The sequence below is a fragment of the Patiria miniata genome, unplaced genomic scaffold (genome assembly GCF_015706575.1).
Source record: "Patiria miniata isolate m_02_andy unplaced genomic scaffold, ASM1570657v1 HiC_scaffold_10, whole genome shotgun sequence".
NCBI lineage: Eukaryota > Metazoa > Echinodermata > Asteroidea > Valvatida > Asterinidae > Patiria > Patiria miniata.
In genome coordinates this window covers 12,356,927-12,501,105 of record NW_024037048.1, presented here as the reverse complement: position 1 = coordinate 12,501,105, position 144,179 = coordinate 12,356,927, and the positions used below count along the sequence as shown (strand labels likewise).

At 42.2% G+C, this 144,179-nt stretch overlaps 4 protein-coding genes and 1 long non-coding RNA gene across 6 annotated transcripts; 3 read left to right on the top strand and 2 right to left on the bottom strand.

Annotated features, from left to right (window-relative positions):
- Positions 1–18,635: 18,635 nt before the first annotated feature.
- On the bottom strand, positions 18,636–20,377 carry LOC119738422. The gene is made up of 3 exons (XR_005272450.1): positions 19,722–20,377; positions 19,467–19,591; positions 18,636–19,051 (listed from the first exon to the last, which is right to left on the bottom strand). It is a non-coding gene; the product is annotated as an uncharacterized LOC119738422 (long non-coding RNA).
- Positions 20,378–24,676: 4,299 nt separating this feature from the next.
- Positions 24,677–26,140, top strand: LOC119734238. Its single transcript, XM_038207616.1, has one exon. It carries the CDS (start codon positions 24,677–24,679, stop codon positions 26,138–26,140), a length of 1,464 nt encoding a protein of 487 aa, XP_038063544.1.
- A 12,024-nt stretch (positions 26,141–38,164) lies between these two features.
- On the top strand, positions 38,165–98,070 carry LOC119738416 (probable ATP-dependent RNA helicase DDX49). Its single transcript, XM_038213311.1, has 11 exons — positions 38,165–38,297; positions 46,054–46,139; positions 58,349–58,470; positions 65,419–65,597; positions 65,882–66,022; positions 69,819–69,894; positions 77,652–77,826; positions 89,326–89,400; positions 96,635–96,726; positions 97,089–97,160; positions 97,259–98,070. The coding sequence occupies exons 3-11, from the start codon at positions 58,351–58,353 to the stop codon at positions 97,361–97,363; spliced, it is 1,035 nt and encodes a 344-aa protein (XP_038069239.1). The 5' UTR covers positions 38,165–38,297; positions 46,054–46,139; positions 58,349–58,350; the 3' UTR covers positions 97,364–98,070.
- On the top strand, positions 49,281–50,579 carry LOC119734230. Its single transcript, XM_038207604.1, has one exon. It carries the CDS (start codon positions 49,281–49,283, stop codon positions 50,577–50,579), a length of 1,299 nt encoding a protein of 432 aa, XP_038063532.1.
- A 2,656-nt stretch (positions 98,071–100,726) lies between the features above and the next one.
- LOC119738400 (TM2 domain-containing protein 3-like) lies at positions 100,727–143,294 on the bottom strand. 2 transcript variants are annotated; one of them, XM_038213290.1, is made up of 5 exons: positions 143,052–143,294; positions 135,493–135,785; positions 121,036–121,195; positions 119,081–119,156; positions 100,727–102,825 (listed from the first exon to the last, which is right to left on the bottom strand). In XM_038213290.1, exons 1-5 carry the CDS (start codon positions 143,182–143,184, stop codon positions 102,660–102,662), a joined length of 828 nt encoding a protein of 275 aa, XP_038069218.1. In that variant the 5' UTR covers positions 143,185–143,294; the 3' UTR covers positions 100,727–102,659. The 2 variants fall into 2 exon arrangements, with proteins under 2 accessions (XP_038069218.1, XP_038069226.1); XM_038213298.1 differs by lacking the exon at positions 143,052–143,294 and adding an exon at positions 136,793–137,162.
- Between the last annotated feature and the right edge of the window lie 885 nt (positions 143,295–144,179).

Genomic DNA, 144,179 nt, shown 5'->3' with positions numbered 1-144,179 from the left:
TGTTGAACTTCCCCTTCACGAAAATGTTTGAACCCAACGCTGTAGCGCCGGCTCTTTGGAACAATACACGCTAACGCTGAACGCACACACCAGCATGCATTTTGGACGCAAATACCGCGTCATGGAACAAGCGCAAAGTGAAACGGTATAACGCATGGGTATAACGCATGGTTGCACCGTGCATTATACCGAATAATAATATGTCACGTGATCTACAATTCACCAATCAGATGACGGGGATTTATTCAGGTGTTGTATAATACGAATTAAGTTTGATGTTCTCACACGTGACCAGGGGCCTATGCATATAGCGCCGCTAGGCGGCGCTATCTTTGCATACGTTTGCTTTACAACAGCACCACTCCTGTGCCATACTAAGTTGCCGAGTAATTCGTAATAACGAATTAATAATCCGTAATAACGAATTAAATAATCCGGAATAACGAATTAGTAATCCGTAATAACGAATTAAATAATCCGTAATAACGAATTAATAATCCGTTATAACGAATTAGTAATCCGTAATAACGAATTAATAATCCGTAATAACGAATTAAATAATCCGTTATAACGAATTAGTAATCCGTAATAACGAATTAAATAATCCGTAATAACGAATTAATAATCCGTAATAACGAATTAATAATCCGTTATAACGAATTAGTAATCCGTAATAACGAATTAATAATCCGTAATAACGAATTAAATAATCCGCAACATATATACTTGCAGTGGCGCTAATGGGCTTTCGTAATTATGAGGTCTTTTCGAGAAAATATGTTGCCAGCCTCGTCTTCAATTTATGCATGCGGCAACCCATACAAAATGGCGCTCACGAGTCACGTTTTATGGTAGCGCCAGTTCACGGGGCATCGCTTGAACATGAATTATGCAATATGTGTGCACCAGCAGTAGCACATGGTTCGCTCGTACCCCCGCCCTGCAAACAGGACGCTGGGATACTCTGATGAGCTTCACAGAATCTTGTGAAGGAAGTGGCCTATGACCTACGTATAAAGCATCTGGCTGCAGCTGTTCAAGACCGCAGTTAGACAATGTGCGCAAATGCTATCCAAAAACTTCTCATGGAATTGCGCACATTCCCATACCGGATGTGATTTCTGTTTCATTGCGGACCATGTGGACGAAATTTTGAGCGTCGCATAATGCAATCCGACCGTTCGTAATTCGAAACGGAGCCTGAGCGAGTGACGGGAATTGTAAATTTACAACACAGATAAGTTTTACAGAATTTCCTACATTATTACACTTTTTCAACGACAAAAAAAGCCCTCTCTTAACTGGAGTAAAAGAGTAATGAATCAGTCTTAACGGCCGTTTCAAACCTTGCAGAGTCATGACCTTGATGACGCGCAGGTCACTGGTCACGCAAAATCCAACCAATCAGAGCGTGAATTCATCAGTGTATCCCAGCGTCCTGTTTGCAGGGCGGGGGGTACGAGCGAATAGCACATCGCCAGTACGGAGGAAGGTACATTTATCATAATATTGCTTACGTACGTGACCATTTCGCCACAGAGGTCATGTGGCATGACTGGGAAAACTTGAATTATGCAGTACGTATGCACATGGATGTCCCGGATGATGGTAGATGCCTGCCTTGTTGTGAGCAAGTGCATCACTGCGCTAGCGCCGCGGACTGAGCTCAGGCTTAAGTTATGGGCTCCTGAAAACTGTGCAGAAGTATTGAGTTGAGTGTAAAACAGTTCTCGTTTCATTTACAGCAGAACAGTATGAGTAAAAAAAGGTGAACCCAAACCTCCAAAAATATAATTCATATTTAAATTTTTTTGTAGCACCAAAATAAGTAAAATGAAAACCAATTCCAAAAACTACTTTTAGATTAAAAAAAATTACTGAAATTGCTCAATCCTTTCAAACAATATCACTATTAAAACGCAATGACCCTAAAACCTTTTTTGTCCAAAAAAGAAGAAGAGCAATTTATTGTGCATGAATTCTGACTGTGAGGAACAACGAAGAAAATGACACAGAATACTTGTTTCAACAACTGTCAACAACTAGTAGCTCTAGTACACAATATCTTTATTAACAACCCTGGTCATTAGGCAGTCGCAAACAATATGATTTATAAAATCCACTTCTTCTTTTTTAAAAGACGGGCCTTCAAAAGAACTTTGTTGGATATTTTTAACAACTGAGGTTATTGCTCAGTGGTGATTATTATTATTATCATGATTTATTCGGCATTAAAAACACATATAAACAACAAACATTCACAAAATATTAAAACAAAAACAAAGAAAACAAAAGTCAGGGGCATATGCCCGGAATTAAAAAAGTTACCTAAAAACTGTGACCCGAAGGCCTTCAATTCCAATACCTCTGGCTACACAAAGAAATACATAAATCTGTAAAAATCTATAAAAATGTATCAACAATAAACACATATGTTAACGTTGTTTGAGCTTTTCCTTTTTAGAGTGTCTCATACCATGGAGGAAGGAATAGACAGGAGTTTGAACGGCCCGCCAAGCCCAACAGGATATTTACTGTCCAATTCATAAATCTGTAAAAATCTATAAAAATGTATCAACAATAAACACATATATTAACGTTGTTTGAACTTTTCCTTTTTAGACATGCTCATACTATTTGCATACATGTAAACGTGTATCCTGAGGCAATTTTGTCACTGTTTTAATAAACAGATCTAATAATTTAACCATAAATTTATTGATACAGGTACAGATTTACTTGCTGAATTTAATGATTTATTTTCCCCTTTCCTTTCAACTTTGCCTGGTAGCTGTAATCATGTTTGACTCGCCAAGCGGGCTGCGTAAGTTTTATTCCTAGGAGGGTTAGGGGCAATGTCATGAATAATTCATGTTTATCCATGAGAACGGACAATGACATCAACAGCATTGTTGTTAGTTACTCAACTAGTTTCAATACATTAAAGCATTTTAAAGAACGATTGTCGTCGAGCTACCACACAGTAGCCTAGTGGATATCGAGATGAGCTATGGATACAAAGATCCCTGGTTCGAATCCACGTCGTCGCTGCTCATTTTCATCAGCTATTTTTCTTCTCCAAATTTATCACTGAGATAATTTTAAATTAAGGGGAAAATAGAACGAGAACCTAAGTCTTGCAATGATTCAAAGGAAAAACTGAATTATTCATGACATTGCCCCTAACCCTCCTAGGTAAAAAAATTACGCAAGCGGGCTAGTTCGCGCGTCGGCGCGGCCGTCATACGACCTTCACATGAACATGGTGACGTAGGCATAAATTATGATAAGTTACCTTCCTAGGTTGCTTCCTAGACGCTCGAGCCTCGGGGCCGGGTACGGGCAACCTCGTCCCCAGGGTGTCGAGCAGTACGCGCCCACCGCTACCTGCTCTCTCAAACGCGGTTGGAAATAAAGTAAGCACTGGGGACGAGGTTGGGGTACGGGTGCACGTGACGTTTATTCCTTCCTCCTCCATGGCATGCATGGTGATACTGGCGCTACCCTAGCCCTCAGCTCTCTGGTTAGACATGGCAGAATTAGATTTTTTGAAGCAGGCAAACGCCACTGAGAAGAGATGTTCGTTCTCAAGTCTTGGGTTACACGATTGGCTGTCTGAGCAGTGTAGATCTTTGGGTATAACTCGACCAACTTCAATTCAGCAGAATTGTATTCCTCCAATATTACGAGGTAAACTAAGTACTAACTTGTCAATGTATTGCTTAACAATGAACATGATGAATGTATGGTGATCTGATCGATGTTGTGCCCATTCTTGAAAATCACGCATTCTCGAGAATGGGCATGCACATTCTCGAGAATGGGCGCGCATTCTTAAGAATGAGCGCCCATTCTTAAGAACGAGCACGCGTTCTTAAGAATGAGCGCTCATTCTTAAGATTGGGTGGGAATTACTCCTAGAACTATGAGGCTCCACGTAGTGGAGCCTCATAGGTTCAGAAGCCCGCAAAATTGTTGTCAGCACAAAACACTAATTAAGTACAAAAACGTCCATCCCAAGCAGGCCGTTTTCCACAGAACCGCTGCACAGTTTGCCCCTAAACTCCATACAATACCTCATGACATACTCACGTTATGTGCACCCAACAAACATCGGTGGATTCTGTCTGTTTTTCGGCAAAAATGATGAAAAATATGCCCTTTCCGCACTGAGCCAACCTAACACTTGAAACGAGCACGCGTGCAGAATGATCGCAGTTATTTTCGGTTCGATCGCTCGGAGCGCGCCGCGGGGGGTATGGTGTAGGAGCGGAACGATAGTATGCACATGCGTACAAGTGCAAGTACGTACCCCCCGCGGCGCGCTCCGAGCGATCGAACCGAAAATAACTGCGATCATTCTGCACGCGTGCTCGTTTCAAGTGTTAGGTTGGCTCAGTGCGGAAAGGGCATATTTTTCATCATTTTTGCCGAAAAACAGACAGAATCCACCGATGTTTGTTGGGTGCACATAACGTGAGTATGTCATGAGGTATTGTATGGAGTTTAGGGGCAAACTGTGCAGCGGTTCTGTGGAAAACGGCCTGCTTGGGATGGACGTTTTTGTACTTAATTAGTGTTTTGTGCTGACAACAATTTTGCGGGCTTCTGAACCTATGAGGCTCCACTACGTGGAGCCTCATAGTTCTAGGAGTAGGTGGGAATATCACGTGCACAATTTATGAATTTTGCCCAATCTTAACAAACATTGCACGACATAATTATGTTAAATGAATTGTATAGCGGTTAAAAGGGAAACAATTCATATAAAGAGGAAAGAAAATGTGCTATGCTTCTGTACTCGTATAACTACGATAATTTGAATCAAATTAAACCTGTTATTATTGCTTTTTTCTGCCCACTATGGGAAGTTTTGTAATAACGGAGGACTGGGAACTAGTCTGGGAAGTGCTTTGTTTAGGCTAGACAAGTTACAAGTCCCTGCATGTATCATATGCGTGCCACGAAAAAAAAACGATGTCCAGAAGCTGCCAAAATTGCTCTTTTGACTAGATAGAATCCAGCTCTGCGACGTTATGGTGGGATGTGAACAATAAATTGGTGGCAATTTAAATGGGAAATAGCATTAGCACTATGGGATGTCGCAGTATTCGTTCTCATTCTTCACATTCTTCATTTTTACGTTACCCCCCGCTTTTATTATTCCAAAAATCAGAATTCTTTGCACTAGTATTATTATGTCTCTTATATTTTCCCGGTCCCCCCCCCCCATATTAATACGCCTTTACTTATCATATCCACTCTACTTTTCAGCGCCTTGCGTTGCAACAGTATAATTATTGAGAATCAGTGAACGAGGATTCAGCTAGACTTGCCAAGCGCAGCCGGTGCTCGGCATCGACAAGACCGTTATCTTGTCGCGCATTCTCGAGAATGTGCGCTCAATCTGGAAGAGTTATTTTTTGCCAAGATTGAGCAAGGATCCAGTTGCACATTCTCAAGAATGTGCATGCCCATTCTCGAGAATGCGTGATTTTCAAGAATGGGCACAACATCCTCATAGTTCTAGAGTAGATCTAGCCCAGGTTGGACGTCTTCATTGCATTACGACTAAAGTCCAGGATGAGAATTCACTACATAAGAACATGGAGCTATAAGACCACCCAAAATTTGGACCAGATTTTTGTTACGTTTTACCTTGCTTGTTACAGAAGCTTATTTCACGCCTACATTTTCTATGTGTCCTTACCTATTGGGCCGCTGGGTTAAGCAGCGTTAAACTTGTACAGGAAAAAATTCCGTACTCGGACGTCACTTTTTTCAATTAATTTTCTAGCGCCAAAAGTTACATCTTTTTACTCCTAGAACTATGAGGCTCCACGTAGTGGAGCCTCATAGGTTCAGAACCCCGCAAAATTGTTGTCGGCACAAAACACTAATTAAGTACAAAAACGTCCATCCCAACCAAGCTTTTTCCCACAGAACCGCTGCACAGTTTGCCCCTAAACTCCGTACAATACCTCATGACATACTCACGTTATGTGCACCCAACAAACATCGGTGGATTCTGTCTGTTTTTCGGCAAAAATGATGAAAAATATGCCCTTTCCGCACTGAGCCAACCTGACACTTGAAACGTGCACGCGCGCAGAATGATCGCAGTCATTTTCGGGTTCGATCGCTCGGAGCGCGCCGCGGGGGGTACGTACTTGCACTTGTACGCATGCGCATACTATCGTTCCGCTCCTACACCATACCCCCCGCGGCGCGCTCGAGCAATCGAACCGAAAATGACTGCGATCATTCTGCGCGCGTGCTCGTTTCAAGTGTTAGGTTGGCTCAGTGCGGAAAGGGCATATTTTTCATCATTTTTGCCGAAAACAGACAGAATCCACCGATGTTTGTTGGGTGCACATAACGTGAGTATGTCATGAGGTATTGTACGGAGTTTAGGGGCAAACTGTGCAGCGGTTCTGTGGGAAAAAGCTTGGTTGGGATGGACGTTTTTGTACTTAATTAGTGTTTTGTGCTGACAACAATTTTGCGGGGTTCTGAACCTATGAGGCTCCACTACGTGGAGCCTCATAGTTCTAGGAGTAACATCTTTTATGGTTATTCCTCCACTTTCCCTCATCTACTCTCACCCTCTCCTTTCCTTAATTTCTATTTATTAATCAGTCAGTTACTTCATCGGGATTCGAACCTCTGACGCTTGCTTGATACACGAGACTCTTAACCGCTAGGCCGCGCACGATCGCTGTTGCAATAATCAATCTTTGGACGTATTTGAAGTATCCATTGAAATAAACTAAATATTCATGAGAAAATAAATATTCATCATAATGTATTGCACTATCATTGGCCGGCTCATGCGACGTCATGGTTATCGATGTGATGCAAATAACGTACCGCTGTCCCAGACACTACAATCAGTTTTGACCGGCTGCTTCAAGTTAGTTCTGCACGATGTATGCATCCAAAATGTGCTCTAAAAACACATTTTTCATAATTTTTTTTCACCTTTACACAGCTTCCTGGATTTCTCTTGGTTCAAATGAGAAGGTGAGGTGACAATTAATATGTTTGGCAGCAGATAAATTGATGTCCGAGTATGGAACTTTTCCCCTTGTACGTGCTTGTAGTCTCTTTTCATCAGTTTATTCCCAGAGTCGTACGTCATGATGTACTCCTAGAACTATGAGGCTCCACGTAGTGGAGCTCCACTACGTGGAGCCTCATGGTTCTAGGAGTAGTACGTCATGTACAATGTACGTGCGTACAAAAGCGCGCACGCACGCTAGCGCCCTCATTTGTTTAGATTTGGTTGGAACCGTGACGTCACTCCAGCCAACGGAAAAATTCGGCTACCCGATCACCACTTTTTTCAATTAATTTTCTAGCACCAAAAGTTACATCTTTTATGGTTATTCCCTCCACCTTCCCTCCTTTACTCTCACCCTCTCCTTTCCTTAATTTCCATTTATCAATCAGTCACTTACTTCATCGAGATTCGAACCTCGGACGCTTGCTTGATACACGAGACTCTTAACCGCTAGGCCGCGCACGATCGCTGTTGCAATGATCAATCTTTGGACGTATTTGAAGTATCCATTGAAATAAACTAAATATTCATGAGAAAATAAATATTCATCATAATGTATTGCACTATCATTGGCCGGCTCATGCGACGTCATGGTTATCGATGTGATGCAAATAACGTACCGCTGTCCCAGACACTTCAATCAGTTTTGACCGGCTGCTTCAACATGTTCAACTCAGATCTGCACTACATGTGCATGCAAAATGTGCTCTAAAAACACATTTTTACTAAATTTTTTTCGCATGTCTACTGTTTCCTGGCTTCCTCTTGGTTGAAATCACAAGGTGAGGTGAAAATTTGGATGTTTGGTGGCAGGTAAGTGGTGATCGGTTAGCCGAATTTTCCCCAGCCAACTGATGTCACGAAAATGCTCAACCAATGACCAAAGCCGAAACGTGTTTCTGGTAACTGGCGCGAAAACACGCTCGGTCATTGGATTAGCGACCGCGCCTTCAAGTAAGTGCGCGTGCGTATGAGGGTGGTTACTAAGCAAATCGCTCGTGCGCACTGCATATTCATGCTGCATAGTCTGGCCCCCGGACCAGACATGATATGAGCGTCGAGAATAATTGTCCGGTCTAGGGAACCAGACTACACGCTGCACAGATGTACATCATGTACAACTAGAATAGACTCGGCTGTGAGAAACTGATGAAAAGAGTCTACAAACACGTACAAGTTTAACGTTGCTTTAGAGTTTATTTTCCAGATTAAGGTCGGTCAGCATTGCATATGGAATTCCTGAACCCAGCGGCCCAATAGATAAGGACACATAAAATACTACAACGTAAAAATTGGCTTCTCCAACAAGGTAAAAATATTGAAAATATTGGTCATAAATTTTTTCGCCCAGTTTTGAGCACTTCATACCCTGGACTCCCTCCGTTACATAGGGAGGAAAGGGAGTCCACCTGGGCTATATGGTGATTGTGTACCGTAATTTCCTGCGGATAAGGCGCGCGGCGGATAAGGCGCGCGGCGGATAAGGCGCGCGGCGGATAAGGCGCGCGGCGGATAAGGCGCAGGCCCCTAAAATCACCCCCCAAAAATTCAAACGCCAACAGATAAGGCGCACCGCCGCATAAGACGCATGTTTGACCGCACACAGAAGAACACCAGGCGTCACCCGGTGTCGGTACATCGCCTTAGAACGATCACACTATTCGGAGGATGAATTAAACCGTAACCACATTGGCTGGTCACATGTAGAGCCAATGAAGCAAAGACCAATGTAAATTGATACCGACCTTCATCCATTCAGCCAACGCGCGCTGTGGATGCTTGCTTGCGGTTTCCGATCCTGGCCTTCCTTGGCCTTTTGTTAATGAAGTGCGGCCCAATCAGCGGCCAGAAACGATGGTCCACGCGCTGTCTGAAGATATTGCAACACGCACGCTGGATCAGATTTAGTCTGGTTCCCAGACCTGACAATTATTCCCGACGCTCACGTCTTAAATTGTAGGTCAGGCAGCCTCCGTGGCTAAAAATAAACATGACGACATTAATGGCCCTTTTTCAAAGCGTGGCTTCGTTTCCGATTTCGCTTTATCACTTGTAGCTTTTAATGTTCTGATCAAATCTTTAAATAAATCACTTGCTTCGTAATATCATACAGTTATGATAATACAGTTTGATGTTTTTGTAAGATAACATTGAGTAATGTTGATCTGGAATCTTCAAAATTAGGAAACCAAATAGCACTGTTAGCAGGCGGAGCCGAATGAAGACCGAGTTTTGGAAAATCTCGGTAACGGTCGTCAAATTCAAAATTGTACATGACGCAGCAAAAAGTTCGCCCGTACGATCCGAGTATATTTGATGCACAAAATCGTCGTTGAATTTCAAGTTTTCTAAAATGAAAACAATGAATATTAATTATCAACTCATTCAAAATAAAATTAATTAGCAATTAGCAGTTAATTAAACCTATATTATATACTCGGAAATACTCAGGCGCTATCCGATTGTTGACGAAACAACTTCGGCAAACTTCGGAAATTTTCGGAAAAAGGAGGAATTCCTCCCGTTTTAGTCACGTGACGTAAATTGTAATACATTGTATTACCGGAGGCTACCGGACCTAAGATTCATCAGGAATAGTCGGAATCTTTTGGTCTGGGAACCAGACTAGATCAGATTCGTAGACTTGCCCAGTCCCTCCGAGCCAGATGTTGCGCCCTCTACCGGTGACTAATACAAAAACTAGCGTCGCCTATATGTATATACCATACGAATATAATCCGTCACACCGGGGGAGACGTAACACAAATGTTTTATTATATTTTTCTAAAAATTGTTGTAATGTTTTTTTTGTATTTAAAGTTCTTTTCCTTTATTTCAAACCTATAATTTGTTAATCACGTTCATAAGATATTTGTTTAATACATCGCTTCTCTTAGTGTTAGTTTTGTTTTCAAGATCATTAAACTTATTTGATATCTTACTAATAAAATAAACGAACAGACACATGAACCATCTCTTTTCTCGTTTGGTCGTCCTGATAAGGACGGTTTGTTTTGTTGGACTCTTCAAAGTTTATTTGAAGCTATATGTCAGGTTGCTGGTGGAAAGAATACGCCGAATTTCATCTTGATCTTCAGGCTTGCAGAAAAAAACAACCGCACACCTTTGAGCAACACCAAAACGCGTCCTAGACTCCATGACGGCTCACAAAGACGAAGGTGTTCGGGATATCCTGAAGACGCAGCATGACACCATCCTGGCAGTCATTCCCGGCGGAATGACGAAGAAGCTGCAGCCACTGGACATCAGCGTCAACAAGGTGTTCAAGAGCCACATCCGGGAAGAGTGGGAGGAGTGGATGTCCGAAGGAATCCACTCCTACACTGAGACGGGGAGAATGCGACGGGCAACCTTCGCTGATGTCTGCGGTTGGGTCTTGCGGGCATGGGCTGCTGTTAAATCTTCCACTATCATCAACGGCTTCAGGAAGGCGAACATCATCCCAGGTGAAGACATCGCGGAGGAAGAGACAGCCGATCGTCGGGCAACAGACCTCGACGACGAGTTGATGGCTATGTTTCATAGCGACAGCGAGGATGACGACTTTGACGGCTTTCCAGACGTCTAGACAAACAAGAAAAATCAACCGGCTCTTTTCAGAGCCACCACATCATCAAAAAAGAGATTGATATCGTGCTGTCTGAATAAAGTAACAAATAAAAAGTTCAAAGGGTCAAAAAAGGTTTCCCAAATCATCAGAAAAGTCCCAACAAATCCAGAAACATAAGTCTTATCATAATATTATCCTAAATATAAAAATTTCTTAAAACAAAACTCTTATTACCATATTTAAAATAAAAATCCTGACCTACTATTATAATAAGATAATACAAATTCCCATAATACTTTTTAAAACAAACGTCTAAAAAGAGGCAATTAATAAATGAACGATTTGAACGTTTATGAAACAAATGAAAGTGCAACAAATAAACATTAGTACTTCATATTATCCTAAGTCTAAAGCAGACTTCGAAGATATCCTGTACAATAAACACCCTCAACGTTCACACAATAGAACTTGAGTGAATGCGATTTCCAAACGTTTAAGTAATTCTGATTGCAGCATTTTCGGAATGAAAAAACGGCCACAAAGAAAAACGTTTGTATGACGGCATTGTTGGAACGAAAGCACGATCACTAAGGGGGATCAAAGCATTGCGGCATTGTTGGAATGAAAGCACGATCATGGGGGATCAACACATCGCGGCATTGTTGGAATTAAAATACGGTCACAATGTCTGGAGAATTATTGATTGCGGCATTGAAAGAATTCTTCACACAAAGACCGTCACTTTGAACTCAAGCGACACCAGATAAGGCGCACCTGTAGATAAGGCGCAGCGATGTATTTGTGGTCTAGAAAGTCAGATAAGACGCGTCTTATCCGCAGGAAATTACGGTACCTATATTGATCATGGTGGTGTTCCTAGCCCAGGTTGGACGAAGTCTTCATTGCATTTACGACTGACGTCCAGGATGAGAATTCTCTACGTAATACCACCCAAAATTTTGACTAGATTTTTGTTACGTTTAACCTTATATAGTCGGACTCCCTATTATCGTGGCATCCCTATTAATTATCGCGGCATCCCTATTAATTATCGCGGCATGGGAAATTTCTCTTTTTGCATTGTCAAAACTCCTTCAAGTGGCGATTTTTATCCAGTTCACCAGTCATCAAGGATTTTCTACCGAGTTGTATAAAAGGGACGATTAAAAAATGTTGTGTCTTTCGGGACTTTTAACGATTTTAATAAATATTCATAAATACCTAAGACAGTTTACGCATTCCTTTTGGCTGAGAGCCCGTCACGTGGCCGGTCTTAAACGGATGATAAAGACATGGCTAGCTGGTCTTAAACACTTTTCCAGTGTCACAATAAAATGTGGACTCCTAAAACTCCAGTGTCTCTTATCGTTTCATTGGTTGAACGTTCACAATCCTCACGTAGGCATGCGCAACACTACCAGGGAGTCAGAATTTCAAGTTCTAAATTCAAAACGCAACGCGCCAGGTGCGTTCTGCGCGACATCGCGGAGAACATGATACGCGCGCGTCAATCTCCATAAAAGGGTTGTTTACATCTTACTCGCCAGCTGAACACTCCATTATTTTGCAAGAGGGATGTTTCAAAAAGCAGTGAATTTGTTAACAAAATCGGGATGTTTTGAACGAATTATATGATTTTTTTTTTACCGAAAAAGTATTTATGAATGGGAATAAATATATGACCACTTAGAGTCTGGCTGCTGATAATTACCCTTGCCTCTGGCTCGGGTAATTATCAGCACCCAGACTCTAAGTGGTCTTAAACAGAGTGATAAAAACATCCGGAGCACACATTTATTCCCTTATTAACATTTTTCAAAACTTGCAAAATTTTCCCTCACCGTGTCTGCTAAAAGGTACCGTTTATATTTTAACATAAAATATTTAATTGTGCTCTGTCCATGAAAGTTCCATTGTCTGGTTCCCATTCTTCAGCTGCAAATGTAAAATGAAGTCGAACGACGATATTTGCAGCGCGAAATCATAACAAATTTTACGGGATCAAAATAAGCACCGCGCGTTAGCGAAAATAAAACGGCACACCGTGTAAAGTGAATGGTGCCCTCAATCACCGATCAGTAGTAGTAGGGAAGGTGGGGGTCAGTGTTTCCCCTGCCCATTCTTTTGTGAGGCGGCCCGCCTCGGGACTTTTGGAGGCCGCCTCGGCCTTTTTTGGCCAATGTTGCTGCCTCACGAGTACGAAAAAGGAATAAAAAAATATTATAATCAAATCCTGTGCATTTTATGTGTGTGTCTTTGTATTTCACCTTCGAATTCTCCGGACTAATGTTAGTGTTCTTTGAGATCGTCATTCGTACCGTAAACGAAGCCGATGTACGTCCAATTCTCTAGCTAGTATGGAGCCTTTTCAACGTCCGTGTGTATATTACTGGTCGAGTCTGGGTGCATGTCGACTCGAGATTTTCGACTGAGTGACGAAGTGACAATGATCCCATTTATGGATACATTGCGCAATCCTAAAATGAACGCACAGATCCTCTGTGCTTAACAAGGCAGATAGTCCCAGAATGCTGCGCACGTTCCGGCTGATTCGCAGTGAGCTCCTCATGTGCAATTGGGCAAGTGGTGCGACGATCGTTGGTTGCACAGCATGCGTGCGTACATTATGTATGACCTGGTACCCTGCTCAGCCTGCCAAGCGATTGGTGAGTGCAATTTTTTCGTTTTCCGAAGGCTACAAAACGGTGCAATGTAACGGTTTTCCAATAAAAAATCCTCAAAATACATGCATAAGAAGTCCATGAAATGGGGTTTATTCGGAAGCTTGGACTTTCAGGAGAACACGAAAGTTGTTTTTTTTTGTCAAAAAATAATGCCGGCCCGTTCTGGCAGCCGATGTTATCAGCATGCCGCAATGTGTGATTACGCGTACACGTGCATGTTCCGTGTTGCCGCGTTGTGTGTACCGTGAATGGAGCTGTATTTTACCCGTGTGTTACGGCGGGCTGTGTGGTCGCATTGCGGTGTGGGCCCAGAGTCAGATATGTCGTACAATCGTGCGGCGCGGTGTTAGTGTTACGGGGGGGAAAAATCATAACTTTTCCGTAACGAGTGATAAAAAGCTGATTCAAAATTCAAAATATTAAGGGAATAAATGTGTGCTTGATAGCTTTTAATCACTCTGTTTAAGACTGCTTAGAGTCTGGGTGCTGATAATTACCCGAGCCGGAGGCGAGGGTATTATCAGCACCCAGACTCTAAGCAGTCTTAAACAGAGTGATTAATATCGACCAAGCACATATTTATTCCCATTCATAAATACCTTTTCGGTAAAAAAAAATAAAGTAATTCGTTCAAAAAATCCCGATTTTGAACAACAAGTTCACTCCAGTTTTTTGAAACATCCCTCTAGCAAAATAATGGAGTGTTCAGCTGGCGAGTAAGATGTAAACAACCCTTTTATGGAGATTGACGCGCGCGTATCATGTTCTGCGCGATGTCGCGCAGAACGCACCTGGGGCGTTGCATTTTGTGAGTCCGAACTATAAAATTCGGACTCACTGGTAGTGTTGCGCATGCCTACGTGAGGATTGTGAACGTTCAACCAATGAAACGGTAAGAGGCACTGGATTTTTAGGAGTCCACATTTTATTGTGACACTGGAAAAGTGTTTAAGACCAGCTAGCCATGTCTTTATCATCCGTTTAAGACCAGCCACGTGACGGGCTCTCGACCAATAGGAATGGATAAACTGTCAGGTATTTATGAATGTTTATTTTATAAGGATTCTTATGATAGATTCGAAAAATTAAATTAGAGGTGTTAAAATAATAATATTTTGACACTACAAATTTCAGAATGTTTTCAATTTCATTGAATTTTTTTTATTTTCACTATTATATCTCTAGAATGCAAGCTCATATGAAACTAATTGAAACGTTATTGATTTTGTCGTGTGATTCTCTTTCCAATTATACCAAATTTTCCAGGGTTGTAAAAAAAAATCCAAAAAGTGCTTGACTCCCTGGTGGTCAGGGTGGTGGTAGGCCTACATTTTCACAAATAAATAGGGGCCTATGTAGGATTTTTTGAAAAAAAATTCAATAATTTATATCAATATTTCATTCACATATACTGCCCCAAAAAGTAAGAAGAAAGTGACCTTAAATACCTCACATTGCAACACAGAGCGTCTAGAATGCAAAATTTTTCGGGGCCCTTAAGCGGGCCCTGAACCCACGCCGCAAGGGCTTCGCGCTTCGCGCTCGCGGGGTCTGTTTTTGACCAAATTTATTTTACCACCTCACACCTTCCACCAACCCAGGGGAAACACTGGTGGGGGTACGGGAGCAAAATGGAAAAAAAGTTTGTGGCAAGCCTGGACACGTCGCTCTCGTTCTAAAAATAGTTGGGGGAAAATATAGGGGAATCCCCCACGTCAAATTTTTTAGAAATCTGACGTCAGGTTCGGGAGCAAAATGGAAAAATGTGTGCCAAGTCAGGGCCTGTCGCTCTGGTGTTAAAAAATAAATCTGTCGTTGCTAAAATGATGTGTGTCACCAACATGTGTCCTTGAAATTTGGCGTAAACAACGTGACCTTGAAACGTGTTGAGGCACGACACAAAAAATTGGTGTAAACAACATGACCTTGAAACTTGGTGTACACAATGTGACCTTGAAACTCGGGATAAACAATATAACCTTGAAACTCGGGATAAAAAAAAGGGGAATTTCCACTACAATTAAGCTCTTGTCGATTACAAAATAATTGATCTGTCCTCCGGAAAAAAATTAGAAAAAAATATATTATATTTTCTATATTAAATGGAGAGTAATATGTTCAGACCGACCGTCAAAGAATATTCTAAATGGAACAAAGCCACTCTGCGTGATTACGTCCAGCGATATAATATACCGCACAATGAAAATGTTTCTCTTACTCGTAAAGTCTACATCGAAGGGATAAAAAAGTATGAAAGTCAATTTAAAAACTTGACGAAAAAGACACTACATGAGCTCAAACAGATTGTAGACGAACAAAATCTAGAATACGTACCGACGGGTTATAAAGGACGATTTTTGAAAAAAGATCTAATCTCGGCGATTAAAACATACAGACAACCCGAAGACTTTGCAGAGTCAGCTTTTAGAGAAACGATAAGGTTTAAAAATTACTACAGAAACTGGGAATTAAACCCTAGACTTTATAACCACGATTTAATCAAGTTTTTTGATTCGCACAAGGAACAAATAGTCAATAAAATCAAGTCTGAATTGAGAGAGCTCAGATGTTTAAAAGTAGAGATTGTACTAAAATAAGGTATCGAAAAATCAAACCGAACGATATCATCAAAACGATCGAAGCTATTCATTATAGCAAGCCGAAAGCCGTTTTAAATCAAAGTCAAATAAAAAAGGTTTTAAAAGAAGAGATCGATGAGCTATTTAAAAAGGATGAAAGGTATACGAATCAAGGAATCGGGTTGGGTAGTCGATACAATCAACATCAACAGATATAAACGTTATACATCAACAAAAACGTTATACATCAACATCAACAGATATAATCCTGCGAGAGGTAGTTCTTACATAAACCTACCCGAACATCTTAAAATTAAACAGGCGATAATCAACGTACAAAACCAAGATAACGAGTGTTTGAGATGGTGTTTGAGAGCTGCCTTGGGGTTATACACGGACAAAGTAAAAAGTCAAATAAGAAATAATCCTAAATATAAAATCAACGAAAGCAGACCGTTGATTTACATCAAAGACGACGGACTCAAATTTAAAGGCGTTGACTTTCCGACACCGGTTGATCAGATACCCAAGATAGAAAGACAAAATAATTTATCGATAAACGTATACGGTTATGAGGGTGAGATATATACATTATACGTGTCTCAAAACTACGGGTCACGATAGATTGATCTGCTTTTGATTTCTAAAGGTGACAAGCATCACTATTGTTGGATAAAATATTTTACGAGGTTGATGTACAGCGTTACGAAACATAAATGTGTAAAATATTTTTGTCGAAGATATCTATGTCATTTTACCAGTCAAACAAAATTAGACAGACATATCGCCGATTGTAAGGGTATAGATGCACATCCATCAAAGATTGTATTTCCTATGGGTAAACCAAAATACATAGATGGACACTGCAAAGAGTCTTGAAATTGATTGATACTCGTTTCCATGTCGTCTACTGCATTGATGATATCTTCAACGATGACGTTAAATTGTCTCTGAGCGTCTAATCCGGTGCCTGGTGATAATACGCTCGTTTTTGTTTGAGCCTGCGCACCTAGTAAAGCGTACACGTAAGATCTGATCGATTCGTTGATCTTTATGATTCCCGCTGGGGTAAACAAACTCGTGTCGGGTATAAAATCTAACCAAGCCTTTTGTACCGATTCATTTTGTTCGATGTAAATAACCGTCTAAGGAACGTAACTGCTTCCACTCTTTTTAGGACTATCTAGACCGTGGTAGCCGCCGTAAATAACGTTGGGGTTGTCGGGTAATGCTTATTCCATTACAGAAAATACCTCACCTCTGTTTACCTACATTTGCATATCAGCGCGCATGCGCACAAACATTCGCTGAAAAGAATAGCGCCCAAGCCACACCCTCATTGTCCACTGCATGCCCCACGCCCACAAAGGACCCTTAGACCGTGGGCCAGAAATCCTATCTCGCCTAGAAAATGAAGTCCGTTAAAAATTTTTGGTGGCAAGAAAAAAATGCTTGTTCTTTGTCAATTCGAGGGTGCTGAATTCAATTCTTCCTGTTGCCGAGCTGTTAAGTGGCACGTTTAGTCACAATCCCCGTCCAAAGTTTGATCCCCCCCAAAAAATCTATTAGGGGCCCCTAGCGACCGATGGCGGTATCCATCCCCTTAAAGTTCTCAGAAACGGCTACTCCGATTCAAATGCAGATCGTCACCCACTTAGAATAATTAATGATTATTAACTTTATAGACTTGTAGGTTCATATACAAGGTGGTTTCTTAATTACATGTACTTTAATTAATATGCAAAAACAATGTTCATATGCTCATATATGTTTTATTGCAATTGGCACAGAAGGCATACATGTAACTGACTTTTCCATATAAGGCATGACTGACCTTTTCTGTAATTGTATACGACTGCATTATATAACTAACCTAAAACAGTTGTTATATTGATGCCAAGGAAAAATATCATATTAATGGTTTTATTGTTGTGATCATTAAATATGAAATTATGCACAAAATAACGCTTTGGCCATATTCAGTGTTTTTTATGCCAATAAATAGTTTGTTCAAGGTATCACTGAAATTTTGCATGTGAGGCTGAAAGTATTGAATTACATGTACATTTATGTCATTAATCCAAAATGAGCTGTCTCCAAATTTAACATAATTACATAATTATGGTAATTAATTGTGCAATTTTGCAACAAATTGGATTATAACAGCACTAAGTTTTAATCTTAAATGTTTATGGAAGGAAAAACTATTTGGAGAAGACTGACTTATTTCATTTACCTAAAATAAAGTCCTTGATGCAAGCAATAAATGGTAATTAATTCTCAAACTATCAACAAGTAACGCTAAGTTGACCACAGTCAACACTTTGTACCACCCAATTTTTTTTTGTTTCAAGATATCACCGAGTTTTCCATAACATATGAAGTTCAAAGACTTATTTGCAGATTACCAAATTATGTCATTTACCTAAAATAGAGTATTTGGTTCCAACAATGACCTAATTGGAAAGGTTTTATTTTGTGGTAATTAATTAATAAATAAGCAACAAATAAATCTTTGGCCATACTTAATATGTTCTTCTTAAAAAAAATTCTTCAAGGTATCCCTGAATTTGCCATTAACACAAAAATTAACTGTCTAGACCTGGAACTTCCATAATTCCAAATACATATATGTCATAATTATTGTAATAAAGTATGCAATTATGCAATAATGGATTGTCAAGGCATTACATATATTGAGTTTTTCACTTAAGTGTGGAGCTGTTGCGCTCGTTGCGCTCGTCTCAAGCATCAACTTGGGTCAACAGAAGGTGGAGCTGGAAGAACTATTTGTAGATGAGGAATTGTCATAAGCCTAAAAATATACTGTTGGAAACTGGAAATTTGCTGTAAAAAACAAACCAAAGAAATATTCTTCCTGAAAGACATGATGGCAAATCACGTTTCTGCTGTCTACACCATGCCAAAAAAAAAGCTATGCATATTTACAAGTACATGTAGAATGAGCAAACACATAAATATGGCTGATGATGAATACTGGTATGTAAACTTTTCCGTACTACGATAAGTCCCTGTGTCTATTCATCGTCTTCAATGTCACTTTCTTCGTCATCGCTGGACAGGCATTCGATGTCTTCAGTAGTGGTGTTCTCACAATCACTGCAACGACACAAGTCTGTACACGGCAAGTCGCCTGCCACACAAGAACAAATTCGTGACTTGCAATGTCCCTTCTTGCATTTACAAGAAATGTTTCGGAGGATAGTTGCATGCATATTAAGTTATCTAGTTTACATGAATATAATGTGATGGCATGCCCATTTATTTATTATTTTTTTAAGTATCCTAGTATTTTCTACAATTAAAGGCACTATATCCTACAATTAAGGGCACTATTACTGTGATCTGACTTTAGTCACACTCTTAATAATATTCCATAAAATAGGAAAATATTATCACCTTGCACATTGACTAGCTGCCATGCTCTAAATCAACAGAAAATAATCCAAACGTCTAGCCACTTTTTATGATAAAGAAGGTTCTGCATTGATTTTTTTTTTTTTGGGGGGGGGAGTAACACAACATTGGTGATAGCTTAAATGTCTTACCTTGATGTAATTCTTGTGGCATGATCTGTGATACCGGACTTCGATTGCCACCATGTCTTGACCTTAAATATCAAGAAGGATGGATTCATCATTGAGTAGTTAAGCAGCCTTGAGAAGTTGTCCACCTGAAAAATATAGTGAAAACAAAATCTGGTTCAAAGTGGTTTCAACAATTATGTGGAAATGTCTTTCCATTTATATGACATTATGGTGGTGTCACACTTTATATACATGTACATGTAATTATGACTGTACCTTTTTCATATTCACACTTTGTGAGTGGCTCTTTTTTCCGCGGTCCATATGGCGGCTGGATCCATTTGCTCTTCTTGCATATGATGCACTCCACTGGTAGAGCATGCCTGGTCCTTTGCTCTTTCTCTCCTGTGCGTCTTCTCTTGCGGGGGATTACCACATCTCCTGTGCCATCACCTCCTTCACTAGTTGAGCTCTTTTCCATCCTCAGTTTTGCTCGCTTTATTTTTGATACATTGCAGAATCTGTTGAAATGAGAACGAGACAGATGAAATATTTGGCAATGAAATGGCTGATTGGATTTAAATAATAGAGATCCGAAAGTTTCAGTTAAAAGTATGTTTGTAATCAAATCATACTTCTTGTAGAAGTAGAATTAATTATTTTCCCTTCGTAATCGATATCCCTCATGTCCGTGGCTCTTCAAAGAAAAATACAGAATGTCCGAAAACCAACCTGTCTATAGTCTGGCTCTTACAGCCATGGATCCCAACATTGAGTATTACAAGAACCAGACAATGCTATAAAGACTAACAACAGAGGTTGACAATTACGTTACAGCTGCTGTAACGATAGCCGGTGTGAAACAAATAAGTGAAAGATTCCCAGATCTGGCCATCACTAATTTTTCCCTTCAGTGACCTAACAGCCATCAGAAAGTAAAATCAGTCTTAAAACTTAGCAGGGAAAATATTGAAGTATTTACTGAGAACACAATTCCAAATTTTAAGACCAGTTTCATATGTTCTGACTGTAAAGGGTGACAAGTGATGGCCAAATATGGTTATCTTACCCCCAAAATACTCAATCATTGTCAGATTGTCATGTTTGTCCAATCCTATTTTATTTTCAATGTAGGCCCTACTAATAGCAAACACAACCTATTTATTTGCTTTAAAAAATGACTTCAGTTACGTATTAAAATAGTATAAATAGCCCCCCCCCCCCAACTACGATGATAACAATTAACATTCGACATGTTTGGAATTGGAAACTTACATCTGGCAGTGGTACTAGCAATGCCGGTACGGTCATGACGGTGGTAGCCGTACTCGGCCTTTGGTCGTTCGTTTTTCGCTATATCTTTGCTTTTTTGGGCAACTTCCCTCTCCTTTCCATCCAATTCTTGCCATTGCTGACAACAAGTTACAAACGTCTTCCAGCACGTCTCTGAAAATGGTGAAATTTAACCGCTTTCTTCGCCAACGTTGCAAACGCACGTCCTGCCGACGGGCGCCGCCATGTTCCTCCTGACATCCTCATCCCCGGGAAAATTAACGCAATTTTCTAAATCGGTTATGAAGCGCTGATTCGAGGTTGCAACATACCGCCCTCAATCGGCGTTCAAAAAAACATCGCCGACGCGACGGGAAAGTGGCAATTTTCTACCTTGATTTTCACATTAGTTTGCAGGGTTTTCTGCCGGCAACATCAAAAATATTAATCAGTGTCACAAAAGGAGTCCATTAGGAAAGAAAAAAAGTTGCCACCAAAAACTCCGAACGATTCTGCACGCTACGATTTCTGGCCCACGGTCTACCTGTAACGTAATAGCTCGTCCTAGTTTTTCAGCGACGCGTAGTGTAAAGACGTACATTTTTTGGCTGTTCTCGCTGTGATTACAAAATGGCGGACTCCGCCAAAACCAAGAAGAAAACTATCTCAAGCCGTTCTACCGGAAAGTCACCCTCTACTAGTCAATCCAAGCGTGATAATTCCTCTGCTACGACCGGGTCCAATCTCCCGGGTTCGACAGTTGGAATTTCTCCGGGGACCAATACTTCTCCGACGAGAGTTACGGCCACTCCCCGACAAATCCCGCATTCTTACGGCAGCCTACAGGAGCACATGGCTTCGGAACAACAGGTCGACTCGCATGTGCAGGCGGGACGGCGGGGCTTGGCGTTCGAAACCCAGCGGTCCCTCGGTAATCCGACCAGCCCCGCCAGGTCACAGAGGCTTGGGGCACCACCACCACCATCATCTTCATTCAGCCATACTACGGGTTCGTATTCACAACCTAGTTTTACAAGCGAATCTCGGCGAGATTTTCCTCATCATTCGGAGCCTCACACGTGGCAATTCGACCACAATACTCGCACTCCGTATCCACTCAGTGCACCATCCTACGACCCGCGGGTTTATCCCCAGACTTTTCCGATGGGATTTTCACACTATTACCCACCTTATCAGGGTAATTCTTCACATTCTCCGCGAGATCATGGCGTACCTTTCACAGAACAAAGACTCCGTTCTCCGCAACGCTTCGGTGAACACACCAGCCGGGCGGGGAGAGAACGCCGCGATTCATGGCGCCGTTCCCGGTCTCGTGCGCGGTCCCGCTCGGACTCCGACGATCGACATCGGCGCCGACATCGTTCTTCTCGTCATGATCGTGATTACTCACGGTCGGATTCTGGTCATCGAAGCCGACACTCACGTTCTAGATCTCCTTCAAGGTCTTCTTTTTCCTCGGGCCGGACAGTGGATGAAGATAGTCTCTCCAATGCCCAACAGGCTAATCTTACGATGACGGAAGTGGGTAAGATCCTTCAGTTTCCACCCCCTTCCCCAGACGAATCTACTTTTCCTTCATTTCGCAGAGATTCTGGTACACGTAAATTTAGGCCTTCGCAGCCCACTTTTCCTATTGATAGATTGTGTGCTGACACTATGAATGAGTCCCTTAGTCAGGTGCATAGCAAACAAACTCTCTCTCGTGGCCAGAGCAGGTTTGCAGGCATGTTCAACACCAATAAAGCGGACACTGATAGATTTTTCTCTACCCCTTCCTTGTCTTCTGAGGCCAAAGACTTGCTGAGACGTGAGAATCCGCTATCTCAAAAGTTTTTTGATGCTAAGACGAATACACTTAACAAAAGATTTGCCTACTTGGATAGCCATATGCGTCAAGGGGCCAAAGTGGCCTCTTTCTCCATCCTGTTATCGGATACCCTTGCTCGATGTTATGGAGATCCTTCCTTGTGTGAGCCATACAAGATATCCGAAATGTTCCATTTTTTGGATGATTGCCTAGGTTTTTGCCTCAAGGAATTTAGTTTAGGTTTCGCTTCGACTTCGTTGCTGCGACGTTCCCTTGTTGTAGACAAGTTGTCTCTCCCTTCACTTGGTGCAAAGGATCACATGCTAGGCCTTCCCCTGGCTGGGCGTGATCTTTTTGACAACAAGTTCGATGAGACTATGTTACATGAAGCCAAACGCCTTAAAGCTGAAGACAAGTTCGATTTTCGTCGGCGTTCAACCAAACGCCCCTCTACATTTGCCCCCAGTCAGCCCAGCAAGAAGAATCAACGCCCGTTTTCTACCGACAAGGGCTCCAACCAGTCCAAATTTCAGGGGCATCAGGCTTCTTCGTCTTCTTCCAGCTACACCAGGAGACAGCCCCCCAGATATTCGCGTCCCTTCAAGTCCCGGGGGTCGCGAGGTAACAAGGGCCTATGACAACAACACAGTTTTCATCCCTCCAGCTTCGGGTCCAGTAGGTGGTCGTCTTGGGGAGTTCAGTCAGAGATGGTCTCACATAACCTCAGATACTTGGGTTCTTCAAACGATCTCGACAGGGTACCGTCTGGAATTCACCAGCAACCCTCCTCTACAACCTCCAAGATGACCAACTCCTGTTCCCTCAGAGTCTGCACGCCGGGCGGCGTTGGAGAAGGAAATAATCTCTCTGATAGACAAGAACGCCATCATTCTGCTTCCAACGGGGTCCACTCTTGGCGTCACCTCAACCTTTTTCCTGGCACCGAAGAAGTCGGGCGATTGGCGACCCATCATCAACCTACGACCTCTCAACAGTTACATCAAACCCAAACACTTCCGCATGGAGACTCTTTCCACGGTCCTCCAGTCCCTGAAAAGGAATTGGTGGGCTACTTCCATCGATCTGAAGGATGCCTACCTTCATGTACCTATCCACGCAGATCATCAGAAGTTTCTCCAGTTTCTATACCAGGGTTCCGGGTACCAATTTCGTTGCCTACCATTCGGCCTCTCCACAGCCCCTCGGGTCTTTACGAGAATAGCCAAAGCAGTAGCAGCTTTCTTGCGTCAAAAGCAGATCCACATATTCCTGTATCTGGACGATTGGCTCATAGTAGGTCCGACCTTCCAGGACACAGTAGATGCCCTCCGACAGACTGTTCAACTTACCCTCAATCTCGGCTTCATCATCAATGTCGAGAAGTCGTCTCTGATTCCAACTCAACAACCGACCTATCTTGGAGCAGTTCTAGACATGACAACAGGCAGAGCGATGCCATCGGGGGAAAGATGTCAGACACTCTGGGATTGCATCGGAATTTTCAGGTCATCTCCAATCCTCCCAGCCAAAGCTTGGCTCCGCCTTCTGGGCCTCATGGCAAGTCTTGTCGACTTGGTTCCCTGGTGCAGGATGCACATGCGTCCCTTACAGCTTCATCTCCTGTACCACTTTCGCCCTCGCAAAGATCCTCTATCGAAGATGGTTCCAGTTACTCCGTTAATTATCGACAAGCTCCGGTGGTGGCTAGCTCCGAACAATCTCCTATGTGGAGTCGTGTTCCCTCGCCCCTCTCCAGCAGCAATCCTCACAACAGATGCTTCAACTCTGGGTTGGGGAGCTCACATGGACTATCTTTCACGGGCCGGCACATGGTCGATGGAAGAGAGTCTACTTCACATCAATCAACTAGAACTCCTGGCAGTGGACAAGGCTTTACGTTCCCTAGAGTCCGAAGTCCTCAACAAATTAGTTCTAGTCAAGTCAGACAACTCCACAGTAGTGTCTTACATCAACCGTCAGGGGGAACTCACTCCCCGTCTCTCTGCCTAGCCACTTGGGAGCTACTCAGCTGGTGCATTCCTCGTCAAATATCTCTTCAAGCCACCCATCTGGCCGGGAAGAAGAATATCCTCGCCGACGCCCTTTCCAGGGGTCGCGTCTCTCCGACAGAATGGTCTCTCCGCCCTCCTGTAGTCAAACACATCTTCAACGTACTCGGAACTCCACATGTGGACCTATTCGCATCTCACCTGAACAACCAGCTTCTAACCTTTTGCACCCGTCACACTCATCCTCTGGCGTGGAAGGTAGATGCCCTCAGCTTCGACTGGTCAGGAATGCATGCTCATGCCTTCCCCCCGATCTCTCTCATTCAACGGGTCCTGACAAAGATAGAGACGGAGCTATCCAGAGTAGTCCTCATAGCTCCATTTTGGCCAAGACAGCCATGGTTTCCTCGCCTTCTGGATCTCCTGGTTCACTCGCCCCTCATACTTCCCAACCGGCCAGACCTCCTGTCACAACCCGGGTCTCACATTCTGCATCCGGATCCATCCACTCTCCATCTTTGTGCCTGGATGCTCTCAAAGTCTCCTTCCGATCAGCGGGACTTTCGGAGGAAGCTACGTCCTTGGCAACCAAGAGCAGATGGAGATCCACCAGAAGAACTTATGATAGTAGACTTCTCCACTTCACCAAATGGTGTGAGGAGAGAGCTGTCAATCCCCGTTCTGCATCTGTAACCTCGATTGGGGATTTCTTTCTTCACCTTTTTAATTCAGGCCTTCAAATTTCAACTATTAAGGGCTACAGATCAGCTATTGGTGTCCTTCATCAGGGTTTCCATGATGGCACAACAACTTCATCCAATACATCAATTTCTCACATGATACGTGGTATGTTTAATGATCGGCCTCCTACCAGGAAGCTGATACCTTCATGGGATCTGGGCACCGTCCTGTTATCTCTCTCCAAACCTCCGTTTGAACCAGCAGGTAGTTCGTCCCTTCACCATCTTACAGTTAAAACCATATTTTTACTGGCTGCAGCTACAGCTCGCCGCAGAAGCGAACTCCATGCTCTGTCAGTGGAACCGGGCCATATTCGATGGGAACCTGGCGGTGTACGACTAATTCCAAGGGTAGGTTTTCTCACCAAGAATCAATCTATGGGTTTCTCACCACCCGACATATTTGTACCAAGTTTGACATCGTTCTCTTCAGTAGCAGAGGATAAATGGTGGTGCCCCGTGCGAGCGCTCAAGTACTACATTGCTCGCACCAAGCCCCTCAGAGGAGACATCAAGCAACTGTTTATTACGACCATCCAGCCTCATCACAAAGCCTCTGTGACCACGATCGCTCGATGGATTTCGGTGGCCATACAATGCCATTCCGACCATCGAGGATCGAAATCAGGAGCCCACGAGACACGCAGCATGTCGACTTCATGGGCCCATCTGCTTGGAGTTCCTCTTTCAGAGATTATGAAAGCGGCCTGCTGGAAAAATCCTTCGACTTTCACATCATGCTACCTGAAGGATGTCCTGCAAGCGGAGGGACACATGGGCAAGAAAGTCCTCCAAGAAACTGCACGATCAGCAGCCCGCTCAGCCCGCACAGCTCCTTTGAAATAGATAGGCAGCTCCCGGGTATGTCTAGACAACCTTTGCTTGTTATTTAGAATTGCATGTAGGCCTAGTTTAGACTTTCAAGTACCACTGCATGTCCCTTTCCCCCCCCCCCCCTTGGAACTTTCGGTGCTACTCTGCAAATGTAGGTAAACAGAGGTGAGGTATTTTCTGTAATGGAATTCGTAAAATCCAAAGGGATTTTCCATTCTAGTAAGAAAATACTCACCTCTGTTTACCATCCCTCCCTTAAAAAAAAAAAAAAAAAAAAAAAAAAAATAGGACAAGCTATTACGTTACAGGGTCCTTTGTGGGCGTGGGGCATGCAGTGGACAATGAGGGTGTGGCTTGGGCGCTATTCTTTTCAGCGAATGTTTGTGCGCATGCGCGCTGATATGCAAATGTAGGTAAACAGAGGTGAGTATTTTCTTACTAGAATGGAAAATCCCTTTGGATTTTAGGAAATCGTATTCGCCAACTGCCACAAACTTGCCCTTATTAAAGATGTACGAGGTACCTAAACCTTTAGATTTTGTGTCTCTCGTCTGTTTAAAAGACTTGTTTTGATCTATGCCAAACAACAAACAGGTATCGGTAAATGCTCTGTGATTATAACTGTTGTCTAGAGCGTTAAATGCGTCATCTCCCGGTAAAGGAGCGGCAAAGTCGTATAGGATCTTTCTAACCGTAAAATATAAATGAAAGTTAAAGATGGCCCAAACGTAACGGTTGCTCGCGTTTAAAAGATCGAATCCAACACCGCAGCCCGTAGTAGCGCAGTAGATCGCAAAATTTAACTGATTTTGATAAAACGACATGGGCTGTGATTTCCAACGATCTACATCCTCATCCGTCTCAACGTGAGGCAATTTATAGTCCGAGGTTAAGTCGGGAAACAAGCTTAAAAACCCGTTGGTATTATTAACTATGACCTCCAGTTCACTGGGATTAGTGCTGTTTAAAAACTTTGCTTGGGATGCAGCTTGATGCTTTAGCTCGGTTGCCTTGGCTACATTTTGATTTACTTGTTTCTTTATCTGATAAGCTATACCTTGTATCTGCTTTTTTAACGACTTAAACTCACTCATTATTTTAGTTTCAGACTTTAAAATAAATGCATTCGTTTCACTTGTTTCAAAATGAGCAGACGTTTAAATTAGAAGACTTCTTAGATAATTTAAACAGTCAAAAATCTGTACGCGTAAAAAGGGTGATGTTTAACCCCGGATATTTTAATATTTCCAGCGCCACGGAGATTGATTGGTATACGCAATCAATCAATATGGTCATTTACCGCCGTTACCAGCTGGAGTCACCGGTTCAGTCACCATCCCACCGGGGTGGTACGACGTCGATTGGTTCGATTTCATTTTAAATTCTATACCCGGGGTAAGTTTTCGAATATTTAGAGAATCTAAAAAGGTGACGGTGGTGGTAACCGACGTAAATTTCAAATTGCGCTTCAACAGAGAAGTCTCTCGATTACTTAATTTACCCAAAGGAAGACTGATACCCAAAGTGGTGTATACGGGGTCTTACAACGTTAATCCGTTTAAATTTTTGTTTATTCGCTGCCCGCAATTAAGTACGAATGAAAATTTCCTCGATGGTCGTCCGTCTGATATCTGATATGCTTGGGCAAGATTATGAATATGCATTATTTAGTTCATGACCTCGTGTTTGTATGGCCAGCCGTGCCGCGCGACCGACAAACGTCATAAACTGCAATGCATATTCATAATCTTGCCCAAGCACGCCTGTATCATGCATACATTACAACGTGGTCGCCATTTTGAAATCGCATGGAGGACATTTTCGGAACGATATTTGTGGAAGATGATGACTGAAAGTCGTCTTTTGGCCAGATGGATGAAAATATTGGGACCAAAGAATGCTTTTTCGAAAAGGTATGAGTTCCTCTACGACTAGGAACCTTAACTTTGGAAATTTTTGTCCTGGATGAGAAGATAATCTCGTTCAAAATTGGTAGCAAAATCGCTACGTCAGAGTTCAGAGTTTAGGGGAGCATTGAGCGTCTGGCCGTACTACAGAGCTTGCGATAGTACTGTACAGCCAGATGCAGTCGGGCTAATTTCATGCCTACATACTCTATGTGTCCTTATCTATTGATCTGGGGGTTCAGGAATTCCATATGTGATGCTGACCGACGTTAATCAGGAAAATAAACTCTAAAGCAACGTTAAACTGGTACGTTTTTGTAGTCTCTTTTCATCAGTTTATCACAGAGGCGTACGTCATGTACGTGTGCGTATGAAAGCGCACACGCACTAGCAAGCACTCTTTTGTTTAGTTTTGGTTGGAGCAGTGACGTCACTTCAGCCAACCGAAGTCACGAAAACGCTCAACCAATGACCAAAGCCGAAACATGTTTCTGGTAACTGTCACGAAAACACGCTCGGTCATTGGATAGGCGACCGCGCCTACAAGTTAGTATGCGTATGAGGGCTAATACTAAGCAAATCGCGCGTGCGCACTGCGCGTTCACGTTGCACGGCCGTACGCCAAGTACGATTAGACTCGGTCATCATTCTCCAACAAGGTAAAAATATTGAAGATTTTGGTCATAAGTTTTTTTGCCCGGTTTTGAGCACTTCATACCCTGGACTCCCTCAGTAACGTAGGGAGGAAAGGGAGCCCACCTGGGCTAGTGGTGTTCCCTAACGTGGCGTACTTCGACGTTTACCTGACTTTTCTCGTGAAGTGTTGCCAAACCTTTTTGGTGACAAACCTCAAATTCATGCAGTGAAATACTGGTACTTTGACCTTAATTATGCTCGCTATTTAACCTCTGTGAACAATTTCGGTTTCATGAAATTTAATCCGAAAAACAAAAACGGTGGTGTCCGGAAATTGGGCACAAATTGGCAGAGTGTTTCCTAACGTGGCGCACTTGAATAAATCTCGGAAAATTCCAAATTGACATTTAAAAATTCATGTAAAATTGATAGATTCTGATAAACTATTATTATCTCTACTTACATACCCAACCAGAAGTTTTCCAGAATTTTTTTTTCTTATTTTTTGGGGCATTTTCAAAGGGTTCACTTTGCACTTCAAAATAAAATCGGAAAATCATGCCAAAATAAATTTTTCTTCTTGCTTTGTAACGGGTAGATAAACTGGCGATTTATGAACGGGAGTGTTAAGAACTTGATGAAATTTCACTTTCTGTGAAATTTTCAGTTAAAACTTTTGCTCTAGCTAGGCGCTACAGGCGAAAAATGAAAGTGCGCCACGTTGGGGGCCGCGCCACGTTAGGGTACATCAACAAGATACCAGTACAGTAGCCCCACTTGTGTGGCCTTCGTATTGCTGCATAGCCTTGACCAAGGCTTGTTGCTTGTCGGACACTTCGCCCCATTTCCACTTCTTCCCATGTCACTTCGCCCCTAACTACTTCACCCCATCCCCACTTCGCCCCATTCCCACTTCGCCCCATCCCCACTTTGCCCCATTCCCCCTTCGCCCCATCCCCACTTCGCCCCATCCCCACTTCGCCCCATCCCCACTTCGCTCACGTCTAAATTGTAGGTCAGGCAGCCTCCATGGTTAAAAATAAACATGACGACATTGATGGCCCTTTTTTAAAGCTGGACTTTGTTTCCGATTTTGCTTGATCACTTTTTTTTAGCTTTTATTTAGGCACTTCAGTGGGGTGTCGAATTACAGGAGTCCAAAACCTCAACACATGCACACACAGAACCATGCACACAGGCTCAAATGTCCTGATGAACTTCGAAAATTCATAACAAAAAAAGTGCTAAACTGATCGTTTTCAAATTTGGAGACATTCATTCTGAGTATTTCCTGTGTACTTCCACTGAAAATTATTGTCAAATTCTATGTAGATCTGGTTTTATGGCGACAGAAGTAACGCAGTGCGTGTACTTCACGATCACCTTCTTGTGCCGATCTTGAAGGTCATGACCCGGCACCGCTTTTCGCAGCACTTCGTATGCACTCGGTTTCGGGGTGAATTTCGGAGGGAAACCGGGCGTTCTGATTGGCTGAAGAGTCTCATCGTGGGCTCTTCATAATAGATCCGAAGACCTGCTTTCACGTGGTGTGTGTTCCAGGTCGATCGGTTCACAGAGAGTGGAGATACGAACTTTTGAAAAATTCAGCATTGTTTTTCGAGATGAAAATTCATGTAATTTACCAGGGAACAAGGTGTGTGTAAAACATTGACATTCAAGCTTTATATTGATATAGGTGACAATGAATTTACGATTTGCGAAAATCAACGGAAAGGGAAATGAAAATGATGGCTCTTTTGGGGAGTTGCGTGTACGCACGTACTTTGTGTGTACGGTGTGCGTGCACTGACTGACCGCAGAATGCCTGCCTGGATGCCCTACGCGTACGCTGGCCGGTCGGCACTCGGCCACGTGGCATGCATGCAATGTGCTGTGCCCCCGTGCCGTGGGAGTCACGGGACAAATGTTGCATGGATCGTTTCGTCCATTTCTGCGTGCAATTGTGGAGCATTATTTCAGTGAAAACTTTCACCGGGGATAGTGAAAAGGGCCCTAGCTTATATTTGAGTGAAAATGAATAAAAAGATGTGAGTGACTGTCGTATTTTTTTCACCGTTTAGGACCGTTAATTCCGGTCATAAACTTCGCCCCCAAAATGGACTCGCAACCATTTCGCCCCATATTCATTGCCGTTAAAGTCTAACAGCCACATCGCCCCAATGTCAGTTCGCCCCAAATTTTTCTCGGCGTGTTTATTATCTGAAAATCATAAAACAGAAGGCTATATTCCGCTATCATCTTCAACATGTACATGTAATTCTTTTATCCTACTTGAGTACAGGGTAGAGTTTGTTTTTACAAAACTGCAACTTCCATAAAAAATGATAATGTTTTTATTCCTCCACCGGCGCTATAATTTACCAGCTGGTGTGTACTTAAGATTAATTAACTATAATTCGTTTATATAATTATATGAAAATTACATGCTTGGTTGTGTTACATTTCACAAAACAAAAAGACACTAAGACAGTATATCTCCCAAAGGAAGTTTCCAGTGTTCGTACACAGTCTGGCAGGCCTGCTTTCGCATCAGATTTTACATTTTCTAATTAGAGCCAATTATAGTACTTAATTAATAAGGTTGTGACTTTTTGGACACGAGAACAAGTCAGGCACTTTCTCTGAAACATGGGAATATTTAATAATAAGGTCTACCTCGTATATCTTGTAAAAAGCACACAAGTTTGCTAAGTTTAATTAATTAATATGCAAATAAGATGCAGGACTAATTAATTATTTTGATTTAGCGTGCCCAGAAGACAGCTTAGTATATGTACATATGTAGATTATATTCTGAAAGTTTCCTGTGCATGCAATAAATATATTTACAGTTATAAGGCAATAAGTGCTTCTTCATGTGAAATCAACGGTGCCGACCTTAAAACAAAGAAAATAAAGAGAATGACCTTTGACATTGGATTGCGAAGAGGGGATGGGGCGAAGTGGTTAGGGGCGAAGCGTCCGACACCCAGCTAGTTGTATTGCCGTTAGCCTCAATGACCCTTGCATGTGCTTTGTCTGCACGTACACACGTACGCCCCACCAACACATCCGTAAACAGCCTTACATGCAGTCGAGGCGGATGACAGCCTTGACGCAACGGTAATATGCTCAATATGATAATTAGTACGCGCTATGGTAAATAGTCTTCTCTCATTGGAAAATGGCTAAAAAAAAAAAATGAATATTTATTATACTGCATATTACATCCAAACTTAATAAACCTGATGGCCTGTGGTATTACAATGTAAAATAAACTCTGAAATAATAGTAGAATAATATTCATAAAAATTAGTTATTCATAGTTTGGGTCGGCGAAAATGAAATAAAAAGGATACAAAATTTGACATTTAAAAAACGGCAAACAAACTGCGCGCCGGAAAAAAACAAAACGATGTCACTGTATACGGAGGCCACGTTGGGGCCGTCCACTGCAGGCACCGGCCCGGCTAGCGCCATGTGGTAAAACATGCTTGCTTTCTCGGTCAGCGGCAAAAAAAAAGCGCTCACACTATTGAATCTCTACCACTGACTTGTTTGGGGTATTTCTACTAGGCTGCACGGTCAAAAGGGACATGGGAAAACATGATCTCTTCTTCAGCTAACTTGTTCCTGAGAACTTGTACGTACAACTTATAAGTTATATGTCGTATGTACGACTTATGTCGACATGGTACGACATATAAATCATGTCGCACGGTACGAACGACTTATATGTCGACCGGTGCCAGTACGACATATATGTCGTAGGTACGACTTATGTGTCGACAGGGTACGACATGTCTCATATGAGTATGTCGTATACATACGACTTTATATCTTGCATGTACAACATATAAATTTTAACTCTTACGAACGAATTGTATTTCGATTGTGTCGAATATACGACATATCTTGTGAGTTCGACTTAATTGTATCTCGTGTATCTCGTATGTGCGACATATGAATAAAGTAGCTCGTACGTTTGACTCGCATGTCATACGACATATTACGTACAACTAATTTTGAAGATTCCAGGTCAACATTAGTCAATGTTTCCTTACAGAAATACCAAACTGTATTATCATAACCGTATGATATATGAAGCAAGTGATTTATTTTAAATATTTGATCGGAACATTAAAAGCTTTAAGTGATAAAGCGAATTCGGAAACGAAGCCGAGCTTTGAAAAAGGGCCGTCAATGTCGTGATGTTTATTTTTAGCCACGGAGGCTGCCTGACCTACAATTTAGACGTGTGTTCATGTACGTCGGGGGAAATTGTCAGGTCAGGAAACCAAGACTATACGTTAGGCCACACGTCTGGTTTCCCAACTAGCTTACTGAGGAGTTAAGTCCCAAACTGGCGCATATGGACTCCAGAAAGAGTTTTAAATTTGTCGAAAAATTTGAAGAAAGATTAGCCTACCTAATCAACCCGGAGGGCAAAAGATGAGAAATCATAGAATACAACCATATATACATGTATCGTCTGGGCAGCCATAATGACGCACTTTATGACGCACTCACCTTTCATGTTGAATAGCATGGCGTGCGCATGCCGACGCGACCAGCACTCATTGCAACCTGGAAAGTCACACCTGAATGAGCACTCATTCGCATAACAATGTGGAAAGTCAAGGCTTGGCTGGCAACTTATGGAAAATCAATAATTCTGTTATTTTATTAGCTAATTTACTAGATACAAAAACTGCAGGGCATACATTGCCCATAAAATTGCAATCATTTGCCGTGAGAGACTTTTGAAAGCGGCCCTCTGCCGGCCAATATCCCAACAAGCCATATCATATGATAACGTAATGCGTTATGGGTTTATTAATTTAGTAGGGAGCCCCTAGTAGCACATGTTTCTTATGTGGGTGTAAAAACATTTCCTAATGTTAACCTTAGGCAGATTAAGGCCTATGCTATAATAAGTGATTAATCTAGGGAATGGGTGCAATAAGGTACACATGTACTAATATGTTTTCATGGTTTGAGGTCAATTTATCAATAAACTTTTTTTTTTAACTGATTCGGGGCGCAGTTAACACCTAAAATAATTGACAGCCTTACGGCCGGGTGGGTTGGGGGTTTTTGTTTCTATAAATAAAAAGTTGTGTCTCAAGTTTTACATAAAAAGGCATGTTTTAAAATTACAACTGTTTAATTTGAGGTAATGCAACATATTATCAAGCTGTTTGTGATATAACAGCAATTGAAACTTTAAAAAATTATACAAACTACGCAGAAATTGCATGTTTTATTCACGAAGGACTTTGCATTTATCAAAATTGCTACTTTAATAAAGGTGGCATGTTATGGCCACCGTAGTTTTCAGCGTTTGGCATGGTACGTCATCATACATTCCCAACTTCCTTGTGACCTCTGAATGGGTGCGATGTTAGTTTGGTTTGTGCGAAACAAACCAGGTGAGCTCGGGCATCGAAGATCATTGATAAACACGTTGATGCATTACTGAAAAGAAATGTAATGTGAAAGGTATCAATATGCATAAGTTGTCCAACAGTTCAGCAGAAACTCTTATGTGCGTCATTATACCTTCCTCGAGGATACTATAGTCTGATAGTCGGACTCTCTATTATCGCGGCATCCATATTATCATGGCATGGGAAATTTCTCTTTTTGCGTTGCCAAAACTCCTTCAAGTGGCGATTTGTATCCAGTTCACCTGGCATTAAGGACTTTCTGCCGAGTTGTATAAAAAGGACGATTAAAAAATGTTGTGTCTTTCGGGACTCTTAACGAATTTTAATAAATATTAATGTTTTCCAAAACTTGCAAATTTTCCCTCACCGTGTCTGCTAAAAGGTACCGTCTATATTTTAACATAAATCTTTAATGGTGCTCTGTCCATGAAAGTTCCATTGTCTGGTTCCCATTCTACAGCTTCTACGGGATCAAAAAAAGGACAGCGTGAAACAAAATAAAACGGTACACTGTGTAAAGTGAATAGCGCCCCCAATCACCAATCAGTAGACTTGTCTCAGTGATTTTTGTTCTCCTTTCGGGGGAGGGGCAGGGTCTTAAGAAATCATCCTGCAGGCATATAGTCTTTAATCAATTTGAATGTAACAGGGAAAATATCAGACTTTATTCAGGGGATGTTTTGGTCAAACATTAACTATGAAAAAAAAGTTGAGATCATTATAAAAAACCACTTCCTGCATACCGCGATAATAAGGAATCCACCTCTGTTCGCACACTCCAAGCATGTCTACTTTCACAGGCATCGTACACGGAATAAACCACACCACCATCGGATTTGTTTATATCAATTTGAAAAGGAAGAGTTATACTACACAAAAGACAGGACAATTCGGGAAGGTTAATGGGCAATCTGTATTCCAAACGAGAAACCTGATAAGTACCGCGATAATACGGAGTCCCGTCCTACATGTATATACACTGGTACATATAAAAAATGCCAAACTAGAGATTCGCCTTTGTTGTTACAAACGCAGAGTGGTCGGGTAGACAAGTATTTTACGAAACACTGTCCAGTTAAATTATGAATACATTGTATTTTTGTGTAAGAACAAAGGATAACACAATTAAATCCTTTCCAGGACAATCAATTGTTTTGTTTAAAAAATGCATCTTTAACGGTGTGATAAATTTCAGTAAACATTCTATGTACATATACAACTTATTTTTGGCTTGATAACGTCATTAGTCAAAAACGGGAAGTGAATACTGATTTAGTTCGGAGTGGATGTTCATTGTGAAGTTAAATAACGTATGAAAATTTAGAAAAATATAAGTGTATGTATTCATAACACCGAACTTCCGGTTTGATGACGTCACAGTATTTGGAAGCAAAAGGTGAACATTATAATGGTATCGTTATTTGGGCTAAGATATACGACATGGATCCAATGATAGAATTAAAATATGATCGTTCGCAAATTCTCATAGAAGTAACTTCCGGTCTGATGACGTCATGAATTTGAAACCGGGCTAAGTTATATGTGGTTAATCAAAGAATATCAAGGGGCGATTTGGTAAAATTTGAACCTATGGTTTTAACCCTCCAACGCAGAAAGCCCATTTAGTAACACACTTACAGTAAGGGGTCCCCCGGGGACCCAAATATTTAGCGCCACGGTTTGAGGCTACACAACACTGTATCCACATGAACACAATCTTGCCATGTCTGTAGACTAAGGAGGTGTATTTGTAACTTTCAACATATATCGGCCCTCATCCCTAGTGGTGCATATTACTCTGACATCATGATGATGTCATCGGGTGTCAAATTACAAGCAATTTTTGTTTAAAAAATGACGATATTCTTTCACCTATAACTCTTGAACAAAATGATCAATTATTTTCCAACCTTGTAATCAGATAGACCATTAATTGATAAACATTTTTTGTCCCGTACGTTAACTCGCTTGACCTTTACTTCCGGGTCTACCGGAAGGTCAATTTGTGTCCATTCAAAATGAAGACTTTAGCATGAAATCAAAACAAAACAACATTTCTTCCGAACGGTTTACGGTGTGATCGTAAAACTTAGTGTGAACTTGTACCATGTATAAACGAAGATGTTATAAATTTTGTTACGTCATCATGACGTTTCAGGTATCAAATAACAAGCGATCTAAGGGCAAATTTCGACAAAATAGTTTGCGCTATATCTTTTTAACTAAATAGAGAATCGTGTTCGTTTTTTTCGTGACGTTGTAGACTATGCCGTGAGAAATATTTCGTGTTCCCATACACAAAACCGCTTGACCTTTACTTCCGGTGTAACCGAAAGTGCAATAAAAACCGAATATAACTCAAAGGCGGAAGCTTTTTACTACACACATACAATGCTCTAGTCCACACATGCACTCTGTACACTTTGGGGCTCCCCCTATTGAATTAACCGTACTGTGAGCACATCAATACCAGTACCCCCTCTAAGCTCTAGTCCCGCATGCGCTCTGTACATTTTTGGGGTCCCCTTATTGAATACTTCAGCCCTATATTTTATCATTGGGTTCAATTACAGTCCCAGTAACTAGGAAGTTGTCCTGGAGGCCACCATCTTGAATTCAAGATGGCGGTCTCCAGGACAACGAGGATCATGAGGATTAGTTTCCCAATTGAAGGTGAAATTTCTCTTTTCTTTCCTAAGGTACAGGTATGTGAACCTAACAACCACCATTTGTATTTTCAATTTCCAGTTAAGCCTACAGGGGCGCATAAGGCAGTTTGAGGACTGTTTAGGGGGTTCAATCTGAAGATTTCAATTGGGGGTATGATGAAAAAGATTGGAAATTTGATTAATGGTACTTGGGATAGTGATATGATGCTAGGACTCTACTATCGCCCGACCATGTCCAAATGTTAAAAAAGGCGATTCATAGAGTCCTAGTTACTCAAACTAGGGTTCAATAGCGCTGAAGTGAATTGTCAACATGGTAATCCTCATCTTTTACTTTAGGACCCCGTTCCTATAAGGTTATTAAGACTCACATCACCAAAACAACTGACTAAATGACTCTCAAAAGTGATATTCTGATATTTCTTGACACATCTGAACAGTTGGTAATGACACCTTATTGAATATCAGCCGGTTTAATTTTGTGAAAAGACGGTAGGGCTTTGATTTATGAGGGAAATTAAGGGGTAATAATTTTCTGAATGACGCCGAAGAAAACCAGAAAACAGACTTAAAAACCAAGATGGCAAACGTAAAAGCTAGATGCAATGAAAGCTCGATGCTGATTGGCTGATAAAACAAAAGATTTTATGTATTTTGTATAAAGTCACATTTTCTTTGAAAGTGCTTTCACAATTACAACAAACATGAGTTTATCTGTAGAAAAAAGACGGCAAAAGTCACTTTGGTACTGGACAGTCATCTGCAAAAGTCAGTTTTGAACAGAACTCGTAAAAAGTGGAGGAGTCCTAAAGATCAGGATTACCGTCAACATGGACTAGTATGTCTAAAAATTGAATTCGAAAATGTGCCATTTTGCCCCCGTAACACACTAATTCCCCTTGGGACTTAACCAAACCTTGTCCGGCATAACCACTATGTAGGTCCTTGAAAAAAATAACGATCCATGATGAAGATTCAGCCTACAATTGCAGTGAAAAAGGAGGCATTACTGACAGCTGATCAAGTTACATGTATGTTCGCTGGACAGGGATCACGTTTGGGTTTTGTGTACAAACAAAATTTGTGTACAGAGGAGTGGCAATGAGCAGTCGATTACCATGCACAGCGTTGCGCACCAGTCAGACTTGCCAACTGGGCGCTGAAGTGCACACCTGACGAATGCTTGTAGGCCAACTTTGGTTGCCGCTCTACCGCAGCTGTGATGCCAGTGCAAGTGACACAGGCCTCATAGTTAGTGCAGCAGTGGTACATCAAATTGGACCTGACAGCACAATTTTAAATTTATGTAGGTGTGGCTTGTCACATCTAGATTAACCAATATACATGTGTGGACTGATTTAATACCCATATTCTCCATAACAGGTCAAGATTGTATAGGTTGTGCCAAGACCGGAAGTGGTAAAACAGCTGCCTTTGCTCTTCCCATTCTCCAGAAACTAAGTGAGGATCCTAACGGCATCTTCTGTCTTGTTGTAACACCAACAAGGTACGAACACCTAAAGTTATTCAGCCTTGTGTAATATTATTGTGTTCCTATGGGTACCTGTACCTTATTCTACTTGGTTACTTTTTTTGGATGCCGTTAATTTTTTCCAGCTCCCTGCTGTGTTTTAGTCTGAGTATCACCCGTTATCCACGGAGCCCAGTCTCCGTATAACGTCTGATATATCTAAGCATGCAGATTTATGGGATCTCGCACCTCGGCCAATCGGAGTCGACTTTACTAAATCGTGAAGTCATTTCATTCTCAAATCAGGACTAAATGTTTGATTGCTAAGTTTGAATGCAGTGTTTTGTAATGTAACATGCATACAACACAACCAGGACAGGTTTTGCTTTCCTGTAAATCCCCAAATTGGAGTTAACCATCTTTATTAACACACTAACTCTTCAATCTTCAAAATTTCAATAATACATGTGATAAACAATGAATAAAATGAGCGCTCAATAATAACAGATGTACATGAACATGTACACAAGTACCAAGATTTAGGGTTTTCGTACTGACTCTTTTTAGTCGGACTCTTTTCCTGCAACTGGTCAGGAACAAGAGTTCCTCAAAAGAATAATAATTCATGGGGTCACCAGTCTCAGAACTGTGATCCAGGGGGCAAACTGTACATCCACCCCTTGAACAGAGTCCAATCAACGAGTTGGGGTCCACAACTGGTCCAAATCAACAGCTTGAATGCGGCAAGCGACAGGCTGTTGACCAATTAGCAGGCTTGCAACTCGAGACGAGCTGAGATCCAGTCAACAGGCTTGGATCCAGATGACAGGCTGGTAATGAACCAGTATTCAATCAGTAGGCTGGAAACCCACCAACGAGATGAGATCTAGTCCACAGACTTGGACCCAAATGTTAGGGTTAGGTTTATCCATCGAAAAAAGGAAGAAAAACATTCAAAGGAATCATAGAAAAAAAATTGGATTGAAAGAGTGTTCACAATTTGAGTAAAATGACTTTTTGGGGGTTGGTCCCGAAGTGGTCCCGATTGCGTGTTAGAGGTTGCTGGCGGTGCTACCTGTGATATCAGCATGCAATGCTGATGGATATGTGGAGAAGGAGGTAGGTCGTTGGGAAATGGGGGCTTGCAAAGGGATGGTGTTCCTGGTGTGGAAGTTGTTGTAGCCGATAGCGGGACTGGCTCCAGCCCTTGGTCTAACTCGGGGCGGCAGCAAGCCTGTGCTGAGAGTGAGGGGGCAATGCCTGGCCAGTGGCCGGGCATCCCGCAGCTGAAACGTGTCAGGATTTGACAAGCCTGAAAAACATATAATACAAAACAAAAGCAAGCAAAAGAAAAGCCAGGACAGAAGCTAAAAAAACGAAATGGCCAAAAACGCACAAATTAGCAGAATCTTGAATAAGCAACCAATTAAGGAAGAGAACATGGAAACTGCAAGGGGTGGGGATGGGTGGGTGGGAAACGGCAATTTAACGTCAAAATAACTCTTGAATTTATCTTAAGATCTTTAAACAGATCTTCAGTCTTAAACGAAGTGGATTGATCTTCTCGAGACAGTGAACAGCATACACGAAGCACTCAGCGCAAGGTGTAGAATCTGAACTGTCATTTGTCGCTCAGAAAACGCTTTTATAGAAGCACACGTCAGTGGGTTCAGTGAATGGGTAAGGACACACCCAAGTCTCATGACTACGACACGGGAAGTATTGAATTGTGATCTGATCACCCAACCGAATCAAACTAAATATATACCAATTAGTGGGTTATTGGTATGTGTTGCGCAGTTCTTGAAATATTGCATGGCCTTTATGTAAAAAGATTTCATGCGTAAATAAATAAAAGAACAAACAACATACATTGTAGCTAGGCCGTTTATTGGATTGTTCATCGAAGATTATTCAAAAGCATGTGGTAACTGCTCTAATTGCAAATTACTCGAGCGTCAATGTTGTGTAGACCCTTATGACGTTCTTTGTTAACTTGTTAACATTTTTTTTTTGTTTTTTTTGTTTTTTGGCTGAACATTTATTTCAACGTTGTTATGTCACTAGAAATATTAAATCGTTATGTTAACATTTAAGCATACAAAATATAATACGAAGTAATTTTACACAACACCGTTAACATGCTTAACTACAGGATTCTATTTGTGCAGGTGGAAAATAATATAGCCGTACAAAATCAATGATATCTCTGGTTGCATTGATGGATTTCTTGATATTTTCACCAATTATTAACAAGACCATAGGCTTTAAAATAATATAAAATTTGATTAGCTATTCTGACTAGCTTTTGTGAAAATCTGTGATTTCTTCATGCACAATGTTTTGTGGGACACCCTGTGTACATGCACCGGAACATGTGTGTTCCATTTTAGTTAGGTTAACTGTTTAGTGCTGTGTCGTATTAAAAGTCAGACTTCAATCTCTACCAAACTTAGTGACAACAATCTTTTGGTAGGGGAACTTCAGATGACTTGAGGCCTTTGAGGTCAAAGGTCATCTGGGGGTCAAATGAGATCATTTTCTATTTTGGTTTAATAGTTCAACTGTTTAATGATTTGATATGAAAAGTCAGACTTCAATCTCAACCAAACTTGGTGACAATAATCTTTGGGTAGGGGGGACTTCAGATGACTTGAGACAGTTGAGGTCAAAGGTCATCTTGGGGTCAAATGAGTTCATTGTTGATTTTGGTTCTACTGAAATGTGTGCTTACTAACTGTATTTTTTTGTGGTGTGGTAGGTATTGCCTTGGGCAATATTTTGGATTCCCAAGCACAAACGCATTTGACCTTCACTTCCATTGTTACTGGAAGTGCAATGAAAATTGAATATAACTTGAATATGGAACATTTTACTACTGTGACACTCGGAAAGTGAGGCCGAATAAAGTAGGAGGAGAACGGCGTCTGCAATTTTCTGAGATTTTATTCTGTAACAGAAGAGATGAGGACAAACGTAAGTGAACTCGTCTCTGACAAAGTAGATTGTCAATAGCATTTAAATTATTTAACATCAATACAAACATATTTAGAAACATAGACAATGATCACGTCAATAAATATAAAATGGCGGACAACATCTTCGACATTTGTCTCAAAGGAATAAATTAAATATATAAAGGAAATGCTTTGACATCCTCCCTCAATCACTTTATCAAAGCTAGCATATGTTCTAAAGGAAATAATATAATTAAGTCTAAGCTTCACTTGTGTACAGAAATAAGACATTTGGGGCAAAATCCATTTCCCGCCAAAACTAATGCACCGGCCGCCATATTGCGGACGCACTAACTTCATGAAAAATAACACTTAAATCACACATTATTAACAAAATACAGAAAACAGGAAAGGAATATAACTTCTGCGTCCTTTTCATTTACCATTTTGTGGAAAAAAGTTAAAGATTGAAAAGGAATTTGGCCTAATCAAGGTACATCGGCACTTTGTCAAAATTTATACAAAGGTTTTAAGGCATAAAACAGAACTTTCTCAAATAGTCAGGTGGCATATGGTCGGAATCGTGACCGACTGGTCCAAAGCACCAAACTTGGCAGATAGATTCTTATAGCCCTAGAGAAGATATTTAAAAGGGGTGACACCTGAAATTCTTTTGGGAAGGGTGCCTAATTTGCATAAATCGTTAATCCCTGCCGTGTAATATATTTATTCCCATATTTGGGTATATTTCTATTTTTTTTATTTTTTTGAAAAGTGTATTTTGGTGATTCTACTTGCATATTCTTACCTCAATAACATTTTGTAAAACATATAAGTGACTGAATAATTAGGAGGACATAGTAAAGAACCAAAATTGCTACTATTTTACCCTAAAGTTACGCGCATTTACCTTTTCTTCAGATATAATCAACTAGTCTCGCCAAACGTGAGTATTGATGAGCTTCAAATTGATGAGCTTCACAAAGTTACTTACTGGCATAGTTACCCTAACAAAAATAAGTGGGAAATCAAGTGAAAATTGATAACATCTTAATGTTTAGCCCAAAAGACCAAAAAAGGGGAGAAAATGTGATGTCCGTAAATTGGGCTAGTACGGGAAGGGTAACGTGGGGACTTGAACAAGTTCAACGAAATCCCCCTAAAAAAGAGATTATTGTTGTTTACAATCATTTTGTCTACGCCAAAACGTTTTCTCAACCATAATTTTGGGAATTTCCTTGAACTTGTTACAGTGTTCCTTGTTAGGGAACCCTTCACCTACTTGTTAGCCCAATTTATGGACACCTCGTTTTTCCCAGTTTTTGTTTTCTGGGCTAAATATCACAATGTTATCATTGTTCACATGATTTTGCATAAGGTTTTAATATGGTAACTGTACCAGTAAGCTACTTGGTGAATTTGAAGTTCATCAATGCTGATGTTTGGCAAGACTAATTGATGATATCTGGAGACAAGGTAAATGCGCGCAATTTTAGGGCATAATAGTAGCCATTTTGGATCGTTACTATGTCCTCATAATTATTCAGTCACTTATATGCTTTGGAAAATGTTATTTAAGTAAGGATATGTAAGTAGAATCCCCAAAATACACTTTTCAAAAAATAAAAAAATAAAAATATACCCAAATATGGGAATATATATATTACACGACAGGGATTAACGATTTATGCAAATTAGGCACCCTTCCCAAAAGAATTTCAGGTGTCACCCCTTCTAAATATCTTCTCTAGGTCTGTAAGAATCTATCTGCCAAGTTTGGTGCTTTGGACCAGTCGGTCACGATCTTGACGAAAATTAGATCTAAGCCACCTGACTAAAAAGCCTAATGTCAAACTTAAACATTGACGAAATATAGAAGTAAAGTGAATTAACAAGAATATTAAAGTGGCTTTTAAAATAATACTTAAGGAAATGAACAAAGTATTTTTACCTGTAACAGAAGAGATGAGGACAAACGTAAGTGAACTCGTCTCTGACGAAGTGGATTGTGAATAGGTCGTCACCGCTGGTGGCGACAAACAATAAAATAGTTCGGCGGATGGATAGTGGTGCATTAAAAGGAGAGAAATTAGTTCCTTCTTTATAAATAAGAAAATCAAAAATAATGGGGGGTATTCTTTTTTCTACCCGTGACACTACAATCAATCAGATTATGGAAATGCTAAGTGAGGGTTGCCATCATCAGCATGTGTCATAATCTGGAGGACACCCTCTAGCGGAAAGTCCAAGACAGTGTAACTTTTCTTCATTTTAAAAACCATTTGTGAATTTTTTTACCACATTGCCCATAAATAGTTTTTGGAAAAATGCAAATCCCGTTGCGAGGTCTAAGGATCATGACATCATCAGACTGGAAGTTATTTTATTGACAATTCGAAAATAATGATCAGTTTTCAGTAAGAGGTTCTGATGAAAAAAATAATGTCTTCATGTTGTGTGAGGAGTTAATAATGTAGTTGTGCATTTTTTTTACATGTCATTGTCATTGAGAATTTGGAGACAATACTTTGGAAAAGAATGCCATGTAAGGTGTCTCTAAAGCCGTGTCCGCACTGGACTTTTTTTTTGGAAGGTTTTACCGAGACGATGGTAAAATGAGAAATGGTCAAATGTGACACTGTCCGCACTTGGACTTTCGACACGGGAAAATTTACCCAGACTGCGTGGGAGAAGTAACCGAGCTGTCACAGTGTCAGTATAATGACTCACCGTACACAGAAAACAAATTGCCGATCACATTTTCAGCCGCCGATACGCACAGTAATATTACACACGCCATTTGCATGCACAACATAATCGTTTACACGATATTATTTCATCTTGACACGCTAAATCTTGACGAAAAGGCCTATAATTCTGACGCATTTGTGATGCACGTCGTCGAAGCCATGCCGCTGTACGATGTTCCGTGCGGCAGCAGTGCCATCAGTATTCGTTGGTTCCCATCGCATGCTTACAGAATCGAAGCTATGATGTGGGCCAGGAACCAGTGACTACGGCCTACGTACGGTACCGGACCATGATGTTCCGTGCATGACTACAGTAGCGTATCAGGACGAATTTGGATCGTAGAAAATAACATACATCGGTGGAGAAAGAGATTTTCCGCAAATTAATTCTCAGAACGTGATCTCTCTTCTCTGTGTATGTATTTGTCCGTTGAAATATATATTTTACCGAGATTTTACCGCTCGGACTTGATGATACACCGCAGCGTGTTTCTACAAAATGTTCGGCCACTGCACGTGCAGGTTCGTGCGGTCTCTGTATGCATAACAGGGCGCTCGGGCCGGATGTACGCTTTCCTGAGCCGCTTTTACCGACTCGCACTGTCCGCACTGGACTTATCGTCTCGGGAAAAGTGACCTGGTCAGTTTTCCTGGGCGCGTGGAAAGTTTTCCTGGGCAGCAGTTGGCCAGTAAAAGTAACCGCTGGACTCAGGAAAAGTAACCGAGAGGAAAACGTCCTAGGCTGTCCGCACTGGACTTAAAATGGGAAAAGTACCCATAGTCTCGGTTAGTTTGACCAAAAAAAGTCCAGTGCGGACAGGGCTTAAGCTTTTAATACCAATGTTGAAGTGGGAATCTTTCTCATATAAGTTCTTATATTTTCTTTGAATATTTAGAAGGTACTACATTGTACATGTAACTTTCCATGCGTTTACAAGATTTCCTACTCTCTTGAATTTGTGGGGGGCAATTGTTTATGTACGTGTATGTAGAACTTTGTATTTGAAAACTAAATGTAGCTCTGAAAAGTCTCAATGACGTAACCCAATAGCACTTTGAACCCCTTTCCTTGCAATGTTTTTTAATCAATTGGATCTAGACCATATTTAGTGACACATTTGTCTCTCTTCAATTTGTTTCATTTTGTTGATTATGTCACTGAATTTCTGAAGCTTGGCTAAAAATGATAATCTGGGATTGATCACTCTAATAATTATAGGTGAAGGTATAGGTTGCAAAATTTCTTGTTTGTGTAAGTTAAGCCAAACAAAACAAAACAAATTAGATGGTCTCTGGTCAGACCAAAGTTCCGGAATAGATGGGGCGATGCGTTTTGTTTTTCAAGCTTGGATTGTACAGACAAAGTGGGTACTATTTTGCTTTGTTTGTGCCTCCAGACAGTCACTTATTTGTTCTGTGAGGGGGATAACTTGGAAAAACCAGTTGGGGATGATCCGACCATTGCACACAGTCACCTTTGATCCAGCTTGCTTGGACTCTAGAAAAAAATCTCTCGCCACTGAACAGAGTTTCATCGCACACAGATTCGTGTACAATATACCGAGTCGTCACTGTCACATGACACAATACCGAACGGTCTAAGAGTTTTCACTCAACACAAACAACGGACGTGGAAATAAGTGGCATACCCGGTATTTCATGTATTTAGCCATGCTATTCACAATCACAATTGCCCACATCACATGTCATCATGTCAAAAACGTTGTGTCATGTGTGTAGGCCCAGTTGACTAGCCGCCATTGTTGTTGATCAGCTGGCAGCAACCTCGCACGCATGGTCTACTATCATTCGTTCAACATCAACCTTGATCGAACCGGATCTATCACACCCTGGGTACAAAGTCGACCTGCCAACGAAAATTTGACGAGGTGCAACAATAGAGTGCGTTGTATTGCGGAAAATTTGAAAAAAATGAGAGGTTGACGCGCATGATCAAAACCGACACGCACGCTGACCAGAGACCGAATATTCTTTTTTTTGGCCTATTCACACAAAACTGGATTTCCAACTCATTTCAGAAAATAAATTTGTTTCATTTTAGATCGTTCTCTTTTTTTCCTTTAGGGAGTTGGCATTCCAGATAGGTGACCAGTTCCGTGTCTTTGGAAAGCCAATTGGAGTTCGAGATTCTGTGATAGTTGGCGGGTTTGGTATGTTGATAAAGTGACATTATTAGGGTCCGCAATTGAAAAAAGGTCCATGATTGAGATTCATAACCAATGAGAGCTGTTGTTAAAAAGTTAAAGTAAAAACAAAAGAAAGACAATGGGGATCCACGATTACAGGTGTATACACACTTGTATGGGTTGGTGTAATGTGTGCGATTTCAATGGGCCCGAGGATCTGGGCAATAGTCCTCGGGAGAATTTTGTGTACAAACCGTATGGGAGCTGTCGAGGAAAAGTTACAAGTACAAACAAAAGGGAACAAAAGAATGAAAGGGGCAGGTCCTCATCTACATGCATGTAGTAAAAACAAGCTTTGTGGGTGTGTACATGTATGTGTGTACATGTATGGCTTTACGATAGAGGACAGACACACAAATGGTCCTTGTGCGTTGCGTGGAAAATGATCCTCGATCGTACGATTATGTGATTAGTCTATGGGAGAGTGTTATATTAGAGGGACAATGGGAAACACAAGGCATTGTCTTCGGGCGTATAGAAATTCGCAACTGCGTGTTCCATTTTGGTTTGGTTAACTGTTTAGTGCTGTCATATAAACAGTCAGACTTCAATCTCGACCAAACTTGGTGACAATAATCTATGGGTAGGAGGACTTCAGATGACGTGAGACTTTTGAGGTCAAAGGTCATCTAGGGGTCAAATGAGGTCATTGGTGATTTTGGTTAGATCAACTGAAAAGTGCTGTCATGAAAAGTCTGACTTTACCTCAACAAAACTTGGTGACAATAATCTTTGGGTGGGGTAACTTCAGATGACTTCAGATGTTTCAGGTCAAAGGTCATCTAGGAGTCAAATGAGGTCATTGTTGATTTTGGTTAGGTAAACTGAAAAGTGTGCTTACTTAAACTGACTGTATAAATACTGCCAGCATGCCGGGGATTGCAATACTTGCAGTATTGTTTTTTGGGGTTATAATCAAGTGTCATCTTTTTGGTCTTTAACTTTTACACAGGCATAATCGATGTATCGAATATTCTTGATATTTGATTTCTGATATGTCGATTATTAGACATTTTGATATCGACAGTGCTTAGACCTCCCTTATGTTTTGTACACATACTGGTACCTCAAAAGTTGACCTTCAGTCAATTGTGGACAGGGTTGGCAGATTTAAATCCCGTATTGTGATTTAAATCAAAGGATGTCTTTTTTTTTTAAATCACTGAGTCTACTTGATGATCCTACTAAAATGATCCTCAATTAATTATTTTGCTAAAAATAAGACTTTTACTCACAAATGATTTAAAATCCCCCCCCCACAGAAGTGTGGGACGAGTCTACAAGTGATACTTACCCAAATAGCTACTACATATGCATATTTATTCAGCTGACAGGCTCAAACGCTAAAAGATTTAATCAACCACCGAGCGCCCTCTCGGGGCCTACCAATTATGCCACGTCATGAATCCGTCATTATGCTTCCTCTTTTTTTCTAGCGACGGCATCGTGCAGAAGCAAAAAAATTTTGCTCTCGCCTTTTGACAAGTTTTTGTACGATTTTCGCTTTAAGAGTTTCTGTTTTATAGAATTTATCAACCAAGTGAGTTGTGTAGAATACTGTAGAGTTTGGTTTGAGTTAAGTAGTTCTCATTTGGAGTGATTTTGGAGTCATTTTGCTTTCGTTTTTCTTTCACGTGGCGTAGCAGGCTTTCATCCTTTGTTTGAAACCGCGTGCGGTGGGCCAGGTCGGCACCGTGGGACTAGCCCAGTGCCGGGTAGGCATCGTGGGTTCTCCCTTTGGGATCGAGTGCAATCCCCTTTTAGCCAAGTCGGCTTTCCTGAGTTATTATTATTATTTTCTGTTGTACAGTTATTTAATAATAATATTTCTTTGAAAAAAAAAAAAAAAAGCAGTGCATTTAGTTTATGACTCCATAAACGGACGAATCCGTAAAGACCTTTAGGGGAGACAGTGCGTCGTATATCCCCGGAGAGAAGTGCGGTTATTCTCCACAAGGTCTGCTAGTCGCCCCACACGTGGGGCCCCTGTTCCGGAAGTCAGACTTTCGGCCGTTCAGGGGACTAGCGAAACGTTTCGAAGAATATAGCGGTTTCGGCCGTTCCCTGTTCTCCGTTCGTTTCCCCTAAGCTCGCGGTGAGCTAGGGCCTAGCGAGAAGAGTACAGTGGGGGTATATCGACAGAGGTCATTCCCTTCCCCCCTGACGGTCTCAGCTAGCTCGGGGAGCTAGTAAGCTAGAAGAGGACGTTTCGTTGGGTATATCGACAGAGGTCGTTCCCTTCCCTCGGCCGCCTCGCCGGGCGTGTAAAGAGAAATTCCGTGGGGTACAACTACCAGCGGTCGTTCCCTTCCCCTCGGCCGTTCTGAACTGCATTTATCTCAGTAGTATAATAGTATGAAAAGACGAGATAGCAGTGAGTCCCCACGCAGGGACATCGCCGTAGTCTGTAACGGTCATCCCGTGTTACGCGTTTTGACCGACATCAAACATACGGTATGGAACACCGTGAGGATACCGGGGATAAAGCTCCCCGTGTAACCATGGCCCCCCAGGCGACCAGCGGTAAGGGTCCCGCGGTTAAAAAGGCCGCATCAAAGGCCACCGGCGGTCCCAAGGGTAAGACCCAAAAAGGGACCAATAGTCGCTCGATCGCGCCGCCGGTCTCCGGACCATCGGCGACACCTAGCAACCCGGCGTCGATTTCCCGTGGTTTCACGGGAATTTCTTCGCCTCGTCCCCCCGGTCTGCTGGCTCCAGCAATCCTCGGGGACGACCAGTCATGGAGCGGTAAAAGGATTCAATCCTCACCGGCCCCATCTGCGCGTTCATCGCTTGAAACCATTCAAGCCTTTTCGCCAACAGACGGCCAAGGCATCAGCTGGTGCAATGGTTTCAGCTCCACGCCCCTACTCTGCCCCTGCACGCCAATTTAGTGGCCGGGGACGTGGCGGTGGGCAATCGGCCCCCCGCTCTGGGTGGCGGCGGTGACGCCCCTACCGAGCCGACCCCGACACTGGGGCCCGTTGGGGGTCGTCTCAGAAATTTCGTAGGGCCCTGGAGAGAGATCACCTCCGACGCATGGGTGCTTTCTATAGTCAGCCACGGCTATCAACTAGAATTTACAAGCACCCCTCCGTCGGAAATATGTGTTCGCGAAACACCGGTTCCGGCAAACACGACAAACGATTAGCTCTCGAACAAGAGATCTCATCCCTCATCGAGAAGAGAGCGGTCCGCTTGGTGCCACCAATGGAGCAGTTCACAGGCTTCCTGTTCTCCTTCTTTCTAACACCAAAGAAGGCGTCTGGCAAATGGTGGCCGATAATCAATCTGAAACCGCTCAACAAGTTTGTCAGACCCAAACGTTTCCGAATGGAAACTCTCCATGTAGTTCTAGAGTCATTACCCACACCAGCGTGGGGAGCGTCATTAGACCTAAAAGACGCGTACCTACACGTCCCCATCTTCCAAGAGCACTCCCGATTCCTTTGTTTTCGGTATCAGGGGCGCACTTACGAGTTCACTGCCTTTCCCTTTGGGCTATCAACCTCGCCAAGAGTGTTCACCAGGGTTGTGCGGGCAGTTGCATCACGTCTCCGACGAGAAAACATAATGAGTTTTATGTATCTCGACGACTGGCTGATAGTGGGAAAATCAGAAGGCCAGACTGCTCAGAATTTGAGGGATACTTATACGTTGACAACGAGGCTAGGCTTCATCATCAACGAAAAGAAGTCCCACCTAATCCCGTCCCAGGAAATCACTTTCCTGGGAGCAGAGATTGATTTACGCAGGGGCATAGCCGTCCCCACAGGGGAACGTGTTACCAGCCTGCGGAAGTGCGTCAAACTTTTCCTATCCGTTCAAGTCGCTCCAGCCCGAGCTTGGCTGAAACTTGTAGGGTTCATGGCCAGCTTAATGGACCTGGTTCAATGGTGCAGACTGAGGATGCGTCCTTTGCAAATGCATCTTCTGGCACATTACAGACCAAAGACAGATCCAATCTCTCTATTGGTCTCGATTGACGATGTCATTCGGCCACACCTTCGGTGGTGGCTAATGGAACAGAACATTCGGTGCGGACGGAGCTTCCCCAGAGGGGATCCTCACGCCATAATCTCCACCGACGCCTCCAACGAGGGCTGGGGAGCCTCCCTTCCCCCTCGACAAGCTGCAGGCACTTGGGACGACAACACTCGATCCCTACATATCAATGTTCTAGAACTCCAGGCTGTAGTCAATGCCCTACACCACTTTCAAGCAGACGTAGTGGGTCGGTCTGTTCTAATCAAGACCGACAACACGACAGTGGTAGCATATATCAACAAACAGGGCGGTACAAGATCACCCCAGCTGTGCTACCGGACTTGGGAAATGTTTCATTGGCTAATCAGACAGTCGATCTACGTGCCATTCACATTCCTGGTGCGGAAAACGACATAGCGGACTCTCTCTCCAGGGGCAAAGTAGTTCCCACGGAGTAATCATTGAACAGGAGGATCATACATCAGATCTTCTCGATCCTAGGCCGTCCACACATAGACCTGTTCGCCTCAGCGCTCAACACTCAGCTCCCGGTGTTCTGCTCGAGAGCCCATCATCCTCATGCATGGGCCTCGGACGCACTATCAATAGACTGGACAAACATGTTCGCTTACGCCTTCCCCCCGATCTCAATCCTTACAAAGGTCATCGGAAAACTGGAGAGAGACAGGTGCAAGATCCTGCTGATTTTGGCCGCGTCAGCCCTGGTTTCCGCGACTGGTGAGGCTCCTAGTGGGCTCCCCTCTAATCCTCCCAGATCGTCACGACCTACTCGTTCAACCTCAGTCCCGGTTCCAACACCCATCTCCGGGAGATCTCCACTTTGCGTGCTGGCCACTGTCAAGCGCGCCTACCGAGCAGCAGGTCTTTCTGAAGACGCTGCAGCTCTGGCCGCAAAGGGACGTCGTCTCTCGACACGACGAATCTATGACAGTCGACTACGACATTATAGTAGGTGGTGCGCAGAACAGGCTGTGGATCCGCTCTGTGCTTCTTTAAGCCATTGTTCAGAATTCCTACTGTCATTGTTAAGAGCCAATTTGTCAGTAGGAACGATAGCAGCAGTTCACAAAGGCTTCGCTGATGGCTCATCTATCTCCTCTAATGTTGCAATCACTAACCTACTTCGGGGAATGTTCAACAAGAGACCTACAATCCGGAAACTGGTCCCATCCTGGGATCTAGGTCAGGTCCTGAACATTTTGGCCAAGGCTCCATACGAGCCTTTGGGCCAAGCACCCCTCATTCATGTATCTATAAAGTTGGCCTTCCTGCTCCCAGCGGCTACCGCTAGGCGGAGCAGCGAGATCCATGCGCTGACTTTAGATTCGGGACATATCCGCTGGGAACCAGGTGGGGTTCGCCTGATCCCGAAGGCGTCCTTCCTGACGAAAAATCAGACGGCAAGTTTCAGCCCTCCTGATATTTTCCTCCCGAAAATAGAGTCGACCTCCTCTATCCCCTCAGACAAATTATGGTGCCTGGTGCGCGCCCTAAAATGGTATCTGGCATGCACTAAGTCACTCAGGGATAAATGCATGCAGCTCTTTATTACAACCATAAAGCCACATGGCCCCGCCTCAAGGGACACCATTTCGCGTTGGGTAGTAGCTGCTATCAAATTCGCTAATGCGTACTGGCCATCCAAAAGGGATGCTTCTGTCCAAGGCCTTGTCCGAGCCCATGACGTACGCGCTGTAGCGGCGTCCTGGGCATTTTTTAGGGGGGTCCCTATTTCAGAGATTTCTCAAGCAGCATGCTGGAAGTCTGCCACGACATTCACATCCTGCTACCTACGTGACGTACTCCAGACTGGAGGGAACACGGGGAAGACGGTACTGACACAACACCAGTCCTCGTCTACGAACCCTACCCTGCGAAGTAGTCCTTCCCGGCCTGACCAGGAGACTAACTAAGCAGGTAATACATTTCCATGTATATTCAATCTAAATGGTCTAAATCATTATGTATATATATATATATATACTGTTATTTAACCATTTGATTTCAGGGCGTCTCGACTACCCAGCCACCGGTTGTCGGTGCCACTCTATGCATGTGTAGTAGCTATTTGGGTAAGTGAATGAAGTAGACTCTCCCCCCCCCCCCCCCCACAGAAGTGTGGGACGAGTCTACGAGTGATACTTACCCAAATAGCTTCCCGCCCTCCTCCCCACTCTCGGCTCGCGTTACGATGGTTTTTCACCTTTAGTGCGCGAGAAAAAAGAGGAAGTATAATGGCGGATTCATGACGTAGCATGATGGGTAGGCCCCGAGAGGGCGCTCGTTGGTTGATTAAATCTTTTAGCGTTTGAGCCTGTCGGCTGAATAAATATGCATATGTAGTAGCTATTTGGGTAAGTATCACTCGTAGACTCGTCCCACACTTCTGTGGGGGGGGGGGGATTTTAATGGAAAAGGGTAGTCTTTACATAATATTGGGGGGTAAATCCCCCCCCCCCCCTGTTTAAGCCTATGCGCTTTTCGGTTGGTTTAGTTATTTTGTAATTAACAAAATTTCCTGTGTACTTAATCGAGTTCGTTGTCTGGAAAGGGTTTCGAAAATAGCCAATACTTTAGGTGTCTACCCAGCTATCCCTGCTTTCTCTTCTTTTTTTTAAGAAATGGTGAAAACAAACTGCCAGTTCATTCACTAATTTGATGACTTTGTTTACACTCGTAAAAGTTGTTTAGTGTTAACCAGTTGGTAAAGAAGAGTGGAATGCGTGTTGTGTTTGTTTTTATTTTATTCAATTTATTTTATATATTTTCTAAATTAATTTTTTTACTTTTTTTGTATTTATATATTTTTAACTCGGACTCGGATGAGATACTCGGACTCGGACTCGGCGCTTTGGTCTCGGACTTGTCACGGTGTACTTGGACTCCGCCGTGGACTCGGCCCCTAAAGTACTCGGAGAACTGGGTACTCGGCTTTGAGGACTCGACTCCAATACTGGCAAGCTCCTGTCCTTGTGTAGCGAATGTGCAGAAACGTGAACGGAAAAATGTCTGAAAATCCCTGTTGCTATGGACTGCGAAGCTACTATTAGGCTCACTTGACTGTGAAGATCTCAATGCTTGTGTGTACAGATCCCATCCTCATCGCCAGTTAAATATTTGTGGGTTTAGGAACAAAGAATGAGGCCATTCAAGAAGTTAGTGAACGGGTACTACTTCTGTAATGTGACCTGACCTATTGAATAATACAGCAAGTTGAATGAGGGCGTTATTACAGATGCTACACCCGGTAAGGGTGCATGGGAAGATTTTGGGACAAATTAATATTTTGGAAGTTAAAATTAAAAAAAAAAATCCGGTTAGAATGCGTATGCATGTACACACACACCTTTTTGCACTTTATAGTACAGCGGTGTTAGCGGTGATGTGATTGCATTTTGTACTGTTCCAGTTGATGTGCAAGCTCCGGCTCAAAAACATAATTATCCTTTTTGAAGAAATTCTTTAGAAACTGCAGCAAATACTGCATACAAACTAGACAGTACATGTACATAGCAAGTTCTGAAACTTCCATGGCAGGAATTTCTTTTTATATACACGACTGTGCCGTATACCCATAGAGCTATATTAACCCTAACGTACCTAAATCCATCAAAATCCACCCCCCTGTTTCGGGGGATTTCGGCGGATTCATGATACCGGTACCTCCATATTGAACAAACTGGGGGATTTTGATGGACTCAGGATTCGAAGCCTAGCGGAACTGGCGGATTTTGATGGATTCAGGATACCTCCATTTTGAGCTATTGGGGGACTTTGATGGATTCAGGATCTCAACAGTTTAACTCTTTTGCGATGTTTGTGGTCAAGTAAATACTGCTGGCACTAGCCCTGCCAAGTCTGTCACATACTGTACAAACATGTACACACATGTACTGGGTGGACTTGCATGGAGGGTCACATGCTGGAGGAAAGATACAAATAATGCGCGTAAACGTTACAAATGCAACGCCGTTTACGCGCAATGAGCACCATGTGCATCGCTAATAATTATGTGTGCGCATCGCATAAATACTCAGTGCGCATATCTTGCTTCGCGCGTGTTGAGCTAGGTCACGTGCTGGAGGAAAGATACATTTAGCTCCATTACTTTACGTTAATTTGTTGTGCGTCTATGAGAGACAACCAAAATGGCGGAGACTTATCGCACAGTGACTGGACGCGTGTGGACACGCTGCCGATCTAGTCTTTTCATTCTATATCTATGGTTTACGGTTTACGGTTTATGGTTTACGGTTTACGGGCTGAAACACGCGCCAATGTTTTTCACACAAATTTTGTGTGCGAGATGTATTCACTTCGGTACTGATCCATGCTGGGGTCGCCATGCATTGGTGTATTTTGATGGATCCTATGCAACAACACACATCACAATTTTCACGCGAGCATGGTATCCTGAATCCGTCAAAATCCACCAGAAATTTAGGTGATGGATTTTGAAGACTCTATGGAAAAACATGCTGTATTTTTTTTTATGCCACCATGGTATCCTGAATCCGCCAGAATCCATCTAGCCTTGACCAAGGCTATCAGCTTGTTCCCATACGAGCTTGTTCCCGCTACCGCACACCGCGCGCGCCGCGACACAATCACTAGTTGTACTATGCCGTTAGCCCCAACGACCCTTGCGTGTGCTTTGTGTGCATGTACGTAAGCCCCACACACACTTCCGCAAACAGCCATACAGTAAGTCGAGGCGGAAGATAGCCTTGACGCAACCGTGGCGAATTCCTTATGTGTTTCTTTATAGTTTCGACCGAAATCGGCCGAGAATTTCTGATGCGCATATATTACACGATATCCAATCAAAGCCCGTAAACTTTGACCTGCGATATATATATTCATGATCCCACAAATTTCTGCATACACCACGTACATGTATGTTCAATCCCATATTAAACCATTTCTCCAGTTTTATTACAAACAAATGAAATATGCCGCTATATGAGTGAACAATTATTCAAAATGATACTATTTCCAATGTATTGCGAATTGGCCAGTTCAAGACAGTCCGCCGACGTTTATTGTCGGTGCAACAGCGTACATTATCACGCCACTACCTGCCCGTGCTATTCTGACAGCGAATGTAGGGAACAGGTCAACTCGGACCCAGGTCAAATCGTACCCATTCGAATGCAGGTTAACTCGTATCTATAAGTCATGTCGCACCCGTATGAATTAACTGCAAGAAACGAGCTATTGACTTTGGGATGGAAATATACGAAACTGTCAGGTGCATGGTGAAAAAAAACTCTCCCTGAATTCGTACCATGTGCAACATACATGTACATCTCATATGTACAACATGATTTTAATGCGTACGTATGAATCGTATGTCGTACCTACGACATACGTACGACATGTAAGTCGTAGATGTAAATCGTATGAGTATAAGTCGTTCTCACAAGATATGTTGTATGTACGACATAATCGACAAACAAGTCGAACATACGAGTTACAATTCATATTTTGTACACACGAGATATTAAGTCGTACTTATATAAGACTTTGTCGTATGCGACATATCGTACCCTGTCGACTCGACATATGCACGACATATATGTTGTACCGGCACCTGTCGACATTATGTCATACATGTATGTTTGATATGTCATACCCTGTCGACATATATGTCATACCCTGTCGATGATATTAGTCGTACCCTGTCAAAATATGTCGTACCCTGTCGATATATAGTTGAACATACAACATATAACTTATAAGTTGTTCATACAAGTTAAAATCAGTCTTACGGAATAAGTTAGCTTTTCCTATATCCCCTTGTGTGAGTGGTTTTTTTGCCGATGAACGAGAAAGCACAGCGTGTCTTACCGCATGGCGCCAGCCGGACCGGTGCCTACAGTGCACGGCCCCAACGTGGCTTCTGTGCACGGTGACATTGTTTTTGCCGGCGTGCGGTTTTGTACCGTTTGCCGTTTTTTGAAGGTCTAATTTTTCATCCTTTTCATTTCATTTTCGACCCAATCTACTTGTAACTTTATAAATATTATTCTACTATTATTTAAGATTTTAAGGGGGTGTTTTACAATAATTATTGTTACCACAGGTCGTCTGGTTTATAAACCTTTGGTCGTATTATGCAATTTAACAAATATTCATTTTTTTGTCAGCCGTTATCCAATGAGAGAAGACTATTTACCATAGCGCGTACTAATTATCATATTGAGCCTACACGGTTGCGTCAAGGCTATCTTCCGCCTCGACTTAACTGTACGACTGTTTGCGGAAGTGTGTTTGGGGCGTACGTACATGCACACAAAGCACACGCAAGGGTCGTTGGGGCTAACGTTATAGTACAACATTGTGTCGCTGCGCGCGCAGTGTGCGGTAGCGGGAACAAGCTCGTATGGGAACAAGCTGATAGCCTTGGTCAAGGCTAGAATCCATCAAGACTTTTGCTGGTGGATTCTGGCGGATTCAGGATACCTCCAGTATCTACACTGGGGGATTCTGATGGATTCAGGATACCAGCATTTTTGAAATACTAGAAATTTTGTACGGCTTTTGTACGGCTATTTACATATCTGCGTTTGTAATTCCATACTGGTGCGTTATCGAAGCCAATACGCCCAAAACCGAAATGCACGATCAGCAAATGAGCGTTTCATTTTGCTCTACGCAAACAGTGCAACGCGTGCGCGTAATCGCTGCAGATGCTTTTTGCCATCACGTTTTTTGAACCGTCAATGACGCGCTCAAGTTGTTTGCGTATGTTCTACTTGCGCGTTGCATGTAGATTACACTTTCAAAATTCAAACCATCTTATTGCATAATGTTCTACAAACACGCACATGAATTCAAAATGTCTGCACCCAGGACGGCTTCAAAGCGTCTCCACGCGCAGAATGACGAGTTAGCGCTCTAGTAATTTAATATAGCTCTATGCGTATACCTTTTCTCCTTTTTTAACAAAGAGAGTGAAACCTATCTTATAATGCACATGCCAAAATGGACATGTACAATATGTGTATACCGGTACTACCAGCCGGATTGATGACCTTTGCAGACCCATTTTATAAAACTAAAATTGAGAGTTTTTGAATGTCAGAAAAAGAAAGAAAAAGAACAGGCTTATTTATCCACTAAAATCACACCACTGTAGATACCAAATTTGTCCTTAAACCAGTCCTGAATCCTCCAATTTTAACACTATTTTGTACATGTATTGGATAATTAAAATATATGTACCTGTACCTGAGTTGTTTCATGTAGACAGGAACTACATGTAGTCAGTGGCGTCACCAGACTTTTCAGTCTGGGGGGACACAGGGGGGGCACCAGCATTTGATGGGGGGGGGGGCACTTAGGTGGATACGGATCGCCGTCCTGGGGGAGGGGTCTAAGGGGAGGGGGTGCCCCCCTCCCCTTTGGAAAATTTCGCATACGAAGGATGGGCTAGATGCAAAATGGTGCCACATTTGCAGCTCATTTGAAGAAAATACGAATTACTGTGCTTCTTTGTCCTTATGAAAAACCAACTCAGATGATGGGAGTTGAATATAACAAAATATATATATATATTTTTTTACCAACCCAAATCTCAGATGGGGGGGCACTCGGGGGGGCACTAGGTTTTCCAGGGGGGGCACGTGCCCCCCCTGGCCCCCCCCTTGGCGACGCCACTGCATGTAGTATGCACAAGATGTAATGCTCACTGTATTATGACACAGAAACTTTTATGACACAGAAACAATGTTCAACATTTAAAATGGTTTCTTAATTTTGAAGAATCCCTTTCAAGGTACATTGTAAACTGACCCATTGTAACCGACATGTTCTATTTTTGTCTAGTGGAAATAGGCCTTCACTGTGGCTAAGTGCACAAACTTGCTGAAGACAGAACATTTAAATAACCAAAAAAGAAAGGGAAAAAGGAATTAAAGTCATCCCTAAAATTGTTAGTGTTTTTAAAATTTTAATTTTTACATGGATCACATTCTTTCTTCACACTTTTTACAAAGCAAATATTTGTGCTTCTCAGCAGACCCATGACATTGGCTCTAATTTTTATTCTAATCAAATATGAGTGCTGAAAATGATTTTTTTTTATCAAATGGCAATATGCAAAACCAACTTTTATAGACTCTGTTTACCCTTTTCTTGTCATCTCACCTTCCTTTGATCAGATATGATTCGACAGGGTCTGGAATTGTCTAAGAGGCCTCATGTTGTTATCTCAACTCCTGGGCGGCTGGCTGACCACATCAAGAGCACCGACACTTGTGACCTTAGCAAAATCAAGTTCCTTGTAAGAATGAATTAGAGTGGTTATGCCTTTGATTTCAAGCCATATATGTTTATATTGATTACATGTACCTTGGTCTGGTTCCCTGACCTCATTGCCCTTCGGACTTCACAAATGGGGTCCAGTAATTAGCGGTGAATCTTCCATACATTACACGGAAATCTGTGTAATACATGCAAATTTATGCATGACGTCAATAGGTCTGAATCCGGCCTCTTTGATTCAAAATCACAATGGTAATATTTGCCCGCAACCAGCCTATTGGAAAATGGCAATAGCCTGGCCGCGAATTGGGAATTTTAGAGGTAATGATCTTCGATTTTTGCTGAATTTGAAAGTATCTGTGGCAAATATCAATAAAAAAAGAGATATTGCTGTTCAATATTTACAACCTATCATGCCTATGCAGTTGAAATGCTTGACAGTTGCTTTCATGGAGACACTGGTGATTTTTGTACTTTTTGTGATAAGATAAGCGCGAGTTTCTTGATAATGTCACGATTATGTGTTGAATGACCGGTGTCCATGCACAATTGAACAGCCATTCAAAAATAAACAATCATGCTGTGCGCGAAGAGGTGAGCCAATCAAGGGTTTTAAATGGGAGCCCTATTTTTTTTTGGGAGGGGAACAGTCTACATTTACCTTTTCAGCTTAATTGGATGAAGTGTATGAAAAACTGAGTCATCTGAGTCATCTGGCTAAAACAATAGAAATCTTGTCAGGGCAATAACTTGAGAGAAATAGTTAACAAATGAACTACAAATTCGGTTTGTGGATTGCTCTTGGTAGTCCTAAGAAGCCTATTTCAATTCGGGCTGGAAGGTCAAGGGTCAAGGTCACAGTGGCTAAAACAATAGAAATCATATCAGCGCAATAACTTGAAAAATACTTTACATATGAACTTCAAATTCGGTTGTGGATTGCTCTTGGTAGTCCCAAGAAGCCTATTGCAATTGGGGCCGAAAGGTCAAAGGTCAAAGGTCAAGGTCACAGTGGCTAAAACAATAGAAATCGTATCAGCGCAATAGCTTGAAAAATACTTTAGGCCAAAAAAAAAAAATATTCGGTCTCTGGTCAGACCAAAGTTCCGGAATTGACGCGGCCACGCGGCTTTTTTTTTTTTTGGCTTTTTTTTTTTTCCTTCAAGCTTGAATTGTACATACAAGGTGGGTACTATTTTGCTTTTTTGGTGTCCTCGTGTACATTGGTGTCCTCCATAATTTGCCTTGGTGCTTTCGATCATTTGCCTTGGTGCAATTTCCCATTCCTTGGTGCTCCGTGGAAAAAAAATTGAGGAGGTGCAGAAATAGAGGGCGCTGTTGGAGCTACCGCGGAACATTTTGAAAAAAAAAAAGATCGACACGCATGGTTAAAATCGACGCGCGCGCTGACCAGAGACCGACTTATTTTTTTTTTGGCCTTACATATGAACTTCAAATTTGGTTGTGAATTGCTCTTGGTAGTCCCAAGAAGCCTATTGCAATTGGGGCGAAAGGTTCAAGGTCACTGTGGCTAAAACAGTAGAAATATTGTCAGCGCGATAACTTGAGAAATACTTTGCATATGAACTTCAAATTTGGTTTATGGATTGCTCTTGGTAATCCTAAAAACATTTGCATTTGGGGCTGAAAGGGTCAAAGGTCAAGGTCACAGTGGCTAGAACAATTAAAAATCTTGTTTTGTATAAAATAGAAATGTGATCTTTTATTTCGTTTTATGTACATCTGTGTTTTTTTTTAAATTAAGCTTGTTTGTACAGGATTTCTTCACATTCACTCACTCTTTTAAATCACATACAATGTCTTCCCAACAGAAAAGCCAAAAAAAAAAGAAAAAAAAGAACACCATGTATTCTGAGATCATAGGGATTAATTCATATCCTACAGAAAATAATAACATGTCGAGTAATGTTCCATGTGACCCAGGTACATGTAAGTTGATGTTAAAAGAGTGGTGTCATGTCATGGGAACAGTCATGGTTGCGGGGCATTTGTGTTCATGTAAAAAATACACCTGAATTTTTTTTTTCCAAGATTTATAATGTCCATCCTTTATTGTGCATTGCGAGGGGGGAGGGGGGCAAGGAGGGGGGTGTTTGCCCCCCCCCCCCGAAAAGCAAAAAAAGAAACAAAAAAGAAAAAGAGGTGTAAAGTCACATTGCTGTTAATTTAACGGTTGGGGGGGGGGGGGAATGTCCCTGCCCACCCTCGAAAAATGATACATCAAGAATATCCTGGAAAAAGTACAGGGATTTTTTGGGGAAAATGTACTTTTCCCCCCTCTAGAAAAAAATCCTGGCGACGCCCATGGCTGTACATGTAATGCACGTAGCCCAACATTCAACTGTTGAGGGATTTAATTTATGTACTACTCTTGAGCCCATGAAGTTGTTGCTCTTTGAAACTATCTCCATAAAGTTTGCTTATTGATTTGTGCTAAATCAAAGAGGCATTAAAAAAAAATATGCCTGACTCCAGTTGAAAAAAATAAAACAATTCAAATTATGTAAAGGTAAGATGCTGTAAGAGTTGATTTGATTCCGAGTTGGTTTGGATCCAACTTGACTCAAAAAAGGAACATCTGCATGAGTTTAATAATGTACATTCTCAAACATCCAGTAGTGTAAGATGAAATATCAAATGAATCTTTTTGGACTCATGTTTTGCAACTTGTGACGTTGCATCCGAAACCATCGCATGATAGATGGCTAGGAATGCCTTGAATGGCCTGGTCCAGTACCTGGTCCGGTACCTGGTCCCAGGTAGTTAAACAAAATCGCAACCAATAATCAGCAAAATTATCAATGATGTTGACGGAAAATACCTTCGAATGGGTCACCTAGTTCACCAGACATGCGCAGTTACATGTAGCTCAACACAAGAAAACCAAGATTCACCATCGTGAAAAATTCACAAAACTGAATGTGTCTAAAGCAAACTGGAGGGTTTTGAAAGAATGTGCCTCCACTTCCTGTACTAGTAAATGGTTCAAGAATCTTTCAGACCATACTCTTTCACACCAGGCCTTGTCGGTTCTTGCTAAAGGATTGAATTAGGCAGTCATCCCTGAGAAAATACCGATCATCGGGATTGTTCTTGCGGACAAAGGCAAATGTGTGGTTGAACTGAACAACAAGACTACAATGGCAAATGCAAGGATTTACCCAAAGACAAGCAAAACATACAAATAGGTGGGTCATAATCCTACCAGTGGCTACAGAAAGGTAATAACTGATTTCACCAACAAGTTCTACTCTAACAGAAACTTGACAATTGATCAAAAGAGGAAATTCGATTCTCCCACTGAATCGTCGATCCCAGCATTTTATGGGCTACTGAAGATCCATAAGCCTGATCGTATACCATTAAGGCCAATTGTGAGCAGTATTGCATCTGTAACTTACAATCTTGCTAAACATGCGGCACATATTCTAAGACCCTTAGATGGTAAGTCTCCACACCACATCAAATTACCAAAGATTTTACAACGGATAAACAGATAAAGGATATCAAGCTACAAGACAAGACAATAACATCGTATGATGTCAAAGCACTTTTCATGAGTATCCTACCTAATGCTGCAATCCAAGCTGTTAGAAACGGCTGGAGTGTAACAAAATCACTAAACTAGTAGATATCTGCCTGAAAACCACATGTTTCTCCCACGCTGGGAAATTTGTACAAACAACAACATGGATGTGCAATGGGCTCTCCCAGTTCGCCTATTGTGATGCATCTTTGCATGGAAATCTTTTTAAACAAATGGCACTGAATAGCTGCACTGGCAATATTCCAAGACTTTGGCTAAGATACGTCGATGATACCTTCGTCATAATCCAGAAGCAGAAACCGGACGATTTCTTCGAACACATCAGTAGTACAGATGAAAACATCAAATTCACTCAAGAACAGTGCAAAGAGAACAAGCTTGCCTTTTGGACTGCATGGTTATTGTCAACAGTGATGGCACCGTCACTACTGATGTCTACAGGAAACCAACCCACACGGACCAATACTTACAATTTAGGTCACATCACCCCTTAGTTTACAAACTGGGAGTCATCGTCGTCGCCAGCCTCAGTCGGTCGGGAATCGACAATGGGTGATGCGCCCTTTATCAATTGTTGACTGGTGTGTGATGTGGGATATGACGTTTTGAACACCTGAGGGGCGCATATGCGCTCCGAGGTTGTTCAAAACATCATATCCCATATCACACTAGTCAACAATTGTTTTGTTATACCTATGTCTTGGATTTTTTCGATTTTGATGTAGAAATCACGAAAACAAACAGCAGTTAACACAACAATCATGACAATCTAACGGCAACTCACATGCATGTCGCGTGCTCGAAACAGCTGATAGTCTGCAAGTTCGTTGCATTTTACGTGTATACGCGTATGTACCGTACGCACCGTACGCACCGTACGCAGAAAGTCATTGCACACTCCCTGTGAGATCACGTCACAGGGAGTGTGCTATGACTCTATAAAATTAAACACGTGATCATTCTAGGCCAATGAAAATGCAGTATTCAAGACAGAGGTATCATATAACAAAGATGTTTGTTGCACTGCAGCTGGAGTTGGAACTGCGTCGGTTGTACTGATGACGCCAATGCTGGAATTACAGTCTCTGCCACAGCGGCCACATGTACGACTTGTCTCTGGGTAGCTTGCAGTGTTGTTGTACTCGTTCACAGTACTCGTTACTTTTTTTTAGAGAGCTCGTACTCGTATTCGAATGTCGAAGTACTCGTACTCAAAATGACGGTACTCGTACTTGGGCAGCAAAATACACAAGGTTGGTATTGTAGTGGTGTTCACTACATCGGGAAAATTCGAACGAAGCATCGTTTGGCTGACCGATATACTGAGCACCTTCGAAGTGTCCGACTTAATCTACCCGGACACCCTGTGGTGCGCCACTTCTCCAAGCCTCTTCACACGTGTGACGACATGCCTGTGTGTGTCCTGACCATGACAACATCGAAAGCCCAGTGCTTGGAGATGGAACTGAACACTGCATCCACTACAAGCTTGCAACGCTCACGTCAGCGGTTTGAATGTGGAATTTTCTGCATTCAAACTGCCAGTCCAACTCCCAGCTCCGATGAAGCTGTTGTTTGAAGCTCTTGTTTGGGATATGTTGTCCAGGTCTCGCTTCCATAGAGAAGAGTGCCGACAATGCAGGCGTTGTACACCGCTGTCTTGGTCTTGCTTGTGATTTTGTGTTCTCCCAAACATGTTTGGTGAGCCGAGTGAGAGTGGATGCACCATTCCCAATATATTTTTTTATTTCAACATCCAGGGAGAGGTTGTCGCTGATGGTGGACCCTAGGTATGGAAACTGGTGAACAACATCCAATTCATAGTTGTCGATGGTAATGACTGGTGGAGCTTCCACGTCCTGACCCAACACATTCATCTTCTCCAAACTGATGGTCATTCGGAAGTCTTTTCAAGCAAGGGGAAAGCAGTCCATCAGATACTGGAGTTGTTGCTCAGTGTGCGTTGCGACTGCAACATCATCTGCAAACAGCGTGTCCCTGATGAGGGTCTCACACACTTTGGTTTTGGCTCTGAGGTGTGCAAGGTTGAACAGTCGTCCGTCAGACCTAGTGTGAAGGTAGATTCCCTCCGTCAACAACCCAAAAGCATGCTTCAGAAGCAGGGAAAAAAACATAACAAAGAGGGTTGGGGCCAGAACACAGCCCTGTTTGACGCCACTGCGTGATATTGAAGGATTCCAATGAACTTCCGTCATACTGGACTGTTCCTCTCATGTTCTCATGGAAGGATTTGATCAAGCTGAGTAGCTTTTGGGGACAGCCAATCATTGGGAGAATTTGGAAGAGGCCATCTCTGCTGACCAGATCGAATGCCTTGGTGTGGTCTATGAAAGCAATGTACAGGGGCTTTTGCTGTTCCCTGTGCTTCTCCTGAAGCTGTCGGAAGGAGAAGATCATGTCCACCAAGGTCTTTTGCATTGTGACTCGTGGTAAAGGGTCCCACTAACTTCTGAAGCTGAATCAAGACAACACATGCAAATAGTTTGCCAACGATGCCAAGGTGGGAGATGCCCCTGTAGTTATTGTAATTGCTTCATTCACCCATTTTCTTGTAAAGAGTGGCAATCTTGGCATCGTGCATGTCCTGTGGTACGGATCCCTCGCTCCAGCACTTGCAGAGGATGTCATGTAAGGGGTGCAGAAGTGTACTTTTGCAGCACTTGATCTGGTCTGGTGGGATCCCATCATTACCAGGAGCTTTTCCAGAAGCCAAGCTGTCAATGGCCTTGCTGAGATCTTCCAGTGTTGGCTCTGTGTCTAGTTCGTCCATGGTGGGCAGGCAATCGATGGCATCAAGGGCCGAGTGGGTATCAGTGTTCTCTCTGGAATAGAGCTTGCTGTAGTGTTTTACCCATCTCTCCATATGTTTGCCTCTGTTGGTAATCACTTCATGTAAGTGGGGAAGGGGTTCTGTAAGTGGGGAAGCTCCTGGTACCGATGCATATAAAAGAATCTGGCCATAGTTTCGGTAGTGAGAAAGTTGTGATCCTAGACAAGAGGAGCACTAGCTGGCTTAAAAGAGGCATCGGGGAAGCCATCTGGGAAAGAATAGAACAGCCATCCCTCAACAAGAAGGGCGGGCTACTTTTTAACATATCTCATTCATGGGACCGGCCATTCCTAGCCATCTATCTTGTGACCAGCCCACCGGGTCATTAGTTGTGTGACGAAGTCCAATGGTGTCGGACACATGTTGCAAAATGTAAATCCAGAAAAAAGATTCATTTGACATTTCATCTGCATGAGTTTGTTATTTGCCCTAAGGAGTGAAGTAAATCATCAGTTTGGATGAAGAAAATAATGACTTTTCAGTACAGCTGTACAACACATTGCTGTACCTTGTTGTGAACACATGTACCTGCTAAACTCTTGTTTCAGGTTCTAGATGAGGCAGACAGGTTATTAGAAGGCAACTTTGGTCCAGATCTGGAGGTCATATTTGAAAATATTTCAGCAGAACGGCAAACGTTGCTCTTTAGTGCCACCATCACTGACACAATGAAGGAACTACAGAAAGTCTCTTTGAGCAAACCATTCTTCTGGATTTCTAAAACACCGTGAGTAGATCAGTGGTTGTTACGTGAAACTGGCTGCAAATAGTTACTGTTTTGATTGATTCCGCAGCAGAGCAATTGAAAAGATGTCTACCTTCTTCTTGACCTGTTGTGATTTTTTGTGTGACATGGTTGTTTTTCATTGCCATTAATCTGTTAACACTATTGTTTTTTTCTATTATTTACCCTCGTTTTTCTGTACACTGCTAATCCTAAGAGGCAGTGAGGCTTGTTGTGGGAACTGGATATCCATAAAGGAAATATTTTTGATGGTTTAATATTTGTAGTGTTGTCACAGTTGAGCAGCTGGATCAGCGTTATTGCATCACGCCAGCACAGGTCAAGGATGCCTACCTCATGCATATTGTGCATACATTTTGTTCAGAGAGCAAAGAGAAATCCATCATTATATTCACCAGTACATGCAAGTAAGTCAATTTCTTTGATGACTGTTTTAAATCTTTCCTAAAATAGACTCGTGGATTTGAATGAGCAGGGAAAATTTCACAAAAGTGGACTTTGCACACACCCAAGACTATAGTTCAATGACATTTATTATGTTATTGCCAATCAAATGTTGAATCAGTGTTCATCCAACTTGCCTTCTCTGTATGACCCAAAATGTCAGATCGACCCATAATGTAATATCAACGTATACTGTAATAAAAATAATCCCGCAAACATCGACCTAAAATGTAATAACTGAAATGTGTATTTTTATGCCCCGCGGCGAAGCCGAAGGGGCATACTGTTTCCGCCTTGTCCTTCCGTGGATGGGTGGGGACAGTGGCATCACCAGACTTTTCAGTCTGGGGGGGCACAGGGGGGGGGGGGCACCAGCATTTGATGGGGGGCACTTAGGTGGATACGGATCGCCGTCCTGGGGGAGGGGTCTAAGGGGAGGGGGTGCCCCCCTCCCCTTTGGAAAATTTTCGCATATGGAGGATGGGCTAGATGCAAAATGGTGCCACATTTGATGCTAAATTCGATCTGAAGATATCTCCAGAAATTGCTATTTAACCAACTCAGATGATGGGAGTTGAATATAACAAAATATATATATTTTTTTTTACCAACCCAAATCTCAGATGGGGGGGGCACTCGGGGGGGCACTAGGTTTTCCAGGGGGGGCACGTGCCCCCCCTGGCCCCCCCTTGGCGACGCCACTGGGTGGGGATGTATAAACACTGCCTTATGGGGTACTGGAACAATGGAAGGTACCCCACAAGGAATGCCCGCCAACTTGCGGGGTACCGTTTTGGTACCCCACAAGTTTTTCACGAAATAGATATATGGATTTTACTCAAAAACTAGGAATTTCCAAGGTGAGTTGATCTGTTGCAAACGGAAGAGTTTTTAGAAAAGGGATATTAAGTCAGAATTTCAGCCCAGAAAATTAATTCCGGTTAAAATAAGAGCATTTTGAAATTAGTGCGTGACATTGCAAAAATTTAGTACGCGAGAACAAAGGAAGTACCCCTCTTCTCTGCCTGTGTAAGTGGGTGTGGGTGAAAAATGAAGCGGAACTGCTTAGCACTGAAAAAAAAGTATAAGTGATGAAAACAAAAGTTAAAGCAGTGCTCACCGGGAATTGTTCTGGCTGAATTTTCGGCCCCGCTGGGCCTTCATCAGAGCTATGTCTGTTTGAATGCAGAAAAATCCACATTCAAACTGCCTGGCGTGAGTGTTCCAAGCTTGTAGATGATGCGTTGTTCCATCTCCAAGCACTGGGCGTTCGATGTTGTCATGGTCAGGACACACACGCGCATGTCGTCACACGTGTGTGGTGGCTTGGAGAAGTGGCGTGCCACAGGGTGTCCGGGGAGATTGAGTCGGACACTTAGAAGGTGCTCAGTATATGTCAGCCAAACGACGCTTCATTTCGCCGATGTAGTGGACACTGCATAGTTTGCGGGAGATACAATACACCAGGTTGGTGGATACGCAAGTGAATTGTCCCCTGGGTATATAACTGCCTTTGGGACCGTCGATCTTGCGTGGATTGTGGATGGACCTGCACATATTACAGCGTGTGCGATTGCAAACTGTGGTGCCGGTGTTGATGTCGTTAACATCGGAGACTGGTAAGAGCATTGATCGGATTAAAGTCTGTCCAATGAACCGGTCACGTCTGAAAGCAACGAGGGGAGTTGAATCGTTGTTGAAGATGTGGCTGGTCAAAGGATCAACTTGTAGCGTGCGGAACTTTTTCCGGATGATAGCACGAACCCGGTGTGGGTGAACGTATAAACACTGCCTTATGGGGTACAGGAACAATGGGAGGTACCCCACAAGGAATGCCCACCAACTTGCGGGGTACCGTTTTGGTACCCCATAAGTTTTTCACGAAATAGATATATAGATTTTACTCAAAAACTAGGAATTTCCAAGGTGAGTTGATCCGTCGCAAATGTAAGAGTTTTAGAAAAGGGATATTAAATCTGAATTTCAGCCCAGGAAATTAATTCTGGTTAAAATAAGAGCATTTTGAAATTAGTGTGCGACATTGCAAAATTTAAGTACACGAGAACAAAGGAAATACCCCACTTCTATGCCTGTGTTAGGGTGTGTGTGGGTAGGCATTGCATTCACTGTGTGGACTTCCGAACAAAAGAGGTCCACATAAACCAGGTAGAGGCGACGTTGTGGGGACTTGGGCAAGTCCACACAGTGTTTCTAGAAAACAGGTTTAGAGGCATTTTTGGGTTAGGTTTATCCGTGGCAAAATGAAGAGAAACACTAAAGGGGATCATAGAAAAAAAAATTGGGTTTAAAGAGTTTCCACAGTTTGAGAAAAAAAGATTTTTTTTCACTGGTTTTTCTTAAGTACACGAAACCAAGGGAATGTCCACACTTCGTATGTAACGTTAACATGCGTGTGTGTGTGCTATTGCAATACGCGATCATGGCTTGTTCACACATTGCTTTAAAGATCTATGTGATCACGGAGTGAGGTAATACCAGGTGAGGTGGAATCCTAAAATTCAACAAGCTTCACAGAAGTGAAGTTTGATTTGGATTCTAGCGAGCTGGATTACGTGCCCTCCCTAGTCGTCATTAATGACTCCCACCCGGTAATAGGATCAAAACAATTGATAGTGTTAGTTTTTGGCTTGATTTTACATGAGTTCACGAGCCAACTTTCAAGTCTGAAGGCGCGGTCAACGCAATCTCATGTAATCCCTCTGTGCCGTTATACGGCTCGGTAGAATACCAATCAAACTTCACTTCTGTGAAGCTCGTTTAATTTTAGGAGTTTACATTACGTTATGTGCCTATTTTAATTACATCATGGGTCTGTAAATATTACATTACGGGTCAATTGTTACATTATGGGTCGTAACATGATCTTTGCTTGTGTGAGGTGCTAGTCACAGACCATAATATATGGTCATGTAAAAATCCAACTTTGAAAAAGCACCTTTAACACTGCAGTCAACATCAATCAAGTGACTGTTTTCAACAGTTAAGACTTCCCAGCCTACACAAAGCAGGATTAATGGGCTATGACTGTTTATGTAACTTGATACAGCTACATGTGTATGCTTTGACTGTGGGTAATTGATGAGCCGGCTGTGCCTTCAACTTTCCTGCTTTGTCTGTTGACATGGCAGGGGAAGTGGATTGATTTTTTGACTGCCTGTGACTGTTAAAATGGCTGGAGGATTAATGTGATGTCACATGACATGTGATGATGTCATCATGACGTCACTTCAATTTTCATCTATGACACATCCCAGTCTAGGTATATACCAAGTTAGAATCAGATTGGGCATGTTCTGTGGATATTGGCAAATTTGAAAAAGCACCTTCAGTGTGACGTCACATCACATTATGACAAAATTTGAGTAAGATGCTCTGTAATAGGTGGCCGCAGTGCAACCAACATTCCTACCAAGTTTCAGGATTTTTAAATGTTTTTATTAAAAAAATAAATAAAAAAATAAACACTGTATACTCAGTGTTGTCCAAAATGATTGTGAAAAAAATCACAGCCTACTCAGGTGAGACTCGAACCTATGACCTGCTTACTAGTGCAGACGTCTTACCACTCGACCACTGAGGTTGCCAGGGTCAGCTGGCTGGTTCGAATTTGATATAGCAGCAGGTACTGCAACCAAACTTTTCATAAGATTTTCATCCGGATGATGTAAATTCAATATTGGGTTTTGCCCTTCACTGATGTAAATGATAACGTAAAAATGGTGTTTTTTTCTGTCTGAGGAATTGCCATTTGTTGGCCATCATGCTGAGAGAGATGGGTCTGCCTTGTGTCAGCCTTCATTCACTAGTAAAGCAGGTATTGTAACACTCATTGTCATTGTGTGCAATTGAGCTTTTCAGAGCCATTTATAAGTAAGATTTGAGGCTTTGCATGGTGGAAATACTAAATAATGAAAGGTTTGCGGAAACACCATGTGCGAATAATTTCTCAACTAAGAGAATGGTTCTGAAAAGAACCAGAGGTATAAACTCGACGATCCCTGAAGACGGTCAGAGCATACTGACCGGAACGTCGAGTTTATACCTCTGGTTCTTTTCAGAACCATTCTCTTAGTTGAGAAATTATTCGCACATGGTGTTTCTGCAAACCTTTCATTATTTAGAGCCATTTATGTAAATTTGTACCTAGATCTACTACCCCATAACAGTTATAATGCCAGTCTACGTCACTCAGCTTACCTGCAGAGCAATCTACTTATGCATATTCCCTAGACCGGCAGGTATTTCCGCTAAGAGTTTCATACAATAGCACCCTCTGGTGTCCTACCCATAATGCCCCGTGGCATGCGTGCCTCGTGAGCGTCCTCTTTTTCTTCTTCTTCCTTGTCAGTGCTGCTTTAATATGGTTGAAGATAAACGCACTGCGTTGGGCGCATGCATTGTCTAAGGACAACAGAAACTTGTGCTCGGGTACAGTGCTGTATATATACAGGTGCAAGTAAAAAATCTGAGGTTAATTGACCTATCGCCGTTTGGAAGGTAGCCACGCCCCTTGGACAACCCTATGAATTTTTGTACACTAAGCTTTGTTTGTCTCAGATTTTGCGCGTTCTGCGTATATTTGTATATCATGTAATTGGACAATATTTCACAAGCTGCGTTGACGCGATTCTAACGCGATTCTGACACGATAGGTCAATTTAAGCGGAGGTCTCTCAGCGCAAATTAGAAGGCGTGGAGGGATGGGTATGCAGCAGGATCAACTGGGAGGTGGTTCAGTCCCGGATGGTACGTGGGAAGTATGAGCTAGCATACACTGAAGATCTGGTGTGTGAGAAAGTGAATCTGGAACTGTGTCCTCTGGAAGGTGTAGATAAATGAGTAAGATGGCTGCTGCAAGGGATGTCGACCAAGTTATATCTGACCTTGTTCATCATTTGCAGGCGATTCCTGTAGTGAGGGCCAGTCAAGATGTTCTAACATGGCTGTAACACTGCTTGTTCTTCTGTGATCGCCCATGACGAAACGAGCCTAGCTTCGTTGGACTTGCTCAAGCTTCTTGGTATTCCGTTGGGTATGTGGATCCCATGAAGCTGCTGCAAATTCGACAGATGGATGAATGAAGGTGGTGTAGACAGCTTCTTTGACTTTCTGACTGCTGTGGCTCAGGTTACGGGAGAAGAAGGGCTTGCTCTTAGTGGCAGATTGGGTAGGACGTGTTTAAAATACGCTCTGTATTTCTCGTCTGTTTTGCTACCCTTTTTCGCTTGAGAAGTTTATTGATAAAATAAAGACTTAAACAACAACTTGTAGAGTTTTCCATCGTCTTCTTTATTTATTCATCATGTCCATTTGATAAGGAATGAATTGTTTGGGGAGAACCGGCCTGTCACACACCTGGGGGAATTCCTCTCACATGGGACGGCCAAGTTCTTGGGGACTACACCGTTAACGCTTGCGCCGTTGCCGCAGCTGGTCCCTTGTCCAGCACCCCCGGCCACTGCTGGCTGCGGGCATTGGCAGTTCTGCTGGCCAGTTAAGGGGACCTCAGTGGCCTTCTCCGGTCAGCCCAAGCGGAACACCCAAACAATAGGTACGCTCCGGCAAGGTTCCTCCAAAACATATCTCCTGTGCCGGAGCAAAAACCTATAAAGGGCAGACAGGGTAAGTGTGGCTCGGGTGCGAGCGCCGCTATACCCTCCGGCCTTTCCCTGAACACAGGGCAGCTTGAGGGGACTAGTCGCCACGCTTCAGTGGACTCCAGTCACCTTTGTCCTCCCGGCACAGTGTTGAGCACCTCTGAGTGCTAGGACGGGCTATTTTACGGGCTACCGGACTGACCAGCGTTTGCTCAGCCCATGGGTTTGAGGCGCTGGTGGCTGGGAATGCTATGAGCGACACGGAGCCGGCCGTTCTGATGCCCCAGGCGTCACCCCCGAAGTTTCATCGGGTGTACCCCGGGGCTACAATAATCTTCGGGAGAGAAGAATAAAGCGGTTCGACTATCATGCATTTTTCTTATTGGGGCGATTTGTCGCACCGATCCCACTGCCCCAAATGCTACCGAGATGAGGAATCGGTCTTTTGAGCCCACTCATTGCAAGCCTTGCAATTGTTCTCAGCTTCATTGTCGACTCCATTGTCGGCCCTATATTGTCGGGCACCATTAATGAAACGGCCTGTCTGAGTTGGGTTGCGAGCCATGCTCTGTAGCCCTCTACATTAGTAATGGTTGAGTGGCTCGAGGACAAAGGGACATGCCGTGCACGTGCTTAGCCGTGCGCCGGTGTTTCTGCCTGAACTGAAATCGCTACAGTTTTCATGCACATGTACATATACATTGTACATGTACAGTGTACATGTGCATGTAATGTCCATTGTCTCCGAGGGAGTTGTTCCACCACTGACTGTGGCCGTGTGCAACTCGTCCCTCCAGGTGTGCTAGACGGTTCTCATTTACGGAGTTAATTCGACCCTTGTATTAGGATGGTTCATCTGATGGCAGCTGCTCTTAACAATGAACCCCAGCCTGAACATAACATCAGCGACTGGTTGTTGTGATGCTTCTGTAGATCAGGCTTGTGTGGACCACATTCGCAAGATTGTGCCTGCATCCAAAATGCCTGCTGCTCTTCAAGCAAGAATGTGATCATTACCATTTTCTGTTGGCAGATTTCAGTTTTCTCAGCTGCATACCTCTTGAAGATTTGCCGTGGTAGTTTTGTGTGGCCGCGCTATCAGCATTTTCGGTGCGCCACGCCACATTGGCTAAGTTCTTCACTGGCAGCAACGGCTCCGATTCGGCTTCATTTGTTTCGATGACTACCATAAGTGACTCATGACGACCTCCACCTGTCTGTCTCGTGGGAGCTCGTTGTCGAGACTTTGTGGCTGACATCAATACCAGTGGACCAACACAGTGTTGCGCCCCTCACGTTTTTCCCTCGGGGAGATGTTTATGAGATTTTAATAGTCGACTTTTACAACTGCAACTTATCAGGCCAGAGCACTGGGAATTTTGCGGTTTCAAACAAAGATTCCTGCTGCAAATTCGTGGTGTCCCCATTCAGCCATTTCCACCTCACTCCTGGACTCTGCTCAGATAGTAAAGGCGATTGGGCTGCGCTGCGGAAACGGAGAGTGGTTGCATAATTCACCTATTTTCCTTGTACTGGCCCAGTCATCACTGAATCCAGTGCACGCCGTGCCCTGACTTGTGCAGTGCCGCCAGTGGTGGTTCGACATTGCCAACCACACAAGGGTGTGCCTCTCATAGATCGCAGCCTTCGCTAACTGTCATGGCAGACGCGTTTCTCTGGCAGTTGACTACCCACCACCCGCATCTAGTGGCGGGTTGGTGAGGCCCTGTGTGAGCATCACTCAAGTTCCATTAACGTACTTAAGATATTGGCAGTCTCCGAGAAACTCTGATGTTATTTTCTAAAATCAGTGACGTGCCAGATGATCCTGGTTTGATGTGACAATGACACGGTTGTGGCTTACATCGACGACCAGGAGGGCACGCAGCCTGCTCAACTGTGTACTCTCACATGAGAAATCCCCCATTGGTGTTTGCGCCACAGTTTCGTGCTTTCGACGGTCCACCTCCCAAGCAAGGAGAACGTCGCTTCTAATGCCCTCCTTAACGTCGGTTTTCACGGGGCACGCGAACGATTTGCGAAGTCCAACATTCGGAGAAGTTTTTCTCCGAATGTCTCCCGACAATGGAGTCGTAAACCATTCTTGCGCAGTTTACTCGAAGTTCTCACAACGTATGTGCGAATGTCGTGTGTACCGTGACTGAACTACGGCCAGTCCACATAAACGAAGAACACGCGACTTAATGCGAGTAATGCTGGGACTCCACGGGTTCTTCTGATCGCTCCTCCTGGGAACTATGGGCCTCTTGCACACCTTCCATCTCCCCTGGCAGGGGGTTTGTCTTCCTCTTCTTGGTCAATCCAACACCTCGGCCACAACTCTTTCCTCCCATGGGCGGCATGTTGTTGTCTTGAGTCGAAGTCAAATGAAGTAAATAAACCACCCACTGTTTAACCTATGAGGCTATAGTATAGGCCAACATAGCCTACTTGCCTACAATACAGAATTCACACAGAGTAGCAAATGCGCGAAATAGTCGTGCGCTTTATATAGGTCAAACGTGGTGTGGATTTGCCGCCAAACGTGCACCAAACGTTCGTGAGAATGTCTCAAGAAGTACGCAAAAAGTTTGCGGAAAGGTCGACAAATAATCGCTTCTAGCGTGAGACACTCTCCAAATTGTCGGGGTCTGTTTGGGGATTTACGAAGAGTTTGCAAACATCGCGCACGTCGTGAGTAGGTCCTGCACATATGACAAAGCTTTTAAGACATTTTTGAGAACAAATCACGAGCAAAACACGACCTGGGATGCTGGAAACTTTCGCAAGAAATTCAAAAAAAATTTTGAAACTCCCGCCGAACTAAAAACGACGCCTGCGAATAATTGACGATGCTTCCGAACCCCCGCGATGGTTTGGCGATCCTTTGCAGCATAAAATACGAATGTTGGACTTTGCCATTTTTTTCGACATTCGCATCCTTCGCAAATCGTTCGCGTGCCCCGTGAAAACCGACCTTTAGGAGTGGTGGATCCTCCCAACAGTGGTAGCTGCTGAGCAACTAACCACATGTCAATCTGCTTGTTTCACGGATTAATCACCGGATAAATCACAGATTTCAGGTCTACTGCGCTAGGATTCCTGACCCCTGCACGTGGCAGACGAATACACTGGTGATGGAGACGGACGGGCTGCTTGCCTACGCCTTCCTGCCGTTCCCTCTCATCCCTCGGGTACTGAATCAACTGGAGTAGAAGGATGACAAGGGCCTCCTCTTAACTCCTTGTTGGTCCCATTGATTGGTTTCCTGGGGCTATAACCATTCCCTTGGTTCACCAGTTAGTGGTACTTCCGAGGAGAACAATATTTTGTTCCAGCTCAGCTTGGGTTTCCTTCACCCAGCTCCGCAGGAATTTCTCCTGATGCTCTGCAGGAATTTCTCCTGATGTGCTGGGTGCTGTCACGCAATTCCTCTGCATATCTGACCTTTCTCAAACAAGCTGTGGCTTTTGCAGCTTGCACTTGGGGGACTTCTAACACGACAGTAGATTACTTTGTGTTAGACAGTCGAACTCCCAGTCTGCTCTTAAATTAAGGAGACCTCTTCAACGCCTTTCTTATCCACGTTATTGAGATCTTTATATTTATTTAAACCAGTGGACAATTTCACATCTGTTTCAATTGTCCCAAAGATTGCCTTTTTGTTAGCAGTTGTTACTTCTAGATGTACATGTAGTAAAGAACTGCTTTCTTTATAATAGAGACGGACCCTATCTGGTGGGAACCTGTGTGCCCGTTCGATCCCTAAGGAAGATTTTTTAAACTAAGACTGTCGGAGTCCTCTTTGCCTCCGGACGTCTTTGTTCCAGGCATCAAATCATTCTTGTCCATTCCTGATGGAGAATTTTGGTGCCAATCATGACTTTGATGTCATACATCAGCTGCACAGGGGCGCTTTGAATCGGTCATTTGCAGTTGCATGTATTTGTCACAACAACCCTGCCATACCGGCAGGCTTCTCCTGACACGTTTTTGTCATAACAACCCTGCCATACCGGCAGGCCTCTCACGACATGTATTGCAAGATTGCCTGATGGTCGGTTATGGTCATCCATGAAACCACGGACGTATCAACGGCAGAGGCCGTGGGATCAGTCCGCATGCACAGAGCATGGGAAAGCAGTGCTGAGGGCAACATTTTCAGACCAGAGACCTCCCTAGAATTGGTGTCTCCTAACTCTGATTCTTTTTTTGAAGTCTGTACATATAATAGTGTCTATATGTACTAATGTCGTAATGCTTTGCCCATCTGGGGTTTACTTGTCATGTTACGTGCCCCTGTGAAAGCACAGTAGCATCTCGCATGACCCATTGCCTGGACGGTGCTAGTCTATGCAAAGGAAGATTGTTCTACAGGTAAGTTGAGTGACGTAGACTCACCCCCCCCCCCCCCACCCCCCCCCCCCCCACCCCCCCCCACCCCCTCCCCCCTGCAGAAGTGTTGATTGGGTCTACAAACGAATACTTACCTGTAAACCATCCCTCCCTCCTATGCTCACGAGGCACGCATGCCACGGGGCATTATGGGTAGGACACCAGAGGGCGCTATTGTATAAAACTCTGCCGGTCTAGGGAATATGCATAAGTAGATTGCTCTAAAGGTAAGTATTGGTTCGTAGACCCCATCCACACTTCTGTGTGGGGGGGGGGGGGGGATCCCCCTACAAAAAAACCTACAAGAAAGTATGGGCCCTAGGCCTTTCCCCTAAGAAATTGTTGGCTACCAGTGTTGAAACAACATAGATACTTTGTCGAGGTTCATTAAGTCATTTTTTTTCCTGGAGTATATTGAGCAGAGCATAGTACATGCACATGTATACATAGTTGTATATGTAAGGGCGCACCTAGTGGTGCGTTCCCTGGGGTAGTTTGAGCGTGTGCTATCAAACTGGGGTAGGGTGTGTGCCCTGGTGAATAATTGGCAGTCAACTCCAAATAAAGTGATCCAGTGACTCAAATATTGCAGCTCACAATTTATTTATTTGAAATTTATTATGTGTGGAAATCCCTTGACATTAAAATGGTCTCTGATAATAAGTTACAAATAGGAATGACAAATTATCACTCAAAATATTCCCTAAAAACAAATTGAATCCTGGCAGTCACAATACAAACTACTTGAATAATCCTAATGTCCAATCCTGAGATGATCTAAATCCTGGCATGTATCTCTGTAGAAACCCTCAGTTTCAATGTAGAAATCCTGGTATACACTCCCTGTAAAACTCCCCCTACAAATCCAAGAAGATATTTCTCCAAAAATCCAGATCCAAATCTTCAGTATAAATCAATCAATCCATCCCCCAGACCGGACCCAATACCATGCGCTGCTCTCTCTCGACTCCCTCGATGCTAGCGGACACGGCGGTCCTTAGCAACGGTACGGTATAACCTATGTACATGCAAATCAACGTATCGCGTGAACAATACATGTACATACAGAGAAGTTTCACGGTGTGTGAGTCAAAACAAATCATGAACTCATCACAATAAGCGAGCAAAAACTCTTTAATGAAAGTTTTCAAACTCTCATACCTGCACCAAACTGATCCTGAATCAAATGCGGACAAGTCACCTTCATGCATGATGAACTTGAAATGAGGAAAACACCTCGACTTCAAACGGAATCTTTGAACTAGAACTTTCTCAACTTTCGCCCCAAAAAACGTGGAGAGAGAGAGAGCTAACACGCATGTGCGGTTGGCCACATCAAAATACTTCAATGTTATCATACACGATTAACTCCCAAAAGTGTCTATAATACATAACAACATTGCAGTCATGCATTAACATTATCACTAATATAATCATAAATCACATACCCCTACATATATTACAAACATGGTATATTTATTGCAGGGAACTTTATTTTTAGAGGCAGACAAATCATTTTAATAAATTTGAATAGATATTAAGAAAAAGAATGATATGAATATATTGTTTTTGATAACAGAGAACAAGATTAGCATCGTTAGCAATGTTCAAGTCCAATCAAGTTCGTGTTTTGGTCGCCACCGATGTCGCGAGTAGGGGGCTAGATATACCAACAGTGGAGTTAGTTATTAATCACAATGTTCCTACATCACCCAAGGACTATGTACACCGAGTTGGTCGCACAGCAAGAGCAGGTGAGGCTAAGGATGTCTATTTCTGTTCAGATTTTAAACACTTCATAATCAAAATGTGCAGTGTTGTAAACACATTACATGTACATGTATTTGCCAACTTGCTAATTGAGAGGGTGCATCAGTTGATCTCAGAGAATACTCATTTAATTATCAGGATTGCTATTAAAATTGCTTGGAATGCATGGCAGATGAGAACTGTTGCAACCCAAGGACTGTAGAACAACCTGAAATTGATGGAAATGTGTACAACCTAAAAAGCTGAAATTAAGATAACTATATTAATTGGATTAGATGATGTAAATCGATGCGTGAAAAGTTCGCTGAACTGAGGACCTTTTGAGAAGAGGAATTTAACAGCCAAAAACAGACAATGTAAACAAATAATTGAGTTCCATTTTTTTCAATAGTGATATAGTAATTTAAAATACAATCATAAGACAAAAGGTACACTAAGAAAAGAATTTTTGATGTTGTTGTTGCTTACATGCATTTCGAGTTCCAGTCGCTATTCCACTTTGACCCCCCCCCCCAGTCTTAGGTATGATTACCGGTTGTCCAGTCTCTGAATACACTCGCAACCTCTTTACTTGTTCCCAAGTTTTTTTAACTGAGCAAAAAAGTTAACAACAAAAGGAATAATCTTCAAAGTTAAGTTTGCTCCTTGGAAAGGAAAAAAATTCAGAGAATTAAAAATAAATAGTGTTAAAAACGTGTCCCTCTTGTTTTCCAGTGAAAAAAAGAAAAGAAAAAGAACAAATCTGCCAAGTTTGCTCCTTAGGAAGGAAAAAAACTTTCAGATAAATGAAATGTTGCAACCTCTAAACTTGTTCCCCAGCTTTTTTTTTTTTTCAACCTTTTAACTTGTTTAACTTTTTTACAACGAAAAAAAGAAAAGAAAACGAAAGGGAACAAATCTTCTAAGTTTGCTCCTCAGGAAAAAAAATGTCCGAGATAGGAACATTAAAATGTTGCAACCTCTTTAACTTATTCCCAAGTTTTTTTTTGGGGGGGGGGGGGGTTTGAAATCTTCAAACTTTTCTCCTTAGGGAAAAAAAACAATAACAATGTTGAGCCTATATGTCGCAGTTTTGGATATATAATTTAAAATAAGTACAAAAATTCAGTTAGGCTGTTGGCGCCCTGGTTCTCCCCGTGTTCCTGTTTAAACTTCAGTTGGTCCTTCCAATCCATCCTCGTCTTCACCATCAGGCAGTGTCACATTGGAGCAGATACCTTTGCAGCATGCACATTCTGAGAACACTCCAAACCTTGTTTTCGGCAGCCACAGCGCTGTGTGTTGCATCCCGTCTTGCAGCTACTTCGTATTAGGCCCAAAAAAATCTCGGTTTCTGGTATGCATGCGTGTCCGTGCGCGTCGGCAAACTTAAAAGGAAAAAAATCAATGTAATATGATGTCTCAAAACAGCCAAACTCGCTGGTTTGACTGGAATCCTGCTGCTGCACAATTTTAATGTGTTTTTAGATGGGGTTCAGTCAAGAATAAGCTGTATGTGGCCTCTGGGCTCCCATATATTTTACACTAACTTTCATAGTCGGGCACCATTTGCAGATGATGTTGTAATTTTGTAATTGTGTCTGGAAGCCAGACTGAGGGAAGGATGGTCGTGTATCTGGAACCTGTAAATGCTTTTTAATTAGCACAATATATAAGGGAGCAGACTAATAACCAGCCTGGCAGCTCATGCACGATGTCGATGTCCCTGTATGGTCTAACGTTACTACCGTTTTCTCTTGTTTTTGTCTTGATTATCCAAATTTCTGGTAAAATGTTCATGTCAGTCGTGATAGTAAGTGGGTGCAGAATTCTCAAGCTTTATGGCCTGACTGAGGTTATCTCAAACTCTACTCTGAAGGATATTTTTGAGAGTTTTAAGGAGATCAAAGCATAATCTGCAAGCGTCATCAGCCGAGTTTTGAAGAAAAAAAGTAGGGGGAAAAAACCCCCTCCATACGCGACAGTCACTTAATCCCCTCTCATCAGCCCTATTTTTATTGCAGCTTCCTATACAAATCAGTTTGCAGTTCTTGCGGCAAAATTTAACATGGACACTTTGGCCTGCTCTTACACAAAGTGATTCTTCCAGTGCTTTCGCTAGCCCTGCTTATCCCTGGCATACCTTTTCTGTTATAAACATGCAAGCATTTTGTGTATTCGTCTATGGGCTCATTAAAAAAAAAAAAAAAAGTCTACTTCACTCTACTTACCTGTAGAGCAACACTACTTATGCATATTCCCCCTACCGGCAGGTATTTTCGCTAAGAGTTATATACAATAGCGCCCTCTGGCGCCCTACCCATAACACCCCGCGGCATGCGTGCCTCGTGAGCGTCCTCTTTTCTCTTAGCGGCAGGTCGGGTAGGACGTGCGTGAAATAGCTCGCTGTTTGCCTCGTCATTTACTACCCTTTTTTGCGTTTAAGAGAAGTATTTAATAAAAGAGTTAGTAATCATTAGTTTGTAGAGTTTCATCATTTTCTTGGTTTCATTTATTTCATAAATATGAAGCGTTTGGGGAGGGCCGATCTGTCACTAACCGGAGGGAATAGTTCTCCCACGGGACGGACCGAGTTCTCGGGGGACTCTGCCGTTAACGCTCCGTCGTTACCGCGGCAGCAGTCTCTCGTCCGGCACCCTCAGCCACAGTCGGCTGGGGGAGTTGGCAGTTCCGCCGATCAGTTAAGGGGACCTCGGTCACCTTCTCCGGTCAACTCGGGCGGAACACCCAAACTAAAGGCACACTCCGGCAAGGTTCCCCTAAAACATATCTCCTGTGCCGGAGCAAAGCCTAAGAAGGGCCGTCAGGGCAAGCGTGGCTCGGCAACGAGCGCCGCTTTGGCACCTAGCCCTCCCCCGATCACGGGGCAGCCCGAGGGGACTAGCCGTCACACTTCGGTGGGCTCTAGTCACCCGTGCCCTCCCGACACGGTGCCGAACACCACTGGTTGTCGGGATGGGCTATTGCACGGGCTACCGGTCCGTCCAGCGCTCGCTCAGCCCACGGGGCCTGAGGCGCTGTCGGCCGGGTGCATTATGAGCGATACGGAGCCGGTCGCCCCGGGGGATCCCGGGCCGACGGCCCCCGTGCTAGCTCGCTCAGAGGGACTACTCTCGTCATCGGATTTTTTCCGTTGTTCGGGGGTCCCGGTGCCCCAGGTGTTTTCCGATTTCTCCTCGGACACACCTCGGGGCCGTTCTTCTAAAAAGAAGAATAAGAAGAAGAAGGCTGCACGTCGATCGCACCGTTCTTCTTCGGGTTCTGACAACTCCTCTGACCGGTCCCGCCGGGGCAAACGCTCCCGGGGGAGGACGCGGTTTCTAGAGCAGATTTCCTGCAGGCTTTTCAGTCGATTCCGATACGCTATCGGCTATGTCGGCAGGCCGCCGGGCGGGCCCTATTGGGGGGCCCCCTGCAGCGGTGGACTACGGCCCACAACCATCGGTCGTTGGGCCCGCATTGCAGTCTTCAGTCACCGGTCACGCTTGGGTGACCCGTGAACAAAGGGACTTACCGCACAGTTAGCCGTGCTCCTGGAGTCTTTATCTGCAGTGAATGCTTCATAGTCGTCATTCATTGGTCACGATTGCGTCGCCCAAGCGCAACGAGGTACATGTACAAAAATGAAAAAAACGCATGTTCATACATGTACATGTATACCACACATGGTTGCGCGCCATACCGGAAGCCCGGCCTACGGCGAACAGGACTTCACATTCGCCGGCCGTGGACCGCGGTCGCGTGGTCCGGAGACAACGGGACCTACCGCACACAGTTAGCCGTGCGCCAGGATTCCCGCTTGTGTTTAGTCTTCTCCATCTGCATAATATTATGTATATTATCTCCGAGGGTGTTGCCCAGCCACCACCGCGTGGTTCTGTACAACTAGCCCCTCCAGACGGCTCTCAGTCATCGGGGTCATTTTGGCCTTCGCATTCGGCTGATTCATCCGATAATGACGGAGAATCAGACCGGTTACAATGGCTGTCCATCGCGGAAACGAAATTCCGTTTGCTGCAGAGGGACATTACACGGGTACATGTACTTATTTAATTACCCTCCGCCGATGAGCCCCCCTCCGCCCGATCACAAAAATTTTCAAATCAAGCGCAGGACGGGCTCCATATCTAACAAGGACAAGGTGTTCCCCATACCTCCGTTGGATCAAATGTGAAACACATCGACAGCGGACAAAGTGGTGTCCATTTCTCAGGCGGGAACGTCTTTATTATTTTTTCTAATCCGGGCGAGTTTATTGCACCGATCCCACCGCGGCATACGCTACCGGGGTGAGGACTCGGTTTTTCGGCCCACTCATTACAAGCCTTGCAATTGTTCTCGGCTTTATTATCGGTCATACATGTACAATGTACACTGTATACGTTTTATACACGTACATGTACAATGTATTGCCAGGCGGGCACGTTAATGAAACGTCCGTCTTCGTTCAGTTGCGAGCCGTGATCTCTGTAACCCTCTACATTAATCACGGTTGGGTGACTCAAGGACAATGGGACACGCCGCGCTGTGCTTAGCCGTGCGGCGGTGTTTCTTGCTGTACTGAGATCGCTAATTTTTCATGTACATTGTACATGTGTGCATTACTTGTGTATGTACACTGTCCATTGTCTCCGAGGGAGTTGTTCAACAGCTGACTGTGGCCGTGTGCAACTCGTCCCTTCAGATGTGTTTTACGGTTCTCGTTTACGGGGTCTATTCGACTCTTGCAGGCATGTTGTGGACCACATTCGAAAGATTGTGCCTTTATTCAAACTGCCTGCTGCTCTTCAAGCAATTATGTGATCATTACCGTTTTCCGTTAGCGAAATTCGGTATTTTTGTTGTTGTTGTCACATCTTCCCTCTTCAATGCAGCTAAGTAAAAAACAAGCTGCCAGCAGTAGAGGGACCCCATTATTCAAACAGCTCTTCGTAAATAATACTCGCAGAAGCTTGCATACACTTTGCAGTAGAATAATAAAGTGGGTTCGGCGATACGCGTTCAGCCTCCCTCTTTACCCTCATGAAGTACATTAGGTTTAATGTTTTAATCTTGACTCGACAGTCTTAGCGGACGTGTTGACTGCTATTTTCATTATCAATTTCACAGTCTGCACTCAGTATTCTATAATTTTACACGAGTGCAGACCCTAGCAATCTTGGCCCGCCGGGGTAACATGATTGATGAACTGTTTCTCCCGTCAAAGGGCGCCCGCCAAAGATTCGAGTCCCACCTTTAAATTTTTAACAGACAAAGATCTTTTCTTTTGCGGGGGATATCGATGTTTACACAACAATGTACATCCATATTGGTCGATGTCGACTACATGTGGGCCAGCGCAGGTGAAGAACAAACAGTTGTTTGTTTTCTCAACTGCATACCTCTTGAAGTTGGCCCAGATGATTTTGTGTGGCCCCATGCCACATAGGATAATGTAACAACGATTTCGATTCGGCTTCAGTTGTTTTGATGATTTCCTTAAGTGACCTACCTGACTCATGACGACCTCCACCCATCTGTCTCGTAGGAGCTCGTCAGAGAGACTTTGAGGCTGACATCAATAACATCGGGCCAGCACAGTGTTGCGCCCGTCTTGTATTTCCCTTGGAAAGATGTTGATGAGATTTAGACGACTGTCTAACACATCAACATGGGGAATGAACCTTGGCCTGAAGGGTACACAACTGCAACTCATTCAGGCCAGAGCACTGAGAATTTCACGGTGTTCAAACCAAGATTCTCGCTGCAACTTCATGGTGGCTCCATCCAGCCTTTTTTCCGCCTCACTCCTGGCCTCTGCTCAGATAGTAAAGGCGATATGACTGCGCCGTGGAAACAAAGATTGGTGGCATTCACCTATTTGCTTGTATCGGCCCAGTCCTCACTGCATTCAGTGCAGGCCATGACCTGACTTGTGCAGTACCTCCTGTGGTTCGGCGTTGCCAACCTCACAAGGGTGGGCCTCTCACAGATTGCAGCCTAATTCATTAACTGTCATGGCGAACATGTTACCCTGCCAGTTAACTGCCCACCACACGCATCTAGTGGCGGATTGGTGAGGCCCTGTGTGAGCATCATTCAAGTTCCATTAACATACTTGAGATGCTGGCAGTCTCGGAGGAACTGCGATGTTACTTCTATATTCGATGTTGTGCCAGATGATCCTGATTCGATGTGACTTTGACGCAGTTGTAGTTTACATCGATGACCAGGTGGGCAGGCAGCCTGCACACCTGTGTACACTCACTTGAGAAATACCCCATTGGGTTTTTTTTTTTTTTTTTTTTTTTCCTCATAGCTTCTTGCTTTCGACGGTCCTCCTCCCAAGCAAGGACAACTAACCACATGTCAATCTGACTTGTTTCATGAACTAGTCACAGATTTCCAGGCTAATGCCTGAGGGTTCCTGGCCCCTATACATGTACATGGCACGCGAATACGATGGTGATGAAGACGGACAGGCTACTTATATACACCTTCCTGTCGTCTTCCTCTTATTCCTCGGGTACTTAATCAACTGGAGCAGAAGGATGACAAGGTCCTCTTCTTAACTCCATGTTGACCTCATTGATTGGTTTTCCAGGGTTATAACCATTCCATTGGTTCACCAGTTGGAGGTACAAATGTTCTTCCGAGCAGAACAATATTCTGTTCCAGCACAGCTTGGGTTTCTTTCACCCAGCTCCGCAGGAATTTCTCCTGATGTACTGGATACTGTAATGCTCTCCTGTTCACATCAGACCTTTCTCAAACAAGCTATGGCTTTTACAGCCTGCACTTGAGGGACTTCTAACATGACAGTAGATTACTTAATGTTAGTCAGTTGAACGTCCGTGTCAGTTAACTTAAGGGGATGTTTTAACACCCCTGAATTGCAGGACCTCTTCAACACCTTCTTATCCAAAAGTGTTATAGAGATCTTTAGAGTTCTGTGAACCAGTGAACAATCTCACATCTGTTTCATTGGTTCCTATGGTTGCCTTTTTTCTTTTCTGTTTTGTAAGCAGTTGTTACTTCTTGGTATACATGTAGTAAACATCTGTTTTCTGTATAATGGAGACGGACCACATCTGATGGGAACCAAGTGTGCCCATCCGATTCCTTACGGGAGGATTTTTTTTTTTTTTTTTTTTAACTAAGAATGTCGGAGTCCTCTTTACCTCCGGACATCTTTGTTCTAGGCATCAAATCATTGTCCATTCCAGATGGAAAATGTTGGTGCCGCTCATGACTTTGGCGTCTGATCCCTAAGGAAGGTTTTTTGAGCTAAGACGGTCGGAGTCCTCTTTGCCTCCGGATGTCTTTGTTCTGGGCATCAAATGATTCTTGTCCGTTTCAGACAGCGAATTTTGGTGCTGATCATGACTTGATGTCTGCTCCCTAAGGAGGGATTTATACTAAGGACCGTCAGAGCCCTCTGGGCCTCCGGACGTCTTTGTTCCGGGCATCAAATCATTCTTGTACAGACGGAGAATTTTTGGTGCCAATCATGACTTAAACGTCGTACATTAGCTGCACTGGGACGCTTTGAATCGGTCACTTGCAGTTGCAAATGTAATTGTCACGACAACCCTGCCATACCAACAGGCTTCTCGCGACACGTATTTGTCATGACAACCCTGCCATACAAGCAGGCTTCTCGTGACATGTTTTTTGTCATGACGACCCTGCCATACAGGCAGGCCTTTCATGACATGTATTTATCATGGTGACCCCACCATACCTGCAGGCTTTCATGACAAGATTGCCTGAAGGTTGGCTACGGTCATCCATGCAACCACGGACATATCAACGGCAGAATCCGTGTGATTGGTCCGCATGCACAAAATAGAAGGCAGAGCATGGGAGAACAGTGTTGAGGGCGACTGACTGAGCCCCACTATGTTCTCAAGACATTTTCAGACCGGAGACCTCCCCAGCATTGGTGTCTCCTAACTCTGATTCTTTATTGAACTCTGTACATGTACATGTGCATATTATAGTGTCTATATGTACCTGTCATGATGTTTTGCCTTTCATGATAATTTTTATCTTGTGTGCCCCACCGAACTCTTATGTGTAGGTATCGGTGGGCTGTAATTCATTACGTGTGATTCCCACGGGGATCACATCTCTGTTGGCATGTTGAGGCTACCATTATGACTAATGTCTTTATCATGCCGACCTTTTTGGGCTGCCTTGTCCACCCACATGTGGAGCGACGGGCCCATCCAGGGTTTACGCGTATTGTTACGTGCCCCTGTGAAAGCACAATAGCATCTCGCATGACCCACCTCCTTGACGGTGCTAGTCTATGCATAAGTAGTGTTGCTCTACAGGTAAGTAGAGTGAAGTAGACTCCCCCCCCCACAGAAGTGTGGTTGGGGTCTACGAACGAATACTTACCTGTAGAGCATCCCTCCCCCCTACCCCACTCTTCTCGATGCCTTGGGTACTTTGTTGTATTCCGACTTAGCGCTCGAGAAAAGAGGACGCTCACGAGGCACGCATGCCGCGGGGTGTTATGGGTAGGGCGCCAGAGGGCGCTATTGTATATAACTCTTAGCGAAAATACCTGCCGGTAGGGGGAATATGCATAAGTAGTGTTGCTCTACAGGTAAGTATTCGTTCGTAGACCCCAACCACACTTCTGTGGGGGGGGGGGGGGAATTCACTTGCCAACTACCGCTATGTGTACTTCCATTCTGCCCGTGTGAAATTCTGAACGGGAAATAGTCCTGTCAAAGGCCTAAATATTCACCAAATCACAACATAATACTGCTTTTAATATATAATTATATTTATGTTATACGCCAACAATAAACTCTTTATCGCAAGTTAGCTCAAAACACTCAAATTTTAATCTACAAAAAGTTGCTTTGAAAAAAACCCCACCTTTCCACTCCATAAAACATTAGATTTTTAGTATGTTAATTAGTGATTCTTCCTTCTTGTGAGAGTGTTAAAATGATTTCTATTGCAATTTGGTCTAGGTCAAACCGTTAATTGACCGGACTACATGTGCTAGTGTCAAGCTCACTTCATAACATTAACCTGTGTACATGTCTCCCTGATTATAAAGGATTTTGTCAAAATACATGCATTGTGACAAAACCACATGTTTACAGTCTGATAACAAAAAAATTGTTGGACCGGTTGACATCAAACTGTGTAGGTTCATAGACAGGGATGTGTTATTGATAAAAATCATTTGTTACGTAATAGTAACCAAAAATATATATGCCTACTCCTACATCCTGAGATCTGTCCAGCTGTTTTGCCTCAAATTTTACATTACATGTATCTATTACATGAAGTTATCTTCATTTTTAAAGTAATAAGATGATGGATTACGTAATTCTCTTGTGACGTCATGAATGTCATAATTTGTGCAATTTTGTGGCCACCATAACTCAACAATACGAAAAAGGTATGATTCCACTTTGTTGCACATTGCATTATTGGCCTGAAGGCATACCTGCTGGAACGTCAAGGTCATGTGACCATATTACTTTCAGTGTTACTGAAAGTGTTAATTTTAAACCCTAATTATCATATCTCACGAATTATTAATTTGGTGGGGTTGATACTTTACATACCATTCACCAACAATTAAAGATACATATATTAAATGATTATTACTGCGTAGTTTATTGTTCTAATGTTGGCATCATGAATATTTAATGAGACAATTTTGTGGCCACCAGGTACATCTCAACAATATGCCTAGGTATGATACCAGTTCTTTGCAAATTGCATTATATTGGCCTGAAGGTGTGCCTGCTAAAACGGCAAGGTCAAGTGACCTTTACTTCCAGTGTTTCTGGAAGTGTTAATTTTAGATTCTCATCATCATATCTCACAAATTATCAATCTGATGGGGGTATTTACCTTATACATTTATTAGCATGAAGCAATTTTCAAAGATAAATGACATTAACATCAACGTGCAGTTAATTATTTGAATGTTATGAAATCATGAATATTTAATGAGGCAATTACATATTTCACCATATCTCAACAATGCGATAAGTTATTATTCTAGTCCTTTGCAAATTGCATTATATTGGCCTGAAAGTCAAGGTCTTGTCACCCTTACTTCTGGTTTTACTGAAAGTGTTACTTTTTTACCCTAATTATTGTAGCTTCTGAATTATTTAACGGGATTGATGCTTCACATGAGCATGTAGCAATATTCAAAGATAAACATATTACATAATTATTACCATACAGTTTTTTGTATGGTGATCTTGTGGCTACCATGAGTAAGATACTGGTTTGATCCTAGTTTATTGCAAATTGCATTACATTGTATATTGGCCTGAAGGTGTGCCTCCTTTGATATCAGGGTCATGTGACCTTTACTTCTGGTTACTTATGGTAAAACCAGATGTGTAGTCATTAAAGATTTTTAATTTGCATAAAATGGTTTTTGGATAATTAATTTTGTACTATCCACATTACATATCTTGCAGGGTCTGTGGAGTGCCATAAATGTACGTCGGTGATATCAAAAACACGCTACAAAAGCGGTTCTTTGCTCATCGATCGACTGTCAACACCAAGAGACTGGACGTCCCCTGTTGGTCACCACTTCAACCAGCCTAACCACCATTCCATTTCTGATATGATTTTACAGGGCATAGAATCACTTGGCCATTGCAAGGACTCAGTTGGCTTCAGCAGGGAGAAAGTGTAGATGAATCATCTTTGGACTATTCCACCACTTGAGCTCAACATCCAGCTAGGCAATGATTAACCTTTCCATTTCGTCCTCCATTGACATTTGTTACAGATAATCCCGTGGCTAGCCCAGTGTCTTGGGGTTTATTTTCCCCTTTGTTGCCCCCTCCTTTCCACTTTACCCTTTGCCTCATTCTACTGTTTTCCCCCCTCCCCAATTATCACCTTCTTTTACCCCATTCACCATCACATTCATACACTCCTTTCTCCTCCTATACCCCAGCCACTTTGTACATTACCCACCATCGCACTCCTTTGTTTGTTCTTTTAGTCCTTGTTTATTTGTCCGTCCTTCATTCGTTCTTCTACTCCCTGTACATGTGATCGTCACCCGTGTTCGTCTGTCACGTAATTAATTCCTCTTAGTCTGTCCCTTATTTTATCCGTCCTTGGTTCGTTCTTTTACTCCTTTCCCTGTGACCTTCACCCACAATGGTCTGTCCTCTATTTAATCCCTCTTTTGTGTTTCTCCTCCCAACCCTGCATGCTTGTGAGTCCCGACATGTTTGTTTCTTGTACCTCTGTTGTTTTGCCTCTGAAGAATATCTTAAGATTGCAATGTCAGGCCGCATACATTTTGTTGATTTTTATATTTCAGGTCAAACCAGTCAGAAAGCAGTTTGCAGCAGTTTTATCATTTTCATATCCATATAATAGACAATCAAAACAACCATTATCTGTAGTTATTATTATCCGTGATTCACAATGGGTGTAGGTCAACTGCAATTGACCTAATCTTGCTCTTTTTTCTTTTGCGATAGGAAGAGGAGGAATGGCGATAACCCTTGTCACACAATTTGATGTCCAGCTGATCAAAGCTGTTGAAAAACTCATCAGTACGTAAATATTGGGGGGAAAAGACAACATACATGCAGTTAATTAAACAGTTCTATTATGGATTCGTAAGATTTGAGGCTTTGCATAGTGAAGATACTAATGAATGAAAGCTTTGCGGAAACACAATGTGCGAATAATATGGGTTCAGCACTGAAAAGTTTGATATGTTTTCTTTATTTGCTACTGAACGTTATAAAATGTTCGTGTCTACTTCACTCAACTTACCTGTAGAGCAATACTACTTATGCTTATTCCCTATACCGGCAGGTATTTTCTGCTAAGAGTTTTATACAATAGGGCCCTCTGGCGCCCTACCCATAATACCCCGCGGCATGCATGCCTCGTGAGCGACCTCTTTTCTCTTAGCGGCAGGTCGGGTAGGACGTGGGTTAAATAACTCCTGTTTTTCCTTACTACCCTCTTTTTGCCTTATAAGTGAAGTTTTTGATTAAACAACAGTTTGTAAGGTGTTTCATCGTTTCCTTGATTTATTTGTTATATTTATTCGATTATTATGAAGCGTTTGGGGAGGACCGGTCTGTCACAAACCGGGGAGAATTGCTCTCCCATGGGAAGGACCGAGTTCGCAGGGGACTCTGCCGTCAACGCTGCATCGTTACCGCGGCAGCAGTCCCTCGTCCAGCACCCTCAGCCACTGCCGGCTGGGGCATTGGCAGTTCCGTTGACCAGTTAATAAGATCTCGGTCTTCTCCGGTCAATTCAAGCGGAACATCCAAACAAAAGGCACGCTCTGGCAAGGTTTCTATAAAACATACTTCCTGTGCCGGAGCAAAGCCTAAAAAGGGCTGTCAGGGCAAGCATGGCTGGGGTACAAGCACCGCTATACCGCCCGGCCTTTCCCCGAACACGGGGCAGCCGAGGGGACTAACAGCCATGCTTCGGTGGGCTCTAGTCACCCGTGCCCTCCCGACACAGTGACAAGTACCACTGGTTGCCGGGACGGGCTATTGCACGGGCTATCGTACCGACCAGCACTCGCTCAGCCCACGGGGCCTGAAGCGCTGTCGGCCAGGTATACTATGAGCGACGCGGAGCCGGTCGCCCGGGGGTCCCCGGCCCCATGGCCCCTGTTCTTTCTCGCTCTGAGGGACCATTCTCGTCATCGAATTTTTTCCGTTGTTCGGGGGTCCCGGTGCCCCAGGGGTCATCTGTTTTTTCCGGGGCCTTTCTTCAAAGAAAAAGAACAAGAAGAAGAAGCTGATCGCCGATCACGCCGTTTTTCTTCAGAATCTGACGGCTCCTCTGACCGATCCCACCGGGGCAAATGCTCCCGAGGTAAGGACTCGATTTCGAGGTCCGATTTCCTGCAGGCTTTTCAGTTGATTTCAGCTACGCTATCGGCTATGTCTGCAGGCCGCCAGACGGGCCCGATTGCTGGCCCCCCTGAAGTGGCGAGCTAGGCCCCACAACCATCGGTCATTAGTCTCGCCTCACAGTCTTCAGTCACCGGTCACGGTTGGATGGCCTGGGAACAAAGGGACTTCCCGCACACAGTTAGTCGTGAATGCTTCACAATCGTCATTCATTGGTCACGGTTGGGTGGCCCAAGCACAACGAGAAATACCACATGTGGTTGGTCGTACACCGGAGGCCCGGTCTACAGCGAGCGCTTCACATGCGTCGGCCGTGAGCCCTGGTTGGGTGGACCAAAGACATGGGGATTTACTGCACACAATTAGACGTGCACCGGGATCCCCTCCTGGGTTGAGTCTTCACCCATCGATGTCTTTTGTCTCCGAGGGAGTTGACCAGCCACCACTGCGTGGTTCTGTACAACTCGCCCCGCCAGATGGCTCTCGTTCACCGGAGTCAACTCGACCCTCACAATCGGCGAATTCATCGGTCGATGATGATGAAGAACCAGACCATTTACAGCGGCTGTCCATCGCCGAAACGGAACTCCGTTTGGTGCAGAGGGATATGATAGAGGTACTAAAATTACCCTCCACCGATGAGCCCCCTTCGCCTGATCATAAATCTTTCAAGTGTAGGACGGGCTCCACATCTAACGGTGACAAGGTGTTCCCCATACTCCCATTGGATCAAGTGTGTGTGGAACACACTGACAAAATTATGTCAACGAACAGATGGCGTCCATTTCTCAGGCGGGAACGAGATTACTATCGTTTCCCGCATGAGGATTTGACTAATTATTTCACCACGCCTAGGGAAATTTGTCATCCAAGCGGCCCTTCGTGGACAGGACACGGGGCAAGCTTGAGGACACTTTGAAGAAGATGGACTCAGCTTCCCATTTTGGTTTGCGTTCAACTTCTTTCTTGCTTCTCCTCACGGAATATTTGGCCTTAGGCTATGAGGACGACTCGCCGATTCCAGCGGACATGCTGACTGCGGCCCTTCATTGCCTCGATCATGGCCTACGCTCCGTGCTTGACCAGTTCGCAAGCATGTCGGCTTTGGCAACCTTCACCTGCCGGGGTAACGTGCTCGATGGGCTGTTCCTCCCGTCGCAGGGTGCCCGCAAGAGATTTGAGACTCTCCCTTTGACTGGGAAAGATCTCTGTGCCGGGAAATTCGAGGACCATATGCGAGATGAGGCCAAACGTCTGAAGGCTACTGAAAAGATCAACTTCAAGAAGCCTCCAACCCCAACGACCAAAGTACAATGGGGTAAGTGCAAATTGTTTGTTATCCCTTGTCGCACCACTGAAATCTAGTCGTGGTAGTTTTCGGGCCGCACCGACAACACTTCCGGTGCGCGCGCCACGCAAGCTTGCATGTTCTCCGGACAACAACGGCCCCAGTCGGGCGTTGGCCCCCTACCCCGGGGGCTGGCGCAAGTGACTTACTAGACTCTTGGCGGTCGGACCTGTCGGAGGCCGTCTCCGAGACTTTGCGGGGTCCTGGGCTTTAATTACGTTCGACCGGTTGGTGCTCGACTCAATCAGTTGCAGATACGCACTCGAGTTTTCAAGCACCCCCCGTTGGACATGCTCGTTCGTCCAACGGTAGTTCCGTCCGACCAAACGAAACGCCTCTCCCTCGAAGGGGAGATCAACTCCCTCCTCAGGAGAGACGCATTCGGGCTTCATGTTGCCCAATCTTGAATTAAAAGCCCCTCAACAAGTTCATTCGGCCAAGACGTTTTCGCATGGACACGCTCAGAATGGGGAGCCAGCCTAGATCGGAAGGACGCGTATTTACACACTCCTATCAGACCAGATCATCGGAAATTCCTTCGTTTCCAGTACAAGGATGTCCAATACGAGCTCATGGTGCTCCCATTTGGCTTCTCCACCTCACCCCGAGTCTTCACGCGTATAGTGAAGTCAGTCGGGCCGTGCAACGAAAACAAGGTGTGATGATCTTCATGTATCTTGACGACTGGATCATTGTTGATCAATCTCAGGCGACAACGTCAGCGGCACTCAACCTGACATGGCGTCTTGCATCGGACCTCCGGTTTATCATCAACGCCGAGAAGTCCCACCCACGCCCATCCCAATTCCCAATCTTTCTGGGAGGATTGGCCTGTCCTACGGAGGAACGGATTGTGAACCTTCAGCGGTGTGTATCTCTGTTTCTCCTGACGACCATGGCCCCAGCACAGGCTTGGCTCAGGTTGCTTGGCCTCATGGCCAGTATGGTGGACGTTGTGAATTTTTGCAGGCTAAGGATGGGCCTCATCCAACTGCACCTGCTGTCGTTCTATCATCCCAGTCGTCACCACATACATCATCTGGTGGCGACTACGCCTTGGCTATAGTTACGCACCTCCGTTGGTAGCTCGACAGTGCCAACCTCACGGAGGGGCGCATTTTTCACAATCCCAAACCGTCGGTGACCATCACAACAGACATGTCACCTTCTGGCTGGGGGGCCAACCTCCACCCGCGCCAAGTAGCGGGTCGGTGGGGCCCCGAAAACTACTCAAAACACATAAACGCACTGGAGATGCTGGCAGTCACCAATGCTCTCCAACGTTTTCAGACATCAGTGATGGGCCAGGTAGTCCGCATTCGATGCAACAATGTGACAATGCCACAGTGGTGGCCTACATCAATCGCCAAGGGGGCACGAGATTTGCCCAGCTGTGTGCGCTTATGTGGGAACTCCTCCATTGGTGTATGCGCCACAATGTCACACTCTTGGCAATTCATCTCCCAGGTGAGGAGAACGTCACAGCCGACACTCTCTCCAGGGGGTGGGTTGTTCCAACGGAATGGACGTTGCGCCCTCAGATTGTCCAGTCGCTCTTCCTACTGATCGACCGGCCTCATGCCTCTTGGAGCAACCACCAATTAACGGTTTACTGCGCGAGGATCAACGACCCCTACGCATGGCAGACAGATGAACTGGCGATACGATGGGATAGATTACTTGCCTATGCCTTCCCCCCGTTCTCCCTCATACCTAGGGTACTGACCAAGTTGGAGCAAGAGGACTGCAAGGTCCTCCTCATAGCCCCTTTTTGGCCCCGTCAGCCATGGTTCCCAAGACTCATCAAACTCTTGGTTCACCGCCTGGTGATTCTTCCGCAGAGAGCGGACATCCTGTTCCAGCCCAGCTCGGGTTTTCTTCACCCGGCCCCGGAGGATCTCCACCTGACGTGCTGGGTATTATCACGCGATTCCTCCGCACGGCGGGCCTTTCTGAACGAGCTGCGGCCATTGCAGTCTGCAGCCGGCGAGTGTCTACCAGGAAAATTTATGACAGTAGATTACGCCATTTTAAAAAATAACAGCGTTGCTGTTGAAACCCCTCAGCCAGAGTCAAGTTATCATCCGGAAACCATTAACTCAAAATGGTGATCTTGACCTTTGACCCCAGATTCAATCCTGACATGCCTGTACCAATGGGAAACCCCCTACTGAAGTTAGACACCAAAATCTCATTTCCAACTCAAGTTATCATCCGGAAACCATTTACCTTTAACTCACCACAGTGACCTTGACCTTTGACCTTTGAACCCCCAAACCAATCCCAACTTGCCTGTATCCAAGGGCAACCCCCTACCTAAGTTAGACACCAAAATCTCATTTCCAACTCAAGTTATCATCCGGAAACCATTTACCTTTAACACATCACTGTGACCTTGACCTTTGATCTTTTGACCCCCAAACCAATCCCAACTTGCCTACTTCCAAGGACAACCCTCTACCAAAGTTAGACACCAAAATCTCATTTCTAACTGAAGTTATCCAGAAACCATTTACTTTAAACTCACCACGGTGACCTTGACCTTTAACCTTTTGACCCCAAAACCAATCCCAACTTGCCTTCTCCCAAGGGCAACCCCCTACCAAAGTTACAATCCCAAACAACATTTCTAACTGAAGTTATCATCCGGAAATTAAGCTGCCCGGACGGATGGACGCCCTAGGTGATGACAATACCCCTCGAGCCTCTCGGCTGAGGGGTAAAAATGGTGTAGAACCCGATCTCTGCATTCCTCCGATACTTATGTAGGGGGGGTTGCAGACTTCTTTGTATACCTCTTTGAAAGTGACCTTACTACGGCCACCATTAAGAATTATTGTTTTGCTATAGCAGCTATTCATGGAGGCTTTTCGGATGGTTCCTCAGCGTCAGATAATCAGAATCTCTGCCAACTCCTCAGGGGGATGTTTGTTTCACGCCCGCCAATGCGTAAGCTATTACCAGCATGGGATCTCTTTACTGTCTTATCAACCTTATCGAGACCCCCATTTGAACCAATGGTCTAGGCGACGTAGCGAACTACATTCACTTTATACTGTGGAGATAGGTGACATCAGGTGGGAACCAGGGGGTGTACGCCTGATTCCTAAAGCAGGTTTTCTGACTAAAAATCAGTCGGAATCCTTTTCACCTCCCGACATTTTTTTACTGGACATTAAATCCTTTTTGTCTGTCTCTCACAACAAGCTTTGGTGTCCGGTCAGGGCCCTGAAATGGTACGTTGATAGAACAAAAATGCTCCGAATGGGCCATTCGCAACTGTTTATAACAACAATTCCACCATTCCGACCGGCTTCACATGACACGATTGACCGCTGGTTGGTTTACGGCTATCAACTCGGCGGTGGACGCACCAACAACGAGTCCATTGGATCAGTCCATGCGCATGAGGTCAGGGCAGCTTCCACTTCCTGGGCCTTCTTTAAGGGTGTCTCTATACGGGACATCACACAGGCAGCATGTTGGAAGACCCCCAACACCTTCACTGAGTGCTACTTGAAAGATGTTCTCCAGACGGAGGGCAGAGCAGGGAGAGCAGTGCCGAGAGCGGCGAGCCGAGCATCATCATGTCCACAGGACCCTCTCCTGCCGGGGACTTCACTAGAATAGGTTAGTCTCCTTATTCTGACTATTTACCTTTACATAATATATTATGTATAAATGTATAGTCAAACACCTTTATAACAAGGTTCTTGGTCTTTACGAATTACCTTGTTATAACAGTTACCTTGTACAAGGACAGTTGGCTTGAAGTCTTTTTCAGCTTGCTATAAAATATAAGAAGTGTCTTGTACTAACAGTACTCTTCTTTTCAGGATTCGACTGTATTGTGTCATAATGCTTTAATGTCTTTTTGTACCACCGAGTACATTGTGTACATTATGCACCGGTGGGATACAGTCTACTGAGGCGTTTCCTCCTAACAAGGGCCGACGTCTCGGTTGGCATGTAAGGTTAATTAATATCCTTAACATGCAGATCTCTTGTTATTTTCTCCCTGTCCACCTTCAGTTGGAACAGTGGGGGCCATTTGGGGTTACGTTTCCATATTTCTTGCCCATGTGAGTAAACAATAGCATCTCGCATGACCCACTGCCTTGATGGTGCTAGCCTATGCATAAGTAGATTGCTCTACAGGTAAGTTGAGTGAAGTAGACTCCCCCCGACAGAAGTGTGGTTGGGGTCTACGAACGAATACTTACCTGTAGAGCATCCCTCCCCCTACCCCACTCTTCTCGATGCCATGAGTACATTTTGTATTCCGACTTAGCGCTTGAGAAAAGAGGACGCTCACGAGGCACGCATGCCGTGGGGTAATATGGGTAGGGCGCCAGAGGGCGCTATTGTATAAAATTCTTAGCGGAAAATACCTGCCGGTATAGGGAATATGCATAAGTAGTATTGCTCTACAGGTAAGTATTCGTTCGTTGACCCCAACCACACTTCTGTGGGGGGGGGGGGGGAATCCAGTTTGTATACAGAATATTTGTTTTGATTTTGTCTGTATTTTTTGGGAACTTGTTTTTGCAGACACTAAGCTGACCGAGTTCAAGGTGGATGAAAAGAAGAATGTACTGCCAATTCTAAATGAGGTGGCTTTGGCGAAAAGACAAGCAGAATTGGTAATAACAAACAAAGTTGACCTAACAGCAACTCATACTATGCTGAAAGCTGGGTATAGTATCTTGGCACAACCCACTTTTTAGGCGTACATGTACATGTAATTCTGTTTTGTGTCTCAGCTTAACACAACAGTGAGTGAAGATTTAGGTTCAACAGAATTTATAAAACTGCTAAGTAAAAAATCAGCTCTTGACTGTCAAAATAAATTGACTGTGACAATATTTCCTTGTTCGATTACTGTGACTGATACCTATAGTTATCTTTGTCCAAGTCACAACTTATTGAGCCTCCTGCCTTGGAGGTAATTCGGTATTCATTTAGAAATTATAAGAATCCTATACTTTATTCTATTTTCCCCCAGAAACTTGAAGAGCTTGATATTGATGAAAAGAGAGCCATCAACAAGCGGAAACAAATGATCCTGGATGGCAAGGTTAGAAATAAAGTAATTTCTTTTTACATTTTTATTTGTAGTTTTTCAACTGTCTACAGTTCTAGATTTCTGTGACTGAATTTCTTTTTTGGGGGCAGGACCCAGATGAGGAGGAAAGGAAAAAATACAAATTGCTGAAGAAAACAAGGTCACAACGACACGAAATGGAACAGGCCTCCACATCCACAGCTGCTTTACCATGAAATCCCCAATGTCATCTATCTCTGCTGTACGCTCCCTCACTGACCTGGCCTACATACGAGTACAGGAAAGTCGACGTTGCCATTGAAATAGGCAAAGATTGTGTAGCACCACGCACAGTACGTAGTAGGCAAGCCTTCAAAGCTATGATGGACGGCAACAAACTGTGAGAAAAACATGGATCGAACACCCAGTGCTGGGTCGGCATGATCATGACAACCGTACACAGCACAAATAGTCGCCATTATGCCATTGGATAAGAATTCATGTCTAGTATTATACATTGCAGGGCGTGGTTTCTAACCAAATGCTTGCCTGTTGCAATGTTGGCCAATCACAGAGAAACTAGATGGTCAAGTGATACTTCGATGTCATACATTACAGCCTTATAAAGCACGAAGTATACCGGTATGTGTGTGCATGTATGGGAGTTCACAAGTTGATCGTGCATTTTGTATGTGAAAGCCTGTTACTCAAAAGTATTGAATTTATTTGCAATTTGACAATAATCCAGTTCTGGCAGTGTGGACTGGTTCTCACCACCGTTTTTGGTAATGTTTAGACCGGAAACCAGTCTACTTGCAGGGTGGATCGGTTTGTGAGCAAAACCACCACCAATAAAAGCCTTTTCAGAAGGTTGCAAATGCCTTGATTAAGAGTAAAAAGGAAATTGAAAAAATAAAACACAAGTTAAAAATTAAATATTGGACACGTTACTGAAGGGGTTCTTCATTTTACTTTTCAGAATTTTTGGTATAGAATAATTAAGATTTTAACAAAAAACATTTTCTGAAAATACACTGATGTACGATTAACACTACGGTCTCAGTACGGGTTAAAAAAGTAACTTAATCAGGTTTTGTCATCTTCATCTGAATATTACAATACATTGTACACTCAACCAAAAAAGAAAGTCCCCCTTCCAATACTTTTTTGTCTAACTCAAAAACTACTGAGCACCTCTTGCTCAAATAAAGACTAATCAGTACAGAAATTCCTTAGCAATCCAGCCATACTCTTTATTTGGCCCAAAACAGTGATAATGGGTCGTATGTATAAAAACTAGTAAATGCTAGGAAGTTTAAGCAAAAAGTAAAAGCATTTACTTTAGAGTACAAGCATTAAGGAAAAGCAAATGCTTGATTTCGTATGAATAAAAGATTTCCTTTACTGTTCAGCATTTACTAGACAACAGGTAGCAAATGCTTCTTACTGTTGGATTGTTTTCATGGACGAATGATTGCCCACAATAGGGTTTCTTTTATGTGTACGAACTGCCGCACACACACAGGTTTACAGGTGGTGTAATAGTCCAAATCAAGGTGATGCATACAGTACATGTAGTAGTACATACATTTTGATCCTCAAATCCAGCAAAAATGATGACACTTTTCGACTGTTGCAGAATACAAAAAGTATACTTTCATCATTCATGAAAATTGTAAAGGTCCACAGTGTCCTGTGTAAACGTCACAATTGCATAAAAATCACAGACTTGTTAAAGTGGGTAAAATCATACTAACATTCGATACACAAAGAGTTTTGCTTATTGAAATATAAAAGAAAAATAATAGTGTGCAAAGATTGGTGACATAATAAACTAAACAAATGATTTCATTTTGTTCAGTCCCCAGGGTGCCGTTGGATAAAATGTATCCTTAATCCTTCTGTGCCGCACTGAAGTTACGCTAACACTTCTCATATCGTGAACAACTAAATGCGAAATTATCGTTTCTAATTCTAGTAATAAAATGCATAAAAAAGTATTTAAATTGCGCATAGTGTTAGTCAAAATATAGTGTATGGTATTATATGTAGTTTATTAACGTTTTGTGTCAATTTTAGGGCGATTAATATTAATAAATGCAGCAGTTTTTGCGCAGAAGTATTTGCTTTATATTTTTAAGGTTGCCCGAACCCAGCCTTGAAAAATGACAAGTAAATGCTTGAAATCTGAAGCATTTACTCCTTTTTATTCATACGAAATGAAGTAAACACTTCTAGTCTAGCGAAAGCTAGCAAGTAAAAAGTAAATACTTTTAGCTTTCAGCAAATGCTTTCCAGTAAAAGCATTTGCTTCATTTTTATTCATACAAATGCAAGTAAATGCTTACAAATGGGTAGTAAAAGTAAATGCTAGTTTTTATACATACGACCCATTGTGTACGAATTCATGCAATTTATAACAAATGATTTGTATACGTGCAAGTTGTGGTTCACACTCACCTTGCACGTATACAAAAGTGCAACTTTTTTTCCGGTACCATTTGTCATAAATTGCATAATTTTGTACACATTATTACTGTTTTGGGCCAAACAAAGAGTATGGCTGGATTGCTAAGGAATATCTGTACTGATCAGTTGTTATTTGAGCAAGATTTGCCCAGTAGTTTTTGAGTTAGACAAAAAAGTATTAAGGGGGGACTTTCTTTTTTTGGTTGAGTGTATTAGCATGAAGCAATAGTCAAAGATAAATGACATTAAGATTAATGTGCAGTCAATTTTTCTAATGTTTAACCTAATCACATTTTATTTCCATCTGAATATTATATTACATGTATGTTATGAACAGTTGAGTTGAATTTGAATTGACACCCTCTAGAATCTGACTTAGCTCCTATTTTGATTGAATCACCCACATGACCTGTGGTTTTAGTTGTCAAAAGATTGCAAATGAAACTGCTTACATTTTAGAGGTACATGTATTCAACTCTCTATTAACTATGACTTCTGGCGCTTACTCAAGCCTGGCCCAAGTAACCGAGCTGCTGAGCCAGTTATTCGAGAAAGTATCACATAATGTAATGTGCCAGTTGTGGGAAGTTCAAAAACGAAAATTTGTATCCAAATAACTCTAAGACAATGGGCGGAAATTTGACACATTGGGTACGTTCGAGCGTGTTACTCTTGCTACTCCAAAGTGCAGGAAAATGTTGCGTGCGCATTACTCTCAGTGCAGGAGTATACTCCCGGTATGATGGAGAGTATACTCTTGCTGACCTGCGGGTCGTACTCCTGCCGTTCGGGTGCTCAGGAGTATACTTGTGTTAACATGAGTAGCACGCTCGAACGCACCCATTGTGTGTCTAAAGCAGCATGGCTTCAGTGAAGTATGTCACCTTCAATATATTAAAAACCAACCACTTTAAAAGGGGGCTTCGATATTTAACGTTTATTATTCATTATGGCCACGTACCCGAGATCATTTGTTTACTCTCATGTATTGCGCATGTCACTTGTCGAGTGACCAGAGATCATTTACATATGCAACTTTTCCTGATTTAGAGGCACGAGTAAGGGGGAGTAATCGAACACGCTCATTATGTCTGAGAACAGTACTTTGTAAGTATTTTTAAGGTAATAAATATCCATGCACTTTAGAACATGTAAGTGTTGTTTGAGCCAAGTTTGATTACAAATTAGTTTTCTAAATGTTGAAAATGCCTCCCGGAATGTTTCTTTTACAAAGGCTATGTAATTTAGGATAGAACAAAGAAGACATAAATCAGAAGAAACAAAATATGACCCAAAAAACAAATGTAATAAAGGCTTTTCCACAACAGATAAATATATGTTCTCAAATTCAGGTTTCTGGTGACTGAAGTCTTCTGTCATATGTCCCAAGTACCATGATGCAGATTCTCGGATACTGACGCAGTATTGCAGCATTCTAGAATAATGCTATACCTCATATATATACCTCATATATACCTCATGTCGGCTGCTAGTTTTGCCATAATTTAACAAAACCTAGTTTTTTCAACTTCCAATAACTTTGGGAACTAACATAGCTCAGTAAAATCTGGACTTTTCCAGTTGACCCGGCTTTGCCTCGTGAACTGGAAAAGTCCAGATTTAACCTTGCGATAATATTCCTCCTATTTCACAATTTAAGACCACTCAATATTTGCATACTGATAAATATACCAATCCAGTGAATCCACACTTGGCTCATTGGGAATGCACTAAGGCATTGTGGAGGCACATGTGTTGATGCCCACATGCGCAGGATGCAGGGCCTAATGATCACTCAATGGTTAATCCCATACACCTACTACTCAATCAACCATAGTAGGGCTAGTGGTTTGGCTTTGCTTGGAACCTTGCACGGAGCCGGTCTTAAATAGAGGATGAGACGATTCCTTCCCTCCACTAGTTTTAGGGGTCACCTTGGGCAAGAGATAGTACCCTCTATGCCTCCAATGCCAAGGAAATATATGTAGTGAAATTGTTTCCAGTAAGACAATGGATTTAGATGCAGGCAGGCATATCTATGTCCTTGTTCCATCCATTTCTGCAGCCATTCAATGAATTGGTGATATGGCTGATCTTTAGTTGTCTCTCTCAATAATGAGGACTTATTATGGATCCAAAAGGGCTACCATTATACCCTAAAGTTGGGCACATTTATCTTTTCACATATTTCATCAAGTGGTCTTGCCAAACCTCAGTATTGAAGAACTTTGAATTCACAAAGTTGAGACTGGCACAGTTACCCCAATTAAAAAAGAAAAAAAAGGGGAAGGGGAATAGAAGTGTTAGGAAATTGGGCTTAAAATTAGACCAGAGTTCAAGTTCAAAGACATCCCCAAATTTACATGTAAGAAAATATTTGACATTAACATAAAACAACCATAATCTATTCTTTTGAGGGACGTCTTTGAACTTGTTCAAGTCCCACACTTAAGGCAACCCTTTGTAACTTTGTGAATTTGAAGCTCATCAATGCTGAGGTTTGGCAAGCCTTCTTGATAAAAAGGTAAAAGTGCGCAACTTTGGGGTAAGATTTTGGATCTTTCATATCTTCTGATAATTATCTAGTCACCTTTATGCTTTAGAAAATGTTGAATTAAGAATACATCAATTGAAACCCCAAACTATGTATGTGTATACTTATATGGCACGGCGGCCCTATATTAGGTAGCTTTCAAAAAAATTCAGGTGTCACCCTTTCTAAATATGCTTTGTATGGCCCATAGAGTCTACATGCGGAATTTGGCGCTTTGGACCAGTTGGTAATGATTCCACCCACCTTACTAATTCTTGTGGAGACGGGGATTTATCCTGGTCTTTTGTTTTCTTTTGATAACAAACAGGTTGAACATATTAGCTGGCATATTAACACAAACGTAAAGCCTACAAACTATACAGTAGTCTCGGAATGGTTTTTTTAGGGGTGGATTAGGGGAGTCACATATGTACATGTAGTTAAAATATAAGCAATGACATTTTCAGCTGATGTGGCGTGATTTTTCCCCCCGCAAAGTAGATGCAGCTTCCTCATGTTCCCCTCTGTCCTCATATAAAGTAGGATCCATCCTCTGGCCCAATGTATCCCACTGCTATAAGTACAACATCAACAAGTGTCCAGACACCCAGCCCACCAAAACTGAAGAGCTTGCCAAGGCCCTCCCGCCAGTAGCCTAGGTAGAACCTGTCTGCTCCAAAACCTCCTAATGTAATGCTGGAAAATAACAATAACAAGACAACACAATGTATGTTAATAAGGGAATAAACGGGTTCCTGGACAGTTTTAAACAAGTACGTTAAAACTGGCTATGGGGCTGGACATGGACAGTGGCTCGAGCTGAAGGCGAGGGCCATTATCAGCGACCACAGGCCCTTCCACGGTTTTAAATGTACTTGTTCATAAATTCCTTTTGGGCAAAACGTCAAAACAATTCAAAAATCACAATTTTCCAACAATTTGGTTCAAAACTTGTACCTCACATTTTGTGAAACACACCTCTGGCCATGTAAAGTATATGGTGTGTGCCTCATTTGCTTATTGCTAAAAAGCTTCTTTTAGGCCAAAAAAAAAATGTCTCCGGTTTCTGGTATGGAGCTTGCCCCAAAAGTGGTGCGGCGACGCGGCTTTTTTTTTTTTTTTACCTGTTTTTTTTTTTTTTTTGGCTTCAAATGTCGGCTGATGACTGCAAATGGTGCCCGACTAAACTTAGTGCAAATATATGGGAGTCCAGAGAGGCCACATAAAGCTTATTCTCGATCATAGCCCCATCTAAAAACACGTTAAAATTGTGCAGCAGCAGGATTCCAGTCAAACCAGTGAGTTTGGCGGTTTTGAGACATCATCTTGTATTGAAAAAAAAACCTTTTTCATTTTGCCGACGCGCATGGCTACGGCGACGTGCGCGCATACCAGAAACCGGAGACTTTTTTTTTTGGCCTTATGGAGATAGCAAATGTGCGGAGCGTATTGCGATTGTGGCTTAGAATGCAGCGGTACAGGAAATAAATGTTTAAAGCCCAGCCAGTGTTTTATCGGTGATAGAAACCCACCCACGTGATGGGCTCACTATGACAAGAAGAAACAACCCCCCCCCCCAAAAAAAAACCCACAAAAATAAATATAATTTGTAATACAGGATATGTGTGTTGTTTCGGTTTGCGGTAACACCATGTGGTAATAACTACTGCTTAGAAGATATTTAGTTCCGAAAAGAACTTGTCCTGCTTCAACCTTCGCTATGTAGTTTTTGTTTTGATAAGAACAGTCCTGCTTTAAGTTCTCCTGACGATGACTAGAGCAGGCTAGTCGAAACGTTGAGACCAAACAGTGGGCGATTTGGGATAAAATAATCCAGAGGACCTAAGCCAAGTTTTCCGGTATGGAATGCCAAACGTACACATTTATGATGCCAGTGAATTAAGGTTATTTGATAATGTCATTAATCAATTATAGGCTATCAGCTTCCGTCAAAAAATTGGGCCACCGGTTTCAAATGGCTGAAAAGAGCAATGTCCATTGCAATTTTTGGCAAGGTACATGTATACACATCTAGAATTTAAAAAATGTGTGATAGCTTTGTAGTGTGAGCGGTGGCAGTTTTTTGGATGTTATCACTTTTACTTTTCTTTTTCAAAATGGCCGCCAATATGCTTGAACCGGATTAATTATATGTGGAAACATGTTTTGGCTGCCATTTAAAAAAAAGGTGATGGCACACAAAAAGCTGCCACTGCTGCAATGCTTTCACATATTTTCCAACTACAGGGGTGCATACCTTGCCAAAAACCACAATGACCATTATTCCCCTCATTTGATACTGACCAATCCCCCAGGCTGATGGCCTTTTATGCTATATTGGTATTGTTGTTTCCGTTTTGTTTTGTTCACTTTGTTTTTTTTTTTTCACCAAGAAATGGTGATCTAAAATGGGCCAGCATGCACGATCATCTTGATGGGCTTGAACTGGTGCCGGTACGTCTACTGGAATTTGGATTTAGAATGTATATATTTTTTTATAGGCTTTTCCGCAGAGTTGCGGAAAAGCCTTTGTTTTTGTTCTGATCTGATCTTTTTCTTTCTTCTTCTTCTTGTTCTACTCCAAAAATGTCATAGACTTTGTACATGTCTTTTGTCGGTGCCACTTTTGGCATTAATCTTTGTCCTTCATCATTCAAAGTTACCATAGGCATAGTCCCTATAGCAAGGTTGCGTCCCGAAGAGTGACGTCAAAGTGACGTCATAGTGACGTCATAGTGATGTCATCATGGGTCACATGACGTCATCTTAAATGTGCAAATTTAACAGCCCTATATCTAGAGAACTGTATTAAAGTACGATCAGGATGAAATTTGGTATGTAGGTAGACCAGGTCAACGGGCTGTGTTATAGGTGAAAATTGAGGTGACGTCATCATGACCTCATCATGTGATTTTATACATATTTTTTTAAATTTTGAGGCTGTTTCAAACAGATATAGACCTCTTGTTTATTTATTTATTTAGTAAACTTATTATAATTGTTGGGAGGGGGAACCTGTCTAGCACCTGGGCAAGTTATCAACAATGCACCTTCAAAGTCATCCCCAGTTGGATGTTGAGAGCAGTCATTCAAAGCCTCTTTATTGACTTTTGCATTTCGGAGAAAGTATTGTTTTGGTCTTGTGTCGATGATGCCTTGGATATTGCTCTCTACCGACCTGACGAGTGGCTGTGGGGAAGGCCAGGGGTACAGGTCCGTTTTGGGGCAGTCTACCGCCTGGCGCGCAGGGTCACACACTTATACAAAACTCTCCTTTAGTTTACAAGAAAACAAAACTTCCAAAGGATCCTGTGCAACTCCAGCCAGGAAATCCATATCGTAGGTGCGCTGTATTTTGTCCTTGGGCACTTTGTTGCCTCCATGGTACACCTGTCGTGTAGTAGTCTCCATCACGCGGTTGACTCTACCCATCATGGCACTGATGAGACCCTCATCCGAATAAGGTGCTCCGACTGAATCACAATCGGTCTTCATCAACCTGCATATTAAGCGACCTTCTCCCTGTGATGTTGGACCTGGTGAGGTATGTTGCTGTGTCGACTTCTTTGCCTTTAGGTGTCTCAAGGTGGGAAGAACTCAAGTTTCTTTACTATATTACAACATTTACAATTTATTTACAAATAATCATAGTTACACATTCACAGGAGATATATTTCCTCCAAAATCGTATTAAATTTCTGATGATAGATTAAATCAATCAACTGAAGTAATTCCTCTTTAGACAAAATCAGTTCTCTATTATTTATAGGAAATTATTAAAGTATTTTCAAGGGTTTTTGTTTCTTCTCAATTCACAAATTTTCAAGAGTTCCTCTTTCAATCTTACAATTACCAACCACTTTTTTGAATTTTTAAATTGAAAAAAAAAGTATCTTCTTAGAACTTCTGGTTCTTAATAAAAAAAATAAGTAAATGATACAAGACTCAAATATTGATGGTGGTGTTGCCAGGTACTGGTGGTGTCAGGTTTTGTTGCACATTATGCATACATCTGATGGAGGTTCTATGCCCCCGGCTTCTGCCAGAAATAAAGCAAGTTTGATCCTCTAATAACAATTTCAATAGTCACTTTCTAGGCGAAAAGATGCTACTGTGAGTAAATTGGAGTTATAATAAACTTAAGTGAAATAACCAGAAAATTAAACTTACGAGTTCTCTTCAGAAATGGTGTCTTGATCTCGCAGGTTGGGTATCTGTGCCACTGCTACTCAATGTGCCAGGCAATCTTGGCTACGCCAAAGCTAAAAATTGCAGATTGGCAACGGTCTGCCTTGACGACTTTCGTCAAGCTTTACTTTTTCTTGTTGAAAAAACAACTGGCTCCAACACCTGGATAATGTGTTGGCTGAAGCGCAGACTTTGCAACAGATCAAAATTGGTGAAGTGGCTACCCCCAGCAAGGTTCTCTCTCTCTATCTCAAGCACACTCAACACTCAATAAAAAAGTACTTCCCTTAACAACTATCGAAGTGGCTTTCCTAGAAACCTACACATAACCCTCTTATGTAATACATGTATCATGAATACCTAACCTCATTTATAACAATGTCTTGTAACTGAAATAAAGAAACATAGTCCGGGTGTGTGCAGCCTGGTGCATGCTGCTAGCTTTATTGTCATCTGCATGCTGCATACTAACTTAACTACTCCTACAGAAGTAAAGAAACTATTTAAAGACCGTCACTGAACATAAGAACAACATGTGAAAAACAGCTTAAAGGAATGGAAGAACAACTCATGGCCAAAATAAAAGCTGAAGGGGAGGAAAAATGGAATAGTCCTGGTAAGTTAACTTTAGGAAACAACTATTTTCCTTAGAGGTAAGTTAAAACAAATAGGGGAAAAAGGTAAGTAAGAAAATAAGGAACATCTGAGACAGTGTCTTGTCTCCATCTCTATACAAGTAGGTGTCCTTAACTTCCCTGATCCGGACTGCCTGTCCCAGTAGCAGCCTGTCTAGGTGCAGTGGTGTTGACAGGATTGGGATGTTCTCTCCCCCCTTAGCAGAGGTTTCCTGACCATCGCGTTGTTTGGCCTCATCCCTCATCATTTTTATCATCCCTCGTGGCTTCCCTCTCGGCGGCATGACTGGCTCCTCATGGCTGTGGGGTTCCTCTAGATCCATCATCAGCGGAAGGGAAGGCGACAGTGTTATCTCTGGGAGCTCTCCACCGGCGTCTGAAGAGTAGAGCTCAGCCTTGGCTCATCAGGCTCATCGCAAACACTGCTACTGCTTGGTGCCTACTCCTCCTCAGGTGCATGTGAAACTGTCGATGGTGCCTTCTTCTCTTTGCGACGCTTCCTAGTCACCTCTTCTTCATCTTTCTTCTCCCGGCTACGCTTCTTTGTAGCGGCCGTAGGTCCACTTTCGCTCCGTCCAGCAGAACGCGACTTGATCTCTGGTTGTGAACCTGGTTCCTCCCGTTTACCCTTAGGTGACTTTTTGTCCTCTAGGCGATGCCTTTCTACCTCGCTCCTGGTATGCTCCTCACGCCTCCTGTCCTCATAGGACTCAGTTTTGATCCCATTCACCTCAGCCAGGCAAGACGGATGACAATCTTAATAATGCATCAGAAGATAACCCCGCTGATTGTTCTTGTGTGAACACTGCCGGCACCATTAAAACACTCGTCAGATGACGGTCCAGACTCCTCCAATGTAGGAACACACTGTGGCATTTCGGACAGTCTATTGTCTTCGTAGTAGGTCCAGTGGAGTCCTCTTCGCTGGTGAGTTTCGACTCATATTTTCCTCCTGACAATGATGGAAAGAAATGAATCTCGTTAGTTTCTCATGGCTAGTTAAAGAAATGGCTCGGGCATTCTGTAGCACGCCCACACACACATTCTGTTCAACGCTCAGGTTACCCTCACTGCCTGGCCTGTATAGGTTCCTGCCCCCGGCTGCCCCTGCGTACTCATCACTGCACTTCACCCGTTCTCCATTTACCGTGAGCTCAAGTGTACCTAAGTTGAGTGACCCGCACGTTGGGTACAAAAAACCCATACCCAGGATGCCATCCATAGACTATAAGTTTCCGAAGATTGAGTACACTGGATGTGTGTTTCTTCCCACCTGTAACTTCACCCAGGCGTTACCTAACGCCACTATCCAGGAACCATCAGCATTTTTAATGCACGAATCCTCATTAGAAAGATGTGGCCTATTCTCAGGTGAGATCTTGTGGTAGAGAGTAGATGACAGAAAAGAGTATGTTGCCCCGGTGTCCACCAGAAGCTTCGCCTGCTGTCCCCTCACCACTGCTGGTACAAACATGCCCCTTTTCACTTTTTCTTCTGTTGCAATCGAATTGGTAATTACATGATCCTTATCTACTAGATTGGCTCGTGGACGATGGTCTTGTTGCCCTCTTCTCCTCCCAGCTGTCCCTCGGGCATTGGGGTCAGCTGCAAGCCGTTTCCCGACCCGTGTCTCTTTGCTGGTGGCCATTTGCAGTCACGAGAGAAATATCCTTTCCTCTTGCACCTAAAGCATACAATGTCCTCTCTAGGTCGTCTCCTATAAGATTTACTCAGAACGCCTTCTGTCATCTTTGGTTTGTCGTTCCCTACACCTGTAGGTCTCCCTTGCACCAGGTTAGCCACCCACACTTTCGTCTCTTCTTGAGCTTTTTGTATGGCCTCTGCCGTCTGTTTCTGGCTATTTCCTACGAAATCCTTCAGCTTTTCCACCGAAGAGTCATTTTGTCCTTCCAGTACTCGTGCTTGTTTTGGGTTGCGACTGGGTCTTTGTTGCTCCAACTTGAGGAAACTCTCTGTCGCCATTGCTGCCCTTACAGCCTCATCAAGTGTCTTTGGCTGTGCCCGGAAAATTCCTTCACGAATGGCCCGGTCCTCTATTTCATCCGAAAAGTGACCTCTTGCTAGGCGATCCTTCCCTTCGTCTGCTATATCAGGATATGCCAGTGTGGCCAACTCCCTGATTGACTGACCTAGCTCCCTCAGTATCTCTTTAGGCCCTGTCCTTCACGAATGGCCCGGTCCTCTATTTCATCCGAAAAGTGACCTCTTGCTAGGCGATCCTTCCCTTCGTCTGCTATATCAGGATATGCCAGTGTGGCCAACTCCCTGATTGACTGACCTAGCTCCCTCAGTATCTCTTTAGGCCCTGTCGTCTGCAACACAGCTCCATCAAGTGGTTTTCCGACGATTGGCCTGGTCCGAATCTCCTCTCCAGCCTGTCTTTCAATTCTTTGTGTGCCATTGCTTGACTACCATCAGGTCTGTTTAGCACCTTTACCGCTATCCCCTGCAAGCTCGCAGCCAAGAAAACTTTAGCATGTTCGTCCGTCCACCCATTAGCAAGTTTGCACGCTTCAAAATGCTGCAAAAAGTCCCTCCATGCAGTCTTGCCTTTGTACCTATCTGGTACGATGTTGGGCCGCTTCAACCCTGCAGTCGAATGACCTTCTTTCTTCACTTCCACTACCAGCTCTCGCCTATCTAGGCTGGAGATGTCCTTGCCTGAAACTTGCTTCACTAGCTCTGATGCTCTCCCGGTTGCATCCACCAAGAAATTTCTCTCCATTGACCACCCTTTTACTATGTCAGCATTACTCTTGATTTCTTGATGGGACGCTTCTACCGATGTCGAAGATGTGACTGGTGTATTTGTAGGTACCAGTAATGAAGACGATAGTGTAGGATACCTGGTTCTGGGTTTTGGCGTAGGTCTGCACCTTGGCATAGGTGTTGACGATGATATCAGGCTACTTGATGCATCTCTAACAGTGTCAAGGTATCCGAAACTCGTTGATGGTAACTCCACTTGCGCACCTGCCTTTGCATCCACCTGCAGACTTTTAAGTCGCACCCTTCTCGTCTCCAGTTTGTCTAGCTGTTCATGGAGTTGACCCAATTTTGTCCAGAGCTCTCAGTCTCAACTTCTACGCATTGTTGCTCCTCCGCGTACTGGGAAGTTTCAGCCACGTCCTCGGTCGCTCGCAGTTCCTCTTTAAGTCCTGGTCTAGGTTGGTTTGCTAGTTTCTTGTCCATGACGCTTATCCGGGTGACTCGTTCCTAGGTAGGTGATTGTTTGCTTGTAGTTTGTGATGGGATTTGAGTTGTGTAATCCTGGCGCCTATCCCACTTCTGACACCATTTGTGGTGGTCTTGTGTCGACAATGCCTTGGATATTGCTCTCTGCCGACCCGACGAGCGGCTGTAGGGAAGGCCAGGGGAACAGGTTCGTTTTAGGGCAGTCTACCGCCAGGGGTGCAGTGCACACACTCTTTCACGCTCTCACGCAAACCTCACGAACACACTCGGGGAAGGGTTAACGTCCAATGAATTGATCCGACACTCAGGTACTTAGGGCTTCACTGCTTTATTATAACCACTTGAAGACCCAATAAGGTGCGTCCTACTTAGGTGTGTCCTACTTAGGTGTGTCCTGCCCGGGTGTAAGAATTGGCCCCTTCCCAATAATCGTCAAGAACTTAACTAGAATGCTTCCCGTACCAATCAGATTTCCTAATCCCTGCACTCACAGGAACTAAACCAGTGCTCTTCCTGAGTGAGAGACTGACCACAGCTGTACTGCACACGCTTCAGCAAGTCTCTGAGCGGGAACTGTGCTACGCTTTGCGCCACAACTTACAGCTAGAGCACACAATGACAGCAGCACAATGGAAAAGTGCAATGAAAGAGCACCGTGTGGAAGAGTGCGGTGAAACCCGCGCCAGGTACCAACCAATCACGCAATGCTCGCACTGTACAACAAACAGAAGTCCGCATACCAACCAACTAAACTATGGTGAGCTTTGCGCACCAATATCAACTGTTCTGCAACAGTATTATCGTATTGACTGTGCATATGGTGAGCTTTCTTTACTTGCCAATCTCTCACCCATTCTGTGCAATAAGGTCTCAGGGTCGAATGGCTTAATCAGCGATAATGTAGTAACCAACGGATAACGTATCATCAACCGAGAATGTCACACAAATTGACTGATATTTTATCACTAACCATTGACTAACAAAAATTGAATGATAGGTGTCGTACAATTTTTAACTGATAAGGCCAAAAAAAAATAATACTTCTGCTTCTGGTTACCCGACCGACCCTATTTTTGGGCTGCGACCCTAAAAAATTATCGGCAATTCCAAAAAAGAAAAGAAAAAATGATTCAATAAATAAAGATAAAAGCTTGTTGTCTTTTTTGTCTTCACAAAATACCTCTCAACAACCATTTGCATAAAAAAAATGCTTGTATTTATTTGTTTTCTTACTTACAATTACATTCGCTATTTTTTCCAAAGAAACCTCCGTTATTTTTACAAATTCACTTCGCGATCATCATACCTCGCAATTCCATGTGTCACGGTGACTATAGTATAATCACGTGCGTAGCTCAACTAGCCACGACTGGTTCCCGCCGCGCCGTGCAGGGGCCAATTTAGAAGACAAGATGAAAATGCGGTAACCAGTCTGTCATGGCTATACGATCGCTAGCACTAGCATGGCTAGGCACGTGCACTGTCAGCGTCAACTGGTCGGATTCGACATCGTAAAAATGCCCAGAAAACACCAATGGAGAAAGAAAATTTTTGCAAGTTAATTCACAGAATTGATCTAGATTGTCTGTGTATTTATTTTCCATGTTCAAGAGTTCATTTTTATTTGGAGTGATACATACAGCATGTTTCCCAAAATTTTCAACCATAAAACGAGGTATATCGGCCGTGCGCATCACACACTTCGGAGTTTTTGCCAGCTTCCCGTTTTGACAAGCGCTGTGCATATGATGCGAACGACCTGCATTTTCCATTATTTTTTAAGAATTATCGAACGTAAATATATTGACAATAATTAAGGTAGGTTTTATTCACTTTTTGTGGCCATTTTGTGTATACCTTTCGTAGTGCAATGGAAATAGTTCAGGCTAAAACTTCGCATATAATTGAATACCCCATTCAATCTGCATAAAAAAATATTGGCCAAAAGAAAAAAGAATTTCCGACCGACCAACCCTATTTTTGAAAGGCATGTAATCGAAAGCAGAAATTTTGTTTTTTTCCGGCCTAATGTATCACGTGTTGACGGATAATGTAATAAAATAAAAACCACTAACCAATAACATATACATTTGTACCACAAAACGGATACTTTATCAACCAATAATGTATTAATAATCAACACATAATGTACCAGTGGGGGGAAAGGTGTAAATATTCTTCATTAATTCAAGTCAAATAAGTACCTTTATTAACATCACATTCCAGGTAGCAACAACGTTGCTGCTTATAAAAATGGAACAAGCTTGGCTAGAAATTAAAAAAGATTGTAGGGGTTAATGTAACATTCATGACAACTTCGTTTATATTTACACAATCCTAATCTATAATCCTAACCAACATTATACATTTGTAGTTTTCCCATGCGGATTGGGATAATATGGATGTAAAGAATGGTCATAAATTTCAAATTGGTATCCCGGCACGTTGAGTTAGTATGTCAAGAAGTCTACATGTATCTATACCAGGTACTTATGTAAAAGTATACAGATGACAACCACAGAACATGCAGCTTCCAGGTGGGTCTAGTTAGAATCAAAAAAGGCAGATGAGGACGAAACAAAATTAAGGAAATCCCAGACCCTGTAAACGCGGTATTGGATGAAAGAGTCATGCCCTATCTGTAATATTTGACCAAATGTTTCTGTTTTTAAAATTTTCTCCTAATTTTTGACGTTTTGGCGGCCATTTTGAAAAAGAACCAACAATCCTCATATTTTGCATGGGTGGACTTTCTAGAGTTTAGTTTTACAGGAACATTATAGAAATGCACTGTGAAAACAGAAACTCTGTTGCACTTTGCTGACTCCCAGACAGTTTTATTGCACTATAGGTTGCGTGGGCTCAATGCTGCAGGTTGCAGGTTCATGTCTCCAGAATTTGACATTTTTCTTTTTGCCCCCAGAAGCGAATATTCTTTCTAACATTGTGTTAAATCAAGTCCTACTGATTGAAGAAATAAATTTCACACGAACATGCAATACACATGTGAGCCGTCAGCATATCACTGGCAGTGAACCTAATTCATTTATTTGTAAAAGAGGCAAAGTGTCTCCTCAAGCACCCGCTCAAACTGTAAGATCTAGTCAGTTGCAATTCAGTTGTCGATGAGGAAATGTCACAGAGTCATTTCAAACAGCTGGTGTTTGTCCACAGCTAGTGTTGTTGTTCCAACAAACGAACGTGCCAACAAACTGACAGGCCTACTACAGTCCATCAGTTCTCTGTTTCTGACAAATTGCCCCCTTTTGACTGAAAGTTGCTGCATGAGGACATAAATATTTCCAAGATGGAAAACCAATTCTTGCAGTGGGAGAAAGACCAGCTTTCCAGGAGTATTGCAGAACTGGAGGGTTCAACACCCGCCGGTTGATGATAAGAGAGGCACCAGGTCCTATGGAAGCTGCAGTGGGTGAGACCCCGCAGCCCAAGCTGATTGCAGATGCAGCCCCACCATTGGGAGGTCTGGGCCATGTTGCAATGATCAGTCTGTCACCAACTCCGATCTCCCCCTTGGTTGCCCCAAAGACACCCAATAACTTCCCAATCTACTTGTGTGAGAAACCACGCAGCTTCATGCAGTTGATGAAGAAGAGCGCAGTTGATGAAGAAGATAATATTTGATGGCTTTTTTCGGTGGATATAAGAATATATCGCTATGAAAATATTGCACGAGTCGAAGCTCGTGCAATATATTCTTGTATCCACCTTAAAGCCATCCAATAATATATAATTATTATTAGGCCAAAAAAAAAAAAATTGGTCTCTGGTCAGACCAAAGTTCCGGAATTTTGTTTTTGCTTTTTTTTTTTTCAAGCTTGGATTGTACAGACAAGGTGGGGTACTATTTTGCTTTTTTGGTGTCCTCATGTACATTGGTGTCCTCCATAATTTGCCTTGGTGCTCTCGATCATTTGTCTTGGTGCAATTTCCCATTCCTTGGTGCTCTTTGATAAAAAAAATTGAGGAGGTGCGGCAATAGAGGGCGCTGTTGGAGCTACAGCGGAACACTTTGGAAAAAAAAAGATTGACGCGCATGATTAAAATCGACGTGCGCACTGACCAGAGACCGACTTAATTTTTTTTTTTTTTGCCTTACTGTGCAGTTTATTATTCTCGTGTTATGACGTCATGAATATTCAATGAGGCAATATTGTGACTGCCATATCTCAACAATACAATAACAAATGATTCCAGTTCTTTGCACATTTCCTCACATCGCACTTGAAATGCACCTCCTGGAATGTCAAAGTCATGTGACCCTTACTTCCGGTTGTACCGGAAGTGCAAATATTACTGATTACACTTTCAATTTGAATATTTAATATTTTTTTTAAATCATTAAATCATTTTGTACTGTCCAATAGACAATCAAAAATATTTTGGGAACAGCTCTGTGGTTGTTCACAACCACATCTCTAGTTATTTATTGTACCCTATAGAGAGAATTTGGAATCGAATCGGTTCTCCGTTCGTTACGTTTTCTCCCCTTTCGTGTGTACAACCGCTCATGGATACGGGAGCATAATTCCTGACATCACATCAAAATGGAAAGAGTAAACTTTGAATATTCAACGAAGAATATTCCAGTAGCATCGAGAACAACATACCCCAAGCGCTTAATCGAGAAAATGGAAATGTTCATCAAAAGGATTAGATGGAGATTATTATTCTTTTTGAATCCGGAGCTGAACAAAGACAAGGAGGAGAAAGAGGAAACATACAGATTTAACTCCCAGAATACACCATCAGTCATACCGGAACTGAGAGAATTCGAAGACAATTTGGATAGTCTGATTCAAAACATCGAATTTGAGAAGACCACTAGCCAGTTCCAACGCAAATTGAACGAAGACTTAAATACGATTAGGAACGATGATAAGCTTACCGTCAAGGCTAATGTAAATATGACTATGTAAGGGCGAATGTCACCAAAAAATTCAACAGAAAAGCTACTCCTGAAGGCCCTAGAGTTTGCGGAAAACTACGAGAACATTAGCGACAAAGAGAAAGATATCATCATCCATGCTAACAGACAGTGGTGTTCAATGAACAGGTGCCATGGAAAAAGCGTAATGCAGACAGTAAATTTGATGTCATGATGGGCAGTTTTGACGGGGCGGAGTCGTGCGAGCTGGTCGTAGCAAATATGCTGTCGATCCTGAAATCAAAGTACGGAAATGACGGTCTGGCAGTAGTCGAAGAGACTCCCAGAAAATAGAAAACATCAAGAAGGAAATATGCCAAGTATTCCGGGAAAATGACTTAAAGGTAACGATCGAAGCCAACAGTAAACTTCCTTGACGTCACATTAGACCTGCGAACGGGAGGTACAAGCCATACATGAAACCAGGTAATGTGCCTCTCTATGTACATGTCCAGGCAAACCACCCACCCGCCGTCATCAAACAGATACCAGAGGGAATCAACAACAGTCTCTCCAACATCTCGTCATTCAAGGAGGCATTCGAGAACACTGCCCCGGCCTACCAAGAGGCTCTGCAAAAAAGCGGGCACAAGTATCAGTTGACATACACACCGAGCAATAACTCAAGGAAAAAGACTAGAAAAAGGGAGGTGATATGGTACAACCCGCCATACTACAAGAACGTACGTACCAACATTGGAAAGAAATTCCTTCAGATAATAGACAAATGCTTCCCAAGGAACATTAGCTTCACAAAGTGCTCAACCGGAACACAGTAAAGGTATCGTAGTCAGTCAACAAACAGAAGGTAAAACAAGAGGACGATGTCGGTGGTAGAACATGCAGTTGCCCCTGCAATGCCGAATGCCCGCTGAGCGGGGAGTGCCTCAGCAAGAACATCGTGTACCAGGCCACCGTCACGAGCGAAAGCAGGAAGCATACGTTGGGCTAACATCCACAACCTTCAAGGCGAGACTGGCGAACCACAAGCAGTCATTCAGATCCGAGAGCAAGAGGGCGCAAACAGAGCTAAGTAAACATATATGGGACTTAAAGGACGAAGGGAAAGACTATGAAATCAAATGGGACATTGTTCAGAAAGCACTGCCATACTCTAACGTAAACAAGAGATGCAATTTGTGTAGAGCAGAGAAGTACAATAATCATATGTAGGCCAGAACTACAATCCTGGCCAAATCTCGCTGGGCCCCCAACCCCCCAGCCCCTGGTCAATGTTGTCTCTCATTGCGCAGTGTGTGCTCCATCCCCTGAAGAGAACAGCATTGACCAGGGGAGTGGGGAAGTTGGTGACCGTTGGAGGCTAAGGTTATTTCCAAGTGTCCCAACCATTTTGGCCGGGATTGTCTGAATGTACAGTAGCCTTGATATTGGATTTGGATATTGCGCGTAGTACGCGCTCAAATAATAATACACACACACGCGCGCGCGCTGGTAACATGGTCAATGCACACGATTCACCATGACGGTGCACCATGTCATTTTGGGCCGATATTTTTACAAAATACAGAGTGTGTTCGACGTGAAAGCCGTATTAGGATACACAACAACGTATCATCTTCTTCAATTTGTTTTTAATCCCTCATTTGGACGAAAAATCCATCCAAATCATAGTGTAACCACGGTTCACCACTGTAAATTATAGAAGAAGCAGAGTCACTCAATTCCTTTATATTTTGGTTTGGATGTGTAACCAGGTCGGGTTTCAATACTTACTTTTACCCGACAGGTTCCTTACTCCAGCATTCATTTCATAACTTCTTAATTTCGTGTTTGTGTCATTTTACATGTGAGCAGCCACTGCGATCATGCTTTGTGCCTAGCGCCCTCTCGCGGCCAACTAAACTTTTTTTACAGCGCGCGCCGCCTAGAATTTTGCTAAACTATGCAATGGGCGTAGCGAGCAGGCGAGTTTTGCATTCCACCGCCCTTTGTTTAAGAGAAATAGCTGACATTCCGGGCGTTTCGGTATAGTTTTCTTGAAGGGCTAGCTGCGAAATAACTTTGGATCACCATGGATTTTTCGGCAAATTAATGGAATGAGTGAATACAAACAAATTGACAAGGATCGTATGTTGTTTATGCATCCTAATGAGCCTTTCAAGTTAAATACAAACTGTATTTTGTACAGTTGTTGGCCAAAATGGCATGGTGAACCGTCATGGTGAACCGTTACGATGCACGCAACAATAAAGTCGTGATTTTAAAGAATTCGAACATTTGTATTTTTAATTTCCATTTTTGTATTACTATCAATAATTTTTATCTGGCCTAAATATGTGCTCTTTCATTCATCCTTCGGCCGCCATTTCATATTTTGGAAACGAAACTCAAGAAAACAGCTCCCCAAATGGCATGTCATGCATATTTTGAAAAATGAAAAAAATTCAGACAATCCTGGCCAAATCTCGCTGGGCCCCCAACCCCCCAGTCAATGTTGTCTCTCATTGCGCAGTGTGTGCTCCATCCCCTGAAGAGAACAACATTGACCGGGGGAGTGGGGGAGTTGGTGACCATTGGAGGCTAAGGTTATTTCCAAGTGTCCCAACCATTTTGGCCAGGATTGTAGGTACACTAAACAAGAGAAGCAAAATCATCTCTAAGTGAAGGCATCGAGACAGGTGTGTTCTTAGTTCAGTGACGTAAACTCGTACGTAACGCGCGTTACGCGTAAGCACCCTTGATTCAAAATGAGGGGAGATGCTACTTGTGTTCTATATTCTGTCATTCTGCTGATGAGTGCCTTCGGTACGAAACAGTCTGTCCAGAAGAGAAATATGCCAAAGTCTGATTAACTCATATCCTGAATATATTTATCCTGAATTTATTATTGTTGGTTCCATCCTAAATGGTATAATATCAAGCCTCAATATGAACGCTTACAAACTAACTGATGATGCGGGTGTGCAGCTTCTTTTCTTTTTTTAATAACTTTGATTAGGGGATAGTGGCCAGAAAAAAACATTGGTAAAGAAAAACAAATTTGTAAAGAAGGAAAAAATGTCTCACTTTTATCATTTAACTCAAAATTTTTGATTCACTTTTAAACATGCAATCCCAGCTTCAGATTTGAGAGTGTAGAATATTCTTCCATCATGCACCGCGCCATGCTACATGCTGGTTGCTCAATTGTACATTGAGACTCACACCCTTGCTGATTTATATAGCCCTATTAATCGGACATTCATAAATGCCTCAGACAGTTTACGCATTTCTATTGGTCGAGAACCCGTCACGTGGCCGGTCTTAAACGGATGAAAAAGACATGGCTAGCTGGTCTTAAACGCTTTTCCAGTGTCACATGAAATTTTAGACTCCTATGAAATCCGGTGCCTTTTAACGTTTCTTGCCTGAATGTTCAAATTCCTCCCGTATGCATGCGCAATGTACTACCAGTGAATCAGTATTTCATGGTCCAAAATTCACACTACACCAGCCCAGCTGCGTTTTGTGCGACATCGCGCAGTACGCGCGACACGCACGCCAATGTCCCTATTAGGTAACGAGTTGTGGAGGGGCATTCCATATTATAGTCAGAGGGGTGTTTCGTAAAACATGATGTAAAATTGTTGAACAAAATGGTTGGCAACGTCTAGTTTTTGACATTTTTTTTATTTTGGACCGAAAAGATATTTACGAATGGGAATAAATGTGTGTTCGGTCGGTATTAAACACTCTGTTTAAGACCGGTTTGAGTCTGGATGGGCGATAATTACCCTCGGCTTCGACTCAGGTTATCGCCCATCCAGACTCAAACCGGTCTTAAACAGAGTGTTATAATACCTCCCAAACACACATTTATTCCCTTAATCAAATATTTTGTGCTGAACTTGTTAATAAAACTCCTCCTAACTTGTGGTATACGAATATGGCCTCCGTGCTGTTGACCTGTAACACTACTTTGAATAATTTTATAATACTAATAATTGAACATGGTATGTACTTGTACCTGAGAGTAAGAGCTGTTGACCATCGGTACCCTGAGGTCCAGTTACAACGATTCCTTCTATGAAACTTCCTCTGACCTGCATTGTGTACACATTACATAAGCAATTTATTAGAGTGGGGATTTCTCTAGATCACTGTATTATTCTCTTTTTTTGGACAAATTCTTATCATTTGAATACTAAACTCTATGTTTTACACTGTATATATAATAACATCAGAAAATATAGTACATGTATGTGAAGTAATTGTTTTCTGAATAAGAAAAACAATATGATAGAAAACCAATCAAAGAAGGGGAATGCTCCACAATCATTCCATTCATCATGCACAGAACTGTGTTCATGCACTACCGGTAGATGCTATGCTGCTGTGTGTAACATTCATTTACTCTTGATTCTTAACAAATCAGACTGCTCCGTCCAAATATGGTAGCACAGGTTGTATATAGCTGATTTGGTGTGCAAATAGACATACACAAAAATTGCCAAACATGCCAAACTGTAACACTTTCCCCGGGGCAAAAAGGGGAGTGTGAAACGAGGAGGGGTGAATTCACCCCGGGGTGAGCATCGGAGGGTTGAAAAAGACTCAAGTTTGATGTAATTGCAACAATTCATCTGAAAATATGGTAAATTTTGGTTTGTTTTGGTTCCAGCCCTACACCCATGAGAGATCTGTGGGGGCGACACATTTGGCCTTTTCTCACTAGACCAAATCTCGGGGTGGCCCCGGGGCGACGCGGGAGTGAAAATAAGCCCGTTTCACACTTGAAATGTTCACCCCCCCACGTCACCCCCGAGCCAACCCCGAGATCGCTCATCCCCGGGGCGAGTTCACCCCTGCTCAGGACCAGGGTTGAAAATCTCATCCCCAGGGTGAGACACTTTCCCCGGGGCAAAAAGGGGAGTGTGAAACGAGGAGGGGTGAATTCGCCCCGGGGTGATCATTGGAGGGTTGAAAAAGACTCAGTTTGATGTAATTGCAACAATTCTTCTGAAAATATGGTAAATTGCGAACATACAACAACTTTGCACGCGTAGTGACATTGTTTTCTGGTGCCGGAGATAGGAAATTCATGCTTGCGCACAGTGAGGAAATGTATCAGAGTTTCAATGATACAATGCAATAAAATAAAACATTACAATGGAACCTGTCAAATTAAACTAGATGCTAAAATAATATCTGAATGCTTTTACAAATGCTCCGTTCTTTGGTGGATTATCAGTTTAATGACGTCATGTTTAACGGTCCGTAGCACGCACGATGATCGAAGCACATGTAACAAGTCAGGTGTGTTTACAAACACAAATGCCCCGCAACTGTGACTGTTGCCGTGACATAACATCATTCTTTTAACATCAACTTATTAAATGTACATTGGGTCACATAGAACGTTCATTGACATCATTAGTGTTTTCTGTAGGTTTTATATGAATTAATCCCTATGATCTCAGAATAAATACAAGATTTCTATTGTTTTAGCCACTATGACCTTGACCCTTGACTTTTCGACTTCAAATGCAATAGACTTCTTAGGATTACCAAGAACAATCCACAAACCAAATCTGAAGTTCACATGTGCAGTATTTCTCAAGTTACTGCGCTGACAAAATTTCTTTTGTTTTAGCCACTGTGACCTTGACCCTTGACCTTTCAACCCCAAATGCAAAAGGCTTCTTAGGATTACCAAGAACAATTCACAAACCAAATTTGAGGTTCATATGTTAAGTATTCTCAAGTTATCGCGCTGACAAGATTTGTCCGGACACCCACACCCACCCGCGCACGTGTGTAAACACCAGCAATCGTGGATCTTCACAACTATTACTATTTAATTGTGAAAGTACTTGTAAATTAACTTCGGCGTCTTTGGGAAAGAATCCAAATAATTTTTTTAATGTAATTAGTATAAATGTACGTTAGAATGGCTGAATGCCAGTAAAAAGAAACATTTACCTAAACAAAGGACATCTTGATTGATTGAGCAGTTAACCTTAATCATGGCAGGTGGATTGCTATTTACTCTGCAGTTAGTAGTAGGAGTGCAGGTATGTTCACTGGCATCAGACTGATAGCAGTACCGGCACCCGAACGTTTTCATAAACATGATGTCTCCCTGGGAGGAAAAAAAAATCATTCAGCTCCCAAAACTCAAACGGCAAATGGGTATGGTAACAACATGGTAGGTGAGGAGGACATACAAACAACTTTATAATTAGGGAATAAATAACAAAATGCTGGAATGGTCAAATGATAACGTAAGTTTTCATTCTAGGTGGAAGTAATAAAATCGACGGTGTTTTCACGAAGTGACAAAAACCTCAATATCATGCAAAAAGGTCATCCGGGATAATCGCCTTTGAAGTTAATCATTTTTTCAAAACACCTTTTCAACTAGTTTTTAGTTAAGGATTTATGAAATTCTTGCATTGTCAAGTAACGTATGCTTTGTTCTTTGCTAATTCAAAGTTGTTTATTAGAAGTCTCTATAATTAAACTGTAATTCATTAATAAAGATCAATAAAAGTTTTGTTCACTTCGTAAAAACGGCAAAACGCAGAGGCCACACTATTTTGTCCCATTAAGTTGTACACACTCTTCGTCAATTCGTGAAAACATAAAACGTTCTAAGAAATTGTTACATTTGCGCGTCTGACGTCACTGCAGCGCGCACGCGCCTGTTCTTTATCGACATCGTTCACGGCGTGCGCGCCCAATCACATCCTAACGTGTGTGTAGAGAAATGCATTATTCCTCTGGCCCTGCTAACGAGGTAAGTTTTTGTCACTTCGTGAAAACAGAAAAACACAGATTTTAGGCATTTTGTCAAATGTTTGTTTACGATAATTACAAAAGTAAACAATATTTCGCTTTGAAACTCGGCCAAATTTTTCCTTTTGTCAAGAGCAATAAATTGGCCGGCAAAACTCAAAATTGATTTTTGTCACTTTGTGAAAACATCGTCGAAATATAAAACAGCCCTATTTTAGCTGGTATTTTACAATTAAAGCCCAAGTATACAGGCTTCTGGAAAATTTTGAAAATATAGGCTTCAGCAAAGTTTTTGGGCAATGTGATGAAGTACACCAAGGAGACTAGAAAATCTTTTTGATCAATAAAAACAAACAGCAACTAAATGTATGCTTGTGGACAAACATATGGCTGTTTTGGCAATTTGTTTTATTGTATTTTTATGTCATGTTATAAACTGATAGGGTATACATGTGCAGTAGAAAAATGTTAAGGGCTGTTAAGGTCGAATATGTGATACAAATTGTGCACTTTGTGACTAAAGCATGAAACGTGCATGTTGGTTCTTCATGCCATGAAGAAAATTTTCAGATGTGGAGACATTTCATATTTGACTTCTGGTGACCTTTGAGAGGTCAATGACCTTTATATACACTATTATAATTGTTCTTGAAAACGACACTTTCCTATGACCTCAGTTTATATGTCATAGGTCTTCAGGCCATGGAAAATATGATCGGATGTGAAAAAAAAATCATACTTGACCTCCAGTGACCTTTCAGAGGTCAGTGACCTATACACAGTATAAAGTTATAAGATTTACACTTTAAACCCCAACTTTTTCAAGACCCAACTCTAAAAGTTAGGTGTTCATGCTATGAAAAGCATTTTCATATGAAGGGCATTTCATATCTGACCTCTGGTAACCTTCAAGAGGTCAATGAACTTTGTATGCCCTATTATGGATACTTATAAGATACTATTGAAAACCCCACTTTTTTATGACCTTAGTCTAAAAGTTGGCTCTTCCTGACATGAACAGAATTTTCAGATGTGTGAACATTTATATTGACCCCTGGTGACCTTCATATGGTCAATAAACTTTGCATACCTTATTCGCCGCTATTTATCATATTTAATATTGAAAATGCCACTTTTTAGTGGGCACGTGTGGTCTAGCAGTGGAGCACAGGATTCGTGATCGAGAGGTTGTGGGTTCAAGCTAAGCACCGTCAATACATCGATATATCGATTTTATCGATATTGATTTTATCGATATCGCCGATGTAAGTTATTTGGTAATATCGATATATTGAAAATATCGGATTTTGGAGAAATATCGAAAATATCGAAAATATCGAAACTACGAAAACATCGATATTGAGGAAGGAACTTTATTTAAAAAATACGAAAGTGCATCGTCACATTACCCTAATTTTCGATAAGCCACGGCTAACGTTGGTTCTCAAGCTGAGTGAAAAATGTCCCTGTAGCTTATATTCCGGGCGGCGTATGTGGCGAAATTTGAAGAATAAATTCAGTCACCTATCTCAGTCTCGCATTCAAAATTCGCGTACACTTTGCCTCGAAAATATCACCAAATTTATCCTCCAAAACAGAATTATTTGCTAACTAAACATATGTAGACTAGCACCACGTGCTGATGATATTGCTATGCACGGCAGCGTGTATCCCAGGCCCATCCCATGTAGGCAACGTACGTACGTAATACGGCTGCTAGAACCGCAGGCGGCGTCAGACGGGCCAATCAAAAGACCACGTGATAAACGCTGCTAAAAAATTGGAATCGCACTTATGATCCGGACATGAGGAGTGCCCAGAGCGACAGTGCGATACCAAATTATCCGCAGCATTTATGACGTTTAAAATGCACTGTCACCATGGATATACAGTTGCCTAGCAACACCATGTCAGTAGGAAGTTTGTAGGCCCACTTCATTGCCTTTCCCATACCAGTACTCAAAGCCCCTTGGTTATCAGTTGCAGTTAAATGTATTCTCAATTAACATTGGTCTACAAACTCCACCCTTATTTGCATAATCAAAAATATGCATTGGCCACTCTAAAAAAACATAATTCGTTGATAATATCTAAAATAACAATGATTGATTGAACATTTCAGACTTTATGTGTACAAAATGTAAGTGCAGAATCACTAATGATGACATCTGTTGCACTATCCTGTACATTTTGGTGCAAAAAATGAATTTCACTTTTTGTTACTGTGACTATAGAACTATGATTCATAATGTAATCTTTTCCTTTACTTTGCAGCCGCTGTTGTCATTGGTTGATGACTGATAAATACCACACGAACTTTAAACTAAAGAGTTAGACTTATTGAGTGACTGGAAAGGTGAACTGTATGATATAGATTCCGAAACCTCTTTCGCACAATTTAGCCATGAGATCTGTAAGTTAAGGGTCTGGTGTTGTCATTGCACATCATGGTGACCGTTTTAGCCGATTTTTTGCCAAATTTTGACAGATTTTTTTTTTAAAAACCAGTTTGACAGAAAATTTGACAGAATGGGTTTTTTTGGCAGATTTCTGGCAGAATTCTGCAAAAATGGTTATTTGACAAAAAAACATAGCAAATTGGAAAAAAATGGTAATTTGTTTAAAACAAACCTTCAATCTTTTCAAACAAACCCTTGCATAATGGGACAGGTTGGCTGGTCTATGTGCTGAGGTTCACTGCGAACAAGATTTTGTTGTGGCGCAACCACGTTTTTCTTGAAACTTACGCGATTTCATAAAATCTTTATGTGACTATAGATTGTTTATAATGTAATTTGAACCTTATATAAAGGCAATACTGCAACATCTGCATGTTATTTTAAGTGTTTATAGTGTATTTCGAGTAATTCTGGGGAATTTGGCAGATTTTTGATAAATCTGACAGATTTTTGAAGCGCATTTAGCAGAACTTAGACATGACCTTACGGTCACCCTGTTGCACATCGACCACATCACCCGTCGTGTTTGGGGTTCACGACTTAATACTTCCCCACGCAGATCCGGTGTCAAGCTATGTTTTTTAAGCGAATGAAAGAGTAGATCCCATGCAATTCGCGCCTGTTATAATACCTTGAAAATTAAAATAATAAAATATCAATTTATCGATAATATCGATATAAAAAAAATGATATATCGGTATCGGCCAGAGTACGATATCGACGGTGCCTAGTTCGAGCCCCACCGTGGCCGTGTGTGTTGTGCCCTTGAGTAAGGCGCTTTACCTCAATTACTCCTCTCAACCCAGGTGTTAAATGGGTACCGGCATTATTCAATGCTGGGAAGGTAACAGACTCACTGTGGAGGAGGTGTGGCGATCCCCCCACAGCAGCATATGAGTCTGGCCCAATTGCTAATGAATGAGAGATGGGCACTCCGTTCCTGCGAACACAGGTTCGTCCCCCTATGCCACTTTTTCATGATCCAAGTCTAAATAGTTCAAAACAAGTGTATTTTAAGTATTATTCAACAACATGTCATAAATTCAGACCCCAAGGACAATTTTGTTATGACCTCTGATCTCCATTTCTCTTTTTGAAGGGCAGACAGGGGCGCAACAGAATACAAGAGGTACACTGGACAAGAATCACACTTTAACAGTGACCAGTGGGATTGGTGGTGACCCAAGTCCATCTAGATACCACAGAGTGTAATAAGTACACAAGAGTGACTATCAATAGACATTTGTACATATTACATTGTAAAGAAAGACCAACAGTCTTCTATCCTAGTCGCAACATGTTGCGACTGCCAATTGAAAAAGGGAAATGGAGGTCAGATGTCACCCTAATTTTTTTTTGTGGGATTTGAATTCATTACATGACTGTATAATAATAGGTGCAATACCTTTCTTTTGCAATATAAAAAGGCGTTTTGACAAATAGATATAAAAATAGCGACAAATAAGGTATATAAAGTTCATTGACCTATCAAAGGGTACCAAAGGTCAGATATGATGTCCCCATGTCTGAAAATTATTTTCATGTTACAAAGAGCTGACTTTTAGACTTGAGTCATGAAATAGTTGGGTTTTGAATAATAAATCTTATAGCCTAAATATCTATGAATAGGGCATGCAAAGTTTATTGACCTTTTGAAGGTCACCAGAGGTCACTTATGAAATGCCCTTCATTATGAAAAAAAATCATAGCATGAACACCTGAATTTAGACTTAGTGTTAAAAAGTGGGGGTTTAAAGAGTAAATCATAATAACAATAAATATGTATACAAAGGTCATTGACATCTGGAAGGTCACTAAAGGTCAAATAATGTTTTTGCTTTCACATCTGATCTTTATTTTCATGGCCTGAGGACCTGGGGTGCTGTGGTCCAATGGTTACAGTGTACGACTCGTGTGCCGTGGTACATGGGTTCGAATCCTGACCGTGGGAACATGGTGCTTGTGCTCTTGAGCAAGGCATTTTACCATTATTGCTTCGTCCTTCGGATGGGACGTAAAGCCGTAGGTCCTGTGTGTTGTGTAATACACGTTAAAGAACCCAGTAACACTTATCGCTAAGAGAAGGGCTTTGCCCTGGTGTTTCTGGCAGTGGCTGCAATATGCGCCGCAGCACCTTGTAAACCCTTATAAGGTGCTACATAATGGGTCTCATATTTCTCATCAACTTTATTTACCTGTCTTTAATAATAGACATATCTTCAGCGCCTTGAGTACCTAAAAGTTGGTAGATACGTGCGCTATATAAGACTCCGATATTATTATTATTATTATTATGACATAGACTTTGGTCACAGGAAAGTAGTGTTTTCAAGAACAATTGTTAAAAATTGTGTATGTAAAGGTCATTGACCTCTCAAAGATCACCAGAGGTCAAATATGAAATGTCTCCACATCTGAAAATTTTCTTCGAGGCATGAAGAACCAATGTGCGAAGTTTCATGCTTTAGTCACAAAGTGCACAATCCTATCACTCAACAGCCCCACTACTGTGGGATCAGACCGGAAGTAAGGGTTACATGATTTTGCATGTACATGTATCATCAAAAATGAAGATCCTGGATTATTCTATCAACTCCTGTAAAAAGCAAAATCAGATCTCTCACTGTTGATTTTATATTGATTTTCAAAGATTACAGCTAGAAATCTTTGGTTGCTTGTAATCTGATACTTGATGACGTCATCGTGACGTCATTACCAGAAAGCTTGAGAGCTAAGTTAACTGTGCGATTTGAAGCAAGCATCTGGATTAAATCTCTTGCGGTTTATTTTTCAGCAATTTTTTAAGGTTTAAAGGTATTGTAAATTTGTAATTGTAACTTCCGGTTTGGTGACGTCATCAATCTTTCCCCCCCTCAACTTGTTGTTAGCATGAAGCTGGTTGTATACATCAATTATAAAAATGATTTCAGCAAACATCGCCAAACTCATCAACTCTAACATTTTATGACATCACCGTTATTTTTTTTGTACAGAACAACTTAGCCAGAGCATACATGTATATCGTTGAAAGCAAGTTCACATCTTTTACCAATTTTCAATCATAAGGATCTTCCGCTTTCATCAAGAAGGAATTGTCACATGATTTTGCAAGTAATATCAGAAATGAAGACCCTGGATTATTCTATCAATTCCCGCAAAAGTCATCTCACGGTTGATTTTATAATGATTTTCAAAGATTAAATCTATTAATCTTTAACGTCACCTGAATGCAACGTCATGTGACGGTGACCCATGATGACGTCATCATGACGGCACTTCATTTTTCATCTATAATACATCCTGGTCTAGGTACATACCATTTTTCAACCCAATCGGGTCTGTAGTTCTGTAGATATACCGGTATGCCTTCAAAATATGCGCCTTTACTGTGACGTCACATGACATGAGATGATGTCATCATACAACAATTTTCGACACACATCTGCAGGTGCTGGTCTGAGTGTGTGCCAAGTATAAGGCAATCGGATTGATTTTAGTGGCCAAAGTGCTGCTAAAAAAAACGTGTACAAACACTATGGGCAAAATGACTGGAAAAAAAAATAATAAGGAAAAAAAAAAATACAAATAAAATTTAAAAAAACAAAGGCTGTTTAGGCAAATATGCCGAAACAGCAAATTATTTGAAAGTTGGGTGTCTGGGTATTGATCAGTGTTGTAGTCGAGTGTTTTTTCCCCTAGTACCCAGTACTGCTGAGTAAGTAGATTGTCGAGTAAGAGTACCAGTACTTGTACTTCTGAGTACCAGTACGAGTACTTCAGAGTACGAGTACCAGTACTTGTATAGAGACGACATATATCGTGATTTTCGTCACGAACAAGATACAACTTGGGCACAAAAGTGTCACAAATTCTTCACAGGCCGAAAATTTTTGACAAGTGTTATTAGTATGCAAAATGTGAAGTGATGTCATAATAATGTAATCGGTTGATGTTTTTACGATTTTTTTAAATTAATTTTCAAAAATTTTCAAAAAAGCCTATGTTCTGTTAATTGTACAGACATACGGTACATGTAGTTCTAGGGTTTTTTTCTTTTTTTTTCTAGTGGTTCCACCCCGAATCCCATTGACTTTGTACACGTTTTGTAACCGCATCATTTTGGACCTTAAAACAATCTTGTATTCTAATGAAACCTAACCTATGTTTAGAACCAAAAACAAAAACAGTAAACAAACCATTGACCATTTTGTCGTTTTACAGTTTTGTCAAACGGTATTAAGATAAATACGGTTATTCCATTTTATAAGTTTAGTAAAAATGCATTACAGCATAACAATCAATGATTTCTGTTTTACAGTTTTACACAAACAACTTTAAAAAACAGCAAAACGGACAGTATTGAATGCAGACTGGTTTTTTTTTTTTCAGTGTAGTCATAGTTAACAGTCCGTGGTGCATTTTGTGGCGGTGGGCAAGGGGGTCTCAGGACTGAGGAGGGGGACCATGCCGTGCACGAAAAAGTGTTATCATTGTTTAAGTAATGCGTGGTGTGATTCTTTAATTATGGCGTGACCCTGACCCCCATCTACTGCGATTCACTTGGTGGGGCTTAAAGAGTTCAAGTTGCAAGCAAAATGGCACTGGGAAATTTCAAGGAGGAAATTTCACAATGGATATAGGATGGTAAGACGTATGAAGAAGTTGCAGATATGTTGAAGGAAATTTGAGTTCCACGTGGCTCTTCAATAGCCACTATTCGCAAATTCTGTCATGAGAACGACATAAATAAATATGAGGGCAAAATTCCCAGGCAGTGACTTGATCCCAAAGACACATTAACATTCCAAGGTGCATTGCTTAATTGCCAAACCTGAAGCCAAAAAAAAAAAAAACCAGGTAAAAACAAAAAAAAAGCCGCGTCGCCGCACCACTTTTGGGGCAAGCTCCATACCAGAAACCGGAGACTTTTTTTTTTGGCCTAACCGTTTATCGCTTTTTACAATTAAAAAAACACCAAAAAGGTAATTGTTTTTTTGTGACTTAATACCGTTTGACCGTTTTACAAAAATGTAAAACAACAAAATGGTCAATGGATAGTTTACTGTTTTTGTTTTTGAGGAAATCCAAAACGGTAAAACGAAATAACGGTATGTCCCGGGATTCTTGGCAAGGTTTCAGATTCATGACGTAATCAGATCGGAAGTTACTTCAAGGAGAATTTGAAAACAATCATATTTTAAATTGAATTCTATCATTTGATCCATGTCGTATATCTTCGTAGCCCAAGTAACGATTTCAATTACAATGTTCACCTTTTGCTTCCAAATACTAGTGACGTCATCAAACCGGAAGTTAAATGTTATGAATACATACACTAACTCTTTTTTTTCCATATTTGCATACGTTTTTTAAACTTCAAAGTCAACATTTATCCACTCCGAACTAAATCAGTATTCACTTCCCGTTTTTGAATAATTACGTCATCAAACCAGAAATAACTTGCATGTGTACACAGAATGTTTATGGAAATTTATCACACCGTTAAAGATGTATTTTAAAACAAAATAATTGATAGTGATGGATAGGATTTAATTTTGTGATCCTCTGTTTTTACATAAACATATTCATAACTTAACTCGGCAGTGTTTAATGAAAAAAACTGCCTGCCCGACCACTCTGCGTTTGTAACTAAACAAACGCGAACCTCTAGTTTCTTTTTTTTTCCGGGTTTTCTCCTAAACGGTATATGATATGAACTTGTAACTTCCAACACATATCGACCCTCATTCCGAGTGGTGCATATTACTCTGACGTCATCGAGTGTCAAATTATAAGCGATTTTAGCTAAAAAAAGTGACCAATTACTCTCACCTATAACTCTTGAACAAAATAATCAATGATGTTTGTATTTTGTAATCAGATAGACCATTAACTGACCAACATTTTTTGTTGTGTACGTGAACTGGCTTGACCTTTACTTCCAGGTCTACCGGAAGGTAAAATTCAGGTGAGTTCAAAATGAAGACTTTAGCCTGAAATCGAGACAAAAGAAAATTCCTTCGGAATGGTTTACGGTATGATCATAAAACCTAGTGTGAACTTGTACCATGTTACGAAGATGTTACAAATTTTGTTACGTCATCATGACGTCATCAGGTATCATATTACAAGCAATTTAAAGGGAATATACATCATTTGCTTTTGCTGTAATTTTCAGAAATGGATGGAATTGGGGGGTTGGAAATATATAGCAAATATAGTTACACTGACTTTTTTTGAGGTTTTGGGTTCGATAATGCTATAAAAACCAAGAAAAACAATCATTTTCCTGTAGTCTGGTTCCCTGACTCCATTTAAGAAGAAACAGAGCAGTTTACATATATTGGGGAATTGTAAGGTCAATGAACCAGTCTAGCTAGCTTGTACCCGTTCATAGGTGTGTAATCGATTGCAAACAAGTGCGATGGTCAACTGGGGCCAGTATTTGAAAAAAAGCCAGTGTTTTCCAACGCTGATCGGCCGATCAGCGTTGGAAATTGATACAAAAATACCACTTTTCTTGAAAATGACAGTATACCAGGTGCCATGATTTTACAGGATGCCATACACTGTCATTAACTAACAGTCCAGCAAGGTATTTCAAAATGATTTGGTAGTTTTATTTTTTGATGTTTGCAAATGTTGTATTTTCCCTTTAGGCCAAAAAAAAAAAGTCTCCGGTTTCTGGTATGCGCGCGCGTCGCCGTAGCCATGCGCGTCGGCAAAATGAAAAGTTTTTTTTCAATAAAAGATGATGTCTCAAAACCGCCAAACTCACTAGTTTGACTGGAATCCTGCTGCTGCACAATTTTAACGTGTTTTTAGATGGGGTTATGATCGAGAATAAGCTTTATGTGGCCTCAATAAAAGATGATGTCTCAAAACCGCCAAACTCACTAGTTTGACTGGAATCCTGCTGCTGCACAATTTTAACGTGTTTTTAGATGGGGTTATGATCGAGAATAAGCTTTATGTGGCCTCTCTGGACTCCCAAATATTTGCACTAAGTTTAGTCGGGCACCATTTGCAGTCATCAGCCGACATTTGAAGCAAAAAAAAACAGGTAAAAAAAAAAAAAAGCCGCGTCGCCGCACCACTTTTTGGGCAAGCTCCATACCAGAAACCGGAGACTTTTTTGGGGGGGCCTTAAGGGCAAATTTTGACAAAATAGTTTGTGCTATATCTTTTTTACTAAATAGAGTATCGTGTTCGTTTTTGCGTGAGGTTGTAAATGATGCTTCGGGCAACATTTCTTGTTCCCGGGCACAAAACCGCTTGACACCGGAAGTGCAATACAAATGTAATACAACTTGAAAGCGGAAGCTCTTTACTATAAGCAACTAAAGTGTTTAGAATGGAATACAGGACACCAAAACAGCATTATGACGTCATCATTTGAAAAGGTGCCCTCTGGCGGTACAACAAATGGGGTTTCCTGTTTTTTAATTTAAAAACCATCCGTCCAAATTTAACCAAATTGCCCTTTGTTATGTGTTGTCAGCTACAAGATTTCAAAATTTTAAGATTTCAAAATTATGACGTCATCAGACCGGAAGTTACTGGAAGGAGAATTTGAAAATGATCATTATTTGTTCATTCTATCATTTGATCCCTGTCTTATGACTTTGTTCGAAGCCCAAATAATGATAACCATTACAATGTTGACCTTTGGATCTTTAATGCTGTGATGTCATCAAACCCGAAGTGAGGTGTTAGTAATACATACACTTAAATTGTCCATATTTTCATACGTTATTTTAACTTCATAATGAACATGTGTCCTCTCCGAACTAAATAAGTATTCACTTTCCCTTTTTGAACTAATGACATCATCAAACCAGAATAACTTGTACGTGTACATGAAATGTTTAAATTTTCGTGATACTTTGTTCTGACGTAAAAATATTCATAACTTATTTAACTTGACAGTGTTTCATAAAACAGTTGTCTACCCGACCACTATGCGTTTGTAACAACAAACGCCAAACTTTTTTTTTCTTCTGCTTTTCCGCTTAAAAGCGGAAAAGCTTTTTGTTCTGATTTTGTTATTGCTTTAAAAGCAGAAAAGCATTGCTTTTGTTCTGATTTTTTTGTTCTGATTTTTTGAGTGGTCGGGCACAACCCGATCACTGTCTTTTATTGTTCCGATTAATTTTTTTTTTTCGGTCAATAATTCTCTGCGGGTTTTCTCCTCAACGGTATATGGTATGAACTTGTAACTTTCAACATATATTGACCCTCATCCCTAGTGGTGCATATTACTCTGACGTCATTATGACGTCATCGGGTGTCAAATTACAAGCGATTTTCGTTGAAAAAATGACTTTCTTCTTTCACCTGTAACTCTAGAACGAAACGATCAATAATGTTTCAATCTTGTAATCAGATAGACCATTAGGCCAAAAAAAAAAAGTCTCCGGTTTCTGGTATGCGCGCGCGTCGCCATAGCCATGCGCGTCGGCAAAATGAAAAAGTTTTTTTTTCAATACAAGATGATATCCCAAAACCGCCAAACTCACTGGTTTGACTGGAATCCTGCTGCTGCACAATTTTAACGTGTTTTGAGATGGGATTATGATCGAGAATAAGCTTTATGGGTCATTCCATGTCAGACCAACGCACTTTTTTACCTCATGTCTTCCGATTTTGATTAAAATTGCTGTGCTTGTAGGTCCTAATGAGCAATGAATACACACCAATTTTTAGCCCGATCCGACCTACCATGTGGTCAGGGCAGAAGCCACAAAAAATGGCATTTTTAGAGTAAAATACCACCCTTTTGGTATAAATATGTCAAAACTATGGCAATTTTCATCGAATATACAATGTATGTGAATTTGTTATTAAAATAATGAGGATTGCATGCTCAAAGCACTTCTTTTGTCAAAATTATATTTTGTGAAAAGTAGGTCACATGACCTTTAATATGCTATCGTGACCTTTGACCCATTTTTTGTAATAATGTATCATTCCGAAAATCAACGAAATAAAAATAACTTGCTAGAGCATGTCTTCCTCTATCAGAATCTACTAAACATCAGTTGGGGTCTTCAAAATTTACAACTTTATGACTATTTTTGTACAGTTGGTAGGTTACAAATGAGTCAATTTATAGACTTTACATAAGAAATACACCAACACAACTTACTATTCTGTTTCTAAAGTTACTAAAATATATCTTGGTTTGTGAATTTCTCATTCTGAGGGCTGATGAGGTCTAACCAGACTCATAGTGTAAATTATCAGCAGTGGCGCACCCAGGATTTGGCTTTTGGTGGGGGGGGGGTTCATAAATCGTTTTTTGTTCAAATTTCTGTTAAAGATTGGACCAACAAAAACTAGCCTAAAATCAAACAAACAAATTGACAATGTTGGGGGTATGTTCAAGCCCCCCCCCCCCCCCCCCCCTGGGTGCCACTGATAATTAGTTATCCCACGAACGCGCTTGGAATATGAAATAATGCAATGCTGCTGTGACCCATATGCCACTCGATGCACTACATAATTCCGTGTTCCACGAGTGCAAGTGGGATTTATAACCAATTTATCTTCAAGCAAACTTGATATCAAATGCGTACACGCGGTGAGGATGATATGTACGTGCATACATGTACTGTTTTGGTCCGTTCTGCAGGAAATAACACAACATATGTACACGTACATTTCTAATATCTGGGGTGCAATATAGCTGTGCAATATTAAAATCACACAGTTGTTGCTATAGATGGACTAATCAGGGTCTAGGATTCAAGTTTGCTTGAAGATATACTTAATATTACAATCAAAGTTACCTTTACTCATTCATCACTGTGCTTCTTGAACTTTAATGACTCTCACAGACTTGGCATTTTGTTTCTTTGAGATGAATTTCACCTGGACGTGAGTCCGCTGTACTGGGTGAAGGCCTGGTAACTGTTAGTGGTTAGCACACTTCCGAGTCCAGATATTCTGATTAGACAGTTTCTTTGGAATCAGAAGGTAGAATTTTGTTTTTCCTGGCTTTGTACTTTATACATAAAAATCTAGATTAATTTTAGTAACTTAAGAAACAGAATAGTAAGTTGTGTTGGTGTATTTCTTATGTAAAGTCTATAAATTGACTCATTTGTAACCTACCAACTGTACAAAAGTAGTCATAAAGTTGTAAATTTTGAAGACCCCAACTGATTTTTAGTAGATTCTGATAGAGGAAGACATGCTCTAGCAAGTTATTTTGATTTTGTTGATTTTCGGAATGATACATTATTACAAAAATTTGGTCAAAGGTCACGATAGCATATTAAAGGTCACATGACCTACTTTTCACAAAATATAATTTTGACAAAAGAAGTGCTTTGAGCATGCAATCCTCATTATTTTAATACCAAATCCACATATATTCGATGAAAATTGCCATAGTTTTGACATATTTATACCAAAAGGGTGGTATTTTACTCTAAAAATGCCATTTTTTGTGGCTTCTGCCCTGACCACATGGTAGGTCGGATCGGGCTAAAAATTGGTGTGTATTCATTGCTCATTAGGACCTACAAGCACAGCAATTTTAATCAAAATCGGAAGACATGAGGTAAAAAAGTGCGTTGGTCTGACATGGAATGACCCTTATGTGGCCTCTCTGGACTCCCATATATTTGCACTAAGTTTAGTCGGGCACCATTTGCAGTCATCAGCCGACATTTGAAGCAAAAAAAAAAAAAAAAAAACCAGGTAAAAAAAAAAAAAAAAGCCGCGTCGCCGCACCACTTTTGGGGCAAGCTCCATACCAGAAACCGGAGACTTTTTTTTTTTGGCCTTAGGTGGTTAACATTGTTAACAGAAAATGTTTCAGTCATCGTGACGTCACTCGTTGGCACACGATCCCACTATGGGGTCTTTACATGGGATAAGTTTCATTAGAATACGAGTTTGTTTAAGGTCCAAAATGCTGCGGGGAACAAAACGTGTACAAATTGTATAGGATTTGGGATAGAACTAGAAGAAAAAGAAAAAAAAATCTGAACAAAAACAATGCTTTTCCGCTTTCAAGCGGAAAAGCAATTACCAAAACAGCCATTTGTTTGTCCACAAACATACATCTAGCTAACTTGGGATTTTAATTTTATTGGATTGACTTATTATCTAATAAAGAATTAACAAAAAAGAAAAAAATAGGAATGGTGTGACTAGTGCAAATGTTACTTACTGTACAATTTACACCTGTTTTGGGAACACAAGTCACATTGTCCTCTTGTCCATAGATACATAAGGAATTCAGCTCACAGTCTAGGCAGTCAACACTCAAGTCAGAACATCTCATCCCACTTGAACAACTAGGTACTGCTGTGCTGGATATGACAGGGATCGTTGGCTGTGGTGTAGTGTTAGAAGTGTAAGTGCTGTTACTCATGCCAGTAATGGACTCTGAGGTTGGCCTAGATGGAAGCCTTTCCTGCGTTTGATGTGTAGAAGTGGCATGATACTTGGTTGTTGATTCTCCTGCAGTAAGAATGAGAATGAATCAAAATTTCAGAAGACGCTTTTGTTAGGCATTAGAAACTGTAGTTTTATTGGTCTAGAGTTGTCTCAAGTTATAAAACAAAATTTAAAAAAAAAGACGACCGAATGAAACGCATTGTTCGGAATATGGTTTATCTCAAACGCTTTTTTCGCTGTCACAGCCAGGTGTCTGGCTCAGCGAGTAGGCCATAGCGTTGTTCGTAGCTAGGAACTTGACTGGCTCAGTGTGGCGTGATGACTTACTGTGTGTGGGTCAATGCACGGCCGTTGGGCGATTGTAATATGATATCACGCTGTAGCTAGCTAACTCTGTGTTATTGCATACGTTGTAAAGCCAGGGCCCTGCAGCCCGGGCCGGGGCTATTGTTACGCGCACCCCGTTCTGTGTATGAGCTCCGTGTGTGTGTGTGCGTTCAGCGTTGTGTACAATACAATGGGCTTGCTTTCTAGTGATGTGTGCGCGCTGCTGTCTTCGAAAGAAATGAGACACGTTCCAACGCCGGGGGTGCTAACGGGTCCATCCACCCCTGGGCTACACTGTTCTAGGGTATAATCGTACCTCATTTGGGGCCTTACATTATTCATTTAGTAAGTTTGGGTCCATGCATTCCAATGTGGATGAGGTAATGTCTGAGTCCGTGTGTGTGGTTTCAGAGTGCGTGGTGCCTAATGCCATGGTAATACATAGCTATCATAGATACTACATTCTTCAGCTATCTCATCATCTGTTTCTGTTAGGCATCCATCTTCTTTCTCAAGTTGTGAAACTCCAACTTTCACCTTCTGTTTCTGTCCAACGTAGCTTTAGAAAGCTTTTGGTTTCCTCTTAAATTCCTTCATCAGTCTTTCCTCATAATTAGCTTGCTCTTGTCTGACAATTTTCCTTGTCTTGTTAATCTGCTTCTTGTACTCTTCATAGTCTTTGTACTGTTCTGATTTTCTGTACCTTTCATACAGATTGTATTTTGTCTTAATTGACTTCTTAACTTTGGAACATAGCCATGGTGGCTTGAATCTCTTCTTTGCTTTCTTCCGTGGGACATGGTCTTCTACAGCCCGGTTGTATACTTTGAGAAAACTCCATGACTCCTCGCAGTCAGGATCCTCCATCTCTTTCTCCCACTCCACTTTCTGAATGTCTTGTTTTAACTTGCTGTAGTCTCCTTTGCTGTAGGTTAATTCCGGAAAAAGAGTTGCGAACTCATGAATTTTCAAAGTACATTTTCCACAAGTAATACATTTTTTTTGGAAAGTACACAAACCAAGCTATCTGATCGCTGAGCCATGTCTCTGTACCAAGAACTATGTGAGGGTTCTCACTGGTGACTTTCTCTGCAACTGCATCTTTCTTTCCCCAAAGGCTTTGAAAGTTCACAACCCTAACCCCCTAGGCCCTTGTTGCTTACAACCATCCTCAATCCTCCAAAATGTTTCAACTCCGCCTAAATTTTTCAAAATTGTCAGACAGTCCTGCCTCAAAATGCATTCATCCTCAATCCTCCAAAATCCTCCTCATCCCAAAGCTTTGCACTTGTGTTTAAATGAAGGATAACCAACGCCAAATCCTTCAAAATCATCAGACAGTTCTGCCTCAAAATGCATTCATCCTCAATCCTCCAAAATCCTCTTGTGCTTCATTCACCATTCATCCTCAATCCTCCAAAATCCTCATGTGCTTCAATCGCCATTCATCCTCAATCCTCCAGAATCCTCATTTGATTCAATCACCATTCATCCTCAATCCTCTAGAATCCTCCAAAACCGCCAGGAGGATTTTGGAGGAGTGAGGTGGGTTAGGGTTAAATTAAGAGTTTCACGTGTCCTATCTTACGGGTCTTACAACCCTCGTCTACATCAGCATCGGAATTTCTTTTCTTGGCTTTGGTAGGCTTAGATCTATGTGTATCTCTTCTCTTGTTGGCAAATGGTGACGAAGTCATATGAGGGGAGGAGATATCACTCTCAAGACTGAAATTCGAATCAGAGTCAGTTCCATTGTCACTTGGGCACTCGATGAAAAGGAATTTTCATGGATGAAACTATGAGAAGACCAAAAAATACCAGGACTGATATTTGGGATGCCACATTGGTAGCATGTCCAAGAATAAGATGGATGTTCTTGAAGGACTTTGTACACCTCATCACTCATGTCAATACACAGCTTGTGATACCAACAGTTACACGTGTCGCAGGCAAGAGCTTCCTGGCCCCACTTTGCCGCCTTTTGACAGATTCTGCAGGGGTACTTTGGCTTGTAAGGCCCAGGATTAGGATAAATGTCTCCCGCTAGTGACAACGTGGCATATGTTTGAGCCACAATAGCAAGTTTACAAATCATGGCTAAATTCTTTGATGAAGGGTTGAGTATAATAGTTCCCAGAATGTAGTCTGGTGTGATTACAAAAGCTTCACTGTATCTGGCAGTAATACGTCTGCATGGGTGGTAATTTAGGCCACAGTTTATCAACATTCTAAGATGAACATCAGCAGCAATGCGAAAAACTGTATTGTTCAAGTTTATACAGTCAGGGTTGTTCAGTTGCTGAAGTCTTCCACAAGTCAAGAATGGCAAGAAATACAAAAATAGGGCCCACCTTCATGGTCTTGATATCCTTGAGTATGTTTAGTCAAGTACAATCCCTCTTGGTCATTGTTGGTAGTGCATGGAATTAGTACACAGAAGTAAAATCCCACAAAAATTGTCGTTAAAAATCCACTCGGCTGTCTATTTTTTGTACATGTGGCACGAACAGCGGCAGCCATCTTTAAAATGTCTCACGGCAGGATCACAAAAGACGGTTTAAAAAATGGTAAAAACTCGTTGAAGAGTCCTCCAAGGTTATTAAAAATGTGGATACGCTGGATAAGCAATGTAAAAACGATCAAAATCCACGAAGAATGACAAAAATTGATGCTAAAAACATAATAAAAAAGTTAAAATTCAAGCGAAAATCCCGAGCTCAAGACATACATTGTAACACGTCCACCCTCTTCCACACAGCACAGAACTGAAAAAAGATGTGATGATGGATCAACGACAGTGATTTGACTTCGGTTCGTGTTGTGTGAAAAAAGATACGAGCCGAGAGGCGAGAAAGTTGGTTGCGCGAATATTATAGTCGTGTTCCCTAACGTGGCGCACTTCGAAGCTTACCCGACTTTCCTTGTGTAGTGTTGCCAAACGTCTTTGTTGACTGCAGTGAAATACTAGTACTTTTACCTTATTAATGCTTGCTATTTAACCTCTGTGAACAATTTCGGTTTCATAAAATTTAATCTGAAATTTAAAAACGGTGGCGTCCGGAAATTGGGCACAAATTGGCGGAGTGTTCCCTAACGTGGCGCACTGAAATAAATCTCGGAAAATTCCAAATTAACATTTAAGAATTTCTGTAAACTTGATAAATTCTGATAAACAATTATTATCTCTACTTACATACCCAGCCAGATGTTTGTCAGAAAATTATTTTCATATTTTTCGGGGCATTTTGAAGGGTTCACTTTGCACTTGAAAATAAAATCGGAAAATCACTCCAAAATAAATTTTTCTTCTAACTTGGTTACGGGTAAATAAACTCGCGATTTATGAACAGGAGTGTTTAGAACTTGATGAAATTTCACTTTGTGTGAAATTTCAGTTAAAACTTTTGCTCTAGGTAGGCGCTACAGGCGAAAAATCAAAGTGCGCCACGTTGGGGACCACGCCACGTTAGGGTAGGCCCATCAACAATACAGGGTGTATCAAAAAAAAGTATACACTTAGAGAAATGTATCAAAAAAGGATGTTTTATAATTTTTTCAAAAATCTGTCACTAAATATTGATGGACCAAGGTCTCACGCTTCAATTGCCACCATGTCAATCTTCAGCTGTTCCGCATGAGTGAACACTAGCTATTTATTTTCACCAGATTTCAATTGGCTTGCGCACAAAAGTGAAATGGTTAAAACACAATCAAACACCGTGGTAGGGAAGTTTAGGCATGTGCTTTGTTGCTCACAAATTTTCTTGAAAATTGGATTAACCCTTAGTCCTCCACAGGCCCACCAGGTTTGGACTCAAGTTGCGCCTTCCTCAAAACATTAACAACAGCATGACCTTACAAGTCAATGATTAGGCCTAAGGGTAATCGTCATGAGGGAATGCAACGTTTGCACTTCATGCATGCACGATTCAGTCTTCGACGTGGCCACCATTTCTTTGCACACAGACTTCTGCCCTCCTCAGCATGTCAATGATTTTTGTCATTATCGACCTGGCAGAAGAAATGGACAATTTAGGCATGCCTGGTGGGCGCAAGATAAGGCACCACCGCACAAGAGGAGGATCGTGACTGAATTGTTTGGCGATCGCTTCTTCGCATTAAACCGTCCCGTCGAGTGGCCCCCAAGATCACCCGATCTTACCCCATACTGGACTTTTTCTTGTGAGGCCATGTTAAGTCTAAGGTGTACACCACTCCACCAAGAGACCTGGATGACCTGCAAGAACGTGTTACTGCCGAAGTTGCTGTTGTGAGGCAGGATGCCGCAATGATTAGGTGCGCAGTTTATGACATGCTGAGGAGGGCAGAAGTCTGTGTGCAAAGAAATGGTGGCCACGTCGAAGACTGAATCGTGCATGCATGAAGTGCAAACGTTGCATTCCCTCATGACGATTACCATTAGGCCTAATCATTGACTTGTAAGGTCATGCTGTTGTTAATGTTTTGAGGAAGGCGCAACTTGAGTCCAAACTTGGTGGGCCTGTGGAGGACTAAGAGTTAATCCAATTTTCTTGAAAATTTGTGAGCAACAAAGCACATGCCTAAACTTCCCTACCACGGTGTTTGATTGTGTTTTAACCATTTCACTTTTGTGCGCAAGCCAATTGAAATCTGGTGAAAGTAAATAGCGAGTGTTCACTCATGCGGAACAGCTGAAGATTGACATGGTGGCAATTGAAGCGTAAGACCTTGGTCCATCAATATTTAGTGACAGATTTTTGAAAAATTATAAAACATCCTTTTTTGATACATTTCTCTTAGTGTATACTTTTTTGATACACCCTGTATATTGGGCAGTGCGGATTTGGGGCACCGGACGATACAATAAGATAGTGGATATTTTGCCGGAGGTAATGACGGCAAACTAACGTTTACTAAAGGTTTGCCGGCGGCAATCCATATCAACAGAGGGCGCTGTACTCTTTAAGATAGGGCTGAATTATAAGAGGTATTAAATTCCCACAAAAAGTTGTGTAGCACGTTTGGTGTAGTGGTTAAGCGAAAGCTCTAATGAGCGGGATGACTCGAGTTCGAATCCGATTGCCGCCACGTTTTTAAGGTTTTTTTCCCATCCCCAAAAAATAAGAATATTCTTCTTTTATTATTTTAATATGTCTCAAACATTTTATTGCAGAGTATTACATTTTCTTTTTCAGATTTGTGGCTCTGGAGGATTTTTTTTAAAAGGGAAATAAAGTCCGAAATTATAAAATGGTCTGAATCTAGTCCGAGTAACTTGGACCCAACTTATCGCCTTTTTTAACATTTGGACATGGTCTGGCGATAGTAAGGTCCAAGCTAATACCGAGACCTAGACAACACAGTCCCAAAAACCAACATTTTCCAACAAAAAACATCAGATTTCACCTTCAAAACGGCCTCCAAATTACTAGATATGCCACCTGAGGTACAAGTAGACATCGATAATTAAGATGGTTGTACTGAAGTTTACTTACGATCCGGAAAAAAGTGAAATTTTCCGTTCAATTCTGAAGACCCCCTCTGCCAAGGTTGTCGTTGTTGTGCTCACGTTCAAAACTGCATGATAATGGCGTCTGACCTCGACCTCATGCAAATGTCTGGACGGCGCGCTTGCGCATAATGCACTGCATGCACGGCAGATTCCCCTGCGCCGCGCCGACGACTGTTTCCTGATGTAGAGCGCCAGCCATGCGCCTGGCTAGCCAGCGCGACTCCTAGGCGTGCCGCGAACTTACATAGCACTCTACATCAGGAAACAGTCGTCGGCGCGGCGCAGGGGAATCTGCCGTGCATGCAGTGCATTATGCGCAAGCGCGCCGTCACGACATTTGCATGAGGTCGAGGTCAGACGCCATTATCATGCAGTTTTGAACGTGAGCACAACAACGACAACCTAGGCAGAGGGGGTCTTCAGAATTGAACGGAAAATTTCACTTTTTTCCGGATCGTAAGTAAACTTCAGTACAACCATCTTAATTATCGATGTCTACTTGTACCTCAGGTGGCATATCTAGTAATTTGGAGGCCGTTTTGAAGGTGAAATCTGATGTTTTTTGTTGGAAAATGTTGGTTTTTGGGACTGTGTTGTCTAGGTCTCGGTATTAGCTTGGACCTTACTATCGCCAGACCATGTCCAAATGTTAAAAAAGGCGATAAGTTGGGTCCAAGTTACTCGGACTAGTCTGAATCCCATCTTGTGAATGTGAATACGAGGTTACAACGATAATATTGGCGTGGAGCCAGACTAAAATTTGTCACCGGAAAATGTTTAAGTACAAAAAAAAAATAACTGCGCATGTTCAGTGCATATCCGGCAAACTGACGTTTACTAAAGGTTTGCCGTCTCCGGCGAAATATCCACTGCCATACAATAAAGATAGTGGATATTTTGCCGGAGGTAACGACGGCAAACTAACGTTTACTAAAGGTTTGCCGACGGCAATCCATATCAACAGAGGGCGCTGTACTCTTTAAGATAGGGCTGAATTATCAGATAATGGTGTAGTGGTTAAGCAAAACCTCTAGTGAGCGGGATGACTCGGGTTTTCCCGATCCCCGCCACATCACATTTCAAAGTTTTTTTTCCCATCCCCAAATAAATAAGAATATTCTTCTTTTATTATTTTAACATGTCTCAAACATTTTATTGCAGAGTTAACATTTTCTTTTTCAGATCTGTGGCTCTGGAGGATTTTTTTTAAAAGGGAAATAAAGTACGAAATTATAAAATGGTCTGAATCCCATCTTGTGAATACATGGAATACGAGGTTACATCGATAATACTGGCATGGAGCCAGACTAAAATTTGTCGCCGGAAAATGTTTTAAGTACAAAAAAACAGTAACTGAGCTGCGCATGTTCAGTGCATATCCGGCAAACTAACGTTTACTAAAGGCTTGCCGTCTCCGGCAAAATATCCACTGCCTACAAAAATTAAAACAATCATCACTTGATCATGACATATTTAGCATGTTTAGCCAGGCATAGGGCCTAACTCACCTTGTCCACACACATGTATTGCACATGAATATATGACATACAGTAATACCACTAAGCCATTGCGGGATCCAGTTGATAAGTTGTTGGGCATGTTGGGGCATGGAGGAGTAAGTTTGGGGTTACGATCTGCCATTACCCTGCTGCTATAGTGCTAGGGTGTACTAGCTGCGAATTAGCTGTCGAGCGCAATTTGAGTCCCCGCGCAAGTTTAAACTTGCGCGAGCAAGTTTAAACCTGCGCGCACGCAAGTTTAAACTTGCGCGCTACATAGATTTTCCCCATGCATGCAAAGCCGCTAAACTATTTTTTTTTCCTGGTAAACTCAAGCAGATAATAACATTATTTTTCAAGTAGATTTTTCTCCGATTAATAGCACCACTGTGCTTCGTGAGACAATGCCTTTTTAAAAACTTTTTATTAACTAATGAGGTTGACTGTGTAGAGGATCAGAGATAAGGGGTGGTATAAATTGTTCGCATTACCATGGTAATGCGAACAATTTATGCACTTAATTTTCATCATGATGTGTATTGTTGTTTATGGCTCATTAGGATTTTTGTTTAATACACAACATATTTATTCATTTATTCGAATTAATTAATTAAATTAATAATTTGAATAAATTAATTAAATCATTAATAAGTTTATTTACTTTTTAAAATAATTACCATTTTATGTGCATAGCGTTTTTAAGTTAAAGCATGTAAACATTAATATGAATTATTGAGCCTGAAAATGAAATAGTTGTTGAAGTAACAAATTAAATTAATTAATTAAATTAGTAATGAGTTCATTATTTTTTAAATTATGCATTTTTTAAGTGTACACAGCGCTCGAAACGTTATGCAAAGTATTCTTAAAAACAAAATGAATACCGTCCAATTAATTGCTAAATTAATTAAATTAGTAATTTTTTTAGAATAAGTTCTTTTTTAATTGTCACAGTACATGTAAATTAAAGCATTTAAAAAATAATGTAAATGATTACTATAACGTACGTCAAAACTTGAAGGTATCATAATCATAAAAACAATTGAAGGTATCATAATCATTCTTTTTACGTTAACAACGGGTTACCCCTAAGAAATTATGATTTATTTCAATCAAAGAATATCAATAAAAGGCTAA

Coding starts and splice junctions, on each gene's coding strand:
- LOC119738416 (XM_038213311.1), top strand. CDS start 58,351: ATGATTCGACAGGGTCTGGAATTGTCTAAGAGGCCTCATGTTGTTATC. Junction 58,471..65,418: donor TTAGCAAAATCAAGTTCCTT/GTAAGAATGAAT, acceptor CTCTTGTTTCAG/GTTCTAGATGAGGCAGACAG. Junction 65,598..65,881: donor TTCTGGATTTCTAAAACACC/GTGAGTAGATCA, acceptor TAATATTTGTAG/TGTTGTCACAGTTGAGCAGC.
- LOC119734230 (XM_038207604.1), top strand. CDS start 49,281: ATGTGTTCGCGAAACACCGGTTCCGGCAAACACGACAAACGATTAGCT.
- LOC119738400 (XM_038213290.1), bottom strand. CDS start 143,184: ATGGCAGATCGTAACCCCAAACTTACTCCTCCATGCCCCAACATGCCC. Junction 135,786..143,051: donor AATACATGTGTGTGGACAAG/GTGAGTTAGGCC, acceptor TTCTTACTGCAG/GAGAATCAACAACCAAGTAT. Junction 102,826..119,080: donor TCAACAGCTCTTACTCTCAG/GTACAAGTACAT, acceptor GTTATTTTCCAG/CATTACATTAGGAGGTTTTG.
- LOC119734238 (XM_038207616.1), top strand. CDS start 24,677: ATGGTCTCTCCGCCCTCCTGTAGTCAAACACATCTTCAACGTACTCGG.